Source organism: Barbatula barbatula, assembly GCF_947034865.1.
Source record: "Barbatula barbatula genome assembly, chromosome: 17".
Lineage (NCBI taxonomy): Eukaryota > Metazoa > Chordata > Actinopteri > Cypriniformes > Nemacheilidae > Barbatula > Barbatula barbatula.
The window spans coordinates 14,383,028-14,527,206 of record NC_136780.1 but is presented as its reverse complement, the minus strand read 5'-3'; the positions used below and the strand labels follow the sequence as shown (position 1 = coordinate 14,527,206).

The 144,179-nt window shown below is 40.4% G+C and overlaps 2 protein-coding genes across 4 annotated transcripts; both read right to left on the bottom strand.

Moving 5' to 3' along the window:
• Nucleotides 1-25,812: 25,812 nt before the first annotated feature.
• On the bottom strand, nt 25,813-47,379 carry mybpha (myosin binding protein Ha). 2 transcript variants are annotated; one of them, XM_079477341.1, is made up of 14 exons: nt 47,190-47,378; nt 46,006-46,050; nt 44,824-44,889; nt 44,252-44,386; nt 43,401-43,568; nt 39,942-40,030; nt 39,105-39,300; nt 38,818-38,957; nt 37,332-37,491; nt 33,944-34,080; nt 30,594-30,780; nt 30,324-30,363; nt 27,457-27,498; nt 25,813-26,663 (listed from the first exon to the last, which is right to left on the bottom strand). In XM_079477341.1, the coding sequence occupies exons 1-12, from the start codon at nt 47,365-47,367 to the stop codon at nt 30,335-30,337; spliced, it is 1,530 nt and encodes a 509-aa protein (XP_079333467.1). In that variant the 5' UTR covers nt 47,368-47,378; the 3' UTR covers nt 25,813-26,663; nt 27,457-27,498; nt 30,324-30,334. The 2 variants fall into 2 exon arrangements, with proteins under 2 accessions (XP_079333467.1, XP_079333468.1); XM_079477342.1 differs by lacking the exon at nt 46,006-46,050 and having other exon boundaries at nt 47,190-47,379.
• A 2,484-nt stretch (nt 47,380-49,863) lies between these two features.
• nav1a (neuron navigator 1a) lies at nt 49,864-139,871 on the bottom strand. Of its 2 annotated transcripts, XM_079478403.1 has the most exons (31): nt 139,071-139,871; nt 137,417-137,508; nt 125,623-126,378; nt 110,502-110,604; nt 106,467-106,829; nt 74,222-74,360; nt 70,766-71,063; nt 66,774-67,539; nt 66,223-66,660; nt 64,153-64,194; nt 63,941-64,080; nt 63,055-63,234; nt 62,785-62,837; nt 61,554-61,577; nt 60,544-60,621; nt 60,006-60,089; nt 57,423-57,534; nt 57,189-57,307; nt 56,923-57,107; nt 56,655-56,817; nt 56,361-56,565; nt 55,861-55,955; nt 55,691-55,783; nt 55,421-55,589; nt 54,873-55,108; nt 54,596-54,750; nt 54,306-54,377; nt 54,011-54,207; nt 53,663-53,781; nt 53,313-53,516; nt 49,864-53,232 (listed from the first exon to the last, which is right to left on the bottom strand). In XM_079478403.1, the coding sequence occupies exons 1-31, from the start codon at nt 139,850-139,852 to the stop codon at nt 53,149-53,151; spliced, it is 6,546 nt and encodes a 2,181-aa protein (XP_079334529.1). In that variant the 5' UTR covers nt 139,853-139,871; the 3' UTR covers nt 49,864-53,148. The 2 variants fall into 2 exon arrangements, with proteins under 2 accessions (XP_079334529.1, XP_079334528.1); XM_079478402.1 differs by lacking the exons at nt 61,554-61,577; nt 137,417-137,508; nt 139,071-139,871 and having other exon boundaries at nt 125,623-126,364.
• Between the last annotated feature and the right edge of the window lie 4,308 nt (nt 139,872-144,179).

Here is a 144,179-nt window from a genome sequence, read left to right as displayed (position 1 = left end):
AATTCAGTTGCTCTTTATCATACACACTTGGTTGCTCTGTCTTATAGGTGTATGATGTCAGGCCATTTTAATGGAAATAATCCTGAATCTGGTTCCATCCATTAAAGTAAAAGCTTCAAAAACAATCGCGGCCCCGGACAGGGATTGACCTCACACGTTCTAATTAACATATCCGCCAGTCATTGTCAAAATAGCAAAAATATGCTAGCTAGAGTTGGTAAGGCAGACAGGAGAATCTCTCTGTTCCCACCTGCTCCACCTACACCAAAACGTGTCACAATCTTTACTAAGAAAAAAAGGGGTCTATAGGTTTTCATGTTTAATATGTTCATGTTTTCAGTTTTTATTTATACAAACAGAGATATAAAAACACGAATGGAATAGGTACACTGATGAAATCTTTTTTTACCTCGAACATCCACCGTCAGCTGCTCACTGTAGATTGAGAAGTGGCCTCTCTTTGCTTCACACTTATAGTCACCATTGTGATGGAGAGTTGCTGAGTCAATGGTGTAGTTTGTATTTGTGATAGAAGGTTGTGTCGGCTTTGAGTCCTTGTACCAGTGATATTCCCAACCAACACCCGACATGTAACAATAAAGGTGAATTCGCTCATCAGTGTAGAATCTTTCAAAAGTTGGGTGTATCTTTATGTCTGGTTTTGGAGTGGCATCTACACACAACAAATGTCAAATTAACAATAAACAACTGCCTTGAAATGTACGCGCTTGTTATTCTTGAGGAATAAATGAATTGGACGGTGCTGATTGTCTGCCCATTGAAATCTTTTTGAGACAACACAAGAAGCTGCAGTTCTGACACAAACCTTTCCACACTCTTAGAAAAGCGTGAGAAAGGGAATAGCAACTTCAACTGTCCTTTACCTTTGCCTGTTTAAAACAAATGTGACTTTCCGACTTTATCCATCTAGATCTCATTCCATGTTTTCAGAAAAAAATGTTTACTTGCCAGAAATGTGAATCTGCAAAGCTTCTGTTTCAATTGTAGTCACTTGTGATCTCTGTCGATGTTTCGCTTTGCACTTATAACTTCCAGAATGACTTCTGTATGCTGAGTTGATCAAGAATGTGTCCTTTTCTTCAGAGAGCTTAGTTTTGTTTCTGTACCATTCATAGCACCAATCATTTGGATTTTCATTGATCGAACACTTCAGAGTTATTCTTTCAGTTGGGTAAAACATTTTCCATTCAGACTCTATTGAGAGTTTTGGCTGAGGTGTCTCTGTGTAGAACACAAGAGCACAAATACATAAATACTTTTGCATTTGAAAAATAAAAGCAATATTTTTTATAGATCTTTTTGCATGCTTCAGTATCATATTTGATATTATTGGGTTTCAAACATACTGTATTCAGAAATTAATTATACTCTTTAATATATTTGTAAGGAACATACCTTTTACTTGCACATTCAGAGTTTCACTGTCGATTGAGAAGTCGCCTCTCTTTGCTTTACAGTGATATTCACCAGCATCAGAGAGAGATGCTGAGTCAATAATGTAGTTTGTATTTGTGATAGAAGGTAGTGTTGGCTTTGAGTCTTTGTACCAGTGAAATGCCCAACCAATACCTGACCTGCTACAAGAAAGCAGAATTCGCTCATTTGTGTAGAAAAACTTGAGCGATGGATGTTTTGTAATCTCTGGTTTTATCGTGGTACCTTGAAAACATAAATGTATAATTAATAATCCATCTCCAACCAAATCTGTTCTAAATCGCATATGCTTGTTCTTTTAAAGTCTGAGACTAAAATTGATGGAACAATACTGCCAACAGTGTCTGACTTATTATTTTAGAAACCGCGCTTAACAACTTGGGTGGACCACAGTACTGCAGATTTGGTATCTCTCCTTTGTATGGCAGAGCTCTGGTTTAGCTCTCTGTTAATGGGGTGATGATATGAATCAAGCGTGTTAAATAATGGATACAAAATGTCCAGTGCAGAACCAGAGTTGAGAAGCACAGTTCTTACAAATGACAATATCCAATGACTCTACACCAATACGAAGGCACCTTTAATCCTTCTTTTTATTTATCAGTCATACCGTAGAGTATCATGTTGTTGTATTTGGCAAAAAATATAAGCTTTCTGTGATCTATCTCTTTCAATTATCTTGACTTACCAAGAATGTGAATCTGCAAAGCTTCTGTTTCACTTGTAGTCACTGGTGATCTCTGTCGATGTTTTGCTTTGCACTTATAACTTCCAGAATGACTTCTGTCTGCTGAGTTGATCAAGAACGTGTCCTTTTCTCCAATAAGAGGATTTTCATTTTTGAACCATTCATAGCGCCAATCATTGGGAATTGCATTGATCGAACACTTCAGAGTTATTTTTTCGGTTGGGTAAAATACTTTCCATTCAGACTCTATTGAGAGTTTTGGTTGAGGTGGCTCTGTATGGATAAACACAAAACAACAGACAGGATGACGTTTTATGTTAATAACATTTTTGTTGCATGCATGGACATAAAAATGCAACAAAAGATGAATCTTACTGATTAATGTCAATTTTTTCGACTCAGATGAAAATGTAACCTTATTCCTGATTATATTACACTTGTACAACCCATCGTGAGAGAGTGTCGCACTTTGGATAGTGTAGGTATCACCGGCTTGTACAGATTCAGCTTTTTTCCACTGGTATGCCCATTGTGATGTCTGCTCTTGAATGCTGCATTTAAGTTTGACCTGTTCCCCAGTGTAAATTTCTGGGTATTGTGGATCTTGTTCCACAATGATTGTTGGCTGGGATCCTGTATGGACAATGAAGAAAATATATTTAAATACCAATGCAATTATTTTAATTTATAGCATGGTCTGTTTGAATACTGGATTCTGATTGGCTGGAGTGTGTGCATTAAACTCCTTTAACGCACAGGTAGCTCCATTCAGTTTGATTACATTTGAAATTACCTTCCAAAATAGCTGTCATTTTCACCTGTTTCATCTTAAATGACACTGTAAACATCAATAAAAGCTTTAACTTGGCATGACAATGGTATAAGAGGGATTTAAGGATTTTAATGCACTTCGCGTGGGGTGGTTCTAGGCCTCCACGTCGTGCATTTCAACCATTTACTGCACGGCTAGCTGTGGATTATTCCTTTACATATTATGTATAATTTTAATGGAACCAAAATAAAAATCAAGACTTACAATAAGCAGCACCAAAGTTTACTGTTAATAAAAGGGCTGTTAAATAAACTTATTTTTGCAGTGCCAATGTGAACGATTACTGCATTGTTAAAAAATGCAATTAAATATCAGCGGTTACTGATTTTATTGTAAACAAAGTAATTTTATTATGTTTTACTATCTAATATTATCTAACACACACCTTATAAATACATTTTTAGACTGTAATTTCAGTGTGCTTTCTTATATTTCTAAAGTTAGACCACAGTTTAAAGGACCATTGTGAAGTTTTTTGTAGGATCTATTGTGAGAAATGTAATACACATAACTATGTCTTCAGAGTTGTTGAGACCTTACATAATGCAGTGTAGTGCTGGGCGGTATACCGGTTCATTTTTATGATGATATACATTTTTAATATATCGCATTATCGCAGCGCTACACTGTTTCAGTGGGGTCATCTTCACTGTTGCACTGTGACCTGCCATTCACACATAATGCATCTTTCTATGCCGCGGCACCACTGTATCTTCATTTTTCTATGTAAACATGTGCAAAACAGAGACGTTTGGATGTTCAACAACCCCCCCCCCCCCCCCCCATGCATCGACAGAATTGGTGGAGGGACGATGACATCAAACACACCTTCCTCAAAAAAAAACACCCCGGTCGACAGAACTGGTGGAGGGCCGAATAATGGTGGATGTGGTGGATGTGGGCGGAATAATCCATGGTCGAAATTGCTCCTCAGGCCACCCTCTTGCAAGTAGGTATGCACTGATGTGTTAATTTGGCCGATAACAATAGCCGATCATTCTTTTCAAGACTCTGCCTCTTTTTAAATAAGCCGAACCAAATCTGCGGTCAACAAGTAACTCATTTATCAGTTTCAGCAATACAGTAATTTTGGGGGAAATAATTTTAATTATAATTTAGTTGCATTGTAGGCTGATTAAAGGTGTGCCCCTTAATTGACCCACAATCATGGGTCTCTTCGGGTTCGGGTCCACATTTTTGGACCCGTGAAGAACTCTAGCATCAGGTACAGACCACACAGACAGTGTTTTAATTTTTGATACAATAGGAACAATAACCAACAAATCGATTAAAACTAAACCAAACTTGTGTTCTATACAACTTCATAGATCACAAGTTAACAAAACTTACCATAAATGTTTAATGAATGTGTTGCACTTTTTACAGACTTCACAGACCTTCCATCGAGCTGACCTTGACAAACATACATATACGTATATAGCTTAGTGTGAGAAGGTTTAACTGAGAGTGACAGAGAATTTCCATATATGTTTCTGTCAGGACCACCCGAGACAGTTTTCTCATCCCTGAACCACATATTGATCCAGTTTTCTGATTCATCTGGAATCACACACTGCAAAGACACTGTTTCACCAGGAAAAGCATCTTTCCATCCAGACTTAACCTGAGCTGTAGGAATATCTGAAGTGAGAGACAGAACAGTCAACCTCATGACACATAAATATGTTCTCATGATCTTTTAATTAAATGTTTGTTACAGTATGCGAAACGAAAGCGTTTTCACCTAACCTTTGACAGTTACTGTGCGTACGTCACTTCGGCCAGAGGTTAAAGTTCTTCGTTTGACTTTACACGAGTATTTGCCACTGTCAGACACTTGCACAGATGCGATAGAAAAGCTGTTGCTGGTGTTTGCATTTATCTGCCTGGATTCTCGAAAGAAGAGATATTCCCATTGGGACGGCTGCACGTTGTCATCACATTTAAATGTTAAACTTTCTCCTTTGTAGATCACATGAAAATCTGGGCTCTGGGTCAAAACGGGCTTGGGAAGTGGATCTAAAGAGAGAAAAACAAGTCACATGTTAATTTAACAAGTTCCCTTTCTGTCGGTCTCTCGACGTTGTGTCGAAGCCGACAGATGGGGTTCGCCCTTGAGAACCAATCGTCTCTGACTATTTTGAAAAGGCCAATGAAATTGGCGAATGAAATTTGCATGCCGGGCTCCGCCCCCGGATATCCGGGTATAAAAGGGGAGCCGGCGTGCTCATTCATTCACCTTTTGTTCTTCGGAGCCTTCGCATCTGATGACATTCTTCGAATTGCCGATTTCTACGACGCGGTGCAGCGGAGATTCCCCTGGGCGTCCTGGCAGTTCCTGAGGTATTTTTCTAAAAGAGCAATTTCCTCAGCGTGGCATTGCCCGCTGATCTCTTGGGTGCAGTACACTCATCGAGGACGGGGACGGACACGGTGGTTGCCGCAAGTGTTCGGGGGTCCGATCACTGTGGCAGCCTCGTGGATTCGTCCTGCCCGCACGGCGCGCGGATGGCTATTCAGACGTTGCGTCACTGCGCGCGGATGGCTAGTCAGACGTTGCGTCACTGCGGGCGGACGGCTATTCAGACGTTGCATCACGTTGGCTACGTTCTGTCAAGAGCAAGCCACCACCTCGTTTGCTTCCCGTTCTGTGACCGCAGCGGCTACGGCCCTGCCGTCAGCGGCGGCGAGCAGCGAGGGTGATGTGGGGATTATCGTGAGCGTTAATCCGTCAGCCGGTAGGCTCGCGGACCGCTCGCGCCCCGTCTCGCTTGTTTAGCAGGTCCCCAAGGATGGTCCTAAGCCATCTTATTCCTCAGCCACGCGCTCGGACACGAGCCGTGGAGATGAGGTGTCTCTTGCAACATCGGAGCGCGACCTGCTGGCATCAGACTCTGGCGATTCCCTGAAGCTCCCTCCCTCGGGAGGTCGAGCACAGGTGAGAGCAGACGTCAAGATGTCAGCCATGCTCGCTCGGACCGCCGTGAGCGTCGGGTTGCGGTGCAGCCCTGGTGCTCGCGGCTGGGTACTCGCACATTGGGCCCGGCTCAAGTGCCAAGTTTTACCGAGCTGCATAAGGAGTTCAGTAAGACCTGGAGCGTCCCTTTCGGCGCGCTTCCGTCTAGCTGACTCTATCGCCCTCTCTTCCCTCGGGGCGGGGAGGCAGCTAGGGACTATGTCAATGCACCCTGGGTGGAGCATGCAGTCGCGGGTATCCGCAGACGGCGGCCACCTGGGGGGCTTGACCTAGACTCACCGTCCAGGGCATGTAAGGTCTCAACATCTCTGGTGTTGAGGCTGGCAGTGCCGTGGACCAAGCTGCCTCCACTCTTACGCATGGCCTTCCTGCAGGCCAGGGCGCTAAAGAGAGCCCCACGGGGTAAGACCGACCCAAGTAGTGCCGCCGCCGACTGGCCCTCCGGGGACCGCGGTGGCAGCGCAGGCTGGGTCGGACGATGTCCACATCAGTGGCCCGGAAAGATGCCTCGGACCCAATCTTGCGCAGGGGGGCGATGTCGAGAAAGGCCACTTTCCCGACTCCCCTCTCGCAAGGTCGGCTGATTGGTGGCGCTGTCAAGGACTGCTCCAGCAGCCTTTTGACAGTGTAGAAACAGACCGGCCTGCTGTGACCCGGCCGCCTTTCGGCCGTCGAGGTCTCGCACGTGGTCTGCCCCCAGCAGCCCTGGCCTTCTCCAGCGTCGACTCCGGTTCTGGTGCCCCCGCAGGTGGCCCCCCGGAGGAGGACGTCAAGAGAAGGACCACCTAGAGAGATTGAACCATCGGGCCCGACCCAGCCTGGGTTGCTGGATGGTCGGACTGGGGCGGTCCCTGCCGCGTCCCAAACACCTTCTGGGCCCCTTCGGGGGCCTAGTGCCCGCCTTCTCACAAGGAGAGGTCTCTCTCTGGGTCCCACTTGCAGCCGCTCTCACCCTCTGAAAGATGGTGTTCGGCAACTCGACGTTGCGTCGTGGCGGCACGCAATGACGAGTATAAAGCAGCCCTCAGCACTCTCGCTTCGACGGTGCGTCGAGCTGCGCCATCGCCTGGCAGGTGATTTAGCGGAGCCGTTCCCCCCGGGGAGAACAGCACTGCTAGTCATTGAACCAACCCCCGCGGGTTGATGAAGTAGATCGCAGCCCCCCCTGTGAGGTCTCTGGGTGCTTGGTTAGCATTTCAAACCATCACGGTGGCTGGGAGTGTGGTCCGTCTCGGCATTCGATCCAGCTCGCCAGACCTCCGCCGGACTTCAGGCATCCTCTTACCTCAGCAGAGGCAGGGATGTTCCTGTGCTCCAGGCCGGGGCTGCCACCCCTCTGGCGAAGGCGATCGAACCGTCCCCTCGGCCGAGATGTCCAGTGGCTTCGACAGCCGCACTTCATCATCCCCAAAACCAGGGGTCGCTGCATACCTTGAGCAGCACCTTGCAAGGGTGCCGTTCGGGAGGCGCAGAAGCGCGTCCTGGTGTCTGTCAGACGCCAGGAGTGGTTCATGACAACTGACCGCATACTCTCATGTACAGTTCCCTCGGCACTGTCGAGGGGCTGGCATGTCAGTAAACGGGTCAGCCGGGAAAAAGAGAGCAGCTCTCCCTGGCGCGGAGCTCCCCCTTTTCCTGGTAGAGAACTCAACACTGTCTCCATGACGGCGTGCTCGCTCACGAGCACGCACAGTCAGTGCTGAGCTGCTTGAACTTTCAGGCAGCAGCCAGCGGTCCCCTGAAATCAGTTTCAGAGGCTCCTGGGCATGGTGTCCTCGGGGGTGGCCTGTCCCCCTCGGGTTGACGCACATGGGACCGCGACAGCACTGACTACAGAGATGAGTTCCCTGGAGAGCGTGGCGCACCGGCAGTAGGCGTATCGTCATTACACCTGCTGCCGTCGCATCCTAACCCCGAGCAGGTCTTGAGGCCGGTCGTGGAACGACAGACGCCTCCCTACGGGGTGCGGGTGCGGTGTGCAATGGGCGCGCAGTGTCGGGTCGCTGGACGGGCCCCCGCCTGCGTTGGCAGATCACTGCCTTCAAGTTGCTAGCTGTCCTGCTTGCACTGATGAGGCTCCGGCCTCTCGTGCAGAGCCAGCATACTGGCCCGGACAGCACGACCGGCGTAGCGTACTAAACCTCAGGGTGGCACTCGCTCGCTGCAGTCATCGCAACTCGCCCAAAACGCCTCCTCCCGTGGAGACAGCAGGTGGCAAAGCCCCTGCAGGTCACATGCCCACCGGGTGTCCTGAACCAGACAGCCAAGCGCTCTCTCGTCAGTTGACACCCCGTGGGAAGTGATGACTCCACCCCTGCGGGCTGGCCTGGGTGTGGTTTGGGCGGGCACAGGGGGACCTGTCGCCTCCCTGAACACCACCCAGTACCGCTGGGCATTCCTTGGACGAGGACCCCCTCGACACGGAGGCCCTAGCGCGCAGCCTCCAGTGGAGACAGCAGGTGGCAAAGCCCCTGCAGGTCACATGACCACCGGATGTCCTGAACCAGACAGCCAAGCGCTCTCTCGTCAGTTGACGCCTCGTGGGAAGTGACGACTCCACCCCTGGTGGAGACAGCAGGTGGCAAGGCCCCTGCAGGTCACACGCCACCGGGTGTCCTGAACCAGACAGCCAAGCGCTCTCTCGTCAGTTGACACCTCGTGCGAAGTGACGACTCCACCACTGCGGCCGGCTTGGGTGTGGTTTGGGCGGGCACAGGTGGACCTGTTGCCTCCCTGAACACCCCCCAGTGCCGCTGGGCACTCCCTGGTCGAGGCTCCCCCCTCGACACGGAGGCCCTAGCGCGCAGTTGGCCGCGGGACAAGCGGAACTACGCTTCCCCCCAGTGAGCTTCATTGCGCAGGTCCTGTGCAAGGTCTGGGAAGGGAGTATCAAGTGCTGCTAGTTGCGCCTTACGGGCCCAACTACACTTGGTCCTCGGAGCTAATACTCCTGACGACAACTCCCCCTGGCCAAATCCCCTGGCGAAGGGCCTACTCGCAGGGGATGGACACGTTGTGGCGTTCGAGCCGGACCTCTGGGTCTGGCTCCTGGATGGGACGAGGAGTTCCTGGATGACCTACCCCCCCTCAGTGGTGGAGACTGTCACTCAGGCAAGGGCCATGCCCACAAGGCTGGATGCCTTTAAGTGGCGCCTCTTCTCGTCCTGGTGCTCTTCTCGAGGAGAAGACCCGCGGAATTGCTCGCTCAGGAACGTGCTGTCCTATTGCAGGAGAGGCTGGGGAGTAATCTCCCCTTCCACATTGGAACGTGGGTACCCGCTGTCGCGGTTATCACGTGCCAGTTGCTGGTGAGCCTCTGGGGCGGCATGACCTGATTATTAGGTTCCTCTAGGGCGCGAGGGGCTAAGGCCTCGTCCGCGCCCCGTACCCTCTTGGGACCTTAAGGTGGACCTTTGGGTCCCCTTTTTTCGGGCCCTGCCGAGAGCCCCTTCCTCGTTCTGCGAGGGGGGTTGGCTCTCCTGCTGGGGCTCGAGTCCATCCAGAGGGTGAGGCACCTGCAAGCATTCCGTGTCCACCGATTGCCAAATTTCAGGCCCGGTGACTCTCACGTGATCCTGAGACCCCGGCCGACTTACGTGCCCAAAGTTCCGCCGCCCCCCTTTGGGACTAGGTGGTGAACTTGCAGGCGCTCCCACACCGGGAGAAAGACCCAACCTGTACGTGGGGTGTCCAGTAAGCGCATTGCGCCTCTACTCGAACCACACTGAGGGCTTCAAGGCCCTGAGCAGCTCTTGTCTGTTATGGAGGTCAGCAACGGGAGTGCTGTATCCGAGGAGAGTTGTAGCGCTGGGTCGCACACGCCGTCACTACGGCGTGCCGATCCTAGCCCGTGCCCATTTGAGTGACGGTACACTCCGCTCGGGGTGTGACCTCCTCGTGGGCATCGGCTTAGTGCGCCTCTCTGGCAGACATCTGTAGAGCTGCGGGTTGGGCTACGCTATACCTCGCAGAGGCTTACAACCTCCGTGGGGAGTCGGCAGCTCGAGTCTTGCCAGCAGGTGAGACCAGCAGTCGTGGGGCGTACGCCTGCGCATAGCGCCATTCCCCTTCTGAGGTGGACCAGTGCGCTATGGGCTGCCTCCCTTCTTTCCCCAAGGGTGAAGAATAGGCAGTCCGTCCATCCATCAATAGCACTCAGGGCGGCGGGCTCGGCGGAGCAGCCCTGCCGCCTATGGCCGGGTATCAAGCTGAGTTATTACATATAGCTCTAACCGGACCTAGTGCCCCACACGTAGTAACCCCCCACTAGGGTGGTTCCGTCTGAGATGTCGTCATGAGATGGTTCCCCGCGTGGCAACCCATGACCTCCCCAGGTGGACATCCACCTTGCGGCATTCCGCACATACCTCCCATGAGTTCTCCCCTATTTGGTGAGACCATGTTGGTGTCTCCACTGTATTCCCCCCTAGGGTGGGAAGTGGTCTCCGTAGCGCACGTCCTCATTGAAGGAACAGCGCTTACCCAGTAGCCCTACGACTGGATGGCCCTCGCCAATGGGGCCGTCTGAGTTGGCAGAGGGCAGGGGCTACTCATCTTTGCCAAAAGCTCTGGGAGCCCCTGCCTGCCCACTGGAAGGTTACAAATTTCGCGATAGCGCTCACGTGTGGCTCGCCCAGGCCGGTCAACGTCGCTTCGCTAGAGATTGTGACGCGGCTAGTGCCGTGGCGTTTTCCATAGGAACCCCATCTGTCGGCTTCGACACAACGTCGAGAGACCGACAGAAAGGGAACGTCCCGGTTACGTATGTAACCTCTGTTCCCTGATGGAGGGAACAAGACGTTGTGTCCTTCTTGCCACGACAATAGCCGTCCGCTGCAGCAGTCACGAGATGCTCTCAGGCTCCTCAGCACAAAAGGTGAATGAATGAGCACGCCGGCTCCCCTTTTATACCCGGATATCCGGGGGCGGAGCCCGGCATGCAAATTTCATTCGCCAATTTCATTGGCCTTTTCAAAATAGTCAGAGACGATTGGTTCTCAAGGGCGAACCCCATCTGTCGGCTTCGACACAACGTCTTGTTCCCTCCATCAGGGAACAGAGGTTACATACGTAACCGGGACGTTAGTTTACTATTATGCAATTGTGGCCCGGTTTTACAGACACTGCTTAGTTCAAGTAAGGACTAGCCTTAGTTGAATTAAAATATTTCTGTCACTTTTATAATAATGCCTTAGAAGAATACATTACTATTCTGCATCTTGAGACAAAACAACGGCACTGACATATTTTGAGATATTTCCGGGAAAGTTATATTCTGTTAAGACAGGTCACACATTATTTTTAGTCTGGGAATACCCTTAAGCCTTGTCGGTGCAACCGGGCCTATGTGTCACAACATGAACAAAGAAATATAAAGAGAGGATGGTTGCTTTTATGTTCTCTGGAAAACACTAGTATGAACAATTATTTTGTATTGTTTGTATGACTGATCTTACCTCTGACGTTTAGCTGAAATTCATTACTATGTTGGGAAACAACCGATCTGCCATTAAGTTTTCCTTTACATTTATATCGTCCAGAGTCAGAGGGCTTTGCTGTGATTGTTAGACTTGGGTTTATATGAAATGATTTGCCATTTTTGAGCCATTCAAAAGACCAGGTGTGGGAATTGCCAACAAATCCACACGTCAGAGTGATTGTCTCATCTGGGAAAAACTCTATCCAGTTTGGATCTGCGGTCAGCTTTGGTTTAGGAGTCTCTACAGAGGATAAGAACAATTAGGTTGAATAGTTTATAGCACTTCAGATGTAGAACTCCCCAACACAAACTATGCAAAAATAGGATCTGTAAGAATGCTTCAGGGACACTAGGAAAGTGGTTGAATCAAATAGAAAGGATGATTATGCCTACCATTAATTTGAAGTTCAACAGCAGGACTCATTTCAGTGGTCCCTCTGTCTTTAATAAATCCCTGGCAGGAATAAACGCCAGTGTCATCCTTTTTTGCCGACTTGATTAGAGTAGATCTGGATTCTTGTAGTAGTCTCCCATTTTTATACCACCTGTACTTCCAGTCATCTGAACTGCCCTCAATCTTACACTTCAGATTGACTTTTTCAGACCGGTAGAACCCTTTAAACGCTGGTTCTAACACTAGAATTGGTGTTGGGAGAGCTATCCACAAGTAAACAGAGAAATTAAGTCAAAATATATAGAAAACAAGTACAACTTATGAATTTTCAATGAGTTTTAATTTGCTCGCTAGTAGGCTGCTGACATATATTAAGATGTCATATGCCCTAACCCTAATTACTTTGCTAATATCAGTTTGAATAAAACCATCCAATTGCAATCATATAGATGCTTAATTATTTTGTCATCATGCAGTATAAAGAAAACGTGTCTCTTTAGAGGTAAATCCACTCTAGATTGTGGGCTTTTTTGCAGCTTTTTTAATACTTCTGCTCTAATTCAGGGTTTGTAAGGGTGATGGAAATAGTGAAAAATAAAGCTTGAAATTCTAATTCCTTGATTTCATTTCAAACCAGTATGTGACGGTAGTTCACTTTTTAGATAAAAATAACTGAAAATTGATAAAATTCTTATTCATGCAAGGATCGAAAATTATAAATACCATTTATAGATTAAACGAAGACCAAATTTGCGTGTAACCTTCTCCGAAGTACATTCTTCTCCATGGGTAGTGACCGTTTTTGAGTCACGTAAAATGTCCGCTGTGGGATTGTGGGTATAGCGCATCATTTTAATAATTCCGGCAAGTGCAGCTTTACAATGCGAGAAATTCCAATTGTATTTTCTTCATCTCGGTTTGATTTTAGTTTGAGGGAGAAAAAATATTTTTACTCGATTTTACCATAAATATCTACCACAAGTAGGCCTACAAGAAAACTATAACGGATTAACCAAAGTGATATATACAGCCTATTAATTGAAAAGTCACATTTGTCAACTATCACTGATTAAAAAATAACCGTATTTACTGACCCATCCAGCATCAGAAGTGGTATTTGAACTTCGCTCGCATGTGCGAAATGTACGTGTACGATGCGATGCTTTTCGTCCAGTGCGCACTAACATATTGAGGTTTGTGAAACAAATCTTGAGTTCCATATTATATATATTTTTAATCAGATTCATACAAATAAAAGCTGTTTGGCTCTTAATGGTGCGTGTGTGTGATAGACTCAAGATGATGAAGCACTATGGATCATCTCATTATCTTAAATATTTAATATTTAATCAAAAAATAAACAGGAATGAAAATCAGCTGGTATGTAACCCCCCCCAATTCTAAATTAAGACTACTTATTAAAGCTACAGGACACATTGGGTTCTTCTTTTCTTTTATTCTTAGTTAACATTAGTACATAATTACAGGTTTTGGAATCATATGAAAGCTGGTTTCAAGCCTTTAACAAACCCAAGGTTTTACAGAGTTAACATGAATTAACCATGCAACCATACAATACTTTTTATAAATAAATTAAATGCATCGTTAATCATAAATGAAAACATGTATGTCTTAGATATATTTTACTAAGGTTATGAGGATCACTCAGTTGCTTTGTGTCAAACTGACATGTAGTTAACGTTACAAGGTTTTTGACCAGCGAATGGTGCAAATGTCCATTTTGTCAATCATTAAGACAGCGACATCACCGCTTCAATGAACAGGTTACAATGTTGTTGTGGCTAAATGGGTGCTGTTTCCCTGTTGTAAAATACGTTTAGCCAAAATCTAATAACGTTATAAAATACCAAGCGCTGTGTGCACTTCACAGGGTATTAAGTGTAGGTAAATGCTATAGCCCTCTCTTTCCGTTCCCAAATGTCTCAGACCTCAAATACATACAAATAAATTTTTCTTGCATAAAGAAAACAACAAGATCTTTATTTAACTACAATCTATACACTTGCAAGACGTTCAAGGAAGGGATGGCAGTTCAGTCAAGAGAGTAGGGTGGAGACACAAGGTTTTACTGACAGAGCATATCCAACAAGATTTTGTCACAAGCTCTTTTTAATTGGCTAAATATGTGTAAAACAGGAAGACAGACATAAAGGGAGACCAATAGCATTTATTTAATGAAAAACAAAACCATAAAAGGGAACTTCAGGGTGTAAGGGCTAAAAAGGACACGTGCTCTCCACAGGCTGAGCCGGGTGAGAACACACATTGAAAGCACCTGAAAAGTGTTGGAATTTGACTTTGGAAATGGTGTAAATCTGCCATCTGTCTTATAGTCTCAGAACAAGTATACTTCTTAGTAGGCAAAATTTTGATATATTGTCCTCATAAAGTAACAAAATGAGAAATGCGTCCATTTCTTGAAATCATTCATTAAGTCAGCATTAACACTCACTTTTTTAACACTTTTCTATGGATAAATCCCTTATGTCGCATATGTGGTTCCCAAACCTGTTCCTGGTAGTGCTGCACGATTAATCATATCGCAATCGCGATGTCAAGCTATGCGATTACATGACGGCAAAAATCTGCTTAAATGTCTGTTTGTTAGGATTATAAAAATATGTACATCCGTATTTATGTTTTATTTGTTTAATTTACCTGTTCTGTTGAGACTATATATATATTTAATTTAATTTAATTCAGTAATGCATAGATGTTAATATTATAAAATTAAATAACAGTTTATTTTGATTTGAAAACTTTGTGCAAGTTCTTGTTGTTAGTTTGAACTGTATATCTCTGTTGAGAAATAAATATTTCAGCATTTTCAGTTATTTGTGTGCATTTTCCTTGATAGCAACCAAGTTGACTCATTATACCCAGTTTATCGTCATCGCAATCGCACATCGAAATTCTTACCTCAATAATTGCAATATGACATTTTCCTCAAAGCCCTAGTTCCTGGGAACCCACAGCTCTGCACCATTAAGGGAGATATCTATGAACAAAACGTGCAGAGCAGTGGCTCCCCAGAAACAGGTTTGGGAAACACTGTAACCATATAATAAGAAACACGACGGGGTCCTGGTAATCCTGTCAAGGTTTATTCTATGATAACAACCGTTTGGCTGTACAAAATCCCTTGCTTAAACAGTAAAAAAGAAACCTTATCGTGGCTTTACAGCGCTATGATCTGTTCCCTATCAAAAGCTACACTCGATGCTGCGTTTCAAACGCTATGGGAGAACGTCTTTGTTCGACTGGTTGTGAAGCACTTGTGTCAAACACGCCAAAAATTATTTTGGCTTTAAATAACCTCGGCAGGTAATTTGGTTAATTACACCAGCACCTGCAGGTTATAAATACGCGTGGCGCGAACGCGTCTTCAGGTTCTTTTGTCTTCAAGGACTGCATTGTATGCATGTATGCGCGTGAAGTAGAAAGCAAAGCAAATCACAGCAAAGCAAAGCAAATTAGTGCTCGATATTCTTTTGTACTTATAAGCACCAAAGGTTTCATTAAGTTACAAATTAAAATAAGAGTGAAAAATAAAGGTCATGTCTAGTCCAGAACGGAAATGTGTGCCTCCATGTCAGAGGTACCTGGACGAACTGGACAGACATGAATTCTGTTTTGAGTGTTTGGGGGATCATGCCACCCTGGGACTGGAGGGACAGTGCGAACTCTGTGATGTGTTCGACGTTCGAGTTCTCCGTGCTCGGCGTTCTTTCTTTAAGAGCGACCGAGCTGTCTCTCCCCCGAGCTGGGGTTCGCGGTTCAATCTAGCCGAGGCACGGGAGACGGAAGCCGTTTCTCCGGTGCACTTGCCGAGCCGTAACGTCCTCGCGTCCGCTTCAGAAAAAAAGGCCCCGGCACTTCTTAGGATCGAGGAAGAGGCATCTCTTGTTTCTGCGGGTTTGGAGAGCGCCGCCTTGGGGCGTTCCTCTCGCGACGCAAAAGCGTTAGATGAGCTGCTCAGGGCGGTGACGAATGCAGTCGACCGTCTAAGGCTCGACTGGCCGCAGGAACAAGAGAATCCCAAACACTCAAAATTAGACGACAGATATCTGTCGGGTGGCCAAGGGGAGGAACCCAAAAGTCGGGCTCTCCCATTTTTTGAGGATCTCCACGCCGAGATTTCTCAGTCATGGCAGAGACCTCATTCCTCCCGTGTTTTTGTGCCGTCAACGTCGATTTATTCGACTATTGTCGGCGCGAAACCACGAGGGTACACGATGGTGCCCCGTGTGGAAGAGACACTGGCAAGTTATCTCTCCCCTGGGACATCGTCATCCTTGAAAAAGCCTTCTCTCCCTACCAAGCCTTGCAGGGTTACATCTGCGCTGGTGGGGAAGGCTTTTCAGGCAGCCGGTCAGGCTGGTGCTGCCCTGCACACCATGGCGGTTCTGCAGGCATACCAGGCTGACCTGCTGCGTGACGTGAGCACTGACGGGGTGATAGATGAAACGGTGTTCTCAGAACTACGCCGGGCCACAGATTTGTCTCTCCGTGCGACCAAGCAGACGGCCCGTGCCATCGGCCGTTCTATGGCTGCGTTGGTAACCACGGAGAGACACCTGTGGTTGAACCTCACGGGCATCAGGGACCGGGACCATGCGTTCCTCCTTGATGCCCCGATCTCGCCTTCTGGACTGTTTGGTGATGCGGTTAATACTGTAGTCACCAGGTTCCGGGAGTCGAGACGCCACGAGGAGGCTTTCGTGAGGTATCTCCCCCGTCGTGCTCAAGCGTCTGGAGTGTCGGCCACCCAGTCCGGACCAGTTCCCTAGTCCCGGCCAGGCACACAGTCTCGGGTGGGTCCGGTCTACATGAGACGTGACATCGTCAGGCAGAGTGTGGCGAATCGCGCCCCCCTCAAAGAGGCAGGGAAGCGGCCCACCGTGCCCCTCAGGCCACCTCGGGGAGGCCGAACCTGAGGCAGTCCATCTCCTCTAAAAAGAAGAGATCTTGAGATGAGTGTGCCTGGGACTGAGGGGGTGTGCCCCCCAGGGAGGGGTGCTCAAAATTCCAAGAGAAATTAGAGGCTCCTCTTCGGCACCCTCACACGGTATTTTCTAGTTCCCAAGAAGGATGGGGGGTTGCGTCCAATTCTAGATCTTCGCGGAAGGAACCGCTACCTAAAGACACACAAGTTCAAAATGTTGACAATCAAGATGATTGTGTCTCAAATTCAGTGTCACGACAGGTTCGTGACGATAGATCTCAAAGACGCATACTTTAACATAGAGATCTTGCCACAACACAGGAAATTCCTGAGGTCTGCTTTCGGGGGCGAAGCTTACCAGTATCGGGTTCTTCCATTCGGCCTAGCCTTGTCACCCCACACATACACAAAGTGCATGGATGCAGCTCTGGCTCCTCTGCGACTCCAGGGCATCCGCATTTTGAATTACATAGACGACTGGCTGACTTTAGCTCAGTCTCGGGAGCTAGCGCTTCGACATCGGGATGTCATCTCGAGACTCTCGGGTTAAGACTCAACGTCAAAAAGAGCATTCTTTCCCCTACACAGAATACAACGTATCTGGGGGTTATATGGGACTCGATGGCAATGCAGGCACAACTGTCACCTGCACGTGTTGAATCCATTCAGAGCACCCTGAGGAGCATCAGGTTAGGCCAGAAATTACAAATCATCACTTTCAAAGAGTTCTAGGTCTCATGGCGGCGGCTTCCACAGTAATACCTCTGGGCCTCTTGCATATGAGACCGTTTCAGTTGTGGCTCAGAGCCAGGGGTTTCATCCAAGGGCCAACCCCCAGAGGCATATAAGGGTGACGCGCCAGGGGCTTCGCACCCTTCTATGTGGTTCAGACCTCGGTTTCTGACTCTAGGTCCCACTCTCGGTCCGTGCTGTCGTCGCAGGATGTTTACGACAGACGCTTCCCTCACGGGTTGGGGTGCAGTCTTAGATGGCCGTCCAGCCCAAGGGATCTGGCGAGGTCATCTTCTCGATTGGCATATCAATTGCCTCGAAATGATGGCTGTATTTCTGGCCCTGAAATACTTCCTCCGGCAGTTATGAGGCTACCATGTCCTAGTGCAGGTGGACAACACTTCAGTTGTCTCGTACATAAATCACCAGGGTGGGCTGCGGTAGCGCCACCTGAACAAATTGGCCCAGCAGATCCTGCCCTGGGCAGAGGGCAAATTCCTGTCCCTCAGAGCAATTTACATCCCGGGGCATATGAATGTGGGAGCAGACTTGCTTTCCAGACAAGCTGTGACGAACGGGGAATGGAAACTCCACCCCGAGGTAGTCAGACAAATCTGGAAAAGATTTTACGAAGCAGAGGTGGACCTCTTTGCTACACAGGAGACAGCACAATGTCCCCTCTACTTCTCTCTGAGTCATCCAGCTCCCCTGGGTCTGGACACTATGGCCCATGCATGGCCCAGACTGCGTCTTTACGCATATCCTCCGATAGCTCTGCTCCCGGGAGTACTAGCGAAGGTCCGTCAACAGGGGTATCACCTCTTATTGATAGCTCCCCGTTGGCCAACCAGGATTTGGTTTTCCGACCTAATATCCCTCCTCGACGACACGCCATGGGTGATCTCAGTCAGGAGAGATCTTTTGTCTCAGGCACAGGGGACAGTGTTTCATCCCCATCCAGAGCTGTGGAACCTCCATGTCTGGCCCCTGAAGGGCACCAGCTGAGAGGTTCAGGGCTTCCGCCCGATGTAATAGAGACTATTTTAAGTGCTAGGGCACCCTCCACTAGAAGGAGCTACGCCCTTAGATGGAGCGTTTTTGAAAGATGGTGCATGATACACCATGCAGACCCAATTCACTGCCAGATTGTTTCAGTGCTGGAGTTTCTGCAAGAGAAACTGTCCTCAGGGACAAGCCCCGGTACTCTATGTGGCGCTATTTCCGCTTGCCATGCCCTGATTGATGGGGTTTCTGTGGGAAAACACCCTTTAGTCGCCCGCTTTATTCGTGGAGCGAGGCAGCTAATGCCTCCTTCTAGACGGACTATTCCGTCATGGGGCAATAGTGCTCAAGGGTCTGGTTAGCGCTCCTTTTGAACCTATGGAGTCAGCACCTATCAGGCTTCTGACCTTTAAGATGGTTTTTCTAATGGCAATCACCTCTCTTAAGAGAATTGGAGATTTGCAGGCGCTCTCGACCTCACCGTCCTGCTTAATTTTTGCCCCTGGGATGGTCAAAGCTATTCTGCATCCTCACCCGAGTAATCTGCCTAAAGTTCCGTTCTCCACCGTGCATCCGGTTGTTCTTGAGGCCTTCTGTCCTCCGCCGTTCACAACGTCGGAGCAGGAACGATTACACCTACTGTGTCCAGTACGTGCTCTTCAGAATTACATCCACCGTACTAGCCAGTGGCTTAAATCAGAGCAGCTTTTTATATGTTATGGGAGCCACAACAAAGGGGCGGCTGCCACCAGGCAAACAATGTCACATTGGGTAAGGGATGCTATTGCTCTGGCCTATGAGGCGCGTGGTCAAACTTCACCTCTGGGTATCAGAGCTCATTCAACAAGAGGGGTTTCATCTTCTATGGCCTTAACAAGAGGTGTCCCCTTGCAGCAAGTGTGCGATGCGATGGGGTGGTCCTCTCCGCACACATTTGTCAGATTTTATAGTCTGGATGTCCACGCTACTCCAGGCTAACAAGTCCTGGAGTCTACATCCCAGAGTCACGTCTGATGCCTTCTCTTGGCTTGTGCACACATACCACACAACCTTGAGGGGTCCAGACACCTCCAGTGAAGCGGCGTTGGTATTCTCGTTTCCCATAGCGTTTGAAACGCAGCATCTAGTGTAGCTTTTGATAGGGAACGTCTCGGGTTATTGGCTGTAACCCTGTTCCCTGAAAAAGCGGGAACGAGATGCTGCGCCTCAATGCCGCACTGTAGGCGTGCCGGACGTCCTTTCAGACAAAATTGGAACCTGAAGACGCGTTCGCGCCACGCGTTTTTATAACCTGCAGGTGCTGGTGTAATTAACCAAATTACCTGCCGAGGTTATTTAAAGCCAAAATAATTTTTGCCGTGTTTGACACACGTGCTTCACAACCGGTCGAACAAAGACGTTCTCCCATAGCGTTTGAAACGCAGCATCTCGTTCCCGCTTTTTCAGGGAACAGGGTTACAGCCAAGTAACCCGAGACGGTTTCTGGGTTAGAAGTTTAAATTTGAAGTTCTAGGAGAATATAATAAACTTTGTGATAAACAATGCAGAATTACCGATATTTCAAATAGCCATACAGAAAATGTAATGAACATGTTATGAAAAGCAACTATATTTACACCACACAGACATTTCTGAAAATGTCAACCAATTTTTTTTAAATAAAAAGGCAATTACATTTCAGCAAAGAAGGTATGCTTCTTTATAGAACATCAAATCCTCACTTTATTTAATTTTCATATCTTCATTTTTTTTAAATATGTACCGTTATGGATGTGACAATCCCAAAAATTTACTTACCTAACTCTGAAAAATCATGTACTAAAAACAGATGTAAAAGCCTTGGGTTAAAACTTTTACTTTTTCATGCTACGGTTGACATTTTCATTAAATTGCCTAAAAATGTATATTTGTTGCAGAAAAAGACCAACCAGAAAGGTTCTACAAAAAAGTCCTACCATCAGTGACGTCTTGAAAAGCTTCTTGGACACAGAACGCCACTGTAAAGAAAAAAAGATAAAAAATCTTTCTGTGAAAATGCAATACAGTGCATTGTATCAGTGTTTACCGTCCAAAACTGCAGCAGAGACAGAGACAGTTATTAATTCGCTTATATTACACATTTGTTACTAAGTATGTGCAATCCCTTAGTATATATAATATATATAAAATATTGTGCCTTACCTGTCAAAAAGATAATTTGAAACGTTTCCATTTGCACTAGCTGTCAGGGGTTATGACTGATCCCCCAGTGAGCAGAGATAGTGTAAAAGAAGAACGTATTCTGTCATTACCGCCTCAAAATATGAACCTCACAGGAAATGAAACTTTGTTCAAAGTGCAGCAATGTCCAAACTTGGTCCTAAAAGGCCACAGTACGGCAGAGTCTACCTCAAAACACTTGCCTAGAGTTTTCAAGTATGCCTAGTGCTGCTGGGTTCAAAACAACTTGGATTTAGAATATTTCTCACCTCGAACCGAAATAACACCAGGACTAGCCCTCCAGGAGCACGACACCCCTGACATTATGTAGTGTTTTAATCCATCAACAGTAGAGCTGAGAAATGAAAAGTAGGAATCGGAGACCTGATATAAAATTAACATTTTGATCCCGTTTCTCGATTCCTATGTGTGCATTTTCAGATACACCGGTGGCTCTTTTCAAAAATCGTATGGCTCGCCTGGTGTCTTAGCCTTAACCAACATTTGATCATTACAAAACATCCTAACATTGTCCTAGCCAATAAACGCATTCAGTGCGATGTAAGCAAACTGCAACACGTCAGTGTGGATGCGCTGTGTTTTAGCATACTCATTTGTGTGAGCAGTCTTTCTCTCATATGAAACACATGAAGTCCATACATACAGCTGTCAAGGTTGACAGAGGAGTTTAAATGTCGGTATGCAAGTGTCTTGACCACACATGAACCAAACTACAGAGCTATTAGCTGGTAGTTATGTCTCTTTCATGAGATTATGCGCAGGTTGCGCAGACTGGTCGACGTATGACATCAAAGTGCCGTTTTGATAGCAGACAGACCTCTGCCCTGCTGAATTAACCAAAACTGGAAAAATGGCTCTTTGGTTAAAAACGTTTCCCAACCCCTATACCAGGACGTTCCAGTGTTACCAAGTCCTTAATTTTTCCCAGTCTGTGGTTTTCAAGATAGTTTTTAAAGGCCATTGGGTTGATCATACTTGTGGTATGTTGATGTCATACACAGATCTGTCTACTCAGCCCGCATAGGCAGGAGCCTGTGAGCCATTGTTGCAGTTTGTGTACTGTCTCTCTCCAGTGTTGCTGCCAGAAAATAAATAAATTACTAATAAATAAATATGTTTTTTATGGATACATATTTTATTTCTGTCATATTTTGAGTTTTTGTATTTATGCTGGGGCAGTATGCCTTTTTTATTCAGATCTGGCAAGTCTGAATATATTGTCAATTAAATCACATGATGTTGAAATGTTAAAACACAATGTTGCTTAGCTGTTGACAGTTATGACATGATGTGAACCAATGGCACTTAGCATCAGTGAAATAAAAAGTCTTAAATGCGGTAGTTGGACTAGTTCTATAGGGCTATCCACCAGCTGGACGTACACCAGGTCATAAGATGTGTCCAAAAGTAAAATGTGCCTTAAGTCCTGCGTAGAATTTATACCAGTTGCACAACCAAGACATGGTGTCAGAATATATCTTATTCCTATTCAGAGGTAGGCGTTGACGTTAGACGGTACCTATGGCAATGGCACCCGCCAAAAGGGACAGGGCCACTTGGCGTGCCTCGCCTTCTCCACAGAGAGACATTTCGCCGGTTCATTCCTCCCAGCCTGATCAGCGTCCACGGGCGGCCACCAGGGGCATGATCTCGTTCGGTGGAAACTAACTTGAGGAAGACAAAAGCATTTCACAGAGCGGCTTCAGACGAGGAGGAGCTGTCGGGATCAGTATCTGACCCTGACCGGATACTGTCTGTGGAGCACAGCGAACCCATGCCGATTGTGGACTCCGAGCTTTTCCGGGTCCTCACAAAGGCTGTAGAGGAGCTGGGCTTGGAGTGCTCTCACCCGGAGGAACCCGCTCGCAGCCACCTGGTCTTCAGTATCCTCGTCAACGGACCTCACCGTTCCTCCCGGAAGTTCACAATGAACTCACCATGTTATGTCGCGCCCCTACTCGGCCCGTCTACGACCCTCTTCTTCCTCCACTCTTACCTCGGTTGAAGGCTACGAGAAGCTTCCCCCCCCTAGATAAATCGGTGGCCTTGCAAAAACGGAACTGCTTGTGTTCCCAGCCAACACAAAGATTCACCACAACCTTGCCATTCAACTATGCTCATCAACGATTACACCGTCCAGCACAGCCAGAAACCTGGGAGTGGTAATCGATGATCGGCTTAACCTCACAAGTCATGTTGCCAGCACCACCCAGTCCTGTAGATTCATCCTCTACAACATTAGGAAAATTAGACCTTTCCTATCGGAGCACTCTACGCAAGTCCTAGTCCAGGCTCTTGTCCTGTCCAAACTGGATTATTTTCCCCTGGTACTACGCCTCTTGGAACGGGCCCAGTCCAATCTGCGCTCACTGAGGGCAACTCATGTTGCAGGCAGACTGACCCAAGGCAAGGCAAGGCAAGATTATTTATATAGCACATTTCACACACAATGGTAATTCAAAGTGCTTTACATAGAAGAAATTAAATTATCCATTTGATAGAACAGTGAAGAAAAAAGAAAAAGAAAATTTAACCAGTTAAGAATAAAAAATAAAATAAAATACAGTTTAGAATCGAAAATAAATAAAGTACAGTACAAACAGTCGGACGGTCAGAGGCACAATGCACATTCATTAGATGCAAAGTTAAAGTTTGAGTCTGGATTTGAATGTGACTACTGTGGAGCACATCTGATCTTTTCTGGAAGCTGGTTTCAGCTGCAGCTGGCAAAATAGCTAAATGCAGACTCTCCTTGCTTAGAGTGAACCCTTGGTATTTCTAGCTGATGCGATCCGAATGACCTGAGTTTTCTTTTGGGTCTATATTCAATGAGCATATCTGCAATGGATTGAGATTCCTATGCCATTGAACGATTTATATACCAGTAATAATACTTTAAAATCTATCCTATATGTAACTGGTAGCCAGTTTAAAGACCTGAGGACTGGTGTAATATGTTTCTATTTTCTGGTTCTGCTCAGAATCCTTGACGCAGCGTTCTATATGAGCTGCAACTGTCTTATGGTCTTTTTGGGAAGACCAGTTAGGAGTCCATTTCAATAATCCACCCTGCTGGTGATGAAAGCATGCACAAGTTTCTCTAAGTCTTGACTGGAAACAAAGCATCTAATTCTTGCAATATTTTTCAGATGCTAGTATGCTGATTTAGTTATTGCCTTGACATGACTACTGAAGCTAAGGTCTGACTCTAGAGACACACAGAGATTTCTGACTTGATTTTTAGTTGTTTGACCTTTAGAGTGAAGGCACACGTTAATCTTGAGAACTTCATCTTTATTTCCAAACGCAATGACTTCAGTTTTGTCTTTGTTTAACTGAAGAAAGTTTTGGCACATACAACTTTTATTTCATCAATGCATTTGGGCAGGGAGTCAATGGGGCTGTAATCGGCAATAGGGCTAAGTATATCTGTGTGTCATCTGCATAGCTGTGGTAAGCAATTTGGTTATTTCTCATTATTTGGCTCATTGGGAGCATGTACAGGTTGAACTAGGGAGCATATATGTTATTTCAGAGCAATGTCCCTTTAGAGGAATGGACGCTCCCCCAGGTTGGTTCAGCAAATCTGGGAAATCTTCGGCAAGGCAGAGGTCGACCTTTTTTGCCTCAGAAGACAATACTCATTGCCCAATTTATTTCTCGAAGGGGAGGGAAGCCTTTCCCCACAATTGGCCCAACCGGCTACTCTATGCTTTTCCCCCGATCGCTCTCCGACAGCAGACAATCAGGAGGATCTGAGAACAGGCGCACATGCTGTTGTTCATAGCCCCACTGTGGCAGAACTTGTGACTCTATACGCTCAAATGGTCCATCTTCTCCGTACAGCACGCGGCGCAGAGCCAGTGTCCTGGGATATGTCGTTAATATTGTCCTTCTTACAAGAGTTGCTGGATAAGGGCTGTTCCCCTTCTATGCTTAAGGTCTATGTGGCAGCCATTTCAGCATTCCTTGCCCCCATTGCAGGCAAAGGAGTGGGCAAGAACGACTTGATCGCTCGTTTTTTTGAAGGGCTCCAGGTGGCTACGCCCCCCTCGCCCCTTACCACTCCCACATGGGATATGTCCACGGTCCTGAGAGCTCTGAAGAGTTCTTCCTTAGCCTCTGCAATCTGTGGACCTCCATTCCTTTTACGCTTCTAGCTCTAGCATTAGTAAAGTGTGCGGTCGACCTACAGGCGCTCTCTGTGAGCCCCTCCTGTCTTGAATTTGGGCATAACGACTCCACGGCAGTCCTCAAACCAAGGCTTGGCTATGTACCTAAGGTGCTGTCTACACCTTTCAGAGCACAGGTAGTGACGCTCTCTGCGCTCCCCTCCTCCGAGCAGGACCCGGTGCTGAACCTGCTCTGTCTAGTCAGAGCTTTAAAGATTTAAAGACCCCCTTCAGCCGGCTGGAACAGCTTTTTGTTTGCTCCGGTGACCGCACCAAAGGGTCCCCGGTCTCGAAGCATAGACTGTCTGAATGGATAGTTGAGGCTATCGCGCTGGCATATTCTTCCATGGGCCTTCGATGTCCCATTGGAATTAGAGTCCATTCTGATAGAGGTGTCGCCTCTTCCTGGGCATGGTCTAGTGGTATCTCCATAGCGGATATCTGTTTTAGATGGTTCAACAGGTGTAAATATTTATCACAAGGCCCAACGTTGGACTTACACATATTTTTTTTACTTCCAGCTGGTGAAACCGGCTCATGGTGTTTATTGTGTTTTTTGGATGAATGTATCTTATGATTGTAGAGGCACTGTTTGTGTTCAGAAGAAACTGTCTTGTGTGAAGTGGAATACACGTAATCAACAACTGGTAATGAAAAAATGAGAAAAAAGGAAATTGATAGAATGCTGCTTCATCACTTTGATGACCTGAACCACACGAACAATGTTTTAAGCAGAAGCCAGTGCAGTCCCATAACAGACAAACATATTTCAGTTTTTTATCGATTTCAGAAAGTCATTAAGTTTGGAAAGACAGTTCTGTCTTTAGTATTCACAACACAGTGACTAAATGATTTTGTTGCAGTAAAGCTAGTCGTTAGAAAAGACAACATGTTAGACATATTAAAATTTTGCCTTTATTACTGAAATATTTGCAATATACTGTTTCTGTTCTCAGAGATGTTGCATGGTTGAATTGTTTATGAGTAAGTTATCAATATTAGTCATTTTTGTTTCTTAGTAACACTCTGCTCATCTGACATGTGGTATACCTACATCCTGCAACCACAGCTGGGGTGGGTTTTTTACGTAGGAACCCAACAGCAAAGCAAGGATGTCAAATGTCAAAACTCAAGATGAGTTGCAAGCTGACTCATGGGCAGAAACAATAGTCTGCTGCTTTTTGGATTGTGACACTGTGGTTAAGAAGAACTTTAGTCTGGAAATGATGATGTCTCATGTGAGATAGTATGCATTAAACTGTAAATGCAGATGTAAATCGTGTTCCCCTCTCTCTGTAAAACCTTCTGATCAAGAACAAATGACCACAAATCCTAAATTTAAAACCCTTCTGTGTCATTCACATAGCAGAAATAGATCTGTGACTGCTGTTCAAAACAGCCCTGACTCTAAACTTTATCTTTAACAAGTGATGCAGTTTATCCAGAGACAAAATACAATTTATAGAGCAAGCAACAAATTCCTCTCCACTTGTGCAATATCATTTAAGTTACAACAAGGGTATTTTTAACTAAACGAAATGTTTTAAATATTGCGACAAGCCAACAATACAAAATGATACAGTATATAACCAAACTTCTCCTGTTAGCACTCAATAAGTGTTAAAACCCATAAAAGTAATTTTGAAATGTTTCTTATATTTTATTAAAAGGAGTAATCACAGAAACGAGGATGAGGCTCGATTATTTTACACACTTCAGCTCATCTTCCAGCACCACTGTAAACATCTGGAACAGAAGAGAAGTGGAAAGTGTCAGAAAAATGGAAAACTCCATTAACTAGGATGCCTAAACACATGGGCCCGGTTTTACAGACGAGGCTTACCTTAAGCAAGGACTATTCCGTTAAATTAAGATATTTAAGTCGCTTATACAAAGATTATTTAGAAAAAACATCTATACCAAGACAATGACACTGATATATTTTAAAATATGTCAGGGGAAGTTATTAAAGCAATAAGCCCTAAGAAGCCGACTCCGCTTCGTGCCACAACGCCCTTAGCTTGCTTCGTGGGGCTTATTGCTTTTATAAAAGGGTTATTCCATATGTGTAGCAAGGTTTCATAAAATAAAGTAAATTAAGGTTTATTTAGGTTATAATATGCTATGCAATATAAAGTCACCCATTATAGAACTCGGCTCAGCCAATCAGAATCGAGCACCAGAACTGACAGTTTTATAATTTTAGTTAACATTAATTTTAGTCTGGGACCAGTCTTAAGCCTTGTCTACGAAACTGGGCCATGTTGTGGTTGAACAAAGCATGTTGTGGTCAATCTCACTTTATAGAACATGAGCGTTGGCTGTTTTCTACTTGTAACATTTGTTCTTTTCTAGCTTACTCTTGAACCAACGAGCATTGCTAGCCGGCATATGATAAATTACTGGTCATGCTCTTCATTTGTCAGCAGTACTGTATATCACATACTTTAACCAATAACTCACTTTTTACAATAACAAAATTTGCATAAAAACAGATAAGAAACAAAGAGGCTTTGTACTATAGATCAAGTTTGCTCACCTTTTTATATCTAAGGTCTTGCTTTCTGCTGCGCGACAGGAACTGAAAGAGACATAAAACCACCGTATGAAACCATAACACTTATCTTTAAAAGAAACTATGACACAAATTTAAAATCGGTTTTACATTGAAAAAGACCCTCACAAAGGGTAGCACAATAAACAACCACCTAGTAATAGTCAATAGAACATCTGAAAGTGAAAGTCCTTTAGACACTTATGTTTATGGCGGTGAGGTTTGTACAAGCACCAATAACATTTTCTTTGGAAATATCAGAATTCTTAAATTCTCTGAGATCCATTTTGATACTGATGATGAATTTTCCCCCTTAAACAAGGTCTGGTTATAAATAAGGGATAATCCACAGCCAGACAGCCTCTGTGCAGTGCATTAATATCCTTTAACGCACAGCTAGCTGTGGATTATCCCGCTTATACCATGGTCATTTGCCAAGTTAAAGCTCTTAATGATGTTACAGTGTCATTTTTGATCAGACAGGTGAAAATGACGGTATGTGTAACAATATGGTCAGATGAGGAACGATGCCACACAGAGAGCTAAAGTGGAAGGGTGAATTTAATGAGTCCAAGCAAACTGAGTACGGTTTAGGTATTTTTTTGAGCAAACATCCAAGGGATTCACAGGCAAACATAATCCAACAAATAACATCCACAGAATAGGCTGGTGCACGATACCACAAGCGAGTCAAAGACAGAGCATAGACTTGACCAGATTACAACTAGACCTTAAAAATAACATGAAAAAAGGCTGAGTTTATATAGAGTCCATGGGATGGGGCTCAGGTGGAGTATAATGACGAGCGTCCGGTGTGGGGTCAGAGGGGTGCTGTGCATGATGGGAAATGTAGTCCTGGGGTTAAAAGTCTGTGATTGTGAGTGAGTGTAGCGGGGAGGTGGCTCTGGTGTGGGGGGCGTGGTTAACGAAGACAGGACGGATGTGACAGTATTTTTATTCTGTAAAAAAGAATATTTCAAACTAAAATATTGTTTCTATTTCCATTTATTTACAGAAAATTAAAACTGGAGAAACAGGTAACAAGTAACAGAAAAGCTGATCTGTATTTTTTCAGACCTCAAATATTGAAAAGAAAACAATTTCAATGCGGCGAGTAGGGCGGGACGAGAGCCGTGAGGGATAGGTGCGAGGCCGGTCACGGGAGTGATAATGAGTGTCAGCTGTGCGTGCACCGGTCTCGAATCTCTCACGGAGGAGCTCAGGAAGCTTTAGAGAGGAGCGACAGGAGTGTATGACGAGAGAGGACCGGGCCCGGATTTATGTGTCAGGCTCAAATGTTATTTTCAAGGGGCTATCAACAGAGAAGTCTTTTTCAGTCAATATGACAGACGTGGGCATTCTTCAAAGGAATAATAATAAGAATAAACTGGTAGGTTGATGTCAAAACATAAAACTTTGCTTAATTGAATAAACATGTATTCTATGCCCAGTCAAACCTCCTCAATGTCGATCTCTGCGATGCTCATGCATGTTTGGTCTGTCTCAAGACTCCAATATAACACAGGCGAAGTGGCCCTCTACTTTGTTGGGGAGATTTATTTATCTCATTATGTGACTATAGTTTGTTTTCTCCTTTAGTTTTTTTGACTTCACATGAATATATAACCACCGTTTCCACGTGTTACGATCCCACAACATTGATGGGCTGTTCTTTTTAGTAAATGTGCCAAATTTTCCACATTAAAAGCCTTGTGTTTTTAATTGCTGTCTGTCATTCTCATCGATCATTAGGTCCACTGTACACCATAATGTACGCAGTTAAATCCATTATAATAATCACCACAACACTGTGTAAAACACTTAGGACTTTTCTTTTTGATTTCACAGTGACTTTAAGAGTGAATTGAAGCTGCTATCAAAACCTTTCCGGAGTTCAAACTAAACAAAATTCACTAAAACAATAGCATAATGAAGTTAAGTGATGTCAACAAATGAAACCTTCAAAAGATTTTTTTAAATAACCTCCTACAGTTGTTTTATGTGTTGCTTGTATTTGTAACAAATGCAACTTTTTGATCGCAAGTGCCAACACTGGTAAAGGGCGGATTTCTGTTCTTGGTAATGTGCCAATGTGGTCATTGCCCGCTATGTCACAGTTTAATTTTTAGCACAACATAGCCATTATGAGACCCGTTGGCCTCTTTTAGTGAGAGCGGCTACATTCTCACAGTTTGCATCGGCCTCCATGTATGGCGGTCCCGTAAGTGGACACAGCTGACATCGCATATCAGATACTGTGATACAAAAAACATCACAAAATATGCTGAAGGGAAAAGTATGTACAAAGCACATATTAATGCCTTATTCTGAATTACTTTATTTACATTTACATTTATTCATTTGGCAGACGCTTTTATCCAAAGCGACTTACAAGTAGTTTTTTTATTTACAGTGGTACATTACTGCAGAGCAATCAGGGGTAAGGTGCCTTGCTCAAGGGCCCTTCAGTCATGACCTGCTGGCACTGAGATTCGACCCGGCAACCGTATTTGACATCTCATAATGCTACCCAATACCTAAACCTAAAAACGACCTTACAAACATTAAGTAGGAGTTTATTAAGGCAAAAGTTGTTGTTGATAGTTAGTTAATAGCGAGGATAGACCATAATCTCAGGTGTGACCTGATTATATAACTTTATCAATAGATGTGTCCGAAAATAAGTGAATCTTTATCAATTTGTTAATTCAGATCATGTCTCACCGCAAAACACAAAGAAAGGAAACCGAATACAAATCACAATACAAATTATATAAAACACATTTGCAAAATATACAGTTTATGACTTTGCATAATTTATACGTTGAATTGAAACAGAATTGTTTACTGACCTGTCACCTGTTTATTTCTTCTCTTCTTGAACGATCACCTCTGGTGAAAGAAAAGTGTAACTGACTACATCTCAGCAAATGCCTTCATGTATACATTCATACACATTATTCATTACATACATGACATTTTACAGCAGCTCAGCATGCAGAACGCTTACTTGCAGTTCCACTACAGGATAAACACCTCAAAGGATCACTGTCTCAACAATCAGCTGAAAATGCATTCAGTAGCATTGGTTACAGTCACAGAGAAAATGATCCTGTACTTACTTTTGACCTCCAGCTTGCAGGCCACTGTAGCTTCACCCAGAGCATTCTTGGCCCTGCAGGTGTAGACTCCGCCATCAAAGCATGACGGTTTGCGAATTTCTAGTGAGCAAACTCCCTGGCTGTTGATCTGCCTGAATTTGGGATCGTCCCCTATAACCATCTGATTCTTCAGCCACTCGATCTTAGGCTGCAGACAGAGAACAGATAAACAAAGTGGGTCGTTTTTTAACGGATGTAACCAAAGATAACAGTCACTAGTAATGCATCTACTATACATGCACTTCAAACTGTAGATAAGGAAGTATTTTTCTCAAACTAGTTTGAATAGTTTGTTTACAAATAAGACTGATTAAGTTATAGCGGGTAACAAAACACTAGAGGGCAGGATTATCAGTGAGCAAATCACAGTTCAACAGCTATTGATCATACTTTCACTGTATCATTCTTTAACAGTTACTGTATATCATATTTTCAGAGAATGTTTCGTAATTTGACAGTCTCAGTCCTCGTTTACTTTTAGTTTGTAAAAAAGTCACCAAAGGATATTCTTTAAAAACTCTGTTCTGGTACACGGGGGAAAATATCAGATTTCAAACGATTGTAAACATTGAAGATATAATAAAGTAAAATAATAAACGATGTTAAGAACACCAACACAAACTCATGGCAATTCACAACTATCTTATGAGGTGTCTCATCAGTATGAAGTCATATGAAATCATTTTGACATTTTTATGAAATAATTATGAACTCCTGTGATATCAGGTTGGTGCCTCTATCGCCATCTGTGTTTTAATCATAGAATTGCAAGTACTTGTAGAGTTGTTTATGATGCTGGTTGAACTATCAAAATTCTACTATTATAAACGAATCCAAGTAAGGAAAGATCGTTTTCAACACACATTGTCAATTACTGATTTGTATTTTTGTTTAAACAAAGATATTTACGAATCGTATGACCCTGATAAAAGAAAGCGTAATTCATTCATTGATTTCAAACCACAACACATTTTAAACATCAACAGTAATGTTGTCAACTGCTATAACTCAAAGGATTCTAAACTGCAGTGCTAATGACCCTCTGGCCTCGCTGAATTTATCTCTGACACACTGACAGGAATCATAGTGCTTTATTTAAAATTTCACACGTCTCAGTCTCACAATTTCTGCCTACTCAACCTCCATCAACTGGAATGGCATGATACGGTATTGCTTAGGTCATGTTTAAAGAAGCATTTTAGGATTCTGTTTGCAGTAACCTGATGATGCTGGACTACCAGTGATACCCAAATGAATCCTGACTAATCTTTAGGAATTAGAGAACCCTGCCGTTGATAGCTCCTATGGGGGTGGTGTCTACACAGATGGCATCAATCAGGTGCAAAATTTCTTCTCGCTTTAACCAGTTAAACTCAAAGGGTCCAAAACGCCATCATTAACATGTGGGTCAAAAGTGTCCAGAGGTACTGTGATCACCAGCTCAATTGTCAGGGAGTAGTTTTGGGCAGGTTTAGGTAAGGGGCGATTCTAGGATTTCAGTCTTGGGGGGGTTCAGCCTTCTAAGTTAGCATGTGGCTCAGAGGAATATTTTTTGCCTTAGCACAAGGTTGTGAGTTCATCTTGTGAGTTCAGATCTTACTCCACTAAATGGCATCTGTTTGTCAGTGGCGTATTTCTCTGTATTTTATTTTTTGACAGTGATGTAAACGGTACCACTTCGATTTTCTAAGTACTCACTGGCTCTTATTCTAAATAATTTTGGACTTTGGACTATACAATAGTCACAGTAGCTGTTAACAACAACACCAATCCCTCTATCTGTGATAGCTACTGTATGCATTTGAGCGAAATAGATGAACGTAACAGACTAAATCAGAGATATTTTTTCATTGCACAATCAATACACTTATTCTTCTCGTAGAATTTTATATAAATCATGTCCACCAAAGTATTCTCCTATCCAGTTAAATTGTAGTTGACCTCATTAGCAATATCAAATGTGCATGAGAATACCATTTGCATTACTTGTTAATGGGCAGAAGTATCTAAAAATACTCAGCCTGTTGAAGAAATCCTTATGACCATGATATCTTTCTAAGAGAAACGTTGTGGTGGTTTTAAAGGTTGAAAGTTTTCATCTGCATCTAACAGGCTGAAGACAGTTTGTGTTATTGCCAAATGGAAAGTGGCCCATGTACAATTTCAGACATCCATGAATTTCTGCCTACTTTAAGGGAAAGTTCACCATGTATTTACTCTTTTCTATGTGGAACAGAAAATAAGATTTTTTATGAAATGTTGTTTGGTTACCACAGTTTATCAAAATAACTTATTTTGTGTTCTGCTGAAGAACGAAAGTTTGGAAACAGGTTTGGAAGTCGGTATTAATACGGTAATGTTTTATCAAATTGCTTAGGCCATGCTTCAGTGAAGCAATATTGCACGTTCTACTGAATGGTTTTCCAAGTGTTCTTGAAGCGAGAGAAAATACAGAAACTGTTTTAAAAACACTGCTTGCTTACATTCTCTGGCCTGAAAGGCAGTGACACTGACCTGTGTACATAAACATTGAAACATCCCAGTGCTTTCATACTCGTATCACTCGACACGTCAGCCTTGTTACCATCAGATGGATAGAGGACCCACATAACAAGCTTTAATAAGAAGGGATTACTAGCTGTCCTAGAATGCAGATCCTACATCAGGACCTGTATTCAGCCTAGATTTGCATGTATCTCAGCTGTTCTCGAAACTTGAGTCTCCATTGCTCTCCTTGGGAATGACAAGCCAACGCAGTCCATGCATGACTATCTACCAGCTGGCTTCAGTGGTCAGCAAAACAGCCAGTGGAGCTGTACTTTCTCAACTTTATGACTACAGCACTTGTACTTCAGATTTATGGGAATACATAAGCTGTCTATGTATTTAGCTCAAACCCAAGGACGTCTAGATCTGTTGATGGCATTGTTGGATTATCAACAGCTGTTGTTAGATTACGACGATCGCTTCTTCAAGAGGTATATTTGTAGCACATTGGCAATGTCTGGGACTCCAAAGATGCAAGCTGGAAATTCTTTGTGATCAACAACAGATAATATTGAAAGCTTTGCTATAATGGCAAATATAAATTTTAACAATGACGATGGTTGGAGTAGTTGGAACACTGCATTCTTGATCTTTTGCTTGGCTCTGTTAATCTAAATCACTTGAAAATGAATGACTTCGGTTGCTGGAAAGTCATTGTGAGCGTTCCTCTTAGCCATCACATGACACGTATTCATAAATTATTATTTTGCTATTTATATAGTTTGTACGCATTAACAAAAAGCATGTAAAAACATCATCTGTACCTTTGGTGTGCCTCGAACCGCACACAGTAGTTTTGTGGTGTAGCCCACAGTTGCTGCCCTGTCACTGAGGGGGGCTGTGAACTTGGGAGCCTCGCTGAAATCATGTTCCTTGTACTCCGGTGGCTTGTAAACAATACCTGCAGGACAGGGAACATCAACTTCAGCCAGGACCGACAGTTGTGCAAAGGGTATAGCTATAATATGCAGTTACGTTGCTATATACAAGACAATCATTTCTGTACAAATTTATTTTTTAGAGAACTCAAACTCAGAACAATCTCCTGTCACGCACCTTTACCGCAAATTGATAGTCTGAAGTTTTACATTCACCACAACTTGTTGTCAGTAGTCTCTGCAAACGCAGTGTGTATACCACCGTTACGGAGACATTTTCCACAGAATAAACATCAAATAGACCTATGTCCACATAGCAGTGTTTTTCACTTGACGAGATTGACGTGAATCTATTAAAACGTTAGCCAGTAACGCACACCTACTGTACCCGAGAGCATCGTTTGTACTTTGTATTGTAGCAAATAATCAGACTTAATAAAACTTCCATGTAAATGGGAGCAAAGTGGTGTTCTCATGCATACCTGTCAACATTGAGATTTTAAAATAAGGAAAATTTTATAACCAACATCCCACCCACCCGTCTCTCATTGTTTGCTTTAATGTATTTTATTATGGCACAATTCTTTACAAAACACAATTTACAAAATCTCTCGTTGGTAGACTTAAGTCCAGAACATAGTTAACACAGTTAAGTAGAACAAATACAAAAAAGTAAATACAAATAATTTAAATAAAATAAATTAAGCGTAGACATTGCAGTCCTTAAGGCATGTCAAAGTTGTTCACATTCATATATTGTCCTCAGTCTTCAAATATTCTTAAAATAAAGTAACATGGAAGCTTAACAAATTATAATGACAAATATTTTAATACATCTTAGTGAGTAAATATTATCACTGGAATCTTTCAGGAGTTTCAAAGAAGCAAAGTGATCCCTCAATTAAATTTTAAACACCACTAAGGAAGGATTTTTATTTTGCCATTTACATTTATGGATATGTTTGTCCATCCTCGGGATGCTGCTGTTCTTCTTCCCGCAACTTTTTTTCCCCCCCAAACTACTTTGCGGGAAAATCCCGCCCTGCAACCGATTCTAAAGATTTTATTGGTCATGTGATTCACAGTACTGATTGCCTACACCAGGGCTCTTCAATAGGCGGCCCGCGGGCCACATCCGGCCCGCAAATGATTTTTTTTGGCCCGCTTGATGCAATAAAAGTGTATTCAGTTTCATTTGGGTTGGCATGACATCACCGCACGAAAACACACGAAGCACTCTGATCTCACATAGCTCTCGCGGTACTCCATCAGCCAATCACAATGCTGGCGCGAAAATGCAAACGGCGCAGGTTCATTGACAGCTAGTGACAAGGGTTGACAGCGAAATCATGGCGATTGTAAAAAAGAGAAAGGTAGACACAGAATATTTAAAAGCGAATGGACTTAACAGTTTTGTTTTATTTTGCCTGACCACCACAATGCAAAGCCAACGTGTTTATAATGCACAAGACCGTGGCGGTCTGCAAGAATGATAACTTGAAACGGCATTTCGGGGCATTGCGCAGAAATTTCAAATGCAGTTATCCGGAACATTCTGAAAGCCTGTAACCGCAGCATTCTTACGTGTGGCTTGGAACCTGGCAAAGGCCAAAAAACCGTTCACTGACGCCGAATTAATTAAAACCTGTGCAACTGACAACGTGACTTCTAAATCACGACGCGAAAATAAAGAAAATGGTAACGGAGCAGGTTCCATTATCTGATTGCACAGCAACAAGAAGAGTGGAGCCATTGGCGGGTGAGTGCCTGTCTAATCTGTTATAAGACATAAAGAAAGCAGAAGCCATATCACTCGCAATAGACTCGTCTCGCGAACTTAACCGACATTGCACAGCGGTGTTTGTCCGATTTTTTTATGGGAAGGATTTCCGTGAAGAGCTGCTTTGTTTGCTGCCGATGCATGGGCGCACAACCGGTGAAATACTTTTTAACGAACTAACGGAGTTCTTTAAAAAGGCATGATAAGCACTAGCTTCATAAATCGGTGTTGAAAAATGAAAGAGACGATGGATGCAGTCACGAGGCTGGTAAACTTTATTCGCGAGAGCTCGAGTCTGCCACATCGTCGTTTCCGAGCTCGTCGTGTGCTGAAAAAAGTTTGTGAATATATTGTTACTGTTTGATCAAAACTGAGGAAATAGAACTAATAAAAAACATATTTATATTGTGATGATTTTTTTAAAACAAATAAACAACTGTAAAATAAATAAATAATAATAATAATGACAATAATATTAATAATAGCAGAACAAACATTGTAGTTATCAAATTATAGTCGGTGGCCCTTGACTTGCTATTGTTAGTAGAATTTGGCCCTTGGTGAAAACTAATTGAGGAACCCTGGCCTACACCAAACACTGATCCCTAAACCTACCTGTCATTGTAAGCCTAACCAATGAAATTAGCTACAGGGCGGGATTTCCGCTTAACTGTTTTGCGCCCAGTGTTTTTCTTTTTTATAGAAATATTTAAAATACGGGAGAAATAGGGGAACATATTTTAACGGGATAGTAAGGTAAAATACGGGACTTTCCCGGCCAAAACGGGATACTTGACAGGTATGCTCATGTCATGTAAAAAAATTACTCTTATTATTGGAAATGCTTGCATTATTGATGCGAATGTAAATCTAGGTATTTGTCTAGTGGAAAAAAACAACCTGATGTGTTTAAAGTACCAGTGAAATAAAAAAGGACAATTCCTATTTTTTCATGAAATATTGCAGCGTTTATTGTTAATAGCTTTCCAATTTGTGGGCCATTCTCTTTTTAAAATTCATGTGTCCTCATAATCTAAAATTCAAATCTGAAAATGCACTTCGCCCTCTTGTGACTATCCATCTCAAATGACGTGAGTTAGATGGCTTGGGCGGAGCATCCGTTGACTCCTCCCCTTCAACTGTCAGTCTGCTATCAGTTCCATTTCAAAATGCAACTTTGTTAGTGTTTTTATACATCCAATCAAATCGCACAAAAAAGCCATTTGACTGCCACTTTCATCCAAAGTGACTTACATAATTTGTGGGGCACATATTATCAGTATGCGTGTTCACTGGCGATTTCAACCCATGACCTTGTACACAGAGGTGTTCAGTTGTTGCTATGTGGTCCAAAAAACTTAGTTTTTTCATGTAAAAATCTCATTATCTCAAGCACATTGTGTATATACATGATCCATTCTGCTGAAATATTGTTAACAACTTCACATGCCCATGCGATAAACGGAAAAAACAAAATAAGCGACATGACCTCACCTGTTTTCTGAATATGAGCAATGTTTTTCGTGACGGCAGCGCTTTCGCTCCTTCCGACCGTGTTTTCAGTGAAAACTCTAAAGCTGTATGAATTTCCCATCACAAGGTCAGTGACCGTGGCGTTGAGCCTGTGGAAGTGCTCTAGAACCGTGAACCAGTCCTGTTAAAAACAGCAATACTGTAAAAACTAATCTGTCCCCTTCAACACTCTCCATTTTACTAATACACATTTTAATAGAGATCTGAGTATTTATAAAGCGAATAGAAATAAATACAACAAAGCTATTTTTCAGCAATTGGTCAAGTAATTGAGTGCAGAAACCTTATTATTATTTCCTTACAATCTAGAATCAAAGTTAAGGTGATAAACATGCTGAAAAAGTAATGTGACTTTAAATAAAGTTTTTAATAAATCTTACTTGAAAGACACTATTCTGTGAAATTGATGTATATTACAAATAGTACATTTAGATATGTGTGTTCCAATGTGGAGCAAATGCGTTAAACCAGTGTTAATCACACACTAAACCGACAGTGCGTGCCATTCAACCAAACTATCAGCAAGTGCAACATTCTTGCTGAATTAAATATGGTTAAATATGATGAACAGGATAATATGTGTCACTAAATGAGGTTTAAGACCTAAAAATACACCTCTGGTGGGTTCCATCTAATAAACGCGTCGTAAACAAAACCATGTCTACAACAGGTGCCAAATATTGAGAACAAGTTGTGACTATTCAATTCAGATCCTTTAACACTAAGTTTTTATGTACCACAAACATTCGGAAACTCGTGATCAGGCCGGCCGTTTAGTATTTTGATTACTCATCGTGATAGTCTCTGAATGATGAGCTGTCATTGCAAACATCTCTCTGTCTGTCAGCGCTCACCGAGACCTCCGACACCCGGATACAAGCTTATAGATAGACGAGTGTGGTGTCCATATACAGACTCTCAGGACTTGCTCGAGATTGACTTGGCAAGTGTCTAAATAAAGCTTTGCCCAAAACAAGGGCCCCAAAGAAGTGCCTGCTGCTCCTGCTGGTAGTTATCACAGTGTTAAGTGATCTCATTTGAGTGTCAGAACAATGGCTCATCTGCCCAAAGGTGTCTAGCGCACACTTTCAGAAAACCATCTGAATTTCGAATTTAATGGGATAGTTCCATCAAAAATTTAAATTCCTTCATCATTTTCTCATCCTAATGTCATTTCAAACCTGTATGTCTTTCTTTCGTAATAACACAAAAGATTATATTTTGCAGAATAACAATACTGACCCCATTGACTTCCATCGTATGGACATAAAGTACTAAGATATTTCTCAAAATATCTTCTTTTGTTTTCCATGAGGGTGATTAAAAGATGACAATTTGAATTTTTGGGTGATCCATCCCTTTAAGATATTTTCTACAGTGTACTCCAAAAAATTCAACATTTTGATACATTTTTACACCAGCAATCCGGAATCAACGGATCACTTACTCCAGTTTTCTTGTCTGCCTTCTGAACGGTGTATCCCGTGATGTCAGTGTTGCCATTGTCTTTTGGAGGGGTCCATTCCAAAGCTGCATTGAAGCCCCAGGTGTCAACCAGTTTGGCTGAGGCAGGAGGTCCAGGCAGATCTACACATAGATGTCCAACCGTTAAAATGAATCTAGTCTAAGCACAGGTCATTTGACACAGTGCCAGTGGACTGAGAGTCGAAATGGGAAGTAAACAAAAGGAGACTGCACTGAAATGAAAGGTCTCTGGATCACGCTGCGCCTCACCGACGATCTGAATTACGAGGGTAGTCTTGTCTTCAAAGCTGTCGACCTTCACGGTCATCTCGTATACGCCTGAATCATCTCTCTCTGCCTTGCGGATAAAGAGTATGCTGTCCTTGTCACTGTTGCGGATGTATACCTTCTTTGTATCCAAAGGCTGGCCGTCTTTGGTCCATGATATCACAGGTTTAGGTTTGCCCTATAAAACAGAATATATATGATTAGCAATATATGATGTCTTCCAATAGCCCAAAAGAGCTCATGTGACACCACTTTTTATCTCCTTCCACTGGCTACCGGTTGAAGCCCGTATTAGATTCAAGTCACTGATGCTTGGCTACAGGACTATCACTGGATCTGCACCGGCTTCCTGTAACACCCTTCTACACCCCATCAAGAACCCTGCATTCAGCAAACCACCTGCATCTTGTATTGCCTTCACATAAGGGCATTTAATCGCTTTCCTGCTCATTCTCCTTCACAACTCCTTCCTGGTGAAACATTCTTCCTAACTCGGTCCGGTCAACCACATCTCTCACAACCTTCAAAAAATATTAAAAATCCTTCTCTTCTGTGAATACTTGACAGACAAATGAAGAAAAAAATCTCTTTCTCTCAACAGGTCAGTGGTCTAGCTTTTGTTGAAACTAGTAACTTTGTATTAGCACCTGTTGTTTTATTGCTCCTGTATGACATATCGCTTATTTCTCCCTGAACTCTTTGTAAGTCGTTTTGGATAAAAGCGTCTGCTAAATGACTAAATGTAAATGTAACAAAGGATTATAGGATGTGTAACCTACAATCTAATCATCTCAGATATGCATTAAAGACTTGACTTACAATGAACGGGATGACAAGGTTGATCTGTGCTCCAACTTGCGACATGTATTTTGACCTCAGGGCACGGGGCATACGAATCTTGGGCCGATCTGAAAGAAATGAGATCTATAGGAGAACATTGGATAGGAAGTTTATTTTATAAGACTTAATTATAACATCCTTTAAATTGGATATAATTAACTGTTTCAGTTTGTTTATTAATGGTACATTTTGGAAATGTAGTCCATAGCAACATATCTTGTGGTTCTCAAACTTTTCAAACCATAACACCTTTAAGTTAATTGTAGAGCTGATAATCTTTACTTACCTCATGATTAGATATACCTCGTCCTTCAATTCTAATATATTCTAATTCTGATATTTCAAACACTTATAAGACACAAAACACGTTTTTGTTGTGCACTTTAAACATGGCTCTGTAAATTACTCCTATGGCGTATTTATTTGCTTTCTGGGGACTCGCAGTAATACTACAAGCCTATATTAAAGACAGACAATGTGGAAAGAATATTTAACACAGAAGACTGTCAGTGTATGGCTCACATTCACAAGAGCACTTCTTCTTTGTCTTCTTCTTGGACGAGTGAACTTTGATGCATGCGTATTGGGTTTCCCCTATTGGACGCCAGCGCACTGAATCACAAAGCATGCATCAAAGTGCTCTCGTCCAAGAAGAAGAAGACGAAGTTCTCTCTTGACCGCGCGCAATTAACTGACAAGACAGAGGAGAATATATCGATTAAAGTCATTGAAGATGGACCAATTTAATGATGCATTTAGTACTTTCCTGGACAAAAACTATAACAATTATGCCTTGGAGGAGGCCTGGAAATCTCTCGGGTGTCACCTAAAAAGATAATAAAGGTAAGCAGAAGTATGAAAGGAATGCATGTTTGGTGTGGTGTCCGGGGAGCACTAGGGTGAGTATCCCAAGCTCGGGAAACGGCCCGAACCCAGAGCAGTGGGGGGAGGAGCTGTGGAGGCAGAGGGGTGTTGAAGACTGGTACATGTAAGAAGTCTTGACTATTTATGATCTGGCTCGCTTAAGCCTGTATAGGGTTTAAGCCATGATTGCTGATTGCTAACCAGCCGGACATAATTATATCCTCCCGAACGTTGTTAATAAAACATCACTGTAGTGAGGTAGGCGGGACGAGAGCCGGGAGTCAGCTGTATGCGCTCCGGTCTCGTATAATGGAGTAGATCGGGAGCATAAGAGGACGAGCAACCAGACCATCAGCAAGAGAGGACCAGGCCTGGCTTTTATTTATGGTTTGTGTGCAGTCTCCAGTGAGGGGGCTTCCAGCTGTCTATTTACATTTATATTTATTTATTAAAGATGTTAAATTTTAGCTGGTTCCTGTCTCATTCCTTCCTCTTTTTGAATCTTGTTACAATCATTTAAAGTAAATGTGGGTGAGTGAAAAAACACACAAAGTAAATGTTTGGGTTTAAACAGTGGTTCGAGTTCAGAAATAAACGCAGCTCTTCAGAAGTGAGAGTCTCAAGTGTCTGTCTGCTCCAGCTCTGTGTTTGAGCTGCCTCTGCCTGTCACGCCTGAGTTACATCAACCAATGATATAAAGAGTAATTCATACAACTATATTAAAATGGCACATGGGCTAAATGAGATGTATTCCGTATTTATCGATCATGCATAACATTTTAAATTTGTATTTAAAACACAAAATCAATCAATAGAGTTATTCATTTCCTGTCGTGTCACGTACCACTAGGGGTCTCTTCGAGTACCACTAGTGATAAGGGTGCCACAGTTTGAGAACCACTTAGGTAATCCAAAAATAGATCTATGTGAAACATTTCTTCAGGTCAACATCGCTGATATTAAAGGCCAGCATTTGGGAACAGGAGACTCGGCTTTTGTAACTAGTTTCTTGAATACATGTAATACTTTTTATACAAGCATAGCCCAAATTTAACTGTGTATACAATCAATAAAAGATTTTGACAGAAATGGGATGTGGCGATTGTCAAGACTGACATGATTCATTATAACCATAGTGAATCTTATTTTTCATCATATTATTCAAAAAGACTATTACCAAACTAAACTCTCTACCTTTCTCTAGATAGCACTGTGCCACCAATGAGACATCTTTCTAAAACTTACGATTTTGGCTGATCTCTCTGAGCACACTGTGGTACTATCACTAAGCAGAGAGCTCAGCATCCCAAATCCAGCTCAGCAGGACTGTAATCCTCCCTAATAACTACATTTCCCAGTTATGTCCCAGGACCTTGAGCACCACACTCATTCATTATTAAAGGAAACTATTTGCACCTTGTTTGTGTCTGTGAAGCAGCACTGATTGCTGACGCGGTTCAACTGTGAAGGTCACATTCTCCCCAGACCTGATTTCCCTAACGTCTGCGCTTGTATGTGTGAAACCCTTCTTTCAAACCTTCTAACAGGCGATGTTGAACATGTAATCCTGTATGAGGTCTTGAATCGCTGCCATCCTTCACAACATTCACAAGCTAAACCCAAAGATATGAACACATCGGACCCTTTGATTCAGTATAATGGCAACATATAGTCAATCAGTTTGGCCTAATTATAACATAGAGTCATCATAGTAACAATAATGACTTGAGTCCAGAAGCTCTATTGGGTTATTTGAAACCAATAGATATGGTAATATATGTTGATCTTGGTCAAACCATGAAAACATCATAAGTTTTAAAATGTGGGGTAACTCATTTTTAACTCATTCTTGCAGGCACATAATTCCTGTTGATAATAAACAATATCTAATGTATACATTTACATCACAACGGGAATCCAAACTCAATTCTTTATGTTTTAACAATAATTCAAGTCAAGTTTCATGTTGGGCAGTGAGACCACAACAGATCCACCAATGAAAGGGGTCAAGTGCATAAACACCAAATAAAAACAAATACCGCACCTGTCACACAAGTCACGCTAGGCGAGGGTAGCTAACGCATTTCAAACTACCCTTTCGCCAGATAAATATGCTTATAAAAATAAACAAATATTCATAAACACGCTACATTTAGAAGGACGACATATGTGTTTACAACCGTCCTCAGCCCGCAGGCTCCTATTGCATTCCTTGCCTCGGGTCTTTATGTTTGTAATTTAAATGCTAATGAAAGCTCTTGTCAGCACAAGCAAATGGGATTTATATACCCACAGCTGTTGAAACCATTGAGGGGAAAAGAGGTAGCACCAGGCTGTGGCCCATCCACTGATGAACACGCGGTGTAACCTGAGCTTCAACGTTTTGCTACGTTAGCCGGGACTTTCTTTTATGACATCTACATTTACGCTGTCATCCAGAGTGACTTACAATGAAATCAAGGCATACATTTTGTCAGTATGCGTGTTTCCTGACCTCCATGACCTCTACCAGTTGACATGCAGGAATGTAAACTACAATGTAGTCAGTGTAGAATAGGTGATGTAAACCCTCACCCAAGATCTCTCGGATGAGAACAGGCTGAGGCAGGGTGGCAGGCTCGCTCTGGCCGCCGGCGTTCACGGCCACCACACGGATGTTAAGCAGGTCCCCGGTTGTCAGGTTCTTGATGACAAGGCGGTTGCAGGGGGTGAGCTCGCCATTGGCGACCAGCCATTCAGAAGCTGCATGGTGTAAAATGATAGACGATTAAAACCTAACACTGGGTTCACACCAAAACACGAATTAATTCTTTTGTGCGAGTAAATTACATATAAAGTCAATGCAAAGACGCGTATAGACGAAATCTCGTGGTAGACGGTGCGAATGACGCGTATCAGGTGGCCCGATTACTGCGAACTAGAGCCACTCTCGTTTTCCCCGAAGGTTGAATATATTTGTCAGCTCGCGTATAATAACAAACTTTTCCCACAAGTATTAAAGAGCATGGAAAGCGATTGTTCGCGTTTGGTGTGAACCCAGCATTAGCGTTTGAGAACAAAATTCCTTTGTACAGGAACCAAAAATAATCTAAGATGCTGTGAAAATCTAATAAGAATTTTAAAACAAACACATGATGTCATGGTGATGTGAGTTAAGATCCACACATCTAAATGTGGTGTGTACAGATAGAGTGACAGTTGGTTGAAAGCATCTCTTCCTAATAGGGAGATTTACTGGGGCTGGTTATAAATCAGTCTGCTGGTGACACTTCTAAGACAGGTGCTAAAACAGATAGTCATACAACCTACTTTTCTGGTGACATCTGATAGTTCGGAATGGTTTGGTTTCAAAATGAAGGCTTGATGATTGAAACACCAGCCATGATCTAACAAGCTTATCAGCAATATTGAGGAGATATACGCACATCCTTCCTTGCAGTATTCCACAGTGTATCCATCCAGTCCACCCTTTCCGATGGTCTCGGGGGTTCTCCATTTAAGAGTGACTGAGGTGTCATTGACATCTTCCACAGTGAGGTTTAGAGGAGCACTTGTGGGCACTGTACATTCAGTAGAGACAAAATAACTTCTGTAATATATGTTAAAGTATTATGAAAGGCAAATTTATTGGATTTGATGAATTATAGATTAAACTGGTGGATTATAAAGCCATAAACCTCAAGAAATCTTGGTTTACTGTGATTCTCTATAAGCTATAGAAGGCATTGTTATGCATGAAGCAAGTCCTGAGTGAAAACATCACTTTGAAATGGGGATAATTGCTTTTATAAAAATTTGATTTGAATGGTTGGACAGATAAATGGAATTAGATGGGTGCATAAATGTTGAGAGTTAGAATGAATAAATTAAGGGATGGATGGATGTAGTTGGGTAAATGAATGGACAGGTCAGGTGTCGTGTATGGATGGAATTTGGATAGATGGAGAGATTTCTTTGAACGGAGAGATAATGGATGGATGCTTGGAGTTATGCTTACCTGCTGAAGGAGGTGGTGTTGGTGCTCTAGGCGGTTCTTCTACAGGTGCAGGTTCAGCAGGGGCAGCTGCAGGAATATTAGGATTATAATTAAATCTTTCAAATGATTTCAAGTATTACAGAATGATTTAATCTTAAGGCTTTTAAGATTTTACAACCCGTATTACACTGAATTGTCTGTGAATAAATTGTAATCCCGAAGTATAAATGGTTCTTTTTCTGAAGGGTAAATATCAAAAAGATTCTAAAGTCAAACTCTGAACTGAACCCTTTACCAGAGAATCTCCTCAGTTAAAAGGAACCTTGGGTATAGAGAGATGTATGGCTTTATATATTAACAATGGCATTGACTTCATAAATGTGAAATAAAAAAACAGTGTAACTGTCACAGTATTCATAAGTCCGCCATTTTTTGCGTCAAAATATGTGACGTCAAATGGTTGCAACTTAAACCCGTTCTCTTAACGCTACAGCCAAACACACAGGTTTTCCATATATAACAGTAAAATATGCGATAAACACAATAATAAGATGCTTGCGGTTTGGATATTCATTCTGTATTAGAGCTCACATGAATATTAGCCCCCGTCAGCCAATGACCTCGAGAGAGAAGACAATAGGCTACTGATGTAAATCAACATCTCAACATCTACAATGCAACAGTCAATGCATTTTATAATGGCTAAAACCATTGTGCATATATACACAATGTTTTAGGTTATAAATATGTATGTTTGTATTGTTTCTGACCAACAATATTAAAATGTATGAAAACACACCAAATAGTATATTTATATTCTTCATTATTTTAGATTATTTAATTTTTTTTCCTAAAAGCACCTCATATTTTCTGAAGTTATAAATGTTTCGGTCTTCAGTTTGAAAACTAATCAAAAAAGAACATGACGGCCTCCTTAGGTTAAAATGAGTATTACATTTAGGTTTTGTTCAAAGAAATTACAATATTTGATGTTTCTAATGACAAGTGCTAGTAGTGTAAGGCTATCACGATGTATTAAGCCATACATCCCTCTTTGCCCTGGGTTCCCTTTAACAACAAAAAGTCCACTCAAGTGCACATCTAAAAAACCTTTAAAATATGTTTTTAAAAAGTCGCATTTTTCATGCACTACGAGTAAAAAAGAAGCAGAAAGGGTTATGTGATCAACCAAAAGAGCTTTACCCTCAGCTGGAGCATCAGTGGGAGGAGGAGCTTCCTCAGCAGGGCCTGAGAGTAGATGGTTACACTTTTATTAGCTCTTTGCTGCTCAAAACGTTAGTCCTCTTCGAAATACTTTTCTTAACAATGCTACATGCTAGTTTATCTGTTAGTTTTACATGTAAATACTCAAGCAATAATCACAAATTACCTTAATGCATTGCAGCCCGAGCGACAAGGCAGATGCAAAGGTGAGCTGAATGAGATGGAAACAAGTGACAGAACACTAAAGTGTCGTGATGTAGTTTCTCCCCTCAAGCTGTGAAAACATCTGCTTCCTACACTCTTAAAATGGGTACTTTGTCGGAGTGTGTGTCTAAAAAAAACCATTAACATTCACAGAACCTCAAATGGTTAGACAGATTATAGAAAGACGAGAAAGGAAGAAGCAACCAAGAAGGGTTTTTACGTGGTATCTCTGTGAAGAGGACTTTCTAGCACCTTTATTTTTAAGAGTGAAGACAACAAAAGATCATGTAAATATTGTGTTCAATATTCATGAAGGCACAGGCATGTCAGAGACATTCGGAAAGCACAGGCTAGTTAGAATTGACCAACATAGATGACATGGCGATAACAATCGTATAAATAAAATACGCCGATTATAATGCCTAACTTTGTTATCTTTACCCCTAGTGGGGGTCACATGTCAATGGTCAGCAGCCGTCTTGGCAGCGGGGGTAGTAGTAGCTAGTGTTACATGTTAAATAAATGTTAGGTACATGTTAGCGGGTAGGTGGTCATAAATTTGAATGCACATCAGTATATGTTTCCTACTGTATGTGATGTAAATGATACACTGAACACTGTTATGAATCATGTAATTGACCAATCAGAAGGGCATTTAACTTAAGCAAGTGGTGAATATGTTCATTATCCCTTTAAAACACTCCCATAAACAGTTATGATCCTTTTATAACAGTGTAATAAAGCAAATTGTTAATGCTGCACCTGGAAGTCTTATGGGCTTCATCCATTTCATATTTATTTTACAAAAATGTTTAGCAATAACCACAGACTCCACTAAAACACTATTTCTACAACTGTTACAACATTAAGACGTAATCAAATCAAATCGAAATGACATACACTATATGTGTATCAATAATCATAGAGCGCATGCAGTATGCTCAACATTGCTTCAGTACCTTCAGGAGCAGGTGCTTCTGGTAGGGTAGACTCAGCTGGGGCAGGTTCAGCTGGTGGTGCTTCTGCTGGTGGTGGTGCTTCTGCGGGGGGAGCTTGGGGCGCAGGCTCTGCCGGCTTCTCCTCTTTAACAACAGCCTTCTTGGCTGACTTTTTAATGGGTGCTGGTTTGGCTGGCATGGTGGGAATACTCTACTGGGCTATGTCTTTGGGGACATCCAATTTATATGGGCTCTGAACATGGACTCCGCCTTCTCTTTAAATAGACACCATTACATTGTGTACTGTACTTATCAACTCACAACCCTAAACTTCAGAGAGGTTCCTGCCCCATTATATGAAGCAGGGAGTCACAGTAAGACTTTTGCTTGACTTTATATGACACAGATTTTATGCTTGAAAAATGTTGGACCCTTAATTCCACACGACTTTTCTCTCCCTTTGGAAAATTAACCATGATTTTATTATAGTAAACACATAGTAACCTTGTGTTTTGGGTGGAGTTGTTTGTCAATTCAGTATCAGCGTTGCTACAAATCCCATTGTTAAAGCAGTGTGGTGACATGGTAGTTAATCTGTGTTTACTATGGTTTAACTATAAGTAATAATAATACATTTACATTTATTCATTTAGCAAACACGTTATCCAAAGCAACTTAAACATACAGAGCGTTAACATTTCAGTTATTAATAAGAACAACCTTTGCTATTCCTAATCAAATCAAAAATTTTCTCATTTTGATTGAGGTTTGTCGCCCTCTTCTGTATAAGCTTTGTAAATGCAGCGTGATGTTAAGGTTCAGATGTGTTTTAATAGTGAGTCTGGCAACCAGTGCTGTAAAGAATTGTCCTGAAGAAGATGCTCATCTTCTAGCTTGTTTGCTAACAAGTAAATGCGCATCATATACAAAACAATTCAAATATGCAGATTCACCGCATGTGCACGGCCAGGGTTGCCAGATCTGTAGACAAAACTAGCTTATTCAAAATATAGCCCAGTGACACTATCTAAAAAAACTAAACATACAGTATCACTCCTGTACCCTAAAGTCACATTTCATTACTGATTTTAATTTAACAGATTCATAGACCCAAATTCTAGATTTTCTTCTATTCATTTCAGTCCTGCCAACTTTGGGAAATTTTTTTGAGTACCATCAATGTGACACGACGGGACATGGGGTTTGAGGGGGTCCGTATATTTACTGAATGTTTGAAATGTAAAAAAAATGCAGTCACATTTTTTTAAATATATTTGCATTTAGGAAGCATTTGTGCGCATGTGTGAATAATGTGTCTTCAGATGTTGAGATTACATTTTTGAATCATTTATCACATCTACTTGCAGTGGCACTTGCTCTTGACTCAATTGTCTCTTAGTTTGCTGACTTGGCCATTCTGAGCAGAACATTCTCTGACAGAGTATAGCAAACACTGTAATCTTACCAAAACTAGGACAATACCAATGTTTCCCAGAGGATTTTGCGAGCCTATGGCACTTAATGACGTCACACGCAAATAACATTAGGCAACATCATCGCATTGTATTTTGCGTTTAGATTTGTGTCGGCATTTCAGATCTGTTTTGCTTCAACTCTCTTAACTGTCACAGTAATAAAAATAAATAGGCAATAAAATACATATTTTCTATTTCTGTTGTCAGAAAATATAACATAACTAAACAAAACCCATGAATAGATGTTAACCAGGAGTCACACGCAATGGGCCTCATTCATGAAACAGGAGGATTTTTGTGTAAATCGTTCGTAAAGTCGTTTTGACGTACATTTTTGTATTCATGAAAATTTTCGAAATGTTAGTTGGTAGGCTACGAAAGAGATGTACACATGCTCCATACCACGTGTATTGGTAAAACCACTCGTTTTCAGAACCACAAGGTATATTTTAGCTGGCTAAAAACGCTTTGGTGGACACAGTTTAATATATTAATGTATTGTTAAGCATATATCCTATTTGTATTTTATGCCTTTATGCAATATAATTTGGCCAAACCAGAGAATGAAGTCCAGAGGATTCCAGCAATCCTAGATGCGTAGGCCTAATTTTCGTAGCTGTAATTCATAGGCGGGGATTATACTAATTGTGAATGAACCCGCATGCTCACCCTGTTTAGAATGAAATCATTAACATACACACATTTTACTACGAAATCTGACGTTTACAAAGTATTTGTTAATCCGGTGTAAAGTTTTCGGGAAGATCTGTTTTACGCGGAAATTACTCGGAATTTACTCAAATATTTGTGAATGTTTCCAATGAATGTGTAACATCCAGATGTATAACCATCACAAATAGCAGCGATATGCGGTGACGATATGGTTATTTGTATCATGCAGCGCAAAGCTTCTGTCTGAGATATGTGGATATTTACAGATGAACTGTGTGTATTCATGTTCGAATGTCCACATCACACACAGGTCTCCATTGCAAAAATGTAATGTCAGAACTAGCTCTGCATTAAGACTATTTTAACAGTAATGTACACATTTTATTAAATACTTGTTTGTCTTTACACATTAAAATAAAATCTATTCTCAATCTCAGTCAGGACTCCTGTTTCAACACTAAGTCACACTATGACAAAATTGATCAAATTTATGAGAATTTCCCACAAAATAAACAAATAAAATTCAAACTGAATAAGGAAGACATCTTAGTGTAGGACTGGCATATGTTTATTGAAACTTGAGTGAATAGATGATGGATGGAATTCTCTCAGATCAGCACATGCCTCTTTCCAGCAACCAGTTGCATAAAATGCAAAAAGAAAATGGCCTTTTTTATATTTTACTGTGATTGTGGTCGCAAATGCGTTCACTATGTACATTGTATACAATTGCAACATTCTATACAAAATAGTAAGATCTATTAAACAATAAGTAAAAAGCAACAAAAAATGACGAAAAACATATAGTTTTGTTGGAAATCCCAGTGGGATAGATAGGTCCAATGCAGTTTTTTCACAGACAAACAATGGTGACACATCAACAACATTGAAACTGTTAAATTTTCACATTAGCTTATTACATACAGTACACCATTGTTATCTGCTATTGGTCAAAATATGGGAACCTATGCTAAAAATGCTATACAAAAACTGCATAGTGACGAAAACCCAGAAATCTTGATAAACTGAACATGTATGGCATGTTTCATGTAAAACAAGTGAAAAACGTATCCTAGATTTGTATCAGCGTTAATAGAAAGCAGAAAACAAGAATAAATTAATTCAAACATTCCCTCTGTTAGACACCCAGTTTTAGGCTGTCCAAACTTTGCCAGGTTGCAAAATAACCAGATCTGATATACCACATTCTATTAGGTTGGCAAATATAGTTTATGTGTCACATATGGTGAGACATTGAGTTGGACAGTGAGAGAATGGCTTATGTTTGTGCCCGCTGGCCTTCATTTCCAATGCGTTTTGAAAACAAGGCTACCAGCAAGTTGAAAATCTTTATAAGCTAGAATAGAAAAAAACGCAAGTTAGCTCACATTCTTATCCCCAACAGCACACAATCCCTTGCAAAACACGTAATAGTTTAGGTATTGCAATGTCCAACAAGTTGGCTTATATCAGGCACATTTTCAAGACAAACCGTGGGGTATCCTCCCCAAAGCCCCAAACTATCCAGAAGCATATTAAGGGATGTTTATGATCATCGTATGAGACAGATTTGAGGTACTAGTGTAAAGTGATGCACCACTGACACTTTAAACATGGTAAAAGCCATCTACTGTAATACCTTGCATGATCCGAAAGAGAACAGAGAAGACACTTGGACTGAGAAAATGTTCACAAAGGCAACTTGATCAAGTTACTTTGTGGCAGTTAAACTCCTAGCCTACAGGCTATGAAGAGATGATTGACAAACTGGACGGTTACTAAGATCTTTCACGTAATGTATCTCTAACTGGACATGTTTAGTTCATACTATGTCATGTTTTATGTTTGCTTTGTTTATTCTACTAACTTTTTGCTTTTTTTTACTTTTTTGGAAAATCATATTTACAAATGTCAGACTAACATGTTGTTGTAAAAAATCATACAAAAGGACTTTTAAAAAACACTTACTCATTTGGGAAGCTATGTCTGACATTAGAACAGGAAAACACAAGCACTGTTGGCAAGCATCGAGAGCATGAGGTGTGTTGGCAAACTAGTTTCATCGTAGCTGATATTGACCAATTTACATTCTTCCATTCTGTGTACAATGACATGTAGTTTTAAATATATAACCGCCAATTAGTATACAATACATAATTATGTAATTTAGTAATTAAATGATGTAATCATTATATAGTTGAATGATTGCTACTCTGCATTTGTTGCCAACACATCCTCATGATAAGGTGCCTTAATCACAATTGTCCTCAAAGTTAAAGCTTTCATGCACTTACAGTTGTGGAGCACCTGCAAACACATTCATGAGTTACATCTATTATTATTCTTTCGTCCATGTGTTTTATGTGATGATAACAGGAATTATTTTAGAAACCCTACTGCGACTCATTAGCACAATTTACAACCAATTAAACGTTTTCCGGTTGGCTACATTGTTACAGAAGACCAAAGGACATAAGTGCATGTACAAGCTAACATGAATGTTGTTTTACTCTGAACCTTCAGACTTTACAAAGGCGTTTGTTTGATCCACTTTGGCTTTGTTTACACTGGGCACAAATTTGATTTTGACTGTCCCCACTGTTGGCTCAAATGGGATCCATTGTTTAGGCAGTGTAGTAAACATCTGGTGCATCTACACTGATTGCTACTGTATTTAATGACGTAGGCCTCAATGACTTTGTTCAACATCAGATTTGGTCTTTCAGTGTAACCAAGCCTTTGATTTTCTTGATGAGCCATAAGCACCTTGGGTGTTGAAACTAAGGTCAGGTCGAACACACAAAAGCAACTGTTGAAGGTAAGATGTTGCATACTGCTTCATTGCCCTATTTGGCAGCATCTCTGTTATTACCCCACACTTCAGGCGAGTTCATACCGGCAGCGATTCAGACGTTGGAGGTCTGCATGTTGCTGGGCTGCTTAAACACAATATTCAACAATGCCTGGGGCGGATAACAAAAGCTCACCATCTGTGTTGCTGCATATTTTAACTCGGCTCAACCGTGGCGAGTCATCAAAGTTCACTCATCACCTCAAAATGCAAACTCTGAAAATGAATGACAAGTGATTTTGTCGCAGAACACTCTGAACACCCCTCAGGTTTTAAATGCAGGCATTGCTCTTACTTGAAAGCTATAAATTAAAGTGCACCTTTAAATATGCATCCTGTGGTCTACAGTCTACGTCTGCTCTTGTATCTTTAAACGCAACCTGGTTATGAGCGTGTACTGCACCTTGAAACTGCATCACCATGCAAACTGTGAGGTAATATATAGTTATAATCAGATATCTATAGAACCGATGTCATGATACATGAGGGGTATCTTTTAAGGCTGATTTCTAAGCACCATCTTGTACGTTACGTGTTGCATCCATGCGAGTTGGTCGAAATGGCGAGATACTACAACCGCACCTTTGACTGCAACCGCACCTTTGACAACTGGGTTTTATGTGTTGGACGATACTCTTGCAAATAAATACGTTTTTGGTCCATATGGTCAGATCTTCCCATGAACAAAACCAAACAAATGCGTAGATAAGATCTAATCTTCACAATCCTCAGTCGCAAGTATTGCCATGCAACTTGTAGGTTAGGGAAGCAAAGGAAGGACCGGTTAAGACAACAGTGCAAAAAAGCTTCTTGCTCAGATCTGGTAAGATCAGTTCTTCATTTTCTCTTTCTTTCGAGCGTTTTAATCGATCTTGAGTAGGAAGTTCTTCAGAGTCTTTTTTTCCATTTACCAACCAATCTCTACAGAAGAGTGTTTTAACAGCCCTAGCCATTAGAGACAGCTTGAGTCTTTCGGTTCAGCCTAGAAACCGGGGTCGCCAGAAATGTCCCGTTCTGGAGATTCAATGTAGTTGGCAGACTCCTGGAGTTTCAGCAGCATGGCCATCTAAATGACAAGACGGACATCTCATGAGACAACATTCATACTGGTTACAAAGCTTTGGTTCAGCGGTATTGGACACTCACCAGCGGATCCGACTCCATGGTGGGAATTGGGGTATCTTTGATGGATCTATTGTCACTGGGTTGTTGAGTGGGAGCTGAGTTGGGGCCAGTGGTTGGAGGAGGCAGGTGAAAGAGTTTAGCCTGGTCCTGTTGAGATGAAGGCCAGGGCAGTGTGTCTCTCACCCATTCTACTGGATCCTCCCATGCTGCTTTCTGACCATGGACCTGAAACACAAAACAAGAGATTCAACAACCGATGTATTTAAATGTTTACTATCCAAGCATAAGTTGGAAATCACTTTTGAAACAAAGTTGGACTGGCGTAAAAGCTCCAAAGGAGCCACATGTTGAGGTCACATCACATCTCTTACCTTTACACCATCTTTGGCTCCCTCCTGTAGATAAGGAATAATAGACAGATTCCAGAGGTCAATAAACCAGGAACGAAACTCTGTTATTGTTACCGGACAGGAGAGGAAGAAACATGGACCTGCAAACACAAAAATTGCAGATATTTTTGGACAATTGACTTTGATGAGCACTTAAATGTATTTCAACATGAACATTTTTTGAACACTTGCAAGTGTTCGGACTAGGGTTCAGATGAATATGCATATACTTTTACCATGTCATCATTGCTAGTACTTCACACAAAGTATATATTTTCTTCTCTCAACAAAAAGTGAGCAATGCAGAATCCAGAGCATTTTAAAATGTACCTATGAGAAAGTCTGAGGTGCTGTGAGTCTCCAGGAACGTATGGAGATGATACCAGAGTTTAGAAACCCAGTCCAAAACCCTCAGAATCTCAGCACCATGAATTGCATTCGCATCCTCTGTCTCGATCAGCTTCCTGTGCAAGTAACGCACTAAGAACCCATTGGCAGGCTCCACATTGTTGGAGAAGGTGACCATTCTTCAGGTAAATGGGAACATGAAAAATATTTTAGGGAGGGATTTCAATGATATTCATTGTTAAAGGAATGAACATTGGAAACTGAAATAAAGACTCACCTAAAACTGATATGAAGGCCATGATTGGACGACATCTTTACTGGGTGATTGCTTGTTCCGATGACATATGGACTGCAATATTTAAAGTGAAAAATAAACATTTTATTATTATAATTATGTAATTTATAATTTAATGACAGTTATAAATAATAATCAATTTTAAATCGACTTTATAAAAAAGGACCAACAAATTTTCTTTAAACGTTTCTTTTTAAAAGTTTCAGGCCATTTTTTTACACAGTTGATAGAAAAATATTTTTATCATTAACACATTAGTCATTTTTTCTCACCATTTGTGATATTTGCAGGTCAGTGCACTGTTGACCAGGTCGGTGATTGAAGACGGCTCTCCGACGTCATCCATGACAATGACCAATGGAACATCCTCAGTACCACAATCTCTGTCAATCTGATTGGCCAGATTAGACAAGTACAACTGGAGATCCTGAGGGAGTGAAAACCAGTGTGAGGCTTTGCAACTGTATGCCAATTGATATGTGATGTTTTAACTAGTAACCCAACTCGTTTCTCATCCTCTAATGAAGTAAATATAAGGCGGAGCTTTACCTTGCAGGTCTGTTGGTGCATGTTAAAGGTTGCGAAGTTGCCTGGGCCAGGCTCCCGGCCACTCCTCTCCAGCAGGTACTCTGCCAGGCGGGTGGCAAGGTAGGTCTTCCCTGTGCCGCTGGGGCCTGACAGAATCAGCCGCCGGTGCTTCAGCAAGAGACTGATGTAGTGTTGCATCATGGGCTTGGGAATGAGCGTCTCAAACACCAGACTGTCCACACATTTCTCCTTAAACCCTAAAACAGTAGGGAGTAAACATTTATGGTGAGAGGGACATTGTATCCTGATCATGTGATGATTTACTGTATCACAGTGAAGTCAGGCTTGAAAATTATATGTCCAAATTTCCAGTTTCGAGTCCAATCTGTTCTTTCGCACTTGTCCACTTTAATGCAGTGCCACTTTAACTTGTGATTTTGTCACTTCTCACAGCATCCCACATTCAGTTAGGACATTAAAATGACTCGACAACTTGAACCCTGCCAAGTGTAAGGATGAAAGATGAGGGCACTGGAGACAGTGTTAATCTGAAAGCTTGAGAAACACACCTTTGAGGGAAACGGTAATGAGTCCCGGGTCATTTTTGAGACAGTTGCTGGGTGAGCTCTCTGGGGCTTCTGCTCCAAGCACTCTCCTGCTCTGGTGAATACTGTAACTGTGGATGGAGTCCACAGACAAACCCATGCTAGAACCCGGGTCCACCTGGGAAATGTATTCCTAATAAAGGAGGACAAAGAGCATGGCATAGGTATCAGGCACTGTGAACATACTCCAAAATAAACATACTTTATGACGTATTTTTGTCTTTATGATCTCACCTTGAAAACCGTTGATAAGATTGTGTCTAATGTAGACCAGTCTGTATCTCCATAAACCCTCACAGAGCCGATGTAGAAATCCTGTTGTCTTACCTGTTCATAGCAATAGTTTAGATGTGAGCTAATTTTTATTGACATGAATTGAGGTTAATGCTGTTTTGTGTATTTACCTCTTTGGACACTTGCTGATCAGCTATACGGACCACCACACGCGATAGGTCGTCCTTCTGAGACGGTAGGCTCAGTAACTCCATAGGAGCAATGTCTATGTGAACACAAATAGATTGATGTTATAACATTTCTCTAGGGATGTGAAATGCCCATAAAAATCTACAGATTAGTAATTATAATGGTGTTTAAAGAGGTTGGTACCACCTTGCACCGTAGTTAGGTAGGTAGTACCAACTCCTACTCACCCCTTAAAAAACTATTCTTCAAGTTTACTGTATTAAGCACGCTTAAGTGAGGTACAATGATATAAGCATACTTCCTAGAGAAAGTATACTTTACAAATACATTTATAGTTTGTGTAGGTGTACCATTTCAAAACTACTTGGGACTAAATTGGAGCACTTGTAGTTTATAAAAGAATACTTCAGTGTTCTTGAAGTCTAACAGCAGTACACTTTGAAAACACTTCACTCTTAAGAGCGTTAATAAAGGAACTCACCAGGGTTGGAGCATTCGTTGAGACTGAGGCTGAAGGATTTGGTAAGAGTCATGGGCGGTTTGTTTTGGCTGCAGTTGAGGAGGCTTGCAAGGCCTGAGGGTTGGGAGGTGGAAGTTGAGGGTGGGCTGCACGGCAGCACTAAAGATGATGGAGCACTTCCTGTCTTCAACTGGTCATTTTCAGTCTTCAGGTTCTCCACCATCATCTACAACAAGACCAAAAAACGTTTTAATGCTTCAATAAGTGTCTACCCGAGAGCACTTGTTCCTCAAAGTGTGTATTTTAGATCTTAACCTGCATGCTGTTCATGGTCTCTTGTAGCTGCTCCAGCTGATGTGCCGAGTTAAGCGCCTCCAGACGAATGTCCGTCAGCTTCATCTCTTTCTCCCACAGCTCAGACTTCAGCTCTGATACCACCTTCTCATCACCCTCGTTTTCCTCATTACTCTCATGGATCCTGATGGGACAAGACAGCTGTTACCTTTTTACACTGTCAGTGTTAAATCTCATTGATGGGGCATGCATGAAATGGCTCAATCTTTTGCCCGGTACTGTCACTTACACAGAAGAGGCGGATGATTGGGTGGACTGGAGGCAATGGGGCGAGTTCTCTCCCTCTTCATGGCCCAGTTTTGGAGAGTTGGGAGCAGAGGAGTCTGGGGTGGTGATCTCTTCAATATCAGAGTACATTGTGCCACCTTTAGAGCCCTTCTTAATACTGAACGCCTTGCCAAAAGAACTCCGCAACTACAGAAGAACAGAGAACAATGTTTGAAGGTATAGTTCACCCCAAAATTCTGCTATTCGTGTCTCTGTTTTTTCACTCACCCAGCTCTTCTTTTTCTTCTTCTTGGCGTCGTCTTTCAGACTGCCCACACTGGAGTGACTGGTGATGCTGTTCAGACTAGATATACTCTCGGACGAGTTATGCCTCCTGATTCTCAACTCTGAGGAACAGAGAGAACGTCACTTTAAAACTTCACTCCGATCTTTAACATTTATTAGTGATGTATGATGTCAAATAACAGCCAAAACAATCTAAAGAGATTTTGGTTTTCTCACCTTTCGGGTCTACATCGTGGTTATTTAGGGCTCCATGGATGACCGCCTGCGCCTCCATGTTCTTGGTCTTTAGGTTCTCAATGGTTTCTTTCAGTTCTATTAATTGAGTGTCCTACAGAGAGATGTAGAAGATTACTCAGATGAGATCCACGAAAACGCTTGGAATAAGATATTATATTATCTATTATATGATGGGATGTCAGTAGTATGGAAATCATCGGTTAGGTTATTTTTTACTGTTATAGTTGGCATAAAGATCTATATCCATAACATGCTTCATTTACAGTATTTAATGAAGGAGAAATAAGAGGAAATACAGAACATACTGCCCCCAAAAATATTTCTAAATGGTGAAAGAGTGCAGTGGTTCTCAAACTTTTTCATTTTAAGGCCCCCTTTGTGTAGGATGCATCACATTGGGGCCCCCTTAATAAAGCTTTGTTGGTCTTATTATTCTTATGTTGGATTTGATTGCATAAAATCTATGATACATTTCTATATTTCATAAAATGCCACACAATCTGTGATCCCTGGATCCTCCTTGGGGCCCCCATTTGAGAACAAATGAGTGGCTGAACCCCAAGCTGGCTGAAAAACAATGGTAAACTTGCCCATCACAGGTTCTGTGAGAAAAACACAGTTGTGTTCGATCGGGACAGGATTAAAATCATAAATTGTCTGTGGAATGCTACCCGACCTCCTCTGGGAAATCCACTTGTGTGTGAATGGACCATTTAAACCATAAATACTCAAACAGCATTTCCCGAAGCTCCAGTAGTGACTGTTCTCCAAACAAATGGAGGTAAACTTTCTACTGCCTGACTTCAACCAATCAATTCAGAGACACATGCAGTGACATGGACACCTACAAAAGCTCCTTTAGATTTATTCCAGTCACTCAAAACAATAAACAGTCCGTGGGTTTATGGATGATTTAAAGGGTCATGAAACCCACCTTTTCAGCTACAGTCTAGCTGCATTTACATACACTTGTTTTTTATTAAAAATAGTTAAAATGATATAGAAAGAGAATTAAAGAACAAGAATTCATTGATGTGTTTGAAATATTTCAAATAATATTGTTTTAATAGGCTAAACGCAACCCATAAACGCACCTGAGTCAAAGCCATGCGGTATAGGATGAACTGATGAAGGTCTGGTCATGTTCTTGTCTCATTTCAGCATTTTGTACTTTGCATTAATGGATTTTACAATTCAACATCTAGTCAGGATCATACCATGGAAAAGCTACCTGGACGTCAGGGGCCTAAATGGTGGGCCATGTGTTTAACACGTTTAATCAAACAGCAGGGGGAGCCCTAACTGCATAACATCAAATCGCAGCAAACAGTCCTCCAGCAGATTTGGTCTCATGCCGACCTTTTTGGCAGCAGGCATGGGAGACGGGCTCTCTAATGAGGCGACTAGCATTTGTCGCAGGGTTATCAACCGTTTGTTTGCGATCGCTGCTGGTAGGGAAACCCCCTTTCGTCAGTGTTGGAGTCCCCTCCGTCTGTTTGAGTTACGAACGTGACACATTGAGCTGTACTGGTCCACATGAGCTCCGGCCCACCGAGGCAACAGCATTTCAACAACGCTGAAGCCATATACAGCATATAGTGTTTTTCACATAAGTATATACTCTTATATAATTATCGTAATTATGTATTTTTGCAACTCCCGGTAAGTGATCTGCTTTTCCTTCATTTATCCATCAGATTTCTATCATGTGCCATGAACGCCTCTCTCTGAAGGGTCAGATAGAAACAAACAGGCGTTGTCATGAATAATCAGGAGAAATGTCTTCTCATTGGTATCCTTCTGTATAAACCCAGGTCAGTGCCTCACAACATAATCTCTATTTTAGACAGGCTGCTTTCTTTCACAGAAGGTAATGTACCATGAAAAACCATGGTTCACTCCTAAAACATGTGGGCTAATGTAGCTTTGGGCCAAAATGTGGAGTATGGCACAGATAACAACCTCTCAACCTTTGTTCAATCAGAATCTGACCCAAATTTTTCGCTTTACCCGTCAGTGGTTCTATGAGGCTACTAACATGGGTGAAGCTTATAGACTGTACACTGACAGCTGAGGGATTCTTCATATTTTTCTCCAACCATTTATAGCATGAATCAAATTGGACACATTATAAATAATAATAGACTGTATATAGTATAATATAATAGATTGGTTTTTTTTGCCAGACTATGATGAAAGGTTACGCTGCTTTTGAGTGCTCGTATAAAGTCGATATTAGGAAGCGATAGCACTTTAACAGACTGAGGGGTCAATAAAGCACAGGCATTAGTTAGCTACATCAAATCCTTTAAACAACATACACTGATCAGCAAAACGATTAAGCATAAATCTATCTCAATTCTGAGAGTTTCACATGTCAAACAGTTTGTCGTTGTGATAATAAACCAAGTAATGGCTCTAAATGCATATTTTTAATGTATTTTTAACACAGCTTTATGCTTAGATCGTTCAATCTACTGCTCTGTTAGCGTTTGGAGTGGAGGTTTAGAGCGTTATATTAAGTGATGTGATTCATGTTTGTGTGAGAATAAAATGTCAAACCTTCTGCTCTGCACTGAAGGAAAGTGTCTGAAGTCGAGTGGTCATGAGCGTCAGACTCTGTTCAAACGCTGCCACCAGGTTTGCCTGGAAAGACAAGAGTCGTATTAATACATCTGCAGTGCTGGCAAATCTCATACGATAAAGATGTTCACAATATTTCAAGATAAAGTGACTTATGAGCCGGTTTTGTGCTTTTAAAGTCACTTAGGTAAATCATTTGTAATGCTTTTTTGTAATATGAAACAGTGAGGTTTACACATCAAATGTGCGTGTGAAGGCATCGTTGAAAGCCTTTAATAACACTGAAGAAGAGATGATGTATTAAGATGAGACAACATTACATTATGAAATACATGAATGATCTTTTTATTCCTGAATATTTGGAACTCTTTTATTCGATGTGTCAACGAGGATTTTACTGAATAGATTTGAAAAATGAAACTGAGATGATATCACAGACGGATGCAGATGATGCTTATATTCTTGACGGTCATTTCTGAAAGATTTTATATTTTAAGACCGCGTAGTATATACATACATTAGCAGACAGCTGAGATGTTAGACAGGCCACCTTCTCCTGTGAAGACTCCAACTCTCTCCTCAGCTTACGGATTTGCTATAAAAAGATGCACAAAGTTAACAATCAAACAAATATTTCAATAAAGAAGACTGCACGGTGTGACTCATAGCACTGTAGGCATTTGTCCCTGATGAAAATAAAGTATTATAGAATCTGTGGAGTTTCAGGAATCTCATTGCAGCTGCTGCAACATGTGGCAGATCATATTCAGCACAACCTCTTTATACAAGGTTTATTTTAAATAAGCAAATTCTATCTGAAGATGACAGACAAATGGTGAATATATTTATACACATTGAGGCACAAGAGACCACAAGACAAGAATAAGTAACAGCTCACTGCAGTCTTTATAGCTGCAACACTTTTTTTCAAGAGTTTTCTCAAAGTTAGTGGATGCCAGCATTAGGCATCCGCTGACCAAGTAGACACACTCAAGAAAGTACAACTGGTTATTGCCAACAAGACATGCATGTGAGTGTCTTTATCCCTTTACACCAAGCCTGAAACACTGAACTACGAAAAGCATTCTTCAGTCATTTGAACTTCTCCACTGACTTGTTTTTATATTGCACCTAGGATGTCAATTTATTGTTCGCATGACAAAACATTATTGGTCATGCCAAAAGTTGCACCTCTGTCAAACTGTTTAGTTTCAAATAAGCGTTCAGTCGCTCCAGACATGGTGTAAATAGACATTTATGGTTGTAGAACTTGAAACACATCCCACGAGATAAAGTCACCAACAAGTAATATGTGGTTAGAGTAAGCACATCTCCAAGAGGCCAGAAACAATCAGTCACAAACAAATAAAACATCTCGACAAAGACATATTGTGGCAGAGAATCGTAAGATCTGGTGCCATGTCGCCTGACACTGGATGATTTTGGCTGTTATGGTTTCTGAGGACGACAGGTCACATGAACACAACAGAGACGGAGAAGGGAAATCCCAGAGAGAGAGACTCTTACCTCGCCCTGCATTTTCTCCTCGGCCTGACAAAGTGTGTGAAAGAAGAGAGAGACAGTAAGATGAAGATCAAAGCAATAGCAATGAGATCTTAGATCAGGACAGAGCTGCACGATTTATGGAAAAGAAGATATTGAAAGTATTTTTGCTGACTTGTTATTGAAATGACATTTTAAGTCCAAAAACCTTATTGATCCGTTGTTATTTTTGTTAAAGTTATTAATGACTTTATTACGGTGAGCATCAAGAAGAATTTGTTTGTAATGTAAACAAAGGTTTTGGTCGCACTTTATTTTAAGGTCCGGTTAATAAACCGTTAACTATGACTTTGCCTCAGTAAACTCCTAATTTGTTACTTATTAATAGTTAGTAAGGTAGTTTTTATGTTTAGGTATTGGGTAGGATTAGGGAGGTAGAAAATGGTCATGTGGAATATGTGCTTTATAAGTACTAACAAACAGCCAATCTGCTAATAGGCATGCTAGTTAAAAGCAAAAATTGGTCCCTATACTAAAGTGATAGCAAGATTTTAAATGACACGTTTTGGGTATAAGAGTGTCATATTTTGACTTTTGGTATTTGGGCTGGAGTTGTTGGGCTAGTTTTGATTGGCTGGTTGTTACGTAGATCTGGCAACCGTGCAGCTTTTCATTGTTCAATAGGGTCTATTTAAGCGCTTAAATAGATGCGTTGAATCTCTCTATAAGTATACAATTCAACATTTTATTTGGACACATTATAAAGTGGACAGGCAGAATATATTTATTTTTATATAATTCCTATTTTGTATATTAATTTAATTAAATCACAGCGTTGCACGTCCTAATACTGTCATAAAGCCTAGGCTCACTCTTTAAAATGCAATTCCTTGTGCAGCACTAGAGAATGTATTTTAATAAAGCAATGATAAATGATGTCACTATTCAAGGCCAATAAAAGTTAAACTGCTGTATTTCTATAAGCTGTGTTAGTGTTTTTTTAATGAGATAACAGCTTTCATAAAGATATAAACTGTGTTATTCTTCATGCCTCTGGATGTGTCAACTGCCACGACTACACTACTGAATAAATCTGTTTTTTGGTACAGAAACAACTCTGCCTTCACCCGTCCAATAGATCACAGCGGCAGTTTAAGTAACATCTCCATATACAGTAAAGAAACTGGAGAAAGCTTCAAGTCTGAGAGATTTATAAATCGACAGGAGCAGGGCCTGAGAGTGTGTGAATACTCACAGAAGAGTAGCTGGAAGAGGCGTTCGATACCAGTGACAGCACTGAACCATGAACTGTGACACACAAACACACACAGAGAAATATTGTCCATTAAAGAGGTGCTAAATACTCATTTGACCACAGGGACAGAGGCTTTTTAACATGAAACATTATTTATTGTCTGTCTCTTGTTCTGTTTATCATTTATAAAAGCATATCTAATTTCCAGAGCCTCTCCAAATGTAACATGAAGAAAATGCAAGCGGTTCAGGTCACGTCTTAATGTCTCACCGTCATCGCCTGCTTCTCTGTCTCTGAAGGAGCCGGATCGGATCATGCTTTTGGGCCGCTCGGCGAGCGATAAAGTGCTACCCAGCGGAGAGGCTTGATATAACTCGAAACTGGCCTCGTGGGTGGGGATACTGTTGGATCGGGTCATCTTGGGAGTGCCAGATGTAGGGCTGGGTGTCACTGCAGAAAGCAGACAGCAGAGGGAGCCGGTGAATACATATGAAGTCACATAAAACGTTTTCGTGAAAATCTTCTTTTCAGAGGTGGAGAAATCAAAAGAAATATATATTAAATGTTTATTATTTGGAAAAACCAACGCACAGAACTTGCTTTTCTTCTGATGCAAAAAGTTTTGTATAGAGAATCAAACATTTAGTGACACTTCACAGATTTTTTATCATCAGATAAACATGTCCAGAAAACATGTAAAAATACCGCTGACATTAGACAAATAATTACTTACTAAATAAATACTAAATTAAATTAATAAATAACATTAGCCAATTATTTGAATGCCTACTAATCATGAGCCAATGAAATTGCACCAGATAAAATGGCGCGCTGTGAACACTGGCCTGCAAAACTAAAGGGCAGTAACTTCGTTTTGGTCAAAAAGTTGTTATTGATATTTTTGGGACATTCCTTTATCATGTGGATGTGTAACCTGAGAACAAATCTTTTGAGGAAATTATAGGTTGTAACTTGAAAAGCCCATGAGAATCAAATACTTTAAGACATTTTTCTCAGCTCTTTGTACAGCAGAATACTTCTGGATTATTTCCCGCAACAACAACCAAACCTGTATTTGCATTTTTTCAGGACAAAATCATTGAAAAAGTATGAAAGAAAAGATCAATACGTTTTTCTCTTTCACAGAGACACTCACTGATGCTTGTTAGTGGCATCTTTGCTGTCAGTACAGGTGAAGGGAACCGCGACGGGCTGTCCGTCTCTGTCAAGCTCATGATGGTGTGCGAGTGACGTCTCTCTTTGCTGTCCTCCTCAACCTGCGAGAAGCTGTGTTGGCTGATGCGAAACATGAACATTAGTTTTTGCCACAGACGTGAAACCCACAGCACAATTAAAATGAAAGGTTACCTTAGGCCTTTCTTTGGAAGAGTATTTCTGTCCCTTTGTGAGCTGAAAGAAAGTTATAAGAGAGAGCATTATTCTCAAGACGCGTGGAAATGAAGAGATCCGATTCTAAGAATAGGTCACAGTCCTTTCTCAGGGCAAAATGAGCAATTATGTTCAGTCTGGATTATTAGCATAGCTATAATCGAAGTGTTGTTATAACAGGCAATTATTCTGCTCTCATTTTTGAGGGGGTGTGAACGGAGAAAAATATGGTGTAAAGTGGCTTTGTGCAGGAATAAGAAGGAATTTTGGGGAAGCCCACCTAAAAATCTATTTTGCTATTTGTCTTGGTACCACTGCCGGCACCAAATTGACACTTTTCACTGTGAAGTGATCTGTGTTTTAACATAGATAAACTAACAATGACATTGACATGAACAGAAACCTGTGCTGCTGTGTCTCATGGGCGTGTAAGAAGCTTTTTGAATATGATGTCTTATTTGGCAGTACCGGTTTTAATGTTTCTGAGTGAAATGATTAAAGATGCCAACGGCACAGCGGACGGCCTCAAGGACTGATTCTGAGAGAGAACGATTAAAGTGGATGGTGCTCGTGAATGTAAGAAAACAACAGTGAAGAATTACTCTCCTGACCGCACAGGAAACACGGCGAGTGAATCATTTTTTAAGGGCATAAATCATCAAACAACAGTGACTGCAGTGTTGAGAAACAAATACAGAGCAAGGCCTTTACTAATAGATTCCAGTGAAAAGAGAAACAGACAAGCAGTTATACAGAAGTATTACCTTTATAACCCCTTCAACTATTAACTGCCTGCACTGCGGTCCAACACAAGTACAGCTAAATAAACCAAATGAAGCCCTACGGGACATTGTCCAGTCTTTAAACTCTTCAAAAAAATCTACAAAATGTTATGGTGGTGCCTAATAAAGGAGATGACGACAACAGAGGTTACGGATGGCTGTGAGCTGTATGAAGCTTGCGAAAATGACCAAAGGAAAAGAACATGCGAGCTGATTTTAGATGTTTCCACTGACACACCCAATGATGAGCGAACGATCTGAACGCGTTGTGGTCATTTACATGAGATGTAAAGGCTGCTTTAGAGCAGAAACCTAAAATAAAAATGGTTAATCAAGGTTTATTTAGACGTCATGCTGTTCGTCTCATTTGATTGTTATTATTTTGGCTAAGATAAATAAAAAGGACTTGCTAAATAATTTAGATGCAGGGTTCAAATCTAAAGTAGGACTGTTTAATGATTAATTGCGATTAATCACATTTAAAATAAAGGTTTGTGTGTACATAATTTGTGTGTATTTACCATATTCATTTTGTATTAATAAACACATACACATGCATGTATTTAAAACAAATGTGTACATTTATAAACATTTTGATGGTAAATAAGAATAAATACATCTATGTATTTCCTAAATATACTGTATATACATGTATGTGTATGTTTTTGTGTTTATGAATACAAATTTAATATGTACAGTACACAGACATAAATTATGTAAACAAAAACCTTTAATCTGAATGCGATTAATCGCAATTAATCGTTTTACAGCCCTTATCTAAATAACGGTAATGAATTAAAATTAGCATGTGCTTGTGAGCGCAACATGTGTCTTCACTGTTTTGATCTGTTTTCCTCCTCTGGTTTTATTAGTGCTGTCAATCCGGGGAAAATATTTGACTAATCGCGATTAATCACACATAACAATAATGTTTTAAATATAATTTTAAATTGTAATATGAAATATCTGAAATGTACGTACACAAAATATTCAACTTAAAGTCAATACATTTAGATTCTTAAGCTCAAATTGTACTAAAAACTGCGCAAGGTTCACGTCACTCTCTACAGAGCCCCTCTACAGAGCCCCTCCATCCGTAGTTTAAACGATAGGCTCTTTTTATTTTTTTAAGCAGGATTTCTGACGTTACACCAACCGTTGCACTTTCCCCATTCACAGTAATAATACGGCTGCATCTTTTTAATCTCTACAGTGTTTGGTAATTTAACACACAGGCAAGTACTAATTCCATCTGTAGATCCCTCACCTGTCTGTTGTAAGAGTGAGCGACACCCTGCTTCCTGCTGACCAGCCATTGGTTATCCCTTTCTCCTCACGTCTGGGTTTGGATTCTGTCATAATGCTCCCTGCTGGAGACAAGCTCATCTGCAGTGACAAAGACTCCATGCTGCGATGCAGTCCAGAGAGACGTGGGTAGAACGAAGGCGAGCCACCAGCACTCCCCCCTCGACCCAAGGTGGCGCTGGAGAAGCATTCAGAGGAGTTGACGTTGAGGATGGGAGCTGGGCTGGGGGTCAGGCACGAGACGCTTGGGCTGCTCATGCCTGACAGGTCTTGTAATTTGGAGAAGGGTGGGACTTTAGGAGGAAGCTTGGTCTCCACGTTGACTATCCCACAGTCCAGGCTGTTGGAATTGACCTTGTCCAGGTGAACAGGTTTGGGCAGAGATCTGGCACTGGACGGCCTAGGAAAAACAAGGAAAATGTCAGTTGTGAAGGCTATAAAATAAATTGTTGAAAGATTCTGGTAAAGATTCTGGCACTTGGTTTATGGTATTTGTCTATCTGTGTATCTCACCTTTGAGAATTTGGAGAGGGAAGCTCAGAATATTTTGACAGGTTGGATGGTTGCCGAAGTCCCAGGAGCTTGGAAGGAGGTTCCACTGCGCTCTGTGTTGGAATTAGCGTGCCGTTCTTCAACGATCCACCTCCTCCACACTCTGAATCAGACGCTACAGCTTTGGCCTTGGCTTTCTCCTTCTCACGGTCCGTCTGATTGACTGGACAGTTTCCTCCTGTACTAGCACGGTGGGCCCTCTTTATGCTGGCCGGTTCCTTTAACCTGGACTGGACGGGAACTGTTTTCAGGCCCTGCAAACCAGCATCTATGTTACTGCTGACTGGGCGAGCACCCGGGCGTCCACCGGTCAGACTCAAGGTGCTGGACTTTGCCGGTCTCGGGAGACTACGGTACTGAATGTTGTTACGTGCATTCGGAGCCATGAAGCCTTGATCACAGTTTGAAACATCAAGGCTGATCTTACGTCCTGCACCACCAGCAGAGGATTTCACTGGAATACCAGGGGTTTTAGGAGTTTTGCTTATATTTGCTGATTCTGAAACTGTATTTCCAGCAGGTGTTAGCACAGGAGCAGTGCTGGGAGCTGGAACCGTTTTCTTAAAACCGAATGAATTTACAGTGCCGGCAGATGGACGGACAAGGCCAGAAGGGGGTTTTCGCTGCTCACCGCGGTCTTTTCCGGCATCTGAGCTTGATCGCTGTAGACCTGATGTTTTCACTGCCGTTTTGGATTTATCCACAACACGCTGATCAATCTTTGGAGCTGTGGGCGAACACAAATATGCAGAGATGTGTTACCATGATGATAATTACAAAACAGTATAAGATAATAAGAACATTTGGGTTTTCGATGTTGTTTATAACATCACTAAAATAAGGAAACTGTATTCTAGACGACTACTGCCAATGATAAACAGGTTAAATGTGACCCCATTAAAAACACATAAAATCACACTTAAAATAAGAAAATAAGACAAAATAAACAACCATAAGTTTACAAACTAAATTTCCAACGTGGTCCATTTACCAAAACAAAACATATTCCAGACTAACAAGTGTGCTGAAAACTAACATTTTTTATTTTGTTCATGTCTGTGGTGATTTAAGGCGGGGGCTAATTTGCATATTTGTGGTTCTACAAATCTTATATAAAGCAAGGGTGTAGAGCTACGTTTAAGCTATTTTAGAGAATTCATATTTTTATATTATCGACTACAGAGGGACTTTAACGCTTATGTTGTAGAGGTTATAGATATAAACTAATTCAAATGACTTAACACCTATACTATATATTCAGAAAAAACACAGGCATTAGAATAATGTAGTAAATGGACACCATCATGCGGTCTAAAAATGTATTGCGTTTCTTTTGACTCTAATTAACATGACTGAAATGCATGACGGGCCACTTGAATATTTACGATTCCGATAGAGGAACTTTTGAAGAACAACACTTAAAGAGACAAAGAGAGGGAGTATGGCACAGCCTTTACAGCGCTGACAACATGTCACGGGTGAACTAAAGCCCACCCTGATAGCCCATCTGGATCCCCTCAGAGGTATTTATAAACACAAAGGAAAAACTGTGCCTAACACGTAAAAGTGACTGGACCACTGGATGAGTGCAAAATCACAACGGAAAAAAATGTAAAATGTTTGCGTAAAAATGTGTAGGCCGGCCCAATATGTAGACAGCAAAACAAACTGAAGAAGAGTAACAGTAAAATACAGCGTACATTGCGTCCATCGCGGGGTGCTGCATTTCACACCGATACCACCCAGGACGACAGCCAACACAAGTAAATAGAGCTGACATCGAGTCGAGATAAAAATTAAATGTGGAAAGAAATATGTTGAGCTGGATCAACGGCCCATTAACGGACAATGATTGGATTAACTGCTAGCACGATCGTATCAGAGGGAGATTGTTTAGACTGGAGAGAATGAGCAAAACTGAGTCAGAAACAGCAAAAAAGGGAGTCGGTGGGAAAAAGGGATACAAAGTGTTAAACTGAAAGAGTGTGACCATTAAGCTTTCAGTCTGACATATACAGCTGTGAAGAGAAGCACATATAGATGTCATTTGTCCCTGTGATACTCCATTACTACCGGTGTCAGGTTTATGTGACAAAACAGATACTCTATTATTATTATACATTACAAGACTGCAGATTGGAATAACAATGTGTCAGCGGTAACGTGAGAAAAATCAGACCAGGCAACTGTCCAATTTTGGTGAGCTTGTGCAAATTGTAGCCTCTTTATCCTATTTGTAGTGGAGATGAGTGGTACCCGGTGGGGTCTTCTGCTGTTGTAGCCCATCCGCCTCAAGGTTGTGCGTGTTGTGGCTTCACAAATGCTTTGCTGCATACCTCGGTTGTAACCAGTGGATATTTCAGTCAAAGTTGCTCTTCTATCAGCTTGAATCAGTCGGCCCATTCTCCTCTGACCTCTAGCATCAACAAGGCAACATTGCAAATTGTTCATGTAGTTTGATAGTCTTCAAATAATATTAATGCTGATATTTAATTTGATTTCAATTAATATAAATGTTTAATAGTTTTAGTTTACTACTGTATAATACCCTTGATGTTGGCTCTTCTATACCAGTCCAGAGAATCTGTGAGATCAGCTATGGCTGCGACTAAAGGATTGATCTAGGAGAGATTTACTGTTGCTCTATCCAAGCTACGAGCTCCCATAAATAAGACAGATCGGTTCATTTCTCTGCCAGTTTATGAGAGACTGTATATCACACACATCTCACACGACAAGGATCTGCTTTCTCCATTATATTTCTCCATTAACTATATTTTTCAAGATGGATATTCAAGATCAAATTCCAGTGACAATAAATCATAAAAGACAACCTTGAATAAAAGCAGAAACTAATTCTCTCAGTAACAATATGCAAATGTAATCGTGTCACGTCTTGTATTTGGTTTGACCAAAGTGCCGTCTGCCGTCATTTTAGTGTGAAGTATCCCTTTAAACTGACATCATGATGTGTCTTTTTTACACTCATTCTCAACATGTACAGTACAGCAGCCAGATGTTTTCTTTCAGGTTTTTGCCATACCACAACATGCAAGGTGGCATTCATTATTTAAAATAAAAAAAATAAGAAAACGGTTTTATTGCAATGAAGCAATTTTTCCTCTTTTGATTCAGATCTCTCTGGTTGTAAATGATTTGAACGACGGAACTGGGGTTTGAAACAATCATATGGGTTGATACACAGACAGGAAGAGGAATAGTGGGTGGTGTTGGGTGATTTAGGGTTTTAAGAGCTGTTATCGTTACCCACTCTCCCGGGTGGGAGACAACAGCTGGCGAGACCCTGTGCCAACCCTCCACTCCACCTCCTTTGAGCTGAACAGGGCGTCTTTCTTTAGCGGCCGCTCCACCCGTGCCAGCGGCAGAATCAGGCTTTGTTGAAACTCTGTATTGGATCTAATGAAGCAGCGCTAACTGCCATCAACTGGGTTTGACATTGACACACAGAGAGCTGCATTCAAAAGATGAAGCCAATAAGAAAAGTGTCTTTGTTTTGAGATGAGGTCACAGTCATTGATACTGGCATTGGATTAACTCTGTAATCAGTCTGTGGTTTGTTGATATTGTTAAGGCTGTCATACCTTCTAATACCAAAAAAAATCACTACTGCGATCTTCATACTTTCTCAAATGTTTCTCCAAAACACCAATGAAATGTGTAGAGCAAACTGAGACTTCCATACACTTACATTTTATACCACAGTGCACGTACTGTATTACAAAAGAACAAAGTAAAAATGATGTCATGTTTATTTTTATTCATTCGTCTTCATGTCTTTCAAAACCTGTATATGACTCTTTCTTCTAAAAGAAGGTATTTTGAGAAATTGTTCATACAATGGGGGTCAAGTTTGTCTGGTTATCAAAAAAATCTCCTCTAATGCTCTACAAAAGAATTAACGTTCTGTTCACATGTGTGCTGACATCACTAACCTCCGGGCACTTTGAGCATGCTCTGTGAGGTGTGCGTGATGGGGGACGTCACGCCTATGGGAGGGTTGCGGCTCTTCTTCAGTCCGCTGGGCGGTTGTCCGAGCGTCTGTGGTTTCCTCAGTTCACCTCTGACGGTCGTGTCGTCCTGCCCTCTGTTCTTTTTCCACTTGCTGGACGTCTCCGCCTTCAGGCTGCCCGTGTCGTATCCTCCCTCAGTCCGGCACTGAGTTTTCCCCTCTTCATTGTACCAGGACAGGCCACTTTCCACCAGCGAACGCTTCTCGGCATCGGTGCGCAGCTGCGGGGAGAGTACTGAATTATTTACACTGAAAAAAATGCTTGCATTGCCAACCTTCTTGCATCAAGTGGCATATTATTGAATTGATCATTTTTTACATCAGAGCAGCATCGATATTTTGTTGATACATGTAATGGCAGGCGTGTCCATTTTTGTAGTCTTGTTTTACTGTAAACATACATAATAATAATAATCTTAGGCATTTGTGGTACTCTGGTTGTCTTTTACTAAACAAATCTTTTTCCATTTATTTTTTGTTGTTTCTATTGAATTATGGTTATTTCTACAATTTCTATTTAATTTAGTGTAAACATATTGCAATAACAACCACTGTTATAGCACTTCAAAACCGGCATACAACGAAAATCCCTCTCTGGAAAATCGAAAAAGGAGGAAGATGAAACTCACACACACAAAAAAATACCAAACATGGATGTTATTTCCTTCAGTGAAATAAATCAGCACATTCTCCTGGATTCTGCTTCCTAGAGAAAACACCACTGCTTGACTCTATCTGTCAAAAGTCTAAATAACAGAAACAACTGCTTCGTGTCTATTCAGAGCGAAGAAAGCTACCTCAGTTTAAACAACATAATAAAATTGGTATTTATTAAACCCGGTCTGCGTTAGATGTCATGCTCTCAGCCGTGCTGCCTCTGCTTCTGGTTTTGTGTTGTCAATGTAAATCGTTTGGATTGAGTTTTCACTAGGATTCAATTATCACACGGTATCAGGATTTAACATGTGAAATGCAACAGTTTTAGTTATTCTTACGAGATGCAAAATTAGTTGCACAGTTTATGTATATTGTGTATTTTTGTGGCGCTGTATCCTTGCCTCATAGACTTTCATTGCAAGTCGACTACAGTACATCTGCATGATTTCGTTTACATTACACCATACCAGAGATGCTGTTGTTAATAAAGCTACATTTATATTGACTTGGAATGTTATCTCCAAAAAAGATATTAAAGTGATTGTTCACCCAAAAAAAAGAAAGTCGGTATCCGAACAGCTCACCTGCAACACAAAACGCGCACCTGCATGTGGGGACGACATAAAAACGAAATAATGTGCAAAATAAAGGCTATGCTGTATAAAGGCAAAATGTCTGAAATGAAGGGAACATATATTCAAAGAACAAGCCATAAAATGTTAAAAAAAGGACATTTTCCTTAAACATCACGTAACAATACACTGCCTCTTACTAGACGTGATCTCACCTCATAATTATTTTTAAAACTACTTGATAATAATGATTTATTTTCTACATACAGTAATAAAGCACATTCATTACCAATGAACTACCAATAAAGTTACCACATGCACAGGAGGAATGCAATAAAGCATCTTACCATTCAAAAAGTCAAAAAGTCCCTTTCACTTTTTTTCCTGCGCTGTCTTTCTCCGTCCTACTGACACGCACGCTTGCTTTCAATGCAGAGAATGACCAGTTCTGAAAGTATGCCCCCTATGTGGCGATTTTAGTTATTTTACTTTAAGTTCAGTCTACGTAACGAACTGCGTGCATTTACAGACAAAGTGTGAATTTGTGTGTATATGCCGAAACATTCAGTAAGTGACGAATGTTTGGAAACGGTGTACAAATTCATTTGCGAGTCATCTGTAGGTGCGTGCGGAACGTGCTGCTTCTCTTAACCAGTCTCACAGCATAGAAGACACGATCCTGCGCTGGGTCATAGCCAGACCGCTGGGGGTTTCAGTACCCAACCCCACAAATGTCCCATTTCTTTACATCATAAATAATGTTTTGAGCAGCGTGTCTGCTACACTACTCCCCATATAACCAAAATGGCACGATCCCCATTGCATTAAACCTCTGCGAAGATTCGAGAGATGGGAAAGTCAAATCATGTTCCTCCTATCGAAGCATCGATTCTTCGACTATTCCGGGTCACCCCAGGGTAAACTATCACTTTTAAATTAAATTCAAACAGATTCGTATAATAGTATGTCAAATAAGCAGAAGAACGTTTCTTGATAAAGAAATAAGACCTCCACACACTCAGGTTAAATGACCCATGTCCGGCTTGAGCACAACCCCGCTCTGCTCTGTGGAGGGGCATACATGCTTTATTAAATGTAAATAGCCCTTTCACTAGAGGAATGTCTGCTCCCTCCCTAAGAATGCTGGGTTAAACGCAAGCTCACATATTTGACCAATTAAACCTGTCTGAACATCAATGTTTGTATAACTGTGATTGTGATATGTCATTTCCGTCTCCGTCGCAGAAAGCTGATCAAACCCTGAACCTCTTTAGAGTACAACATACTCGTCTGAGGGGTGTAGGCTGGTATTTGAGTCTGGGGGTGTTTAATGTCCAATGTGATCTGTTTGATGGGAAATATATTGTACAAAGTTCATGCAGCGTGTGTTTTTAACTTTCAGCTGACATTGAACTGAAAATTAGGTGTTATATTGTGTGAATGTAAAGTCTGTTGTATGTCACGCTATCTAGGGAACAGTTAACCCAAGAGATGAATACCTCATTGGCTCTGATTGACTCCAATTTTCCTATGAGAAATTGTAAGCAAACTCAGAAGCTCTACACTGGAGACATAGATTTAATGTTCCTCATAAAAAAGCTTGTATTGTATGGTTTCAGATATCTCGGAATACAGCACGCACAGTATGGACTCCTTTTATAGCGCAGTATGCGCAACACTTTATTTCCACCGAAGACATAAAATCATACTATAACTATTCCTATTCCTTTTTTGACCACTTAACATTCTGGGTAGATTTATTTGGATAGACCAAAAAGCAGTCACAACCAACATACACACAGAAGTGAGTAACACAACTTCATCTTTGCGGACGAAACCAGAGCCTCCCTGAAGGCTTCTTGGTCAGATAGAGTCACATCGCGCGTCTTTGGGTGGGAAATCTGTTGTGTATGTTCTGCGGTGAAAGATTCAGTCAGTGTGCGCCCCTCACCCTAAAAAGGTTAGTGGTTTGTAACACATTCATCGCATTAGCAGCAAAAGACTGTTAGATCGAACCCGGCCTGCCAGTAAGACAGATCAGATGTCATGAGTCTGTGTGGAAAAAAGAACGGTGCCAAACCTTTGAAACAAACTTGGAAGATGAAACAAACCGTAAGATCAATATGTCTATTCGAGTAGAAGAGAATTACCACAATGGCAGAGTTTCGCCGGGAGCCAATGGGAGTTGTTGGCAGAGAGTTGAGGGAGGAGCCTGCGTTGAACTCCTCTGAGCTGAGGTTGTCTGAACCGTCACTCAAACCGCTGCTGATGGAGCTGCTCTCATCCCAACTGCAAAGAAAAAACGTGACATGCGTCATTACCATACTGAAACACTGAAGGCCTCCATCATAAGCATAGCGACACGTAATAGAAACTATACAGCCAGCTGGTTATCACAAAATAAACCCCAACATCGTGATCAGGCCCCCAAAATATAGCTGTATTCTTGAATTACCCTTAAGCATAAGAGTTTATTTTGCGGTAATGATCATCTGTACATCGTCTCGCTTATTACGTGGCTATTTGAAGAGTTTGATTCTAAAATTAGATTTTTAAAATGTTCCAAAATCATGTTTTTTTATTATGTTATCACGTTTGTATTGTGTTTTATTGTGCTGGTTAGCTGTATTTATTTGTTATGAAATAAATCAAAACAAAGCAACTGCAGTTTGATTGATATTAATATTGATATTGGAATGGACATAAACTAAAACTGAGTTATCTCATTTCGTGCCGTATGAATGTATGCAGTCTGCCAAATTGTAAAGTCAAAGGTGAATGAATAACAAAGTTATTGGCTTGGAAAAATGGTAGTCGACTCTGAATCACACAAATGAGTCGTGCCCTAGACCTATTCGTGAACCACCGCGGATTTACGTCGCTACATATAGTCCCTGCCTAAATTTTGCTAGGACTTCCCGCGAAATTTTGCTAGGACCTCCCGCGACTTTACCCCCAAACACTGTAGCTCGTGAGTCTCTTTCGCGAAAGACCAATCACAGCAGACTAGACCATCTGACCATTCAGATCAGAGTAGGCTGATGGAAATGAGGGGAGTATACAGTTGATTGAGTTTTTGTGTGTTTGCAGATAGCTTCACTCAAACAGCAAAATGCTCGTAAAATAAACTCTCAGAGGAACTGGAAATGAAGTTCATGTGTTCATATCCTCATACATTGCAGACGCAGATTAATCCTTGACCATCACTCGTGTCGTATGTTTAACTGCGTACATAATTCACTCAGACACATTTGAATAACAGGATGCCTTGTCCGCATCTAGTTACATGATTATTGTCACACACAAACAAGCAAAACCACGACAAACGCACTTCACACAAACATGCAGCTCTGTCTAATGCACATATTCTTGTTATTCTACATATGTCGCACTGTTTATATTTTTTTCTGGTCGGGCAAGTAAAATTATCGCTCACTTGCCCATCCAAAACATTCACTTGTCCCTTAAAAAAAATCAAGGAATATTTACTCTTTAAACATTCACAAGGATCTCTGTTTGTGCCTAGTACCGATCTTTCAGACTCTTTAATAAACGAATGCTTCAAGATGAAGGTGACTTTGTTATAAGACCACATATAGTCAAACATTTTGACATAGATAAGTTTGTAATTCTTATATTCTAAATCTATTTCGAATTTATTTTTCTTTTGTTCTTATTCTTTATATATACACACTCACATTTTAATCAATAAATAATTTGCATTTTAAAGATACGTCTTATTTCTCTTTGTCAATCATTTTATGTAAAGCACTTTGAATTGTCCTTGTGTATGAAATTTGCTATATAAATAAACTTGCCCTGCCTATTCACAACCCACATTTGATAAACTTGTGTCATGAAGGAACATAACCGGTTCCTAATAGATAAAAAGGCCATGTTATGCAACTGATGCGGATTCATTTGAACAAAGGGTTTGTGAGGCTGTGATGGGATGTTCTGGACAGCAGTGGTGACAAATAGAATTAAACTGCTGACTTTGGGATCATGTTCCTCATTTGATGACATTCTTTTGGCAGACTCCCTGTTGATCTTATGACATTTTGAGCTTTATGTTTAAGGAGTGCTGCTCTTCATATGAAATCGTTCATGTTACATACGACAGAAGGGCGTTAACATTTCTGCAAGTGAGTCATAGGCCACCCAAGTTGGTAAGACTATACCAGGGGTGTCACATCACATGTAACAGTATTGACAATAACAGTGATATTAAAAGCCAAGATTACTTCAATACCACCCATATCATAATATCTTAAACCCGTTAAATTCTGCCTTAAGAGTCACAGTAGTTACACAATCTTTCTCTGCCACCATATACTTGAATTTGAAGTGTTATTCGGTGACTAAATAACAGACAAAACAAAATGAACAATTAATTTCTTTGACAGCAAAAATTTGTACATTGTGATAAATACCGTGGTATTATCCTTGCCATGGATTCTTTTGGTCACGATATCCTGTCGTGAAAATCTGATATCGTGATATATTTTCTGCTATAGCATTAACACTGGCTGCAGTTATGACCTATGAAACCAATTTACAACACACAACATACCGTCCACACTTTTCAATTCACCAAATGTGCTTAACTTCCTCACATATCCCAATGACACATAAACACTGTAATAAACAGAGGTATATTGAGGGAAGTTTATCATTATGAGATATGCGAGTAGCTTCAGGTGTTTTGTAGGACATCCAGGCCTGAGCACTGAAACAGTGCTGGTTTCTTTATGTAGGATAATGACCGGGCAGTTTCAAACACCTCAAACTCTGTCATTACACTCCAAGTTCTCATCATCAGCTTCACGTTGAAAGGCTTTAAACGGAGAACAAGTTGCATGCTTGTCTCTCACAGCTGGGAATATTTGTGAGATGTGATCTGGCAGCTGTTTTTTGCTTTGATGCATGGCAAGTGTGCCATTTGTGCAAGCAGGACGTCTCGACCGCTACGAAGAATCACAATGACATATCTGTGATCTCAATTTATCATCTGAAGAGTCGCTTTAAGAGTGGAGCTTTCCGGAAGATTTCTAAGGCATGTAGCAGGCGATGTGGAAAAAGGAGGGCAAGGAGACCTTGAAAAATTCAGGTTCACCTGCAGCGTCCCACAGTCCCTCGCTTCAAAGGCATGCCAGAGACCTCACGTGGTTTTCCATAAACCCGGACTAAATCTGCATATTCAATGCCGATAATGAGCGGCAACCTCCCGCCGGCCCAGCTGATAGTGTTGGTGGGTGAAGTTTAGGGGTTTTAACCAAATGGACATTTTGTGTGTTTTTAAAGTTCACAGTTCAGAAGACCGCTATTGAGCGACCAAATCTAGGGTTAAACAAACACTAGTAAAACCATTTTCTTTACACTCGTAAAACATAAAATGTAACCTTTGCATGGCAATTCTTTAAACATTCTTTAAAAAGTATTTATACTATTTTATTAAACACAAAGGAATGTGCAACATTTCAACAACATTGTGTGTACGTATAGTTTCCAAAAACAATTTTTTTTATCTTTTTACTACGCTTTTGTCTGGTAAATCCGGGATGTAACGATTCACTGTTATCCGGTTGAAAATCGATTATAATATGTGACGATTCAAATCGGTTGAAAGCAGGGGCCACTGTGTCTACTGCAAACTTAGAAAACATGGGTATGGTGATATTTCTAAAGAAAAGATACAAAATCCAAGTTAGAAAAACCACAGAAAAAGTCTTAGTTTGTTTAAATTAAAGATACTTTTTATAAAACAATTATTTGACTAGGAATTTGTTTTAAAGTTTTCAATTTAGTTTTGTTATTTGACATAAAATATATATTTTATTGCTGACTAAGTGCTAATCGCTGTGTTAGTCTGACGTAAATACTTGTGTCGTTTTGAATCAACAAAAACCTCAACAAACCACACCCAACTCCCTCTCCATACACAAAGCATTTGTTTAACTAAACAAATTGAACTGTCGGCTACACGCACAAAGGACAACGACAATCGTTGTGCATAGGTCGTTTTAATATGTGAAGGCGAATAAGGAAACACACGAGAACTGCGCATAGCTAAACTAAATAAAAACGACAGGCAACATGATAGACACCGCTGAGCTAATAATGCTAGTGCTGTTGAACCTGTCAGTCACTAACTGAAGCACATTCCTTTATCTGTCCTCCCCTCCCACACGAGAGCTCAAAAAAAACAATAACGTCAGGTCAAGACTGCACTGCAATTGTGCAGACACTGCCAGCTAGAAAACAACAGAGCGATTTAAAGATAAAGCCCACCCCCCCCATCTTTAACCAAACATTAACTTTAATTGCATGGATGCCAGGCAAGCAGATAACAGCAATAGTGCCGTTCTAAAGAAAGCATCCGCTGTCCAAGAGCTATTTGGAGTTTTTAGAGAGGGTGAGTTGTCTCATGGCATGTCGCCACACATATATCACACACAAACTAAACAACTGGACAACCATGAGCAGTGTATCCAGGCGGGATTTGATAAATCCCATAATGATGATACACAAAATGGATAGATTTTGTTAAACAAACGAATAGAAACTATATATAATTCTAATGGATTTAAGGGTTATATTAGGAATTGTATTGTATTTAATAAAACTACAATGGTCTCTGCTGTTAATGTGTTGGGTTTGGCTGGATGTTATTTGGGATGGAGACCAATAAGATATCAATAAATCCTACTCAAATTAGTTATACGCAAAAAAAGAAAGCAACTTTGTACGTTTTAATGGTAAACACCTGATGGTTCACAATGCTATTTGTAATAGAAACCATTATCATGATTCATTTAAATTGTTTCTTCAGCAGGGCACACCCCTTGATTTTGACCCCTGAGACTTAATATTACTGTTATTAATTATTAAATAATGTTTTATACCATCTACCATTTTTTTTGTTATATGTCTATTGTACCAAAAGCACATTATGCTGCCTTTGGCATATATCCAATATCTTCATGTCATACCATCTATATCAATTTTCCCTTCACATTCTTCATTTTTTTATGCTTTGCCCATCCCAAAAGCTTTGCAAAATACTGGAATACCAAATGACAGGTGGCAGATCATCTTTCATCAATGCCAATTGGACACACAACATTGGACCACAGAGTTAACGACGGCTCAAACCGACAAAACACACATGTGTCCAAACCAAAATACTACTACAAAATGCTGTTTATTAATCGTAATGATTCGTGGCATGACCAAAATGGCGCATGCGTTCAGAATAAGTTTGCGAATCGAAAAAGAGGAAGGAGATTTGAACATTCTTGCCGTTGCATGAAATGCCATTGTTGACACAAGGCTACAGTTGTCCCCTCAGGCGAGAACAAAGACACAGTTAACGCCAACATTTGCTGCCAAACACGCCTCAGGTGTGCTGCAGACCTGGCTGTCTGTCAAGATTCATTTCTTAAAGATCACAGCCTGTATGGTAGATATATTTTAGACTGTAAATAGTGAATACCTGCAGTTACGGTCCAAAAAACTGGAACATTTACCATGGTTTAACTATATAAATTCATTAGTGTGTCCTACTACAATAACCTAGTTTAAAGGGATAGTTCAAACCAATAAAGAACAATTCTGACTCTTTGTTCAGTGGAACAGAGAAGAAGATATTTTGAGGAAGGTTTTAGTGGTTTTGTGTCCATACAGTTGAAGTCAATGGGGGTCAATGCTGGTTTTTTCTTCAAGACAAAGCCACTTTTTGTCACCGGTGTTATTAATCCAAGCTCATCCTACCTATATCAAGCTAACATTGAATTAAATAAAACTCAGATTATCATCTGTGGCTACTGTGGCAGGTACACGTTGCACTTTATGTATGTGTCTGTGTGTGTTAAGTGTGGGTGGAGAGATGGCTGCGACTGGCAGCACAGATGGTTGACAATACAGGGTGTAAGACCACCTAACCGGCTAAGCTTTAGAGAACAGATTGCCCTGACAACACCAAACCAAGACAGCTTATCAAAGACAAGGCACTTCTGAGAATTGATGCATTATAATTCAATTCTGACCACATCCGTAACATGGATAATCAAATCTGACCACATTCAAAAGAGTCTGACAGCAAAATCTATGGATCTGTTGGGACGGACAACCTTTGGGACATGGACACCTCATCCGTTTTCTGTTAAACATATGAAGACAAGTTACAGGGTCTCTGTCTGCCAAAAGCTGTCTGTAAGGCCGACTGTGTTACGCTGAACACTGTTCTCACTGGGATCAGTCATTTATCTGACTGGCCAGCTTTTCATGTGAAAACAGAAATGTATTTCCTCCCTGACATATTTTCAACATCGGTTGTAGTTCTATTGCGTGTATTAAAATGAAAAACAATGTGATACAATAACAAGCCTGCTTTCGCAAGCCCACAAAAGCAACTAAGCCTGGGATTAATAAGGATTATATATCAACTAACTTCCCAATGATAAGTCTATTCCATATGTTCATATTATGGTATTGAGAGGTGCTTAAGTCTACAGATTGCTTGAAGAAGTCTTTAAAGAAGGATACAACGGAATAACACCAACACAGTATTTACATATAAACAGTTTAAAATAACCTATTCATATTCGGGTGAACTGGTCCTTTAACATAAACATTAGTCAGTGTATTCTTACTGGAATACCCGAAGGCCCCATTAGACATCAGTGGTCCATTACTCATGATTTTAAATTCTGTGGACTTGATGACAAAACATCTGAAGATATTACATGTAAGCCCGACCCTCACTTGTTAAGCAACAGTTCAGACAGCTCCAAAGCTTCCAAAAACTCCAACTATTGAGCAAGTCCAGAAAAGTGACTCAAACCCGATTTACCGCCTGTGAGTAATTCATTAAATGTTGTCCTGCAATGATTTTCTGGTAGTCTTCCCATACCACAATCTCTCCTTAAAGGGAAAAGGTCTTTAAAAGTGAGACTTGGTGCTCACCAAGACCTTGTTCCGATGTAAAACTAATTGCTGTTTGGGATTTTAGTGGTGATTTTCCCAAACGCAGTTTAATGAAACTGCTTAGATGGGATTCTCTATTGGAAATCCCTTGTGGTATTGCACTAGCCTTAATCTGGGTCTTATAAACTAAACGAAGCGATTTGGGTGAACGTCTTTTCGACTGCAAAAGTACATAAGAATGAAGGCCATGGCTTTGGATCCTTACACCAAAACGTGCAGCGTTACCTGCTTTTATTTCTCTCATATCATATCTACACATGGCATATGGATGGGTGGATAGACGAATTCTTCATGGACAACAGCAAGTCCTTTAGTGTACTCTGTTTCGTATTTTATTCAACTGCAGTACTCCTCGGAACACTACCTGAAGGAAACCAAGATGCTAAACCAACAAGCCCTGGATAAATACTTGGGAGTTCAAGTTTCTCATGGCTTCTCTCCAGGCTCGACGGTTGATATAACGGATACATTCCCGTTTGAACAGGGGATGCTGAGGTGAATGTTTTGGTTTGAATGAGGGGGACTTGTAAAGGGGAGAACAGAGAGGTAGAGTAAATGAAGTGCGCTCCTCCCAGACCGGCGTAACTCGTAGCAGCTGTGGCCACCGTTAAACCCAGCGTGGCCTCTTCCTCCTTACAGCTGCTGAAGAGCAACTGCACGCTGCGCACTCCACCGCCATAACAATACACAGACACGGATTCAAAGATTAATCTCTCTGTACTGTACTACAGCTGGAGAGAAAGACGAGACTGGCGAGCAGCACTAGGGGCGAATTTCACAATTGCAATTTTCATGTATTTTTTTATGTAGTGTAAAAATTTCAAATTACAGAAGACTGCGCATGTATAAGCTGGGAGTGAAATAACATGTAAAACACGTTTTATTATTTATGTAAATGTATTTTGTCTGGCTCCCCAGCTGACGGAATACATTTTTAGTTTTTACATTTTTTACAGTGAAATCTTTGATCAAATTCTGATTCCTTGCCAAATGTATGCACATACTATGGTATATTATTGTATTAAACATTCATATAATGTTGTAAATTACATCGCTTTTATATTGTCAAAAAAGCTATTTAGGTTCTTCAATGGCTGATATCTCAAGAGCAGGAATATCCACACATTTTAAAATACTATTGTTTGGCTGTCTATAGTGGGAAGTATGAAATTTGTTAGCTGATTTATCTGTCCTGTCAATGATTCATCATCATTCTTGCTGATATATCATTTGTCACTTACAAAGACACACATATAATTACTTCCTATATATTTAATGCTAGGTTTTATATGAACCTTCTCAAAGGTCCTACATCAACTGATACTGGAAATGTGTTATACAAAGAGTTTTAAATCCACCAATTGCGTTTTCCATACAATAATACAATTATGAATCATAACAAAATATTCACACTTCACAGAATCAGAACGAATCACGAACACGGCTCAGATGTTATGATCCACTGCATCAAACCCAAAACACAGGATATCCTGGGCCCAGTTCACACCTGATAGACCCTTTAAAATGACCATTGCCCAATATGTTATTTGTAACAACAGCAGACAGGACAAAAGCCTCAGGAACTATTTGCTTAAATGGAGTTAAACATCCTTTCCCACCCATTGTAGCTACAAACAGTTCACCACAGGAAACTGTGGACGTGTAGCTCATCCATGACAGCAGTAAAACCTAACAGCTCGAGAAGAAAGTCTGACTTTAAAAAGGTCTTAAGTGATTCCCATCCAACACACACCGAGACATTCTGTGACACAAATCAGTCAAACTGACACATACAGACCAGGCAAAACTCCAATTTAGCATGAATTACTGTTAACGGCTCGTACAAGTACTTTAAATAACCCAAAAGGAACTAGAGTAGAGTCATATCAGTAAAATAACAAATAATGCTTTTCCTGTATGAATTACGCAATCTGCCAGCTGCCCAACCACATATCACTGCCTGGCAGAACCATTGTTTGATTTTAAGGCCCAACAGCTAAAACAAACAGATAAAGAAATGAAACCTGCCAACTTTGGGAAAGACTCCTGATGCAACTGATAAGACGAAAGGCTTGAAAACTGGTCTCTGTCAAGCGACAGACAACTTCACGTGGCTAAATGAGCAGAGCAATAACGGCTTGATCTCTGTTCCTAATGGCTTTACATAAAGGGTCGATTGAAGAGGTCAGTCATCCAGAAAGAGCGAAAACACAGTTGTGCCTTTTAAGGTCACAATCAATATGGACTAAAGGGATGGGGGGGGGGTCTTACCGTCTGTTAGATTCATGGGGCAGAGGACGTTTGTAAAGTCGGTTTAAAGAACGCAGACGATCATTGTAGTTAATAATGTATAATAATAACGTATGTTTATGAATAATGGCTGCACGATGAATGTCTGTGGGGGCCGAAAATGTCATGTTTGTTTATTAAATTAGGCTGATGTTTTTCATTCCAGACATGAGGTGACATGAATAAATAAATGTTAAAAGTGTAAAACTTATAAATCGGTTTACATTTATTCTGTATCCTACATGTTATGATATCATTTGAATAATAAAATAATAAATCATAACATTTTATGAATAAATGTAACATTTTCATGTGCATCATATTATAATAATACCCCCACATGTGCATTGAATTTTAAATCTAATTCATTATTGCTAATTATCCTCTTTGTCAAAAAGATACACGTTACACGATACGGACACGCCCCCTTGAAATTCAAACGAACGATTGTTGCACGCGCGTACAGTGGCCAAAAATGCAATTTACGTACGCAGCTCGCTAGCTTTACACACGTACAACTATACAGTGAATGTAAATGTAGAGCGTTTGCTCACAGCAGCCCACTCGCATCCCCTAATGTAGGTCATTGAGGACTATAGAATAATATAGCCTACTGTAGTACAACACAGACACGTCCTCTTCCGCGAGTCCGCTCCAATCCACAAAACAACAGTCATCAAACAATAGGGATCCTCGCTCGCGAAAGCGAGATATCCGCCTGTTAGCCCCTCCGCAATGCACCCCCGGTACGCACCTCCATTCATTCACATTCAACGCCTCCGCCTGCGCCACTCCACGAGTCAGCGGCGCAACAATCGCACACTTTAAAACAACTTGCGAGACAAAGACATTTATTATGCGCGAGATTAAATGAATGAGGATGTGACCCAAGAGAGAACTCAATGAACCAAACCACTACATTATCATGACATCAATGTTCATTTATGGCCGGATCGACAATGGTGCACATATAAGAGACGACACCCGCTGACAACGACGCGCTTATGCTTATGCTTATATCTTACAATCGATCAGTGACGTGTCACTATCTCTGTAGTGTTTTAAGTGCACTATCACACCTTGCGGCCGAGGTCCCATCACAAACCCGGTCTTTCAATAAAGAAATCGCTACAGGAATAAAGCGCCGGCAACAGCACATTGGTCTTACCTTGATAGGTGATAGTGCATTGTCCGTCCTACTCTCGGACCCTGAACCTGCAGCATCTTCCCATGGAGAACTCGGCCGCTCATTATTTCTCACGCCGCTTTGTTTCACATGCTACATACAGTTTAAATCCCGCGTTCGCTCTCCGTAGCTCCGCGCAGGTTTGAGTCGGGATCGGCTCTGTGCGCAATGCTCACATTGAGAGAGAGAAAGAGAGATAGAGGCGAGGCAAGGCAACACCCCCGAGTTTCCACCCCCTTCTCTTTCTCTCCCGAGCGCATGCAGCCAGCTGTGAGGCTTTAATGCCCACCGACCGCCAGACCTGCCCATCAAATATCTACAGTTACCGTCAGCAATTTATTGCGCTTTAATTCTGATGTCTATTATTTCATTTATTTAGAAGCACTTTGCGTGTAAATGACATGTGCACGTTTTATATTATGCTTTTTCTTTAATATGAAGGGACATTTCATTTATACATTTGTATCAGTACCTGTGGAGATCAAACCCATGGCACTTGTGTTGATAGCACAAAGGTCTACCAACCGAGCTACGGGACTACTGCACATTATTAACCCGTTCAGGTATGGAGAGTTCATTTCTTGAGTGTGTTTTGATGGTATATTTGCACGTCAACACCACACATATAACGTCAAGTGAAATGTCTCAATGAAAATTTAAACGTGAAAAATAGGTGTAGATAAATCATTCATGCATGAATGTATTATCTTGCATCAGTACCAAACTGCAAAATAAAATACAAAGTAAACGTTTTCATGTAGTAAAGATATACTTGCAAACTAATTATTTGTAATATCATTACATAAATAATACATATAATAAATATTGTAACCAAAGCTATAATAACTATAATAGGACAAAGTACATACTGGGTGAATGCCAAAACAAATCAAATCCTTCAGTAATTCTGCCATAAGCCTGTGATGTAAGGTGATTTTGAAATGTTTTTCTTTTTTTCACTTAAACTCAAGATGTTCAGAGAGAAAGAAAGTCAAGCTGTCAAAATGTACGCCTGCATGTGTGGCTTCAGATTAAAAAAATTATATGACATAAGAATAAAGAGAAAGCTTCTTTCAACAAACAAACAACACAGTCCTAAAAAGAGGACAGCGGACAGTGTTCTTCTAGTAAATAGACTGCTTCTCTAAATGAACAGTCTGACTGAAGAAAGCCAACACTCTATTGGAACCAATGAGACGATATCATGAATAAAACAGCCCAGAAGTAATGACAAAGAGGCTCTTCTTCTATTGCACACACTTACAAACACAACACACACACACACAGATCATCAAGCAGTCACACACGGCTGGTGGCCTTGATTGTTGTGTCTAGCCAGGTGTGTATGTTGTAAGGATGTGACAGACATGCCTGATTTGTCCTTTGGCAGTGTAAACAAAACACAGAGACTGCAGGTGTGCCAGTGTCCTGCCCGCTGTGTTGCCTGGCACCAAGAGACGAGAGAGAGCAAGACACAAAAAGGGACACTAATGAGTAAAGAGTCCCGTATAATGAACGATTTCCCTCCTGTCTCTCTGATCTCCCCCTTGAGACAAGGCACTGTGGTCAGAGCACAGATTCAACACCGCTGTGAGCAAGTCATTGCGGTTTTATTGCACCCCGTAAATGTTCGTGGAGAAAAGTGTGTCTGGTTTTAGCAACTATGGTCGACCTGTGTGACTGCAGTAGTTACGCAATTCGCATAAACGGCATGCAGATGGACCAGTACATTGTTTGACCTTAGAATAAAAAATCTATTCTAGTTCACCGAAATATCTTGTACAGGCACACCTGTTATGATGTCACTGTGTCTGTGATCAAATTTTGACTTTCAAATTTTTGCCGAGTCTTGCACTAGAAACAAAAGCAGACTATATGTTGCTTTCTGACGAGTCGTATACTGAGACAAACTATGCGGGACAAAGCAATCGAATCTTGCGTCTCTGCGCCCCATGTCATTTACGAATTACTATGATACACTATACGGCAGCAAATCCTGCCAAAATAAGGCTGAATTAATATAATCTGATGCGTGTCTGTGGCATTTTCAAAACACTCCTACATTTTTTATTTTCTGTCCATATGTATGGGGCGGGGCTATCTGTCAAAATTATTATTATTTTGTAGTTCCGTCGATGTTACATCTCTGTGATGTTTTAGAGAGAAATCTATCCATATGACAGGCGGCTGGAAGGAACAGGACACAAAACAAGAAGTAAAGGAAAATAAAATTAAAGATTATCAAAAACTATGTAGGTAAACATTTCTTGTCTTTTGAATAAACTGAAATCAAATATCAATCAAATAATATAAAATTAATTATTTTCTTAAAAAACACAGTGGACTTAAGAAAAAAGTCAGAAGTAACAAACTTCTAACAGTCCCTCACATTCTGTTTTTTTGGTTAAAGCTTAGTGGTCGACTTAATTGGCAACTGTGGCGATTGTTACGGCCCCTTCCTCAACATAATGGCCGAGCACCGACCTAAGACTTTGATTTTCCTGGGAACCTGTCAGTGTACGAGAGATGAAAGAGGAACCCAGGAGCCCCGAGGAGACCTGGGAACACTCATCCACCTTATCTAGAACTCACGAGCAACCACAACCAACTTCATTCCCTCCCAGTGTATTCCCTTGACAACATCCAGTTTGACAAACAAGAAGCAAACAATACAACACTGGATCACAGGGATCAATGTGGATGACCATGAATAAGTATGCTGGAGTATTTCTAAAGTAAAAGTACATGGAATAATTGATCCCACATGAGTCTACGGGCGAATGGACACTTTAACACACACTCCCACCTATCCACATGTTGGCTTTCATCATACAAGTTTACATTTTTCTGCTGCCGGCTTGCCCTCCGCAGTGCACAATGAGATCCATTGACGAACGGAGCACAGTCTGTTGATGTTGGATTTAACCTCCCCAGGTTTAGATTATCTACACTTTCTAACCTTTCTCATGTTTGAACTGAAACGTTTTGGAACATCCCACATACGCTTGGAAATGTATCATTTACAAAACCAACCATTAAGGCTCCACCTTGAGCAAACTTGGCCACTTCTAAACTGATAAAGCACGCTCAAAATATGGCCCCTGCATATTTGTGTCTCTCCTCCCATGGGATCTGTACAGTCTCAGCATGATGGGCTTAACAACGTGTGTATCATCAACACAGAAAATGTTTTCTTTGGAGCCCCTGAGTCCTTCAGGATGGCCCATGGCACGAGAGCAAATACCAAAGTCCATACATTTTCTAGCTCACTTCCCCACTGTATGATGTGGCCTTCGAACCTTCTATTAGTCCGTTCTCTAATAGTGTCTGTGAAGATTAGGAACAGCTGTGGCAAAAGTGCACCTGAAAACAGTTACCCCCTTTAAAATAGCTATAAGCGCTATCACTTTGTTTAACATCAAAAATGATGAATTTTTGTAACAATTAATTAAAAAAGAAAACTGGCTCTAAATATCACTATAGAAAATGAAAGATTCCTTATTAAGGAATTGATTTTATAAGTAAGGGATAATCCATGGTAGCCATGCATTAAAGGATTTTAATGCACTATGTGGAGGCCAGGGAGCACCCGACGCAAATATTTAATGAACAGCTAGCTGTGGATTATCCCGAATTATACCATGGTCATTTGCAAGTTTAAAGCTGTTATTGACGTTTAATAGTGTCATTTTTATCTGACAGGTGAAAATGATATTTGTTTTTGTCAGTTAATTTCAACTACCTGTGCAACAACCAATGCATTAAACCGTTTTAATGCACACCTTATAGCCAATCAGAATCGACTATTCAAACAGACCATGGTATAAATGTGTTTTTATCGTAGTTTTCCCATATTTGTTTCTATCGGATACAAAACATATGCACATAACACGTTTTTTTATGCAAATTTGATTTTACAGAGTTTTTATGCAACATTCCAAATATAAATAGGTGGATGTGAACACAGCTATTGTTAGTTAGGCTGTGAAAGAATGAAATGTAGATGTTTAATGCATCCAGGTCTTAAAGGGATAGTTTGCACAAAAATTAACCTTCATGGCTTTCTTTCCTCTGCAGAAAACAAAAAAATATATTTTGAAGAGTGTTGGTAAGCAAACAACATTGACCTCAATTGACTTCCATTGTACGAACACAATTTCTCAAAATTCCCAACTTTCCATTGTAAACGACAGTAAAACTGACCACAGGGGAGAAAAAAAAACTTGTCTTCTTTTTCACATTGACCCCTTTAAACACTTTACCCTACACCGTCTATGCTGTGGTCAGACACAAGAATCCAGGGCTACTCAAAAACACTCAGATCTCTTTAACAGCAGTCGCGGCTCTTTAGTTCGTCTGCTGCTGCGCATTGTTGGGTGTTTCTTGTCCCATTTAGTCCTTTTATGAGGGAAAGGGGAGCTGATGTGACTGAGTGGCCCTCCCACAGAGTGTTTTTAAAGACTTTGTGGGACTGGCTATAACAGGTGGATTGGAGAAATAGAATGAGTGATGCCTCACTGCTTACAGGAGACCATCAGAGAGACCCAAACAATGAGCGTGTCATCTCATTGTTTGACCCTGCAAGTGTGAAAAGTGTGATTGGTTGTTTGTGTGCCTTCATTCAGTTTTCAGTTTTTTGAAAATGTGGGCCTATTTTTGCTAAGAAAAATCCCTCCTTCATATGTAAAAAAAACAACAGTACAGACAAAAACATCAGTCTTCCCCTTAAAAAAGAAGATAAACAAAGGCTTGGAACAACACGAGGGTGAATAAATGACAAGTGCACTTTTCCCGTAATGCACGCAAATCCACTTGTAAAGTTTAAACTTTGGAAAAACACATCCGCAAACCTTGAAGGACTTCCACTCCAGTTTCACTTCCACCCTCCTTTGTGTAATATTGTTTTTGCGTGGCCACAATTATTCCCCCAGCCCACCCAGACCGCGTGGTTTGAAGAAAGTGAGGGACCACTTCCGAGAGAGACCAATTGACAAAGTTTAATCCTTTTCAAGACATTACAGCTTTCCAAACTGCAGACGACACGATGGCCATTCCACCCAGCTTTGGCCCCCTAATATTTAGGAGACGTGAAATTCCACAGAGCTGTTAAGCTGTAAGTATAGTGTTGATGGATTGAGTTTCGCCTGTGAATCCAGTAAGGTTGAGCATCAGAGACACAAAGTATGTAACTCCAGCCTCCAGCTGGCTGATTCGTTTATTTCGTGACTTGCGTTTTAAACCCAACGGATGTCTTGATGCTGTGTCTTTATATCCACAACAAACAACAACTTTGCATTACAGCCCCATTTGACCTTTCTCTTGATAACATGTGGATTGATTTTGGACAAGTGAAAGACAATTTAGTGCAAGAGTTGTAAACCACCCACTCGTGTCTTTATCCACTTAAGCATTTGTTATGATTGCGAGGTCTACGTTTACATGCATAACAGTCTAACAGAAGTGGGTCATGATAGAGGCCAAGGCAGTTTATTAACATCCTTCCTGGTTCTCCGCCATTGTGTCCTCTTCTCTAAGGCAGTTTAGTCTCGTGTTATGATTTCTTTGGTGGGTCAAGAGATTTGGAGGCCACATCCAACCCCCCTTAACCACCTTTCAGGACATGCCATTGCGTTAGCTCGTCTAATCGCTCTCGACCCCTTCTATTCACATCACACTCCTCTCGTGATCTGAGAGAGGATTAGAGACCTTCCGGATCATTCAGTTCCAGAATACATGCGCATTTCTTTCACGAGCATAGAAGAGGGACCACGGGCAGTTGAGGAAGGGGGTAAGCTTTTGTGGGAACAACGGGGGAAGATTACAGTGAAGATTTGCACAGTAACAGCAGGAGGGTGTCTCTGCTATAGAGGCAAACTCATACCCATTTCCCGCCGTCATGGTGGTTCCTTTTAGTCTCTGGATAAGCAGTGGCTTTGTACTGTATTCCTGGTCCAGTTCAAAACAAATTTGAATTGTGTGAAACTAGATCCAATTAGAATCAATAAAGAGTTCTGCATTGGATGCGACTATTAGACATCTTAGCACAAACACTTGACTATTCAGCGCCAAAGTTGACAATTTCTAGAAATGTGTTAAAGCAAAACAATAATTTTATAAAAAATCTAGTGACAACATTTTCCCACATTCCAAGTAAAACATGAGCGCTGCCCACAAGGCTATCGGCTCCGACGCATCTCTCTCGTTTTATTGCTGATATTCTTGTATCTGTAGTTAGGGGACAAATCAGAAATCTATGAGAGTTTGAGATTGCTTAAAGAAGAAATCATAGGTTTGTAACGTGGCAGCCTCGAGGAGCCCATAATGATGATACTTGAGCAAAGCCTTCTGGGTAATGAATAAAGCAGCATGATGATGCAATAGCCGCAGTATAGTACAGACTGAGAGAAACACACTTTAAACAGCTGTTGATAGACCAACCAGACGGTAATAATACAGTTAAGTCTCCTCTGCACGCTTCTTTTCCATTTGGGACTTTCTTTTGCATTAACGTTTCCCTAAAGGTCATATTTTTGAGGAACAACACAAAATCCCATTGAGGAACCTGTCACGAAACTTTTCCAGTCTGTCTTTTTGGTCAAAACGTCTATGGGAGCGTCAACATTCATGGCTATTGAGAGCTTTTCCGTTCCTCACTCCCCACGTCCCGCAAGTCAGGGCATGTTCTGGACAATGGGAGGTTGTCCACCTTCATCCAAATGTAACATCAGCCTCCCACGAGTCTTTGTTGACGGACGACCTTCAGCCAGGACAGAGGAGTACTGGGTCTGTTAGGGTCACATGACTCCTAGATTCACCTGAGACCGTGGGAGAGATGTCAGACGAGTTACGCCTCGGGGCATGATGGGAGGTCAACAGCACTGCATCAGCAACATGCCAGTACAGTGAAACACTTGAGAGAGCAAGGGGAAACAAATGGAAGAAAGAAATGCTCTAGATGCAGAAACGCAAGCTCAGACAAAGACAAATGAGACACAACAGGGAACAGAAACAGCATAACTTAAACTGTGTGTGTGTGACGAAACAGCAATGCTCTGTAAAATCATCATTGTCGAGAAACCAGTTGAAGGAAAGCAGTGGAGAGGTGGAAGCACACAGCACTGATGCATAAATATTATGACATGCATACTGGGACTGGGCTGCAGCCACAGGCACACGGCTCACAGGTCAACTGCTCAACACAGATAGGCGCTTTGTTTGCCTGACTGCTCATCAGCATCTCTTCCCTCGCTCTATCTTTTCACGCTTGTCTCGACTGTCGCTCCCACATCTCTGAGCTACGATTTCTCAGGCAGGAGACATGACACAGAGACCAAAGCAATGGTGCAAAAACTCACACGACATGTCATTACAAACCTGTATGACTTTCTTCTGCAGGACACAAAAGAATGTTTTAAAGAACGTTGATCACCAAATAACATTGGTGCTCATTGATTTCCATTGTATGGTGCAAGACCACTGAGCCATTTCTCAAAATATCTTCTTTTGTGTTCCACGTAAAAACACTCTGAAACAAATTGGTGCTATATATCGGTGATATATAGCACCTCAGTCAAAGCAAAGAACCACTGGAGAACCAAGACATGGTTCTATATAGCTCCGAGGGTTCTTCCATACAATTTTCAGGAGGCATTCATATAAACTTCAACATTACTCACACAGGTGCATAAAAAACAGGAGGAAAACAACATGAAAGGGGGAAACTAGAACAAACAAACCATCCGCACACTGAGTTCTGTGTCCCGGCTGTTTCTCAAGGGATCCCTCACCAGAACTAACCCAGCCATAGAAAATTCAACCCTTTTTAAACAAACGGACTAAACCATTTTTTGATTACAGGGGGTCTCAATTCAATGAATCAAACCTCAAAGAAATATATAATATATCCAAAAGACTCCACAAATATATACTTAGACACAAACACATTTAAATGAATGAACAATCCAAACCCATAAGGTACCCAAAACTACATTTTCCCATAATTCCTAGCAAAGGATATAAAGGTCATCAGCAAATGCCGCGCTCTTTTAATAACTGGCCTTTGTTCCATGCTGCAGTCACGGATCCAGGCGGGACCACGCATAAGATACATAGTTATAAAAACAATTAAATGAATAAATAAAGAAAGAAAGAATATTAAACCCATATCTTTGTCTAGTTGTGGTTTATTCAAACACTACCGTACACTCTAATAATGAAATGTTGTCCCGCTATTTGATCTTCAATGCGCGCATAAAGACAACATGCAATATTTTGGGTAAATTGTTAAAAAAACAAGAATAAATAAATCGAAACAACAAGCAGAAAACAGTGATTCCCTCAAACAAACTAAATCAATTTCTCCTAAAGAAATAAAATAAGAAAAAAAGCTTCAAACAATTGTAATAGAGTAGCCATATTTATAAGAAAAGTGTGGCCTTCGCCATCTCAATACCACTTAAAGTGCTTCCCCTATTGTTACGAGCCAAGAACCATTTTAAGTGCTATATAGCACCATTTTTTTGTGTGTGAAGGCTTTTTTCATTTTGTTCTTTGTTCAGGAATGTATAATTTAGATTTTATTTATCTTTATTTTGCTTAGTCACTGCAATTTGAATGCAGTGGTGCACAAATGTGTTTCATTGTGTTCAATAGGAAGTGAAGCTCTTGTTTAACAAAAAAAAGCAAGATAATTACTGCATTTAGGGGAACAAGTGATGCTTAAAGTAATTATTAAAATGTGTCTGACATTCAGCGGTTGTTAAATGTATTTCCCTCTATGACAGGACTGAAAACTATTATTTTGTTACATTGCATATGCCAGAAGTTTTCTTTTTCTTCACCGACTACTAAAATATCAGTCACCATATAGATATTTCATCTACATCGCACCTAATTATTTCCCAAACGTCTACATCAGTCATTTCATCACTTGTCTTGGAAACAAAAACACTTAGTATAGCGACGTGGCTGTTAGCTGTTCTCTTCACTAAATCTGACATTTCTTCCTTTTTTTCCTGCTTTCCTTGCCACCTCGAAACCCGCAGCAAATATCCGGGCTTGGTTTTCCAGTCTATAACTCTCAGTGCAGTGAATGCTTTTGTCATTAGTGGCTTCAAAAAGGCCCGGTGGTGTTTTAACTCAGCAGAGCATCTGTGTTCAAATAAACCCTTTAAACCAGAAGCAAAATGTGGATTTCTTGCTCCACCCTGTCCAATATCTCTGTGGAGATCTTCTACAGCAAGGACGCAGATATTCAGTTATTTCAATGACGGCAATGTCTGGTAACTCAACACGTACAGTTCACACCAAAAAAATTTGTGTCATCACTTAGCACCCTCATGTAATTTAAAACTTCTGAAAAACGTTTAAACCAATATCAACACAATACTTTACCAATTGAGGTAATATTACTATTATTAATGTTGTTGTATTTAACTACATTTATACATGGTTTGCACTCTCACTTACCTTTATTGCTAAAATATGTCATAGAAATTTCCATCAAATTGTCATAGATTTCACAGTGATTAAACATGCAAAAGCACTTAAGCATGACATCGCCATGACAGTAGAGAGAATCGATTTCACGGTGACACGAGCAAAGCGGTGGAGACCCCATGACGAGATTCAAACAGACAACAGTCAGTTTTGTATTGACCTATTTGACTCCAATAATGGGAAAAATCACTTTATATATGTTTTTGTTCTGTTGAACACAAAAGAAGATATTTTAAAGAATGTCAGAGAGCAAATCTCTTCTGGGCTACTTTTGACTACCAATGTCATTTTTCCTATACTATGGTGGTCAATGGGGTCCACGAACAGAGATACATTTTAAACTTAAATAAAATGCCAAGATATAAAATGACAAGCATTCGTTCAAATATCTTTCTCTGTGTTCAACCCAACGAAGACAATTATACAGGTTTGGAACAACTAGGGAGTGAGTAACTCAATTTTGGGGTTATCTCTTTAATGTTTTTATTATATCAAAATCTACATTTGACAAATGGATGAAAGTCAAAACATTCTTTTTTAATAAACTGTTCTCCCGCTGAAACAACCCCGAATCGTCCCATGTTGGCCATGTAGGATACGTGACACACAAACGCTCTCAAAGCCTTTGAGATGATTATTTTGATGACAACAATAAAGCTCTTCTCCTGCCAGTGCCACTTCATTTAATTATAAAGTTTGGGTACACATGCCCTATTTCTGTTGCCATGGAAAATGTGTGTGTGTGTCCCAGCACCCCTGGGAACATGACTCTTTTCTGTTGTGGTAAGAGATGTGTGGGAGAGAAGAGATAAGGTTTGTCACCAGGACTCATCCCTTCAGCTTTACCTCCGTTAAATGAGCAAGGTTCCCACCGGCCTATAGTGTCGATTTAGATTTTTATTCAATAAAAATTAAAGTAGGCTACACAGGTCAGTAACAAAGAAGAACGAATGAGAATACATAAAACATGTATAGCTCACACTCGAAACAACACATCAATATTCCACAAACGCACTCGCATGCATCCAAGCACGTACTTGTTTACGTCTGGGTTCATACATTAGTAATCAAGTTTTTGCATGTTGTGTTTTATTATTAACATTCCATGAGCTGAACTCTCTCAGACCAACACAAATCACTTCTGGAAAATCAGCTGAAGTCGGGATATACACGGCACACCCACCAAACCCACACAAACAGACCACAGCTGATCATGACAGGGTCTCTAGAGTACCAGCACCGCATTCCCACACGAGGGTGGAGGTCTGTCACGCGTGCACCGCCGCTGGTTTAAATTAAATCCATAGGTCTGATCTTTTGATTGAGTAAGGGAAACCTTGACTAAATCCAGCTGCCGAGATTACTTCATGCTCAGCGGTCAGGAGATACCAACAGGACCTCATGACTCATCCAGGTTACGCCTCTTTAGTAACAACCCCAATTACCCCCCCACGGCTATCTTCTCCCGCTCATGAAATTAACTCTGACAACGGCACATTAGATCCTTCGCAAACAGTCAAAATGCCATTGAGACCCTCATTAACCTTTAGACGGGAAACATGTTGAAACAAAGCAGATTCTAATGACTTTTAACATTATGCATAATGGAAAGATTTGAGAATGATGTTCGGTCGTTTTACACACCAAAATATTGACGTATAATATATATTTATTGTATTTTAGCATAAATGAACGAAACTCTTAAAGGATCATTAAGAATTTTGCATTACAGCATTTTATTCAGGACAATTAAACACAATCCCTCCAGATATTCATTACTGCAACGTGTCATTAGAACTTCATTAAAACACAATAATTAGTATCACGATATATAATTATTTACAATATAATATAGAAATTCCATCGCCCAGGAAATGACAAACACCACATCAACTCTGCAACAAGATATTAAGAAAGACATTTGTGCAATCTGCCTCTGGGGCAATGTGGCTGAGAGGTGAGTGCACTTACATGTTTCGTCCTGTAGAGGGAGTAGAAGGCTTGTTAACACAAATTGGCCTTTCTTAAGGACTGAGCTGTGACCTCATCACTAACCACAATTCCAAACTTTGCCCTTGTTTACAACATTACCACTACTGGGCCAAAGGCAGACAAAATCTCTTACACACTGAGAAAAAGAGAATAAGACTGTCACATTGATGGTGATGTGTTGGGACCAAATCTCAAACTCATATTTACGCAGTGATTTATTCCCTGAAATAAACCACGAGTGAGCAACAAAGCTGGAGACACAAACAAAAACATAGACACACATTACGGCCAACACGGACTAAATCCTCTGACTCTGGGGAGCCTGCAAAGTTCAAGTGAAGGGCAAAAACATCTCCATCGTCTTCATCCGACTCATTATGCCAGGAAAACACACACCGCTTGTCTGCAGTATCCTCTCCTATCTGTGATGTGTGCCTCCATCTTTTCCAAGACTCATTTCAAGCCAGTTCACAGTTTCATTGTTTTAAGTTTGTTATTTCACTGTCAATAGAGCGCTCTTTAAAAGGGGGATTTAGACTTGATAAGTTGCTTTAAGCAACACATCAACATAGTTTAAAGGGACAGTTCACCCAAAAATGAAAATCATGTCATCATTTACTCACCCTCGTGTTGTTCCAAAACTGTATAGAAATCTTTGTTCTGTTGAACACAACAGAAGAAATTGAAAAGAATGTAGGAAACTAAACCATTCTGGAGCACCATTAACTACCATTGAAGTTTTCCCTACTATGGAAGTCAACAGTGCCCCAGATCGGTTTGGTTACAAACCTTTTTACGTCTATCTTTGTGCTCGGCAGAACAACAAAATGGTTTTACATTACAGTCCAGAAAAATCAGATATTGCTATTTGTTGACATGTTGTTTTTGCACATTCATCAGGCAATTTTATTAAATGAAGTCTGTTTTCACCTCTGATGGTGTGAAGGAATGTGAACATTACATATGTGCTTTTGTCATGCAGATCAAAACTAACTGGACCAAAATCACTAAACTTTCAGCGTTAACATGTAAGCTAATGCTAATTTAGCTTAGGCTACTCATTAGCTAGCTGATGTTCGTCCGCACCAAAAACACTATCCATAACGATAACTATTTTAGCGTCCAACATGAATGCTAACTTTATGTTTACTCTAAGCTCACACACTGCAGTTAAGACTTTAAATGTGCGGGCCCTTTAAATCTGAAAAGATTGATTAAAAACCCTCTGAAAGTGACCCTAATGATATTTATTTTTTATTTTTCTTCTTTATTGTTATGATTGTTTGGGTGTCGCTATTCTTAAAAATGTAGACATTTTTTTCAAAACATCATCTTATTAGTCAGTTAACATCATTGATGTGAACGGGCCTCGAAAACATCCGTGGTTTAGTTAGATTAATACTTTCCAGTATGTCGGTAACGGTCAAGTTGACTCATTATGATTTATCTCACACAAGCCTTCAATGTGTGTCATGGTGGAAATGGGTGTTACTCACTGAATGTGCTCGAATAAATGCAGTTCCAAAGAAGCGTGTCGAGTTTGTATGATGATTCAGTGCGATGAGCTAGCTAGGGGGTCACTGACAAGTTTGCTTTCCTTTTCAACCATATCTTTTCCATTTTACAACCTTCCCTTCTCCACGGGTCTCGGGGTGGATCAGAGACCCCCTAACTGACTAATAAAGATGGCTTTAGGTTACCAAGGCAACTCAGCCCCTCTCCCCGTGATCTTCTGACCCCGCCAGGATCTTGGGTTTCTACCTGCAGCACAGGACGTCCTGTATGAGTTTAGTGAGGTTTAGTGTCAGACTGCTGGTGTGTGTGAAGGTGAAAGCTTATCCAGGGCCTGTGTGACCCCTCAGGAGGGGAGAATAGAAACAGGAAATTTAGGATAACGTCTTGACAGCCTAATACGCTAGAAGAATGAGCAGAAATACGGTCAGGCAGTTCAAGAAATTTGAGTTTGTGCTTGACAGTGAGATGTGGCAGTGTAGCATGATGGGAATTAAAATCCTAGATTTAAAAAACACCGCTGGAATCTGCAGTTTTGCCCACATTCCACAGCATCATACGCAGACCACCAGCGGGGCGACACGGAGACCAACACAGCAGTGAGGGAATGAAGGGGTGTGCTATGACTTAAGAAATAAATGATGAACCGAGAGAGACAGTCTGTCTGTCAGACAGAAATTTGGAGCAGTCAATGAGAGAAGAGAGAATGTGATAGAGACTTCCTCCGTCTCATCCGAAAATCCATTAGTCATCCACTGCTCCCCACCGCAACCAAATCTCTCAATTACGCCCCATAGCTGAGACATGATGGATGACCGTGCTGCAGGGATCATGGGATATTTTTACCTTCCTGTAAAAACTGTTATTTTCAGAGAGCTGACGTGATTCGAAGAAACCGCAGTTTGGTTTCAACTGGCTCTAACCTTACCTGAGGTCACAAGCCGAGAAATAAAAGGACTAACGATGATCTAGTTGAGAGAAGGTCACAGCACCTGCTCACGTTATCTGGTAATCGGCCCGTGTCGTGCCGCAAAACCTTTCACATTTTTAACATTGTGCGGGTAGTTGGCCGGGGGCGGCCTTACGGTTAATGAAGCTTATAAAAGTTTAGATTCCGCTGTTTGGAAGACGGCCTGTGAATGGCTGGTGAATTTAGAAATATTACAGGAATATTTTGCCATGTGTAGTTCAGTCGTTACTACAATAAACAAGAAACACAGATGGAAGTTTGTCCAATTAACAACCAATACAATTTGTTTCTCAGTTTGTATGGTTTTATTAAAGTGAAAGAGTATTTACCACGTTTTCTTTTGGCAGACTGACTACCATTTGTATTTCTACCACAGTTGCACTACAAATACCATGGTTCATTTAAAGCATTCAGTCTGTAGGCGTACGCGAGTATTCCCCGAACAATAATGGCGGCGCCCATGCTGCATGTTTGTGCCGCGTGACATACTTATTATCATTTTTACAGCAAAAAGTAGATTTACTGCACCGCTACAACCAGCTGAGACATAGCATTTTAATGCACACTACTATAAACACATATTCACGCTGACAAAGTGTAAAAAAAACGCTTTTAGATTGAAACAGTGTATGCGAATGTGCGCAAGCACGTAGGTTTTTTTGGCGCAACAGCGCCATCCACTGGCCAGGCATATGTAATACATCGTTTTATTCGTTTTCTTGAATCCATGTAAATGCAGATCGTTTTGAGAATGCTGCCGTGTGTACGTGAAACTTTTCAAAAACAAAGTAATATTGCGTAAATGTACTCTGTGAAGCAACTTGTTATTCTTATATGTAAAACTAATAATTTAAAATAATGAAAATATTATTATATGTAATAATAATGAAAATAAGTAAAATTATGCTAAAAGAAATTTGGGATGCACGATACACAATCGCTTTTGGCCAATAAATGGTCATTTCAATGTTATTGGTATTAGCCCATAATAAAAGTTTGGACGATATAAACAGTATATCTCTGTGCGGCACAAGTTGCCCAGTTTTAAAATCAAACGTGTCTCTCCGTGCATGCATCTCTCCGTGCAGCGTGAGGTGTGCAGTTTAATGTCAAACGTGTCTCTCCGTGCGTGCGCAGTTTTAAAGTCAAACATCTCTGTCAGTACATGCGTCTCTCCATTAGGCACAAGTTGCGCAGTTTAGAGTAGGAAGTAATGAAGTACACTTTTTAGTATCTCTACTATACTTATGTATAATCTGCATACTTTTTACTGTACTTCACTACATTTGAAGGTCAAATATCTCACTTTTCATGCCACAAAAAAAAGGCCGCCCCTCCCACTCACGTTTGGGAGAGACTATTGTCGGCTGCTTCTAATATGCCACACCTGAATCAACTCAGCCTTTGTGTTTTCTATTATATATTATATATTTAAATTAACATTTAGATACTGTCTATCGGCCAATATATCGGTTATCGGCCAACATTTACATATTGGTGCATGAATAAAAAAAACAGGCCAATTGGATATCTTGTTTTCTTAGGTAATTTTCCTTCTTAAGGATTTTTTATATTTGTACTGGAAAACTATTTTTTTACAATCATTTTTCATATGTAACAGGAGACTGATCTTTGGATCCTAGGGTCAGTTTCTCCCCTCAGGGGCAGCGTAATCTAAAAAAAAGGATTTCCTGCTGGGAAAAGCAGGAAGCTTTGTCGCGGTAACCATGGAGACATGCTGGCTAAAGCTAAAGCTAAAGCTGCTTTCTGTATTAAGCAATCGGAAGAATACCATGTTATATCACACACTGCCATTAAAACAAAGAAACTGTACCTTTTAAACGGCATGGTTATTTGGTAAACAAACAGCACGGTATACATGAAAGTCTGGTGGCATCACCGAACCCTGCTAACAGTACAGTTTTGTCAACATTCAACTCAACATGATGCACACTGCTATGATTTAAATTGTCCATTCAAATTCAAATGGAAGTAAATTTAAATCCTTATGAATATCAACATGCAGTTTTGACATAAAAGGCAGAATATTGTTCTCCTCACATCATTTACTCGAAATCAGACCTAATTGAAATAAGGGCCCTGGATGTTTTTGCCACAGCAATGGTTATTCCCACTTAAAACCACTGACCTAAATACACACCCACTCCCACACGCTCTCTCCTACGAGATGTCTTTGTCTAGTTCAAAACCAGCTCGCAGCTCCGTCGATGGCTTTGTGGGCCGGTGTTGCTATAGCAACAGGCGAGAGCTGCACACGGTGGCGCCAGAATTCCCTGGCCCGCTTCAGTGAGCATGGGCGTAAGTGAGGGACCCCCTACTGAATATCTAAAACATGTCCCCCCACGACACCTCAAAACAACACACACGTTCAGGAAAGGCTTTTCTGAGCCATATTTATTATTAACTCACTAAACACCATGTGTTAGGTGCAACTTTATAAGCCATGGCAAAACTGCTAGGTTTCTACATTTACATTTACATTTATTCATTTGGCAGACGCTTATATCCAAAGCGACTTACAAGTAGTTTTTTTTTTTTTTTTTTTTACAGTGACACATTACTGCAGAGCAATCAGGGGTAAGGTGCCTTGCTCAAGGGCACTTCAGTCATGACCTGCTGGCCCTGAGATTAGAACTGGCAACCTTCTGATCACAAGCCCAACTCTCTAACCACCAGGCCACAGCTAGGTGGTCACCTTAATAGCGTTAAAATAAAAAAAATAGGCTCAGGAAATATTGCAAAGAATTCCAACCTGATCTCATTGGAAAAATATTTTGCGACCTGCCGATTCTATGATGATAATAAGATACAACTCCCCGAAATCATTTCTCAAACGTCAGGGATCTGTTGTTAGTTTAGCATGAACTCCTCTGCGTTTATTTACCGGAAAAAAGCTTTATGTGTATAATCTTTTGTCATGAACATGTACTGGAGCCACTTTAGAGCTTTACTGGTGCTGAGTTATGACCACTGTCCAGTTTTTTGGGACATTCCTGTTTCACACCACAGGCTCTTGAAACCAGTGTAACAGGAACCCAATATAAACAGCTATTACACCAGCAAACGTACAGATATGTCCACATTAAATAAGAGTTACAAATCTTTCTGTGACATCTTAGCTTGATCCTGAAACCGAAAACCTATAGCTGTTTTTAGCACAGTTTGAGCTCAGGAATTTTGAAGTCATAACTTATATGAAAGCTCTGTAGGAAGCAATTCCATGTGCTCCTCGATTGAAACACTTCTGAGAGTTGACTCATAATGTTCAGTTTGATGTTGGCAACCTAATAGCACAACACTCTAAAAAGCATAAATAGCTATTTTCATTTCTGAATGTGGTGGGCTGCTACACAATGTGTAATGTGTGGGATAAATGTACAGTCAGTTGGCCATTACTGTTTATGATCGACATTTCTTGTCTGACATTGTTTTTTTACAAACTCTTTTTGCACCTCATCATGTTACCGAAGTATAAGATTTACATCTATTAGACGAAGCTATGCACAATAAGCGGAGCAATGCGACGTGGGATTATTTTAAGGAAATGTAATGCTGAACATGTGAACAGTTTTAAGAAAATGGAAATTTAAGGATCCAGTAATAAGCTGTATCTTGTAAATAAATTAAAGTCTGATTATGGGACACAAGTATGTGTCTTATTACATAAAACGGATGTAATAGATTCAGTTTCTGCCAATCTCATATGAATCTCGAGTACCTATAGAGTAGTTTTTCATACTTCGAATTTTTGGAAAGTACTTATTTTGATCACATTTATAATAGACAGACACAGCTATATGATTATTTCAGAAAAATGGGGGGGGGGGGGGGGTGGGACTAAATAACACATCGCATATCCCTGCATAACTGTTGATTCACTATAAGTTTGTGTTGTTCAAACATACACGCCAACAAAACACAGACATATGAATCAGTTTAATTTACCGCATGCGGTTCATGTTCCGCATCTTTTAGCGCTGCATCATCACCCAAATGCAGTGAACAAACAAACACAGCCAAACTTCGCGAATGCAGAGCTCTCTCTCTCTTGCTCCAACTGGTTGACTTGTGCGCTTGCTCCTTCTCCCTGGTTGACACGTCGGGGTTCTTTTCCAGGAGAATTGTCCAATAAGGGACTAAGAAAGTTGTTACATTACGGAGTTTCATGTTCGAAAAAAACTTTCCGAAACCTAAACGAAGTGTATCGAGCCCAGAAATACTACGTCATACGTCCTACTCGTTTTTGAGAAGACTGCACGTTTAACATTGTAAAGAAGTCAGAATGCATGACACACTGTGGCACCTCCCCTTAAACAGACAGATAAATGACATAGACGAAAAGGTAACTACAGGTAAATTTCTACAGGTAAAACAGTATTGGGGTTCATTAAGCAAATTACTATGAAATTGTAATACATTTATTTATAGATTATTATTATTATTATTATTTGCGGTGCTAGCATCTACGGCACATTTTGAACTAAAGTATTGATAATCTTTTTTTACACAATAGCATAGCAGTGGCAGATTTTTCATGGCCAAAAACCACTTATATTTTTTTACTGAAATGTAAAAATAAGACTTTAAAATGTGATTTAATTCAACAGTGTGTGAGTGATATTCTTCTGGTAATTACTTGAATTCAGGCACTTTTAACTCAATAAGCAAGTTCTCAATCATTAAACCTTCTACCCATCATGCAATGCATTCATCTTGTAACACAAATGTGATGAGCAGACTGAATATGATGAAAAATTGTGTCCGGAAAAAAATTGAGTTACCATGGCAACACACATACCTGAGGAGAAGATTTCAGAAGACGTTTGGAGTCTGGGTATCTACATTACTTAGAAAAATCAGTTTGAGCGTTTAAGCCATGCATGTGCAAGCTGCATTGCTTTTAAAAAGATGTGTGTGTGTAAATCTTATAAGTCGCATTGAATTTACGTCACACTAAGCTTGCTCTTAGTCTCCCGAGAAAATAGTTTGATCTACGGTTCTTTCAGAATTCAGCAGACTTAATGATTCTCATCTGCGTTTCGTACACGCATCAACTTTGTCTCAAATGATTTTCCATAATTCCTTTAGAAGAGGTAAAAATAGACCTACATGACACAGTTCGGCAATAGCCTGGGTTTGGTTTAAGAATGATCTCATGAGAAATATTTAAGTTCCTTTTGAAATACTTAAATTTTGATCACAGACTTCGGTACCTTGACTTATCTAAGCACAGTCATTTTTTAGGCCACTTATGTGACCTTACTCCATAGTGGTTACATCATAGGAAAATGAGCTACACAATAAACACATATAATATCAAATTGATCATTTATGCTGTATTTCAATTTTTGATGTGTCTGGCAAATGCTGACATGTGCTTTACGCCCTTTTGTTTAACATCCTGTATTTGCTGTAATGAGCTGATAACATTCATGGTCAGTCTGTGCACTTAGTCACCTTAGCAACTCAACACAGATCTCAACATGATGCCCAGAGGAACAGCAAAGTGAAACAAATCAGCCGGTCATTTCGAACCAGACAGACAAGAAGAGGCCAAACCAGACAGAAACAAATCTGAATCAAATTACATCATAGCAATAAAAGCTGAGGAAAATGGACTTAAAAAATATCGAAATTATGTTGTGTCATAAAAAACTTAAATTAATGATATTAGCTGAAATAGTTTGGCCTCTATCGCCATCTCTGTTTGAAACATAAAATTGCAGGTTGCTTTAAGTTATTTACTCTCATAAATGTTTCTATGGATGTTCCGATAACCTTTGTCCCTTCCCGATACCGATACCTGGGCTCAGGATATCGCCCGATAATGAGCACTGAACCGATACCTGGGTGCCTATCTGTATATACAGCTGTGTATACTACTGGCACTGTATGAGTTGATAGAATTGTTTTATGGCGTGCCTCAGACTTATACTTGAACAAATACATACTAGAGTATGTTTATTATCTGACAGACATTTGACCGTAATATTCTTTATTTTTGTTAAGTTGCCGTTTTACTGGCTGTAAAACGGGCCACAACGTTGGAGACCACTGCTCTAAACAGTGGTTACTTGTGGCAACACAGCACAACTTCCTGTGTTTGCATTTTGACCAGTTTGCAGTGTTAAGCAAAGTTAGCAAATCTGTATAAATGTATTTTTTCTGATGAACACAGAGAAGGATGTTTTGGAAAATGCTTTTAACCAAACAGTACATGGACACCATTGACTACCAAAAATGTTGGTAGTCAAAAGTGCCCCAGAACTGCTTGCTTTCCAACATTCTTAAAAATATCTTATTTTGTGTTCAACAGAACAAAGAAATGAATGAAGCATATTGTCCTGCTATGGTTATAAATGGTCCCTGTAGGGTTACTGTACAAACAAAATGGTGAATTCCATGCAAGATGGAAATAGCTCATTCTAAGGTTATAAAACATAACGCTTAGGTTACGTTTTAAGTCAAATGATGTCAAACTGACATTTCAGTGAAACTGTATTAAACAGCTCAAAGTATAAATCTTTATTTTAAGCTTACAGTGATGTAAGATAAGAAAAAAGTTTTCAATTTTTTTTATGCACTTGCTCGAAAACTGATTTACAGAACGTTGATATTTAACCACCAAAAAGGTACAGATTGCAGCTTTAAAGTTACACTTCATGTGCAGTACAGTAAAATAGCTAATCCCATATGCAGAGCTGGAATGTTCTTTATTCACAATGTCTGGCACATCACTTGCCCCATGTGTTTTCATTCACCAAATATTTTAGCTAATATAGTCTCTATACAAGCAACTTCTAGCCCTATGTTGTGCTGGATTTAGACTGTGATCTACTGAAGTAGAGATTTATTTGACTTCAAGTGCTGTCAAATACCGCTAGGTAAAGTACCGCCAAATGTGAACTGCTTGATTGTAAACGTTCCCACTTAGTAGCGACTGACTCGTGACTGTTGACAACTATTCCCTATCAGACTAAACCAACAGCGCAGGTTAAGAGAGGGCAACTTCAAAGCTTTGTTGACTGCTAAAGCAAACACATGTCATTTCCTAGTTTTGTGTCCACAAGACCTGCCACATTAACACACACACACACACTTAACACAAGACCTTTTCTCTACACACAGCTGTTCCTAGCTGAAGGAAGACTGCATTTAGTAAAATCATTTGTCTCATTGGCTGGCCACAGATTGAAGAGATAAACCATCACTGAAACTAAATAAAAAAAAAGAAGTCAAATGTGAACGTAGCCTAAGGCTGTGTCAATGTCTGTTTGACATTATAATCCTATGGAGTAAACCGTGTTTTAAATAAATGTCCTGAGCGCTTTTTTAAGCGTTTATTTCTGCAGCTCAGAGTGTTTTTTGAGGTTGAAAAAAGTTCAACTTTTCAGAAAAAAAACGCCCCACGTCAAGCTCCCTTCTCACAGCTAACCAATGACAGAGACCGGTCAAAGAGGCTCTCGGTTTATAATTCAAATAGACATTTACATTTATACATTTGTCATGGCGTTTGGCTGCTATTTGTATCCAAACGCTGCAAGTTGTCTTTAATAAAACAGCGCCTTCGTCAACTTTTTCTTGTCAAAAAAGAAGTCAAAACTGAACAAGGCCTAAAGCTGCAATCCATAACTTCTTTTGGTTAAAAAGTTGGATAGAAAGAAAAGTAAAGTTTGACACAGTTTGAAATTTTTCGACTTGAATTCACATAAGGATATGAGCCTGTAATTTCATGTTTCAAACACAGATGGCGATAGAGAGACAAAAGTTACAGATTGCATCTTAAAATTAAATCATAGAGAGATTGCAGGTAAAAGAGTCAAAATGGTTTTCTATTTAGTTCTATATTAATAACTATTACAAAGTTTAAATAAAAAAATCCCTAAACAATACAAAATAAAAAGATAAGGAAAACATTTTTTATATGATAAACACTTACTTGTTGGCCAAATCATCGTCATCGACATCTACGTCATCATCATCGTCTTCATCATCATCATCAGGTTGGCTTTTTCCGGTCAGATTGCCGTCACTAAGGTAACCAGACTTGAGGTCGGCCAGGTCATCATCGGCAGTGTCCAGACTCTCGATGAGCTGGATGCGCTGTAGGTGACTGATCTGCATCGACGCGCGGATGGGCAGGGAGTGGGCTGTGACCCCAGAGGAGGGCGCGTCACCCGCCTGCAGCCGAGGACTGGACTGACCCTGGCGCCACGAGAGGGGCGATGATCGATTGGATAAGCTGGAGATGCTGCGAGCATTGGTCTCATCGCTATCGTAGCACATGCTGCTCTCAATACAGCTGAAAAACAAAAATTGAACAAAATAATATTAGAAACATTAATATGACATAATCCACCAGAGTACATTTGGTTTTACCTTTAAAGTTAATATATATGAGTGAGATCAGGTTAAAAGTGCACATTAAGTAACAGTGTTTGTTTGGTTTTTACTGTGTAAACGTTTACATTGTTTATTGGGATTACTTAGTGAAAACATTTAAAATTCATGTGATCAATTTCTTTGAGTACAAACTTATTTCTCGTACAACATATAACCATCATGCACTTCATCCACACATCATTGGTTAGAGGTTAAGCGTCTCTGGGGATTCTGGGAAATTTAAAGAGGATGTTTAAATTCCTTCATAAGTGTCTCACACACCACTCAAGCTTTTTAGAGGAAGTAAATCACACACACATTGACCCCTCGGGCCATTTTTTCTGATTTTAAGATTGTACGTCAGGGTTTGGCCACCTGGAAAAACTGGCTGACCTTTCATCGCTAAAGCCCTCAACTGGATAAACTCATATCCTATCCCTGAAACGATTTTTAATGCTCTTATTTTGATTCCAGGTGTCCAGCTTTTGTTTTTGTTTTTATTTTTAAGCTGAGCGGATGGAAGTAGATTATTACCCACTGTCCTTGAGCTCAACTTTCAAAGTATAAAAGCTATTGGATATTGAGCATTCTCTGATTTAAAGGAATGTTCAGGGTTATTAAATAAGCGTGCATTTAATTGACAACATATGTGGCACATTGTCAATCACCACGGTAACCAATTTTGACTCCTGACCAAAAACCGTGCAATAAAGCAGAAACCTACATTCGTTTCTTTATTTAGGCAGTTTCAGCAGCAACATCATAAAAAGTTATGTGGCCCGATTTTAACTTGTGGTAGACCTCTGCAAAGAATCAATAACTGTTTAGTAGTTTTCATTTAAAGGGATACTTCACCCAAAAATGAAAATGATGTCAAAATTTGCTCACCTTTGAGAAGTCTGTATAAATGTCTGTGTTCTGATGAACACAGAGAACGATATTTGGAAAAATGCTTATTACCAAAACATCATCATTTGTGCTGAACAGAACAACAAATGATAAAGTAATTTTTCTTACTATGGGAGTCAATGGGGGATGAGATCTGTCTGGTAACAAGCATTCTTCAGAATATCTTTCTCTGTGTATACAGATTTGAAACACCTCGAAGGGGAGTAAATGATGACAGAATTTTCATTTTGGGGTGAATTATCCCTTTAATACAATGATTATTATTTTTTAATTATTATTAATATTTATTTAATATAACTACATTTTTATATTTTAACCAATCACAGACCGTAAGTTAACTTTGGGCCAGGGGCATGTGTCCGATGAAACCATCTATATATTTCGGCAACTCTTGCGAGTTAAGCAGCTTTACATTTCCAATACAGTTGGATATAACATTGCACAGACAACATCAAACGCGTATTTTACACAAATCTCACATAAACACATATAATGCACTGCAAAACAAATATGTAAAAGAAAAAATAAGTTTGTAGTCCAAACTGGAAGTCTTGTTTTTTAAAAACAATATCAAAAGTCAGAGTTCATTTTTAAAACAAACTAAATACAATTCTAGCAACGAGGTAAGAATTATAACAATTATTAAATAACTTTGTCCTGCTTTTAGCATTAATTTACTTCATTTTACTATTTATTTCAGAAAACATGTAAAACTTTATTTATGATTCTTTGCACCACAGACATCGGTTACATTACAAAGTACATGTGTATTACTGTACAAGTTTGTGCTTTTTTTAATCCAAGGGACAAGAAAAAAATATTTTATACCCACTCCTTTTAATACCCACAATGCATTGCACATATGTAGAATTCACAAACATTTTCCATAAAGTGGAGTGATTAGTATTCTCGGAGAAGCCAGAAAAGACGACAATGTTTCTTTAGAGCATTGACGTGAATATGAATTATCTTTTGAAAATGGCAGGCGCGTGTGTGTGCTCAATTGTCAGGCAGAATAATAATGATGGTTTAATGGCAGTGATTAGCGTTCCTTTAGTCCTCCCATGGACTTCTGAGAACAGTTCAATCAGAGGAATAGAAAATATGACAAATCAAGCAGAGCATGTTGCTTAAGCAAGCGTTATTATGCATTCATAAACAAAACAGTAAGCTCGGGCTCTCTGTGTACAGACTCTCGCTTGAGGCTTAAATCGAGGCATTAGTGTTTATGTTAAGATGAAGCATCAAATCAGGATGGTTATGTTAAGCTTTTAATAGAATGACTCGGCTGAACCTGAGACGGGGTAATTTTATATCAGGAGCCATTACTAAAATCACTCACTTAAACAAACACACTGAGTGAAAGATAGAGTGCTTACATACTGTCCACGTAAAAATATAGTCCGTGAAACTAATGGACACAAGAATCTGTTTTGGACAGTCTGTTATATATATGAAATGACTGAAATGACTGAATCTGTATCTGTTTACAGTTTGTCATGTGCTTAGTCGCGACTGCTTATTAGGCTGTTCAACGATTAATTAACAGTTGTTGAAATAACTTGTCAATAACTTGAATAAGGTTTAGTTTTATATAAATGTATCTTAAATTATAGGCATAAATAATCCAAGTCTGGTAGTAAATATATCAAAATATTTAAAGATTACATAAAGATCTTATTGAAATGACAAGCAAAATTGTGTTTAATGACAACTGACAACCGGTCTCCAAAATTCTTTCTCTTATTTTTGGCTAAAAAAACGAAACGATACATTTATTAAGTCTTAATATCTCAAGTTTGCTTGCCTAAGATTTCACTGTACAATAACACAAATACCGCTTGAAATATTATGCCAGTGCCCACAAAGTATGATGTATGTTATCCTCTTTTGTCATTCTTATTTAAAAAAATAAGGGTTAAACATGAATTTATGAAATTCAAACTCACATTATCCACTTGAGTAACAATGCTCGGTGTAACACAGCACACACTAATCCACAGCTCTGACATCTCCTTACAATATTATACAACATCAATTATTTTATGCTTGGTTCGCAGGGCTAAACTCTCCAGACGTATTGGTTTGTAATGCACCATTAGCAACTTCCTTGAGAGTTAAGAGAGCTTAGTGTTTCTCCAAACCACAAGATACACAAGCCATTAGCTGTCATAACCAATACATTGACGCAACACACCAGCCCTGCCAGAAGACCTCACGCACATGTGGCTCTATGATGAGACGGAAATCCATCCCGGTGCTGTGGTTTGTATGTGTGTTTGTGGACCGTGGACAGGGAGAATCAACATCGGGAGGTGCTGATGTGAGAAGGACAGACAAACATCTGCTGCTCTGCTGGTTCTGGACTGTTCACTGCTTTCGGTGGGTTCATTCAGACACAGCTAAAATCTCTCTCAAGGACATTATAGGTTATGTACGCATACACCACATCAATATTCGTTCATCATTGAGCCCCATTGACTTCCATTGTACGAACACAAAACCACTGACACATTCCTCAAAATACCTTCAATTGAGTTCCACAGAAAAAAGAGTCAAAGACAAGTTATGAACAACATGAGGATTCGTTTATATTTTTGGAAACCGTCCCTTTAAGCTATCAGGTTGTAGACCCCCCAATCAAAGATCAGATGAGGATGCCTAAAAGCATGACCTTCCATACCTGTGGCTGAGCTGAGACCCCCGCAAGCTTGACATGGTATCTTCCAGGTTCTGCCGGAGGTCGAGGACATTCTGAACGGTGCGTTTCCTCTGGGACTCGGGATCTGCAGCAAAGAGAAGAGAGGATGAGCGGTCTGTTAAAGCACACATTTAGCATAAACAACTACATGTAATGTAGCCGCACGCATACACAAACACACCCACGAGTGTTAAAATGCTTGTGGACTACAGCCAAGAAAAACATTAGCATGTATCAAGCGTGATATCGAGCTATGTTTTTCACTGACACAGTATCTCCGTTTTTAGAAAGATCAAACAAGCGGCTTATCCTCATGCTATAAGAGCGCAGAGCGATGGAACAGAGGAATATAACAGCTCAGCGAGTGGGCAGCTTTACAGGCAGAGCACGGATGAATTAAACATTACGTTCCTATCCTGCCAACATGCCAAAAGCATATCGAGCTACCGTACCAGTGAGTTCACATAAACAGGACATTAGTATTTACAAAAGGTCTTCTTTCAGTTTAATTGCTTTCTTTATTTAGGTAAATGCGCTTATACAGATTTATTTGACATTCAAGCTGTAAAGCGGGGAATGCATTATACATCTTTACCCCGACTGTTTGAGAACTGCTGACAGGCGCGAGAGCTGCTTTTCGTCTGATCAGCCTCCCACCCTAAACAAAACAGCGCTGCTTCAGTGTAACATTATAAAACCACATTATACAGAAGTCCCTCCGCAGTTATTACAGTTATCAACCTCTCATATTTATTCACTGCCACTTCAGGCAGACTGGAGAACAGTGGGCTATTTTGCATTTCGGGAGATGATGGTCAGCTCTTTTTTTGTGTGCAATACACATCCAGCACTCCGGGAACGATTCTTCAGTGTGTCCTCTGATGTCGACACAAGCGTCTTTACAATCAGATTAGTCTCTTCCTCTGCCACCTCGCATCCCCTCCTAAAACCTCATCACTGGCAGCTTGTTGCATGTTCCCCTGGGGTGTGTTAATCCCAAAGCTTGACCAGCCAGCACAGCAAGACTCCATGCCAAACCTACTGTAATGACATCCAGACTGGCATTAGTCAAAACCTGGGTCTTAATTCATTTTAATCTCCATCACAAACGGATCTGCCCTTGAATGGACATGCAGACCTGTGTGTATGTGTGTAGTGGATCAGCACAACTCATGTAGGTGGCCCACGGTTTTGTGATGAGGATCCCAGCCATTGCTGCCCCCTGTGGAGTGCCACTTCATTCAGCAGTAATCTCATACAATGAGTTTTATGAAGCACGGTGAGTTTTCCAGAGAGGTTTAAATGAGCTGTTTGGTAGTTTGTTCTAAAGCTAGACTGGCTAATAGGCATGTGAGGTCCGACTTTATGCTATACTCTACTCTACTGTATTTACCAGTAGGGATACCATTAGAAGAACCGTTTCTTGACTAAACTCAAATGCGACAAAGTTACACGACCCATTCAACGAATAGTTTAATTTGCACGGACCGGCGGCCAATTCACATCTATTCACATCTTGTCTCTTTGTGTAATTTACTCGCGCACATAGTTAAATTCGGTCTTGGTGTGAACACAACATAACAATTATTTAAGGAACATTGTGTTGCCACAAGTGACAATATGCAATTGCGCCACTTTAAACGTTTATGTAACTACAATCTTTATTAAAATTAACATGCAATATATTATAATGATATAAAATATATAATACAATCAATCAAATGTCAAACAATCTAACAAATTTTTAAATCCAGAGAAATTCACCATTTTAACCAACGTTATGCTACAAGCGTAAAACGTAGACATGACATCATTGACAGCATCGCCGGTCAATGATGTCTTGTCCCGTTTTCCGCTTATAGCGTTGCAGAAATCCTTAGCGACCTCATGCAGCACTGCGCAGACCATCACACATGATATCATAGTATCACTAGAGCCATTTGAAAGCACTACTATTAAGATGCTCTCATGCTAGCACGCCAATCTGTTGACTTATATTATAACAATGATAATAAAACTTTATGTCATCCATGCACATGATTTGTCAGCTCCGCTGGATTGATTTCCATCAGCAATGGAAGTTAAGACTACAATTCCCATGATTCCGCCCTCACAACTTCATGAAGTTATTATATTATTTTTGTTTTGCAACCTCTAGCGGCAAAAATGACATATTGTGCGTTAAACAAATAACAACATGGCTTCTGTGCCTTATTTGCAGATACAAATTTGAGTCTGGTTTGTGTCATCTCTCACAGCTGCCATCTTATTCTTGCTATCTTTCCTTGCCCTTTGTCCTGTCTTTAGTAAAACTGAATTTGGCAAAAGCAAATTAATTGATTTACTGAATTATTATTTATTTGTCTACAGCTCATAAAAGCATTGCTGTTATAGGAGTTACAACAGGCTGTTACAGTCCAGCCTAAAGCCCAACCTCCCCCCACAGCAGCATGATCACAAGATCACAATGACTGTGTCTGCAGTCTGTGGCTAAAAGGACCATTAACTCCATGTGATAGCACAGAACTGAGTTGACAGCATTAAGCTGTGAGAGGGTAATTACTGGACCAGAAAATGGACAGATTTGAAACAACATGTTGAAGCCGTTGGACCTTACACTGAAAATATGCACAGCCGATGTAATCCCCCAGATTCAGTTTCCACAGCTGAACGGACACCAAACTGTTTCAACATCCACTCTTACTTGAACCAAAAACAACACTTGTAAAGGGCCATTCACGGCAAGGACGATGCCCATAACAACAACTTATGTATAACGTTTGAAAAAGATCACTATAGTATGGACACTTGTATCCTTTAGTTATCGTTCTCGGCCTAAATATGCTTTAAATGGGCCAACTTCTCAGTAATACTGCATTGTGCATGGACCCGCTCCAGTTGGCAAACAGATACACGTGAATTGTCCTGTTGGACTCTGGTGTAATGAAAGTGAGAAGGAAGTTACGCTTGCACTTCCATGCCCACGGACCCCTGCGGACGGGTCCAGCTGGTCAGTGCTGGAATGACCTCTGTGATGAAGGCGAGGTCACCAACCACAAGATCTCCATCGCCCTGCATCACAGCTCATCTGGAAACACCACTCAAGGACTCTGATGGTGAGAAACATGCTCTCAAAAACATGTCACATTGATTTCACCATAAAGACGTGTGACGTATAGAGGATCTATTGATTTCATCAGGTCTGGGGATTGGCTCAATAGTGAGATGATAGAGGCATTGAACGCACAGAGCGGCTACCGAAGTGAGCAAGCTGTTTCGATTTCAAAGGTTATCTCCAGTGGAGAGCAGAGGGGGTGTCAAGTATACATTTATTCAATAAACAGTTGTGTACTGATTAGTGGAGGTGCTCTATTTTAATTAGTCAGATGTTTTTAGGTGCTGTTTTGTACTGGGGAGTTAAGTACACATCTAGAAACCACCCGAAACACCCTAGCAACTACACCGAATACCCTAGCAACCACCCAGTTACACACTCAAAACAACTGCACAGAAATACACCGGCAACCACTCAACCCCTCAGCAGTGAAGTGATGAGATTTGTCTGGGCAAGTACCACTTTGTTTTGAGGGGGGGTGTAGTCAAAATTCACTACGCCGGCAGTACAGTACTGCTAAATATGAGTATTTTTACGCACACACACACACACACACACACACACACACACACACATACACACATATTTTAACAAACCTTATGATATATTCCCTTGTGTAGTACTAAAAATAAAATGGATTAAAACTTTTTTCTAGAATATGCATTGTTTCAAAGCTGCCCTATAGAGGAAACTGCAAAATTATTCAAATTATTCAAAAAAGATATGATATTAGATCTATTTAGAAATAAATCTATAAGGAAAATAATCTGTGTCCTGTAAATATATGTAGTAAACATACAAGTATTTTCGCAACACTTTTATTCAAGAGATCTTTGTGAGACACCTATAATAACCTATAAAAAGCCTTATATTTCAACAAACTCATGGCAATTTGTAACAATTTTACATGTTGGCTAAATTGTATAAATCCATTTAATATCATTTGTACTGTACGTTTTGGCATAATTTTTCAGCACTTATTACTATGGTTAGGTTTAGGATGTAGGGTTTCAATAATGTTTTTTTTAATAATCAGACATTTTGCATCACTCCAATCATTTCATATGAATTCATACTAAATATCCACCTCGTAAAATCCCGTTTGATCAGAATATTTCATAAAAATAAGGCATAAAGGCGTCATATGTACATTAATAAATTCCAAGATATTATGGTATTACGCCTGCTACCCTACACTAGATGGCACACACACTTCCCCCTTCTGCTCGGCTGAACCTGTGCTTTGAAGATTGGCAATCCATCCAAAATGCCCAGGAGTCACATTTATTCACTGAGCAGTGGTACTTAAAATCATATTAGACACACTGGAATCGACCATGCTAGTACAGCTCATTTCATTTGTGCATGACTTAAATCCATTCCTATCTACATTCATCTGGATGAATGCTCTAGCGGAGCAACCCAAGACAACAGAAAAACAACGAGGGGGCCACATAAGAACCAGAACTGTTAACTACTATATATCTTAAAGGGATAGCTCATCCAAAAATTAAAATTCTTTCATCATTTACATATTCTCATATCACTCTAAGTCTGTATGACTGTCGTTCTTCTGCAGAACACAAAAGAGGACATTTTGAAGAAAGTTGGTAACCAACTTGGTTGCCAAACCACAAAGGCATCCATTGACTTCCCTTGTATGAAATCAAACTGAGACATTTGTGTTCCGCAGACAAAGAGTCAAACACAGCTTTAGAATGGCATAAGGGTGAACAAATAATGACAGAATTTGGATTTATGGGTGAACTGTCCCTTTAAGAATATGTAAGTACATGGTGTTCATTAACCACCATTTATCTGTGTTCATAACCGATTTAGAGCAGCATTAAATCGTTTTTGTCCATGTTCAGTCACCTCTGATCTTTGTTCACATGACAAACAGTGCAGTCTGCATGGCATTACACAATTATTAATCACTTCTTACGAGCTTTAGATGTAGCTGGTGTTCTTTCTATCTATCAGCTCTCTGATGCCAAACCGTACATGCTGAAACAAAAGATATCAGCCAGGGTAGATTTACCACCCCAATCCCCCTCGCTGGATCTAATCGATTGCTTGCGGTTGTTAAGCACAGCCCTCATTTATGGTAATTGAAGTCTCCCCACTCCAGGGGTAAGGTTGACAGAAAGGTTCGAGCCTGTCAGACTTCCTGTTTTCTAAATCGGCCCAGAGGACCCAGCTGCGGCCTGCGTGAGGGAATGAGGAAATTAGAGATGCAAATTTCACCCCCGTCGCAAGGACTTTCCCAGGGGGGGAACTAATGAATCAAGGCTAGGCTGGTTAAATGTGGCGAGGGGGGGAACTCCAGTACACCTGCCACCCCCTCTTTACAACCCTGTGTCCTTGTGTTGGGGCGCGAGGAGAGCTGTGAGTAGCAATCCAGCCGCTCTTTTCTCTTCCTATTCATGGATATTCAAGCTGATGAAGGACTGCATGTGTAAAAGCAGAGACAGTGGAAGAATTCTAATGATAAAAGCTTTAAAAGAAAGCTGGCATCAGGCACTTGGTTAACATGTTACAGTAATATACTGAGGAGATAAAAAAACGCTTCCAAAGGAATGGGACGACTCGATTGTGTATCCAGCTGAATTGACAAAAGAGAACACGATAAAGGAGATAAAAAGAGTTTGATTCTGTTGGAAAAAACAAAGTGGGCTACTTTGTCAACCGGCTTCATTGATGCAGTCACACCTCATTTAAAGGGTTTTAAAATGCCCCTCGATCACAGTAGGGAAGATTAACAATAATCCCATAATTACAATTGGGATTTTCTAACAGATTTATAAAGCCCTCATAAGTAGATCACAATTTTATGGTCTTTACTGTTAAAGGCCCAGTGTAGCAGCATCTAGAGGTGGAGTGGTGAATTGCAACCAACTTCTCACTCCACACCTCCCTTTCGAAGCACTATGTTAGGAAAAAGATGTCATCATGTTTTCACTTCTTTGTCGAAAGAGATAATGTATTTACGGGCTACTGTAGAAACAACTTGGTGAATTCCATGCAAGTTTTCACCTTCATTCTTGTTGTGAACGGATTGGAAAAAATTCAGCGATGTCTCAAGAAATCAACAGATAAATGGCGTATTATGAACTCCTCTGTAGTTAGTTATCAAATCGTTCATCTTCAAAAATACGTCATATACTGCGCTCACCTAGTATCTCTAACGGGGCAATGATAAGGTGAGCTGTGACCAACGCGACGTGGTCACAGCTCGCGAGTAATATCAGTCAGTGACAAACAAAAAGGGTGACTAATACAAATTCACAAAATACGGAGATACAAGGTTTCAGAAGGACAGCAGTGATATCCAAAAAAGTAAGCATCCAGATAAAAGAATTGCATTCATTAGGGAGCATATGAATGAGATACATACATTGATAGTGATACATACATTGACATCTATAATACCTGAGGTTATGGCGTAATTCTACAATAAACTAAATATACCAAGAGGACACCCACGTTTTCATTTCAGAAGTTCCACCATCTGTAACAGAGCTGCCACACTATCTCAACAGTACTTCTAATCTTTGAGATTGTCAATTTCTTCCTAATGACTAACTGAAGCATAAACTGTCAATAGAGAAGCTAATAGGGATGTAGACGAATGCTTACTGGAACCATCATCTGCCTTTCTGAGAATGCTGTGCGAGCGGGAAGCTAAATGCTCTCGCTAAATGCACATTAGAAAGTGCTGACAACTCTGAATAACATTTTTGGCTGAAACGGGCCGCTCTGCTAAGACGTCATGTCTGGAGGCATCACCAGATAACACGGAAGTCTGGTTGGAATCATTGTTTTCTACAAATGATGATCCACTTCAATCCATTACAATCCCTATTTTCCAAACTTTTCAGTGTTTTACAGCTGTCTCCTGTGTAGTCTCAAGGTGCTCTGATACAAAGCTCTGACCTTGAAAACAGGAAGGTGTGTACACACGCGAGCGTGCCACATCTGTGAATAACTCCGAAATAACAATAGAGTGTCCTGCAGGCGCTTCAGACATACAGTGGAAGACACACAGAGGGAAATGAGAAGACGGATTGGAATATCCGTGCAAGATCACAATAATATCCTAAGGGAATAACTTCGGAAGCAAGAAAACCGTGACACCGCTCTTATCAGGCTGGTGGGGTTTTATGTTATATTGAAGAATATTGTAAGGCATTCTAGTCTTGATCACTCACACTGCGATCACATAAAGCCGCTTGGGAAACCGCCCGAGAGGCCATAAACAAACAGAATCCCAACAGCTGAGTAACACCAATGAAACCGACCTGTTCCCATGTCAAATCTGATTTAAAATCAGATACCCAGCCAAGAACAAGATTTCACATAATACTAAGGCTGGGAAAATGTCTTCTGCCATTTCACTCATTTCAGTGGCAAAATAAAGTCACATTTTAAGCATCCACCCTAATGGATGCAAATTTTGGACACAGCAAACATAATGATTACTGTCTGATGGCGCTGATCTCAGATGTTGATGGCTCCCCTTTCATCTCAAGCTTCTCCTGACAAAGGGAACTCCCATTAGTTAATTTCTGTCACTCAGCTCTATGAGGACTTATTAAAGCATAAGAAAAGGTTTATTTTTGACAATATGTATTGAGTGGGAAAAATGTATTAAACAAAGTTTTCAAATGTCTTCTATGGCAAAAGATGTTCATTTGAAAATTGAAGGATATATTTACTGACACAAAGTCAATCATCGACTGAAGTAAGATCATAGAAGATAAATTTGGTTGCCACACCTCACATCATTTGAGCTTTCAAAAAAACAATAAACTGCACATTTGCTTAGCTCAGTTTGGGATAAGGCCGGGGCTTTATCCCCAGATTTATCTTGGGCCCCCCAAAAATATCCAGCTAACAATTAAAATATTTTAAGATTAAATGCTTCTTGGTTGTATCATCTATGAAATAACGATCTCTCAGATTGATCACAAAGAAATGTAAAAATGATGCATGTAATGAACCATGATTATATATATATATATATATATCTGCACAACCAGAATATATGTTTGCCCACCCAGTCGAGCCAGCCCATTACCGGGACTGGTTTGAAATGTAGCGATCTCGGCTAAAACTCTATAGTTGACACTTGAAACTAATAGTCTTTTTTAAAGAAAAATCAGAGCAGCTGGATAAACATATGTCTCAATTTGCTTTCCATTTAAACTCATTGCTGTCTGTGAGAAACGGTTGATATATGGAAGATTCCTATGGGTGAAGTTAAAACCAGACTGTAGTTAATCTGAAATATTAAAATATTTTATTCTAGCTCAGTGAAAGAGATAAAAAGACCATAAAAACCGAGTTCTTCTCTTTTCCCTGCGGAAAAGGTTATTCCAGCCCACTTTACACTGTCAAGAAAAACACTGGAGAAGTAAAAGTTTGTTGAGGAATCCATACATACCCAGGGGCAAGGAAGTGGGAGTGATGCCCGGACAGCTGCATGGTTTATAAACTCTCTGGCGTTTAAAACCTGCAACACCCTTGCTGCATCTACAGCAAACCTCACAAAAGCTGGTAAGAGAGCCAGAGAGCTGGTCCGCCCAGCTGTTGTCATGTTCAATTCGTCAGGGAAAAGAGAGATGTAGAAATGGACCCTTGTTGAGCGTATCACACTCCTCCTAAAGAGCTAGTCTGTTGCTTAATGTTTTCTGAAGCTCAATGAGGTAAAAATGGCACGTGCTGTGTGACAAACAAAAACATTGTAACTCCAAAATGCGACCTTAGGCCTGGATGACCCCGGCACACCATGAAAGTTCAATAAAACCAGCTTGGAGACCATGTGCGTGGAGAACACGAGATCAACCACGTATGTCGCTTGGGGGCAACTATTGCTTTTAACAAGGGCTCTCCAGTCTTCTCTGCACAAAACAAAGTTTCGAACATGGTCTTCACTGGTTCAAATTCCAATTCACATTTTGAAGACATTTGCCAATTACCTCTTAGTCCCAATTCTCAAAAAATCTCTTAAATACTCCTACACGCAAGCGGTGTGATGCCAAACACTTCAGATTAGATTCTATATCCCTAGATTAAATCTGGACAAGTCTGTGGGTGCTGAAATAATGTATTAATGTGGGTTAGTTCCTCAGCAGGGCCTTCAAGCAAATCCTTTGAATCTAAATACTCTCAGACTAACAGATGTACAACCTGATTGGATTTTATCATTAAAGATGAGTCATCAGAGTATTTTAAAACAGATTGTAAAAACCAAATGAACATCTGCTTCCTCACGTTTCCACGCTTCTTTCTCTCTGCGTCAAAACAGACTTGGCGTCTTTACAATCTCAAGACAGCTTTAAGTCTCAATAGAGAAGCAAACGTATTTGGAGATCTGTGAGAATTCAAATGATGTGTTTCAGATGAATCGGGTATTAAATATTAATCTTCCTAAACCTGAACCAGCCAGCCGTGCACTCTGTGCCTGTTTGAACCTTGACTTGACACCTGGGTACCAAATCATCAACCATTAAACTCTCCATTAAACATTTATCTTTGTTACTCTCTGTAAAGATGTGGAGGCAGCTGTTTGGTGTCTGTAGTTCTAGTGACAAACAACACATCAGTGACAAGACCAATAATCTAACGTTGACCTCTCAGCTGTGTTTATTCTGGAGTTTAGAAAAGAAAGAAAATATTCCAAGTGAAGTTTCAACAGGCTTACTCTTAGCACAGACTGAACTATTGCAACACATTTGCTCTGCACCAATAACTCCTATACTAGGTGAAATATTATACTGTAAGTGACTATTTAGCTGATCTTAAAGGGACACAACTTTGTTAGTGGTTACTAGGGCTGGACCAGAATATTCCATTATTTGAATATTCGTTCGGTGGGTTGGCATTCGATTTTCAATTTTGAAATTCAAATATTTTACATCAAATGTGACACTGCAATCCCTTGAATCCCCAATCCCTTAAAAATGCAAACAGACAGACAGACACAGTGATTCCTGCCTTCATTAGAGGGAAGAATATGTTCAGCCCCCTCCCTCCGAAGCTTCGAAGCTCCAAAAATGGTATTCAGACCAGCCCTAGTGGTCACTCACGCTTTACACTGAAATAGCGCTCCTAATGTGAAGCCCACGGCATCCGGCTTCCTTATAGTATAGGAAAATCAATATATCAGTATAATGAATAGTATATCTGAAACCTCAGTATGGCAAATACAGAATGGGAGAAAAAGTGATCTACTGCTTTCACCGTGATTTGTCAGTATGTATTGGACGGACACTTTTCTATACAGCAGTAGACATTCAAAATGTTATCACATTTTAACATCGGAAAACTACACTGTAAAAAATATAGGGTTTTTTCAACCCATCCATGGGCCAAAGATGGACAAACCCCGTCGTTGGGTTATAAATTAACCTAGGCTGGGATGTTTCAACCCAAATGTTGGGTGGGCGATGGAACCCATCGATGGCTAAAATATAACATTCTCTGGGTTAATTCAATCAAAAAGTGAAATAACCGGGACGGTATTACAGCCGACATTTTCCCACTGAATGAAAGCTAAGGTTTATCCAAAAAGATGCTAAGTTTGTCCATATGCGCCTCTACTGAACAAAACTCGCTAAAGGGGTCGGAAAAGTTGCTAAAACTAGTGAAACAGTTGCTAATTTAGCAACACTGGCGAGGCAAATTAAGAATGAATGGCAAACCGAGAAGTTGCAGCCGTGGTGGGAAGGTTTTTGGTGTGACGGCATTGCCACGGCAAAATGAATCCAGCTGAAAACACTGATACAAATTAATATCCATAACACAAGTATGCATTGAATTTAAAGCTTTGATTGAGTTATAAGAATAAACTCTAAAAACAATAAAAATGCAACCTTAAACACCGCGTATACTGTGTATGACAGGATAACCGAATTGGAACACAAAGTAACAAAGACCAATTCAACCACAAAACAAGCAGGCCTTCAAAAACACAACTTCGCTTCCACGACACATAAAACGAAACATTTGAAATATAGCTGGATATTTGAGGAAGCCTCTCATTTAAGAAACACACAACAAGCTGAATGTGAAGTCAGCTACTCGAACACAGTGTCCATGTTGCATGCTTGTGTAATTGAGTGGATTCTTTCCGCTCCGCAGTTTTGCAGATGTGCAGAAATCAGATTAATAGTAAGATTGCATTAGCCGCACGAAGCATGCAGAAGCATAGAGACGCTGGTCATGACAGTAATCACATTACAAATCTGTTGGGCGTCAAACAGTACACAAATCATCTCTTTGGTCATGAAATGGATGCGGTGGGTTGCGTGTGTTTCCATGTCAACAGAGAGGGATGAACCCAAACTTGACCTTTATTTGTAATATCATGATTCCTCTTTCTGTTCCTCTTTTGAGCTTGTCGGTCTCATTATGGTGGATCCGGATTCAATTTTTTTACATTAGTCAGTGCAATGGCTATCATGAAGTAACAATGAACATTTAGAGCATAGAGGGTAGTAAATAAAGTGTGAATGTGTACTATGGCTTTACATATGTCTATGTGTTGTTCCCTAATGTTACACAACTAGACCTGAAATGAATCATGAGCAGTGAGAAGGAAGCCTGCAGGATGCTGGGATGTCAACCAATCTGACTTTAACCCTTACGACATCTTCCTGACTTGACCAACACAGACAAACATAATACGCACAGCCAAACCACTGCAAAGGAGTAATGGTTTCCTTTTAAAACCCTTCTGCTGAGGCCGCGTAATAACCCAACAATATCACATACAGGAAATGAGGAAATCCTGTGGCATGACTTACAAAGTACTACCAGGTCACTGTGCATCGCTCAAGAGGAAATTGAATATGTCGATTGGAGTGTTAATATTAAGATAAATTAATTGTCTTTTTGTATATTTTTAATTAGGCCACCCATTTCTCAGGGTTGTTTAAAGCCCAGTACAAGCACACAGAGGTCTCTCTGAATGAGGCTGTCAACAGCGATCATGTCCACCACTGACCCAGCCCAACCAGAGCTGATGATGATGAGAGAGATACAGCAAAGTGGCTCTGGCAAGGATGCTGTAGGCATGTTCTTGGCTGTGAGACACACCCTATAACAGCGGAGTGAGACTCATAAACCCAAACCACTTTGTTGGCAAAGATGTGTTTTATGTGTCTGTTTCACTGTCTCATCTGCACAGCATAGAACTTAATCAGAACTTAAAACACATCAAACAGGATTTATGCATTTTTAAGTGAAACGGATCATTCAGTAGGAAATAATGTAGGCCAGGATATGATTTTATCCATTTTGATTTGATCAGGATTTGTAAGGATTTGTCTGGATTTGATAAGTGGCAGACAACTTTAACCAAAGTCCCTTGAGGTACATTTAAATGTCAACTACGTACAAAAAAACTAAAACTTAGCTTTTTACGTTTTTTTGTAAATTTAAACTGAACAAATATTTACCTTTTCAAATGTGCATTTTTTTGTTTACACAGTAAACTAAATTTGTTTTAGGTTACAATAACGTTATTGTTTGCACCTATTTTGAACCTATTTTCAAAGTCGACATTTCATGGCCCCAAAACACTGTTGTTGTGTAAACAAACAGCCACAATACCTAACATTTTCAGTATGTCAACAGCTGTGTTATGTAAACAGCCCCTTATAGTTCATTCAATGTATACGTTATATCAGTATGTGAGTTATAGGGGAATAAACACTTTGGCATTTTGGCCACTGGAATTACAAATCAGACAAATTATACACATAAAACCAAAGTGATGCTTTAAAGTACATGTTGTCTTCACATTGTCTTTACAGATTAACTTAATATCTGCATTTGCCTTTATTTAAATTTATTGTCACTGAACATGCAAAAAATTTTACAGAAGTTTAACTTGCATCATTTCATCTTAATCCACAGTTAATGCTCAAATCCATAGGCTGCGCTTGAATTTGTTTTGAAGGAGTTTTCGTCTGCACTGTAGGAGTTTTAGTTTGATAAAGCTCTTATGAACACATAAAGAAGCATCTGGCAGATTCATTAAGTAATGTGTATGTCTAAGAGATGCCTGAACACAGTGATGTATCCAGCTTGTATCGTTATTTCCTCAATGTCCTCAACAGAAAACCAAACACGATGCGTACACACATACACACTTTAAATTGTGCTTTAACAGAGCGATACCTCACAACGATCTAACTGGATGAATAAAATATACTGTTGTTGCTTTAAAGTGTCTAAAGGGAGAGGTATTGGGCTAAGCAGCACTAATGCATTCAGTTACACATTCATGCAGGACACAACCACAAAGGAGACTTTGAACTAACCCCGCTGGGCAACAAAGACTGAGGGAATTAACAGTGATGTACAGCGGTCAAGAGGCTGAAAAGAATACAAAGTACTAATCAGCTGAACAATATAAAAAAAAATTCAATCCAGCCCATTCCTCTTCAGAAAGGTGCTGTACGACAAGGTCAACATAAGCTTCAGGGAAGGAGGGGAAATTAGTTTAGCTTATAGACTGAATTCCATTTTCTCATATCACAACTCAATAGTTCAATTTCACATCATAGCTTCCTGACCACCCCAGTTTGAATAAAGAAATAACTCTTAGGTTCTTTCTAAGAATTTACCCCATACCAGAAATAAACAGCAGCAGAATTTGCTATCGCTAATAGCTTAACATGTCAAGACATTGTTTCTGCCAAAAAATGAAAAAAAAATTGCCATTATAACCCACCCTTATTTTATCCCAAATCCAAATAACTTAGCTACTGTTTTCATAAAATCAAAGGGAATGGGGACAAAGGGCTACCTAGTGTTAAAAATCATATGACAGCTTTGTACAAGAGACACGCTTGATTGTGGACACACGTGGTCCGTATTTTGATGTGAAAGAACAGCTTAGATAAGATATAAAGAACCATTTTTCTGTTTTACACAAAAGAAAAGATACAGGCTTTGAAAGACATTAGTTATTTATTACATTTTGGGGTGAACTGGCCCTTTAAGAATAGGAACTAGAATAGGAAGGTGACTAAAAACAGCTAAGCAATCTGCTAGCGAAAAGGTAAATAGCTAATAAGTCACCACATTGTTCATTTATTCTTAACTAAAATCAAAACGCACAATCGTTGTGTGCCCTTGCAGGCTCATTCTGAGGCACTGACCTTCTGAAAGAGTGTGACACCCCTATTATTCTCTTTTGAAGTCCCCCGGTGACAGAGAGAGAGAGAGAGAGAGAGGGGGAATGGAAGAGAGGAAGAGAGAGGGTAACCATCTGTCAACTGCCCCACAGATCAATGGCACCAGCGGCAAGGCTAAATATGTTGCCCACTATGACTTGAAAACAATTCAAGCCAGTGAGGTTTATTTTTAAGTTCCCACTTTGACATTGATTTGACATTTATTTGAACATATATATCGTAAGCCTGCTTCAATATGAAAATAACACATGCTGTATTGACACTATCTGTGCAGATTGTTAAAATGAGAATCAGTAATCCAATTCACATCCTAACGGAAGAGGAGCAAGGATGCAAACGGTGAAGATTAGGGCAGTGTCAACTCTGAATGGTACAATAGTAAAGCAAATATACCCCTGGAACAACCCCCACCCCCCGATTGCAGCACAGATTGGTCTCGCCAAATGCGTGCACAGATGCGATGCGTGAGCTTGCTATGTAAACAAAAGGAGTCGTGGAAATTGTTCAAGGCTAAATCAATGCACTGTTTTAAAGGAAATAAAAATGACAATGATTATTAACATGCAGATTAAGCATCAAGCAAATAGATGTGAGGAGAATACGTAGCTATGTGAGCAGCACAGAATGAAAAGGAAACAGAAAGGTGGTTGCTAAGCAGGAGCAGGGCTGGGTTGAGAAATGAAGATGTGAGGATGTTGGGTCCGTCAGTCAGGCAGGTTGTTAGTATTGCTCATTTCTAAGCATTGCAAGCAGATTAGCAGATCTTGGTATTACTTACCGAACATCTGACTGAAGAGAAGCTGTTCCAGGTCCCCAAGTACTGTTACAACCAATTCCGGATCTACCTTTAGGAAGGTCTTGTCCCCTTCCTCAGGTTCTGATGCTTCTTTCCCACCTCCGGGGTTGGCTGCTCCAGTAGTTCCACTTACAGACTTCTTACCATTAGCTTTAGCTTTGCTTGACATGATCTCATCATCTGACTTGTCCTCTGCCAGATCTTGAGACTTGCTAATGGGTTTGACCTCAGCATACGGACCCCTAGGTATTCGACTGGGTTTGCTCAGGTTGGAAGGCGGGCTGAAAGGTTTTGGTTTTCCCTGAAACAAAGAATGTTCAGACTTGGAAAGGTTCTTGGAAAGCGGGATACCCTTCCCAGGGCCTCCTCCGGCATCTTTGAGCTTTGAGCCAGACTTGTTCTGTTCCGACACTGGCTTTTCCATATCATCCGACCACTTGGGCTGGTACAGGTGCATCTTTTTTTCCAAGTCTGTAAGCACACACAGATTGGTCAAAGACTTCTGTTTGCGCAAGCTGGTAGGCACTGAAAGACGTCCCTCAGAATTACCGGCTCTGTAGACTTTTAACTCAGTCCGAGGAGCAGCTTGTGGGAGCCCTGACTTGCCCCTTTTCGCAGCCATGCCCCCGACTCCTTTGGCTCCCGCCTGGCCCTGAGGGGTCTTGGCTTTGGCGGTTTTGCCAGCCTCAGTATCCAGATCTACTCCTTGTCGTCTTGGGCTACCCCCAAGCATTCCTCCTGCGTAAAACCATGTAAAAGCATCAGTAAGTCAAACGGTTTCACAAAGAGCAAAAGAAGAGACCGTGCAAGGTCCGCAAGCTCTGTTGCTTGCGTCCAAACCCTTATCACAGGGAAAACGAGCTCTCCAGTAACACATAGATAAAGACCGGTAGACCGATCCTGTATTGAAGAGGTAATCCGTGTGTCTGGTGTCTTTAGCATGTAAATCCAGCATCTGGCTCCGCTCAGTAAGACTGCCTCTGTTGCAGCTGCTCTAGTGCTACCTACTCGCTCATTCTTCCCCTCTCTCTCTCTCTCTCTCTCTCTCTCTCTCCCTCTCTCTATCTCTCTGTCCTCTCTCCAGCAGAATGACTTGCTGCTTAGCCGTGCAGCAGCCGAATGACACAGAAGACAGACGCAGAAACAGTCCCTCCCCTCGCTCCCCCACGCTCATTCAACAACACACACACCTTCCTCCACCCTTCTCTCTCTCTCTCGCTCGCTCTCTCTCTCTCTCTCTCTCTCTCTCTCTCTCACACCCACTCTAAAGATGCTATACTGCTCCCTTGCACAAGTGTTATGGCATGAGGGACCAGTGATACATTTCATGCTCTTTTTTAAACAGTTGCCAGCATGCTTCCTCTTCTGACTGTCTTTGGTTTCACTACAATGTTCTGTTTATATAAAACCAATATGTTTTAACTGCAAGGAAATACCCTTTAACACTATACTGTCATGTTCACTTGGTGTACATGGTTGGTTTAACCAACTTTATCTGTCACAATAAATCTTGTGCTTTCTGTACTGTAAATTTAACCGTTGTGCTAATTTGAACCGAAGGGACACAAAAATGTAAATTGCCTCTTAGGCAATAAAGTTTAGTTTAGTTTCGATATCTAAAAACTAAAAAATGTGGTAGAAATCAATTATTTACATATCTACATTTGGTCAGTCAAATCATGTTTCATTTGCTATTGTAAATAGCCATTTACCAAACCACATGTATAATTTTTCCTGTAAAACAAAAAAGGACTTATAACCAAAATGTCAAAGCTACAATAAAACTGTATGGTGATAATATAGGTACATAATTGGTTTACAATTGATATTGCACATAACATAATATAATATTTACAGTATACATGTATATATATACCGTATATATATATATATTTAAAAGGATATAAACATATCTTGGGGCATCCAGTGAGCCAACGGCAGCTTGTGTGCCCCTTCTAAACAAAGCCATGCATGGCGCCTCTGGCAATACAAATGTACAGTCAATTAGGTGTGAGTTTTGATTTGACTGAAGGACACCCAGAAGGAAAAGACTGAAATTGGTGAAGACTGTCCTCCATTTTGACGCTGAATGGACCTAATTTTCGGGCAGAGTTTGGAAGGGCATGTCACAATAATACGGTGCACACGGGAACATACACAGCTTCCTTCCTCTAAAGCTGAAAGGGACGTGAGCGTGTTTGAATCCATTTCGAAAGCGCTCTACTTTGTTTTGTCATTTCACTGTTCTAACCAACAGACCGTCCAAGTGGAATAAAACTGACCTCACACAGCTTCTTAACTTAAAGAAAAGTGGTTGACCAACTAGGATCAACAATTTTATTATGCTCTCATATTTTTATCAAGTCTCAAATACTCATCGTCAGCAAATAAAAGTGTTAACACACTTAAAACAAAAACAAACTCTGATATCTCTAGACATTTATCTGGCTTAAAATCAATGAGCTCAGGTAAAGTGCATGCTTTTAAGGTGGTGCATTATTTGATCCATTACTGCACGTGTTAATACCTCAGTTTCTAAACATCATGCACTTTATGCACTAATTCATGATGGCAACAAACGAACGTTTGGAGTTTCTGGCAGCTATCCAAAGAGCAAACGAAATATTTAAATGTTACAAACAGCTTTAAATGAAACAGTGTTGCTACTGTCTTTCACAAACGGTTGTAAGCATCATTCTAAAGCGGCACACTTGCACACCGCTGGACAGATATTTGTATTTTTGTCCATGTTTTTAAATATTTGACAGATATAAGGGAACTCTTGCCCCTTTAGGAAAATGTATTTAATGCAAAATTACAGTAAGAGTCTAATACATATTTCATACTCTTTTTAACAGTTTTACCACAAACATTAGATTTGTTTATTCACTATTTCATTGTCCACCCGGCAGTAATTTCAGGTATAATGAATTTATGTGGTAAACAGTCCAAGATGCTTTTAAAAAGTGAAATACTCAAAACGAGCCCCTTGCTTTGGCAGACCACTAATAAAAAGATAGTTTTAAACATTCCTCTCAACAGTTAACTTTATTTGGTGATGTAACTCCATGTTTCTAATCTCAGCCGTTATTGAGGAAAGAGAAGAGATGCAAACCAGCAGTCGGGACCCGAGTTGTTCCCTGTAGAGGCATTAATGTCACAGTGGACATAAAATGGAAGGAATAACACAGAGCTGGATGTGTTCACGGGGGAGCTCTTGCTTATAAACACCACTCTGTTTTAAGCGTGCTCAGCAGTACAGCTACACTCACGTAAATTTCACCACAGGTCGCCACCCCGTCTCTTGCTCGCCGGGTTTTAACACGGAGCCGACTGTGCGGCGCTGGTCACACAGACACCATTGAGAAACTGCTGGACAAACTTCAGAGAACTACTCAATATTCAGCTAGAGTTCAACATTTAAAGTCTTATTACATTATCCATCTATCATTTGGTAAACTTACAGTGGAGACTGCTGTATATGAGTGTCCTCTTGTTTAATGTGCATTTGACGATTTTATGTGCAGGAAGTGACATAAACCTTAAGACTTGATTTTGATTCTTAAAATGCAGAGTTTTTATTCAAATTTAATTATTTAGAGAGCAGTGTTTTTCATGGACAATTTTGAATGGCCTCATAAAAAAATAAGATGCACATAAAGATATGTTTTAAATTTATTTAAAATATATAAATATTTGTTAAATATGTGCTGCAAAGCAGATTAGTTACTTTTGTTATTTATCATACTTATTTTATTGTGCCACAGTCTACGGCAATGTCTAAAAATGCATGAATTATGTGAGAAAATGTCACTATCGACAGTTTTCTAAATACATCTTTCAAACTTAAGATCATATTAGAACGATCTTACCGGTGATGCACGATATAAGAATTTGGCCGATATCCAATATGCCGATAGTTTTCAAGTCATGTTACCGATAAAAAGTCTTTTTTGATGACGATAGTCTCTTTTTTTCTTTCATGACATTTCCAAAAGTGATGCTCTAAAACCACTTATTACCCAAAATTCTTAGTCTGTAATAAAAAGCTATCGTTAATTATATACGTGTCTCTGTTATATTTTACCTTATGTAAATATCTGCAAAACCTTTGTTCAATAATTACAAAATTACACAATTTCATGATGTTTGTAAAAAGAGTGTTGTTGTTTGACAGCAATAAAACAGCATATAGCAATAATGTCTAATAAAACATTAAAAGTTAAAAGAAGACTATCTAACAAGTAGATATCAACTGTTTTCCGTCCAGACTTATTGAGAATCGTTGAGAAGTGATCAAAGAAATCACTCGTTTTAATGGCTAATATCTTTAGCTGTAGCTTAGCATCAGTGTAAACTGTATTTTACACCAAATGGGACTGGTCTATAGCATTAGCCTATAGCTGACAAACTAGCAACACAGCTGTGATATAACAAACTTATCGTGTGCTTGTGAAATACGAATTATCTGTGTGTGGGCTCATTATATAAAGTTACATAAGACTGACGGATCAGATTTCACGTAGTTTACCGGAGGAAAGTACCGCGCTGTCTGCATACTTTGTCAAAAAACAACGACGATTCTTTCACGATAAATACAATGTATACAATGGGAAATATATTCACAGTTCTCTGATTTATTGTGCGATGTTTATTACAGTCGTTGAACAAAAATACTTAGTTCATTAAAATGTAGAGCTCTTAATGGTAGCTCAAAATGTCAGAACGGCAGCTTGTGTGGCTACAAAATGGCGGACACCCGATATAGTGCACTCTATAGGAGATAGGGGGCAAATTTAGACACAGCTATTTTGTGTTTTTAACACAATGATAGTTCAGACGCAATAAGAGATGAAAATGAACTTTAGCACTCATGTGCTATGTGACAGCTGGTGTCTTTGCGAGTGCACGCTCATGTCAGAACGCCTACACATAATCAACACGCCTTAATTTATCAGCAAAGCATATCGTCGTCATTTTTCACATCCCTACAAAACGTTCTTTTATAAATTCAGTTAAGTTATAGTTTTGAAAATATGCCCGTGGTTCTGTGTGAATCCTCAAAGTTCCCAGAGTAAACTTCACACGATGCCTGTATGAATGGCAATAAAACACATGCAACGCCTTATTCAAAATACTTTATGAGGTGATAATGTTATGCTTTCATTTTATTTGTGACAACATTTATGAAATCTACGAACACATGTGTTGCTTTGGCTTACAGTAGACCTTGAAAAATGACTATTACTAACAGCTAAACTATATACACCACACCCGAGTGTGACTCAGATATCAGCCAAGATTTCCAAAAACAAAACCACACAGAGGGGAGGAACTGACAAACATGAGGAAATCCTCTTTACAAGTCAAACTAACATACTGTAGAAAACCTTCGATCACTGACCTATGTTCATAAGGTTTATCTATTTGTGTCCGCTGTAATATTCATGCTGTGCATGACATAAGTAAATAGCTATATTCATTATAAACAACACTATGTGTTTTCAAATGAACTAATGTATTCCTTAAATCAACAGTACAAGATGACCTTTGGGGGGGAAAGGCTGTCAGAAAATGTTCTCAGCCTGAAAACTTTCTCTTTTCTAGACATAAAATAATTTCTAGTTGCATCAATAAGGTAGTTTTGAAACTACCTTTGTACAGTTATATTCTTCCTTTATAAAAAATGGCAGAATTAAGAGAGAACCGTGGGCTATTATTCTAAACAATCAGACTTGTGATGATAACACAGGCAACACTGTACCAAAAACAATATCTAGGGAACAAAATATCATGGCGACTTTGTAGGCTTGTTTTACCTAATTCGGCAAACAATAATAAAAAATAACCAAGCAGCCGTCTAGCAATGCCTTAGTAACCACTCAGAACATTTCAACAACTGAACAGCAACGCTCTGGCAACCATAAACATCTGAAAATGCAATGGCATGTTCTGCCTCCGGGTAATACTATCTTAAATTGTACTTTCTAAAAGAAACGTTTTCACCATCCAGAGGCGTATGGAGATCGCACTTCATGTTCACGGACGAGGTAATGAATACATTTAATTTTATGTCATTGTTATGAATTAGCTTGCAAGAAACAAGGAATGCAATTCTACGTATGCTGTATACGGTGGTAATACAGATGCTGTATTACCACTTCTGCATTTGCGTGTTGCCGTAGCTTCTCCAGCCGGAAACTGAGGGGATTGCAGTGCACCCAATATAAAGTCACTCATATGCGACAAATACAAGGGAGACAAAGGACGGGCCATTATTGTAAATGGGAATTTCTCTGGATTTGCACATTCTTGGGAATAATAGAGATAATGTAAGTACACAACATGAAATATATCACACTGTGCAAGTGATTCTTGGATATTTTTCAACATAATTCTTCCATATTGCTCGTAGTTTCTATTGCTTCTTCTTTCCTTCGTAGGCCTATAGCACTTGAGTAGGCCTATAGCACTTTATGAGATCAGACAGGGCTAGAGAAATAGAAAAATGTTTGGAATTACAATTTTTGTTGTTGATGTTGATTCTTGGACTGTACACTCCTTCGAAACCAGTTGAGAAACACTGCTATATACCAAATATTACACTATATTTAAGGGAGTACAATGTTAAAATACTAAGTTAATCATTTCTCAATATCAAAGCATCAATATCTCTTTTATTGATGAGCCCTTGGAGTTCTTTCACCTCAGATCTAACACAAACATAGCCAATGTTTAACATATTAGCTCAATATTGAACCCTGATACAAAATTAAATCTAATGGGAAGAGGCAACCCACGTGTCATGAAAATGTTTGGGCGGTAGCACTAATTCTTAGTTTATGAACTAAAAATAAAAAAGCTTTCCTGTAGCTCAGTGGTTAGAGCATGGAACTAGCAATGCCCACATCATGGGTTCAGTCCCAGGGGATTGCACATGCTCAGATACAATGCATGGTATAATTAGGGTTGGGTGCCGAAACCCGGTACATATATCCGGTATGTGACTGGTCCGAATCAAAACGCAGATTTCGGAGCCACTTTATTGCTGACTGAGGTGTCGATTGAGACACTTGCCCTCATTCACGTGAACGAAAGTTGGAAAGCTCAGATAACACAAATCCAACACATCTTACATAATGATTAAACAGATCGCGAGTGAACCACGGATCGGACACACATGACCCGTGGATTCATCATAGTGGAAGACAGTTTTAATGCGCGCTCTCTCTCCATCCCTCCATTAGCATTCATCACCTGGCCCAGTCTTTAACTTCAACCGTCACATAAGGCAAGTTTTAAAGTGTAAATAACGTTAATTCGAAACGCACACAACGTGCCTGTAATGCAAGCAATCGCAATAAAACTGTTGCGTGTTATAATTATACTTCTTCATTAAAATAATGCACATATAATGTAGCCTAGCAGGCTCTCAGTACATGAACTTTATCTGTTGATTCAACGCATTTTCTGCCCATATTTAATACAACTATGGTGAGCATTTAGTTGTAGCTGGAGGGTAGACAAGGTAAACCGCAAACACTATAACATCTTTCAATGTTAACATGCTCATTTCACATTCACTTAAACTTTAATCGTGAATTTGTTGTGTATTTTGTATTATTTAAAAGACATCCACCCGTGTTTTGTGGCTCTTTTTGTAAACTATCGATTCAGGCACCGTTTAGGTTTTAAAAGTATAGATTCGGCACCAGTATCGTAAAAATAAAAACGATACCCAACCCTAGGTATAATAGAGGGGTTCTCATCCCCCCCTAGCTTTAATGTTTACTCTCTCTCTCTCTCTCTCTCTCTGCATTGTTTGGTTAAGATAAGGATGCAGGGTTATTATCTGATCAACCTGATACACGTCTCCTGATGGAGCCTTTTAACAATGATTACTAATGTGACTGCTGCAACTTATCAGACTTTGTATAGTTTTGAAAAGCATTAATGAGTGATGAGAGGAATGCTTTCAAGACCAGTTGGTGTGTTTTGTGTGTGCAGTCAAATGGAAGAACCTAAGAATGCAACATGAAGGTAACATGCAGGGTAAAGTTACTGCATATGATGTACGTGTGTGTGTGTGTGTGTGTGTGCGTGCGTGTGCGTGCGTGTGTGTGTGTGCAAGTGATTGCATGAAAAATGTTAAATGATGCGACAGATCACCCCAGTTCCCTGTTGAAAAAAACTGCATATGGTGGTTGCGTAGGTTTTAAAGCATGGTAGCTGGTTTGTGCTGGTCATGTGTTGGTTTAAGCTGGTCCCAAACCAGCACATGACCCGTTTACCCAGCAAATTACCATCTTAAACGAGCACAAACCAGCTACCATGCATCAAAGCCTACCTACATAGCAACCACCCAAAATATCTTAGTAATCGAACAGCAAGACCTGTGGCTGACAGTGCTCCAGACGTATGATGCCACTGTGCACTGGGAGACCCTAGTTCGAGTCCCGGCTTGGTGTCCTTCCCCGAGCCTACTCCCCTATCACTTCCTGTCTCTCTCCACTATCCTCTAATTCATAAAGCCAAAAAAACTCAAAAATATAACTAAATGAAAAAATTCTGGTTTATTTTATGTGGTATATTGTTTGTCCATATATTCAGAAAAGAAAATGTACTGGGAGCCATCAAATATTAGTGATAAAATGATAAAAAAGCGTTGGCACTGGCTGGCAATTTAAACAAAAAAAAGTTGGTCGGAGTTCACAAAACGTCAGAACACTCAGAGCAGTAATTGCTAACATAATAACAAATACTCAGAACACCATAGCTACTGCATAGCAACATGCTAACAAATACCCAGAACACCCCACCTACTGCATAGCAACATGCTAACAAAAACCCAGTACACCCTAGCTAACGCATACCAACATGTTAACACATACCCATAACACCCCACCTACTGCATAGCAACATGCTAACAAATACTCAGAACACCATAGCTACTGCATAGCAAAATGCTAACAAATACCCAGAACACCCTACCTACTACATAGCAACATGTTAACAAATACTCAAAACACCATAGCTACTGCATAGCAAAATGCTAACAAATACCCAGAACACCCTACCTACTACATAGCAACATGTTAACAAATACTCAAAACACCATAGCTACTGCATAGCAACATGTTTACACATACCCAGAACACCCTAGCTATTTGATAGCAACATGCTAACAATAACCAGAACCCCCTAGCTACTGCATACCAACATGTTAACACATACCCAGAACACCCTAGCTACTGCACAACACCTAACGACCACCCAAAATACCCTAGAAAGTGCAAAACACAATCCTAACAACTATCCGTAACCTAAAAACTGCACAGCAACATCCAAATAACATCTCAGAAAACCCTAGCAACCCCATAGCAACATTCCTTTTGCATGTGGAAGCGCCGTTCACATATTCTCCAACAAATATATTTTTTTTAATGAACTTGCTTTACACGTATGCCTTGAAGTGTTCATGTCAAATTGACTATAAGACAAAACAAACACATCAGCTTCTCCCTGCAGGCATCAAGTCGATTAGCATTTATAGGGCTTCGGCTTCTTACTGTACTGTAGGTTAGAGTCTCTCCAAAGCACCTGTTTTCCAATCGCCAGTCTCAACATCTCACCCACTGCAATGTGAGATTCCATTTCAAGAGGTAAATATTATTCTCGTGTGTTAATCGCTCCCGTGTCAGGATTTATGAGATGGGTTAAACCATTCCCAGGGAATCTGAGCTTTGAATCAGGTTCAAAACAAAGATTAAGTTACTTACTGATGGTGACGCAGAGCCAAATCAAACGATTAAACAGCAGCAGGGTTAATTTCCACAAGTCTGATAGACCTCTGCATAGACAAGTGTCAATAGAGTTTGCTACAATAGTTGACACTTTATTGCAATTCGTCCGTTTTTACATTCTTTCACGCTCGAGTCAATGGATTCTCAATTTTGACGGATGAAAAATGCATGCTGGAAAAAAACAAATCTAGTAAAAGGAGCTCAAAAATAGGCCACTGCTGATTTGTGATTTGTCTTACTGCCAATGGCTCAGTTGCACTGTTCATTTCTCTCTGTCCTCACCATATGCTAGATATTAATTCAGTCCTGATCCCTGTAAACAAGCATGAACACTCAAATCCATCTTTTCTATCATGAATTGCTCTAAAACCAGATTTGGTCTTACTTCGGAAACCTCTGGAAGCTTCGCTGAGCATTGAGGAAATCTGCTTCAGAACCTTCACCTTTTAAATTCCCAAAGAGAGCGATAAGGCCATCTTTGCTCACGTGCACACCGATTTTATACGCCGATGCTAATAAGGACATTAAAACAAATAAAGGCATGCTTTGATAGCTTATACGAAGTGAATCAATGCACCTGTTCTGTTCAGTTCCTGTTTGTGTGATTCAGTGTGCGTCAGGAGCATCTCATCTCCACTCTCAATGATGACAGACCGTACGGTTATAAACAACTGCTGTCTCTGCCTACGCTGATTCAAAAGTGATATTTCTGCCTGCATATGTGTGTCAACCATCTGCCATTGAAGGCTGCCGGCAGATGTTGAAATAGGAAGTGTGCGATTCGATCTGCTGACAATCTTTTGTCAATTCTCAGGGGTGAATCTGATCCCGGCCTTGATGAAACCCTTGAGCCCTCCCACCACCACACGTACGCATCACACTGTGAGATCGGCCATTACTTAGACACACACTTAAAGTGAGAGTTCACCCAAAATTGAAACTGTCATCATTTACTCCCCCTCTTGTCATTCCAAACCTGTATGACTTTCTTTCTCCCGCAGAACACAAAAGAAGATATTTTGCATTGGTTTTGTGTCCACATAATATAAGTCAATAGAATAACCGCTGTTCGGTTATCAACATTCTTCAAAATATTTTCTTTTGTGTTCAGCGTAAGAAAGTCATAAAGGTTTGAAATGACAAGAGGGGGAGTAAATGATGATACCATTTTCATTTTTGGGTTAAATCACAAATCACACATAGCAGTGTATATAAAGTCATTTTAGACTGGGGTGGATGTTGAAAACATTGATGTCTTTATATTTTGTGATAAAATGTGCTGTCATTTCGTGGCATTAGTTTAATTAATATTCATGGTGATGGTTTAGCGGTGCCCAGAATGTGTTAAAACGGCTCAAATACGCTTGAGTGAGAAATCAAATGAAGAAAGAGCTGAAAGTAACCTGTTGGTTTAACCCAGTGTAACTGATCTGATCATATAACGCATCTAATTCAAAATGATTTTTTTAAAAACATGCTATTAAAACTTTCCCTGGCAAACAATTGAATGGATGAAAAATATACATTTAAACTGAAGGAAGGACCCGAGGGTGGTCGGCATGTTTAAGAACGTGACGTGTCATCTAAAGCAGAGCACACTGAACACCAGAGCCTGTGATGGAGGTGGTGTAAAGACTGTCCGACTGTGTGTGTCAGAGCGATGAGAGAGTAAAGACGTATACACTGTGATTGTTGTTTTCACTCTCTCTCTCTCTGTGTGGGGGTGGAAATCCCGCAGCGATGGCTCTCCTAGCCTGTTTTCTCTCAGAGCGCCGAGCGCCCGCTGCCACGGGCGACAGGTCACTTACAGATGAAGAATTAGGCCAGAAAAGAAATGTAGGGACAGGGCTCTCTGCCCTCAACTTAAGGGATTCATTAGACTGCATGCTTATTTTATACAACGCAGATCACTGAGAATTCATATTAATGTTAAAGCCTATAAAGAAAGATAATAAATCTAGTTAATTACTTACCAGCAGTGAGATCGTCACAGTTCACTTCAATGGAGTCAGATGAACAGTCGCTGAACTCGTCCAGGGATATGACGTCTTCTTGAATCTGCAGCCTATGACAGAATTAAAAAGGTGAAATACATCTGACACAACATTCGCTGTTCTGAGACCGTCTTTGACTGACAGTCATGGTAGGCACCTGACCTGAAAAACCAAGAACTTTTCTTCGTCCTGTGACACGTTTTATCGGTATATGTAAATATAATATTACATATCGAAAATGAATAATAAAATATGCATTCTACAGACTGTATACATATTTAAATTAACTATTTCTAGGTAGGGTATATGTTTTTTTGTAAAACTATAATTTTTGTTCCATTCTGTGAACTGCTAACAATATTCCTCCTAATTTCAAATAAAAATATGTTTGCAGAAAATGAAAACTGAAAATAACAGAAAAGATTCTCAGTGTTTTTTCAGATTTTAAAACTAGTTCATATTCACTTTTAAGCAATACAACAGTAATATTTGGACATGGAAAAGTCATGCTGTCAGTGTTTCACATTTGCTGTTGGATGACTTTGTCACTCCTGAGGTTTGATTTTGTTGAAATTCAACCGACACTGAACTGGAATGACCACAATACATCTAGAAATTTTTCATTAAACGTCTATTTTAGTTTCGTAGCACGAACATACAGTATTCATTCTTAAAAATATAATTTCATTCTTAAAATAGGCTTTTCTTTGATGCATGACTTGGGCAAATTAAGAAAGAAAAAAGAAGCCAGTAAGAGCTCAAAATAGATGGGAAATCCATAAATACTGTTTTAAAAGCATCTCAGGATGAAACTGTAAGAAGCTGGTTGATAAAATGAGTTTGGAGGACATACTATCATTGTTTATTATTATGTATAATACCTATAAAAAATGACTGACCCTAAACTTAATAAACTGTCCAGTATTCATTTATTTTTATATTTTGACAAACAAAGGGGTAAAATATCACACGAATATACTCCACGACAGACAATGTGTTAAATCCCTTCATCTAGTTTTAACCATTTTAATTTTGTTTTCACTAAATATTCAAAGCCATGGCTGATGCTAGTGTATCCAGTGCCCACCGGTCATTCCCTGCCTGAGTCATTAGAGCAGATAATTCAGAGTGTGTCTGTGCTGGCGGGAAAAGCTTTTCTTGCCTATAATATGCCCCAGAACTCCCAGTGGGCAAACGCAGGGCACAAGAACGAGACAGACACATAACCGCATGACTGATTCAGAGCTGGAAACATTACCAGTGAGAAAAGGAGGCTAATCTGATGATGGACTGTGACAGTCCAAATAGAATGAAATGGGTTGAGAAAGAGACAATGGATGGTTAAAATGGTAACAGCCAATGCCAGGCAGTCAGAAATAGATGAAGGAGGGTAATGTTGGAAAAGATGCCAACTAGGCCTATCATAATATCAGACGACTAATAAACGATTATCGTGGCCAAAAGAAATCACTATTACGATATTAACATGATATCTACTGAAATGTTGTATTTTTAATCAATTGTTCTATCAATCTTTATCTTCAGTTTTTTTGTAATTTCTTTTTTTGGCAAATTAATCATACTCAAAATATGAGTGTAGGGCACAGAAAGAGAGTTTGTAACCTGTAGTTACCTGTATCGGAACGGTGCCACGGCAGCCATGTTGACCTTCGGCGTCTGTTTGGTCTTCAGCAGATCGACGCTGCAAGCATCCTGATTCACGGCAGCCGCTGTGACCTCTGGATTTGGTCTCTGTGGGACCTCTGGACTGAGGTCATCCGGTGTGCACATCTCCTCATCTGAGAAACTACTGGAAGCGCTGTTCTGCAATGACACTCTATCTCTCCGAACTTTGAGGAGACACGAATCTGCATTCGCAGCTCCGGGCCTCAGATTTTTGTTACCAAACCTAAACGAAGGAATTCCTGTCCTGTCACTCACATCTTGGCATTTGGGTCCTTCTGAGATCGTTCTGTTACCGTTATCTAATCTTCCCGCTTGAGGACGGACGCTCGGGATGTTCTTGTTGACGTTGGACCGCAGGTCCAACAAACTCTCAGACCTGGACCCATCCAGACAGCCGCTCAGAAGTGGGAAGTCTTTCCGTCTGACTTGTGGACTGCTTTGGGCTGATCTCGAGTCTTGGATGTGTATTTGAGGATTGGTGGCAGAACGTTGAGTGGGTGGGCTTCCTCTCAGCAGAAGATGCTGGTTCTTCAGCACGTCTCTGGAGGAGATAGGAGAAGAGCTGTAGGAGGTTCGATTGCTCCCGGGGATTTGTGTGGATGGTCTCGGCAGGCCACCGCCGGTGATTTTGGGCTCTTGTTTTGGGGAGGGGTGTCTGGTTCTGTGTAGAGGGATGGCAGAGCCCGGCTGGGCCCTTGGAAGGCTCTTCACGTTCACTCCTGCACTCATGGCGGGCCAGAGTCAGGTGCTGAGAAAAAGGAACAGATATCGTGAGGGCCTGAATCAGAGGGTGTTGCCATTCTATTTTTATTCACAAGCAAACACAATGTCAAACACAAGAGACAAAGGTGCCCCTTAGGAAAACAACACCATACAAAACTTTGTGAGAAATATTTGTGATATAAACAAACATAGTATTTGGGTAGTAAAGTAATTTAATTAATTGAAGATAAAGTGGGTGTATAGTTTTATAATTGACGTACACAAAGTGTTTTATGTTATCTTTATTGATATTTGTTGGATTATGTAATATCTCAACACAAAAAAATGACAATTTTATTTTCAATAAAGCTGATCAATTATGGTACAAATCGAGATTTAAGGACGTGCTGTGTAAATTTTGCCATCTAAAATACGTTTAAAGCTGCAAACCATAACTTTTGCCACTATCCCCATCTCTGTTTGAAACATGAAATTGCAGGTCACATTTCCCACAAATTTATAAATAAGCTTACAGTTGAGAAAAGTGACCTTTTATAATGCTTTTTTTTAAACACAAATGACATAAACCGTTTAACCAAATCTGGGAAAATCTCCTCGCAAACTTCTCTGAGGCATTCGGTAAAACCACGCCAAGGGGAAGGATTTGGCACGGCTGTTTAAGAGTCTCATGAAAGAATACGAGATAAAGGAGACTCTATTTGAAATACTGAAGGCTTTAGCGTCAAATTGAGCGATTATCTCAAACTCATTTTGTCAAGCCAAAAAAACTGTAAAGCGCCATCTGCTCAGCAAAATAAATTCTAACAGCAAGTCATGTTGAGATTAACTGTGGTTGAGGGTCCGAGACCTTTAAACTGGTGCCAGTTTAGCTAGTCTGACAGATACACTTGTCATCAAAGTCTTTCATTTCAGCCCTCAGACAAGCCCTGTGTACCCTGCACAGTCCCATGGTAACTGTCACACAACACAACAAAAAAGTCGCAAAACTCACTCCATGAAGCCCATGGCCCTGCTGTAAGCCACATCTTTATGTGAAAGGTATCTGTTTTCCTACCGTTCTCTGGCAAATGAGAATCACAACATGTGTTACGTTTCAGACACTGTAAAAGACCCCGCTTCTGTGGTCTGAATAAAGGTTTTACCCCAAAATACAAATTCTGTCAATTCTGCAAAAGTCTTTCTGAATGAAATTAATTACATTTTAGGATGGGTTGAATCTGAAAATGTCTTACAAAATCCTTTACATATGTTTAATACATCACAAGGGATGTCACAAGAGATGCATAAAATGTTCTTACTATTTGTAAAATTTCTTAAATACAACAAACTGGAATGGAGAAGACACATTGTCTAATAAACAGTGCCAAATTCTGTCACCAGCGCATATAAATTGTGCTCCAATGTAATTGTGCACCTGCACTCGCCTACAGTCCCATCACAGCATAAACCCATCAACTGATATTAGACAGAGCATTGGGTACAACGTGAAAATGTACTATCACACTGCCATAAAAATACAGTTTAACCACTGATTTGTGCCGCCTTTCTCCCAAAATAAATAATGGAGAATGGAGAAAATTTGATTTCAAATGAAAATGTGCTGAAAACCTGGGCTTAATATTTATTTTTTCAATGCAACCATCTTGAAAAAATGTCTAGAAAGTTGGAAATATATTTTTGTGATGCGATATCCAGTATGAAATATTCGTTCAAAACTGCATTTTATGTGATATTTATGGCTTTTTGTTATTTATGGCTTTAAAAGCATGATTTTCTGTCAAGCTTAAATGTGAAAAGCACCAAATAAAAAAATATGAATCGCTTGACCTTAATATACACCCCATAAGAGCGGAGAAACAAATACAACTCGACCAAGATTAAGTAACATTCCAGAACATATACGTATGGTGCAAATGAGTTACATTATGCTAAAAAGTATAAAATATAATATACCTAACTATGTGTCCAGAGGTGTATAAAGACCTTACATAATGAAGCGTTGCGATTTTATCACTTTAGAATGAGCTATTTCTATCTACATACACCGCGGGTCCCCTTACATGGAATTCGCCATGTTGTTTCTACAGTAGCCCTAAATGGACAAACTGCTCTACAGAGAGCGTTTTGTAAATACGTTGTCTAATTTACCAAAGATGCAATTGCACCATTAGATGCCGCTAAATTTCATGCACAGGACCTTTAAGGTTTCATTTTTAAAGTGACATTACTATTTAATACAGTCCTGCTGGGTTAATAAAAGACCCTGACCTAGAACCACAGACACCTATAAACAAAACAGGGGTATTAAGAAAAGTTATATTAATTAAGTTATATTAGTTATATTAATAATTATTAGAATGTGTCCTTTACCTGAACATCCACTTTTAGCGCTACTGAAACTGACAGAAACCAGTGAGATAATATTCCTCAATGTTTCAGGAGCTTTTTGCCGAAGCAGCGAGGGAAACAGATACATGAGCAGAATGTGTGTCTACCATGTGATTCTAATATCACATGATCAACAAAAATCATCTCTGTTTTTTTCCATGGATTAAAGCATGAAACACGCCTACTTAAAGGCAGCACGCAGTCAACCACTAATAAAAACAGTAATAAAAAGAAAGATATAAATATATTCACAATTCCAGCAATTATCAATGTCCAAGAAGCTGAAGTGTGAAATTATGTAAAAATCATTCATCTGTATAACAGGAAGTAAAAGATTTTAAGTTATGACTACTTATATCTTCTAAAAGTGAATTCAGTGGTCAGTGCCCAGTATACTTGATCATAGATATCACATTTACCCATATTTATCATATTTATAGATTCACATATTTATGCCAAGTCAAATACTGGGAACTTGCATCACAATACAACTGTTCATATTTATAGGTGTTTCCTGTTTTCTAATACGAACTTCCTCATCCAGCATGTAACCAGACGACGGAAGAAGTATTATTGACAGCTCACTTCAGAACCGAGACTAACACAAATGTGGGTCACATCATTCTCCTAAAACCAAATAAAGATTAATGGTGCCTGAAAGCTGTTCTCTGTTAGCAAAATGAACAAAGCCTGTTTTTCAATTATAACGCTGTAAATATGATTCATTGATGTGTCATTGTCATCTGGCCAGCTATTCTAGTTCACCTGGGTAAACTGGATTGATTCGGTAAAAAAGAAAGAGATGGTTTGTTATAAATTGCCGCTAATGTTTCATGAAGTGCAGAATACATTGGATATCAAGGCCCACCCACACGCTGTAACATTTCCATTAGTCGTCACTTCACGAAGGACTCTTTTAGGTGAAGTGTTATTTCTAGTCTCTTAAACCAGAAGCTCAGTTCTAAATATCTATAATCACGGAGAGAAGCTGTTTAATTACTATCATTGAATTGGTGTCTCTACGACGCTGTATCTTTAAACCATTGGTCCAGCCCTCAACAGTGGGTTGTTGTAAAAGGAATGAGTCTGTAAACAACACAAAATAGGCAAAGTGATGGCACAGGAACCATTCACACACACAAGATGTCTTGGGATTATGACCTTATAACAAATCTGTTTGATCAATTTAGTCTGGCTGCTATGAGGGAAAGGTTATCCAATCTAAGACAATACTGCGGATACTATTGCGGGTCAGATCAGAGGCTAATATGGCATGACTGTCTGTTCCTCTGACTCTGTGTATCTGTTTCCAGCTCAAATGATATAATATTTTATTTCAAAGAGAAGTAAGAGTATGGCAGAGAGGAAACAGAAGGGCAGGTTGTGTATGGCCAGCGGACAAAGACTATAAGCCTATTCCATCATTCTCTTCCTTGTTTTTAATAATCCTATAAATGTCAGGAGAGGTGTGGGGCTCTTGAAATGCTGTATTAATAATCATTAGGTGTTCAGCACTAGCAGATGGGACCCTGGCCTGGTCTGTAATGCAATGGAAATTTCCACACTGACAAAAATGACTAAAGACAGAGTATTTCACACAGACTTTCAAAGCACATACACACATACAGGACAAACAAATATGGGATAAGATGTGTAAGTGGGCAAATTGTGTTAACCTTCAACAAACTGTGCAGTTTAAACAGTATAAAATGCAAGTCACATAAATATATATTTGTTAAAGGTTACACGCAGCGCTGCCTGTAGCATATGAGGAAATATTGATGTATTTTAACGGTCATTTGAAACATAAATCAAGTAAAACAATAAGGTAGCTTAATTATTCATTTATGTTTATTACAAATGTTTTTTATTTTATCATACGATTTTAGTTCAACCAAAATACTACAAAGATGCTAATGCTAATAGCTAGATGCTAATGAATAAA

What these genes read in the sequence shown, in the direction of transcription:
- mybpha (XM_079477341.1), bottom strand. Translation starts at nt 47,367, where the DNA reads ATGCCAGCCAAACCAGCACCCATTAAAAAGTCAGCCAAGAAGGCTGTT. An exon ending in AACACCACCTCCTTCAGCAG is followed by an intron (nt 44,387 to 44,823) that starts GTAAGCATAACT and finishes CTGAATGTACAG; the next exon opens with TGCCCACAAGTGCTCCTCTA. An exon ending in CTGCAAGCTGGAGGTCAAAA is followed by an intron (nt 30,364 to 30,593) that starts GTAAGTACAGGA and finishes TTCTTTCACCAG; the next exon opens with AGGTGATCGTTCAAGAAGAG.
- nav1a (XM_079478403.1), bottom strand. Translation starts at nt 139,852, where the DNA reads ATGAGTGCAGGAGTGAACGTGAAGAGCCTTCCAAGGGCCCAGCCGGGC. An exon ending in GGCGAAACTCTGCCATTGTG is followed by an intron (nt 71,064 to 74,221) that starts GTAATTCTCTTC and finishes CTCTCCCCGCAG; the next exon opens with CTGCGCACCGATGCCGAGAA. An exon ending in ACCTGCAAATATCACAAATG is followed by an intron (nt 54,378 to 54,595) that starts GTGAGAAAAAAT and finishes TAAATATTGCAG; the next exon opens with TCCATATGTCATCGGAACAA.